Source organism: Cataglyphis hispanica, chromosome 1, assembly GCF_021464435.1.
Source record: "Cataglyphis hispanica isolate Lineage 1 chromosome 1, ULB_Chis1_1.0, whole genome shotgun sequence".
Classification (NCBI taxonomy): Eukaryota; Metazoa; Arthropoda; class Insecta; order Hymenoptera; family Formicidae; genus Cataglyphis; species Cataglyphis hispanica.
The window spans coordinates 7,187,297-7,309,192 of record NC_065954.1 but is presented as its reverse complement, the minus strand read 5'-3'; the positions used below and the strand labels follow the sequence as shown (position 1 = coordinate 7,309,192).

Below are 121,896 nucleotides of genomic sequence, written 5' to 3'. Positions count from 1 at the left end.
AAATGTTCTCTTTATTAATTCTTGATTAATAAACAGGCGGAAAAGATAGCAATTTCGATCATTGAAGCTTTAATAATATGTATATTATATTAAACAGAAAAACAGTGAAAAGCTTGAATATACAAAGACTTGAATACACAAAGAATGCAGATACATATCAGAGAATAATTTTGATTTTATTATTTACTGCTAAATAATAACAACATTGCTTACCGAAATTTCTGATGCATGGCGGATACAAAGACGAGCTTTCGTTTCATTTATTACAAAAACTAACAACTGTGCAGAATGCGGAATATATTATATGCTTATTTATATCGCAACCTTATTAACGCAAATCGCAATCATTATGTTTTAAACAAACCGTATTTTTCATTTATATGTGCAAAATTTGTTTACATTTATAGTAGTAAAAATAATAAGTATTGGAGATATATTAATGCATCATTTAAAAAAGATAAGTCTAAGAAATATAAAGTCTCAAAATTTCAAATATAAAATATAGACTTTACATTTGTCCTTTAAATTATGTAGAATGTGAAAAGCTCAAAATGCAAATATATATAGATACTAATGTATAAAGATGCTCCTGATCTGAATTTTAAATATTTAAAAATGTAAAGAACTAGCAACTTAAATCTCGAATAGAAAGCAGATATGATTATATGCAGATAAGAAATGATTTTTTAATCCATATATTTAAAACTTTTTAAAAATCTAGACATCACAATTAACTTCAAAATTAAGATTAGATATAAATTAAAATATGTAATAGATCTTAAGTTCTTTATTTGGAATTTTAAAATTCGAAAAGCTATAAAGATAATAATGTATAGAACCGATCTAAAATGATTCAATAATCCAAATTATATTGACAAATTTATTATTATCAAGATAGTAACGATGAAGCAATCGCAGTCTATTAAAAATATGTTTTGCAAAGAAATCTCAATGTACATATAATAAGTATTCGAAGGGCTGCAGTTTTCAATATCAGAATGCATTATTACTAGCAGCATTACTAGAATCTTTTGGTTTATTCGTGCTAATATTAATATTATACTAGCAGCAAATCACTATCTATTCTGGCTTAAATATATACAAATTCGCATATTTATATACATACACATATGTTATTTATAATGTTGGTATAAGTAACAAAAAAATTTAAAACTTAGTGAAGAGTCGCATAGACTCGTGAAATTAGCAGATACCGAAAGAAACTACTCGGTTTAACTATTTCGTGCATAAATCGGTGAATCATTATCTTAATCGCTAAATAATTATCTAATTTTTGATTCAATATTAAAGATATATTTGCAACAATATATGCACGATCCAAATAATTTTTCGTACACGTTTATTACTCGTAATTCATCTAAAGATTATGATGTAGTTAACATTTATATGTGGTAATTAATCTATATTTTATTGAAGAATTGATTAATCAATATACAGTACTTAAAAAGAAAAAAAAATAGGGAATACTTTTCATATCTTAAAAATTTGGCTATCTTCGAATCGCTGAAACTCGACAAGAAATCATTGTAGATAAAAAATTAAAAAAGCATTTTGAAGTTTCAATTTTAACACGCTATCAGTGGTTTTTTAAAGTCTTTTTATTTTTCTTGTTCTATTCTTTAAAAAAGAACACATTGTTTTGTTCCTTAAAATTACGTAATTTTAACATTCTGCAGTTCGATAAAAAAATTTCTCTCGAAAAATTCAAGATTCATAACAAAAAGTGTTCCTTATTTTTTTAATAGTGTATCACCAAGCGTCAAAAACTTTCAGATTCGCTGTATAATCGAAGAATAGAAACAAGAATCGGTCGTCTTGAATAAATAAATCATAACATAAGAGTAATTAGCATTCATAATTAAAACAAACACAAGAATATAATTTATAACAGTAATACATTTATATTTATCTATTTTATAATTTTTATTTATTTAAATTTAATAGAAAAACAATATCTAAATCATTAAATTATGTTAATTAATCGATCCATCGATTGCAATGAAGGTTTTACGCGTTGATATGCAATACGTACATCGCTGACTTGAAAGAACTTTATAAGCAGCATTATCATTATATCTGAAAAACATGGACAAGTATATTGATAGTCATCTAATTGTAAATCTTAATCCGTTGATAAAATACTTTGTTCTTACAAACACAAACAGCAGTATATAAATTTATCCACTGGAATATATAAAAATACAAAAAATTAATCTAACATTTTTTCTTTTTTTTTAACTAAAACAATAAAAATATATATAATAATTATATATTTGCTTTTAAATTTAAAATAAAAGATCTTTTAAAAATACGCAAGAACTTCGGAGTACACTGCATGTAATCCAGCATCCCTCCAAAGAATCGCTTCTGTACAAAAGATGAGCGAATCGTTTTTATCGTCCGACACTGCGGATTTATCCGACGCATGGTCTGTCGCCTGGTGATACTTTTACGAAAAGAACTGACTCAACTGGATGTCATTTCGCGCACACGTAAATGTCGGATGCGCGAACGTGACAACGGTAGCGACTGGCTAATCGCACGTAGTTTTCAGTCCGAGCGCACATGTCACATTTCAAATTTTTCTCTTTCTCTCTCTCTCTCCCTCTCTCTCTTTCTCTTACTAAGTCCGTAAAAACAAACGGATGACCAACGAGAATGTTACACGCAGCTTTCTCGAGGATCATCTAAAAGATACGCTACGAGTGTCGCGGGAATGTTCCCTCGCATGGTATAGTCCTTCCCGTCCCTTGCCTATCACACAAACTCATTGTACTTCACAGACGAAGAAAGTCTCGAAGCTGCAGGGGCTGTCGTTCCATTTGAGACCTTTGCCGTCCCTGTTCCAGAGCTCCAGGCAATGTTCCTCTTCGCCATTCTCATATCTAAACGTGAGAGAGAGAGAGAGAGAGAGAGTAAGAGCGTTAGATAAAATTTGCTCAATATTTTTTTATTTATCAAGTCGTAAAAAATAAACCATCTAATGATATATACTGTATTGATATTAGCTAACAATGAAAATTAAAAGAAATGCATTTTCTTAAAAATTATTTAATCTCTTTCAATAAAATTTTCTCTTTGGATGTAAAATCTATAATTTTAATAGTTTTATAAGTTTATATTATATAAATATATTATTATTAAATATGTAAATATTAAAAATATTGCAAAATTAAAATCTCTTTCGAATTCAATAGAATCAATTTTCTTTCTCAACAGAGAATAATATCGTCAATAAAGGGAACGAACGACAAATCTCTATTGCAAATGAGCTGTAATATTCGATTTAAGTCAATTATATTACAACAGAATCGCGATCAATATCAGAAGGAATGTAAATTGTCCGCATCACAAAACACTCTTACCGGAAATTATTTGGTTCGCCGACATTCCAATTCTCGAACGTGATCGGCCTGCCATTAGCCATCCAGAAAAAGGTTCCTTCCTCAGCCTGATCAGTACCAGACGTCCAAAAGTGTTCATGACCGAGACCGAAGTCCTTGATATGCTTCTCAAGCCTATCGTTCTCTTCCTGTGAAGCTATACTTGCCAGATGCATCCCGTGATAACGACAATATTGCGAAGCTCTGTACCAATTTGCCTACGATAAAGAGAGAAAAGATAAAATAATATTTATGACTCTAGGTAGTATATTGAAAATTAATGTATTATTGTAGCAATTTGTTGTAATTACCATTTATCACAAATTACGATTCTGCATTGAATGAAGTTATTAATAATCAATGTGTTATACAAACAATATATAAATAATTTATAATGCTAAATAATAGGTTAAATTATTATGGCAATTATGCAAATGTTATGTCGGATAATCGTGAGAGAGAAGTGTCATAATCTAAACCGTATTAATCATTATAATGATAATTATGATAAAGAAAAAGGGTGGAGTTATTGGTAAATTATGTGTAAGTAAATTATGGATGTTTAGATAAGCTGTCCTTACTAATGCTCACACGTAACGTACGTGTTTGTCGTTTATTGCAACAGATTGATCGGCATTAATAACTAATAGCACGTACATTATGTGAGCGCACATTAATATTCACACTAAGATTACATAATCACCATTCTGATATCGATTACGGGAGATCATATTCGAGAACAACGTTTGGAATATTACGGATATGTATTGTTATCTATTGTCTTACATGTTGATAATCCAGAGTATTACAGCGCATTAAATTATTATACGAAAACGCAAATGTGTGACGAAATTTCTGTATGTAAATCGCAATGTAAATCGAAGCTTATTTCTTCGTAAAATAATTAAATGGAATCGTACAGAATGCGTTTTGATCGTTAAATACAAAAATATATTTTATATACATTGAGTTGCTACTAATTCTGTAAATATAAGAAGAATAAAAATTAGACAAAAATTTTCTCACACAAATAAAAAGCAGTTTCGAACTTTTTTTTTTACATTTTAGATCCAAGTTTTTTTATTGCTTTTTATTACTTTTTCTTTAAAACATAGACTTTTTCCTTAAGGCTAACATCACACAAAAATTATCAATGCAATATTATTTAAATAATTTCAGCTCATTTATAATGGCACAAATATTCTCTAGTAATTTGCGTATTGTAATATTTTATAACGCTTAAGAAAAATCCAATAGTTATGGTATGCGATGGTGTGCGAAGTTATATTTCGGTATTTTAATATCACGTATTATGCGCGCGCCACATATCGATTATCGTAGGTAACTTAGGTCATGTACGTTGTATCATGTGTTTTTTACGACGGCGACACATTGCAGAAATGCGAGTATTGCTGGTTTCGCAAGGAAATAGTCCCTTATGAGCATTAAAAACTTCCTCACAGCACGAAATCGTACAGTAGCATTCTCGCTTGGGATCATTTAAGTGCAAAGTTGCTATCCCGCATCACGTATTTATCGCTCATCAATTCCCGAGTATTTAGAAAATTTTTAATCAAATCATATATACATATATATATATATATATATTTTTTTTTTTTCGAAATAATAACTGTTCATAACACAAAACGCGATAAAAAGTCGCAGAATGTAGTTCAAGTTATGTGGTTATTTGTGCATAATTAGAACGCGTAATGCACGTCTACCGAGAGACTAGATTATCCGCTTGAAATTCCGTGAGAACAACAATGCGGCTTATGAAACGCGTTTATGCAGCAAGTACACCACGCATTCTACTAGACATATAGTTAATCACTTCCCATCTTCTGAATCTTTCGATAACTTTGCCAAATTATCGTACTGTTTTAGATAAAAATTCGCAATAATATTATTATGTCAATTAACTCAAACTCACTGACTATTATAGTTCACATACACTTTGCATTGTTATTACTATTAATCAAATAATTATTTCATTATTTTAGAGAAATTATGAAATAAATTAATATTCAGAATTTTATATATTTTGCACATTTTATGGAAGCTCCTGATAATTAATCTTTAAATATTATGTTAAAAGTTGAATTAACGTCCTTAACAATTAACATTGTCGACAGTTATTAATTTTATATAAATTATTTATGTCTTAATTATTAACTCTCAATCTCCATGTTTAATATAATTCGAATTAAAATTGCTGTTAATTCTATACATATAATTTGATTCAATAAATATAAAATTGATAAAACAAAAATTTTTGTACTTGTAAAAAGTATGTATAATTAATTTGTTTACAAAAATTTTTTAACAACTTTTATACATACTCTTTTTCTATAATATTTATTGCCATCATAATTATAAAATATTTTTACTTCAATTGCTTTGTTATATTTAATCCCAAAATTATCATTGCATATAACAATTTTATTTGCGTTTTTTAATTATTTGTTACAATGACATTCGTTGTATTTATCGTAACATGTACTATGTATATATCTTCCGCTTAGTCGTTCAAACAAAATTTATTCAACAGCATAGTAAATATTGCCTTACGTATTTTATCAACGTCAATGGTGCCGAATTTCGCCGTTGCTCTCTTGATGCTTTTTCGGCGATTTGGCCAAAAGCACTTACACAGGACAGTAGAAGGAATGAGAAGAATGCGAAAAATTGCATGTAACTCGTCGGGAATGCAAATAAAGCGCAATAAAATAGAATATCGTCGCGATTGCACCGGAATAACGTTGCATTCCCTCTCCACAACACATCGGCATGAAATCGTTATTCGTGCATAACAAAGTCGATTTATGTTTTTTAAACGAAATAGTAATAGTATGTAATAATCTAAAGATGTTTTGAAATCTGTAAGCATGCTTCATGGTACAAAATGCATATTGTGATGAAAGAAGATAAGAATCTAATAATAAAAAATAAAGAAACATATCTTGCTTAAATCACAGCACATTTTTTCTGTTAAAAAAAAAAAAAACAAGAAAAATTTAAAATTAATATTGCGATATGTTCCTGTAAAAGAAATATAATTGTCAATTATTGATTAAAATAAGAAATTCTACAAAATTCAATAATAATTATCTGTTTTCTTTTTTTTTAATTACATTTTCTTTTTTTTTGTAATAAATGGAGTTCTAATTCTTTCTTGTTTTTTAATTTTTTCTTATTAAATGTAAAGCGTAGACAAATGGAAGATGCGCTAACTTTCGTACGTAAATTTTGCTTAAATAAATTTTTTAGTAATAATAAGGGAGGCAATATTCTCTATTCGCTAAGAAAATCCAGAAAATTCGCTATCTTTCGTCAATTTACTCGAAAAGTTGGTTACTGCACGAGTATAGTTGTTCTGCAAAATTTCAATTAACAGCCGGGGTGTTGGCCATTACTTATTTGGAAAACAAAGAGGGCTCGTTTTCGATGTGATCCAATTAAAATAGCTGATCAACAGGGAAAGAGAGATGCCACTTGCTCTCTTCTCCCTGCTTTTATTGTGAGAAGCTCGTTTACTGGAGCGTCTTTACACCACCCCACTTTCAGCAAGATCGCAATGAAGCCGGATCCGCAGCGGTGGAATTGCGAAATCCATGTTAATAGCGCGCGTGAGTCAATAAAAGCGCTCTGATTATCCGAGAAGCCATAATAAGGATGAATCTAATCGATACGATTGTGTTCGCGCGTGAAAGGACATGCATTAAACATGTCAGAAGCAGGAATGTCGCTCTGAAAGACTCGCGTGATATCATGCATTATTGTAATCATCGAGACTTCATGCTACCGCAAATTTTATAAAACAACTTGAAAAATAAATTATAATTAAAAGTTAAACATAAATATAATTCATTACTGTCTCTGTAAAATTTTTTAATTAATATCACCTAATATTAAAGATTAAGAAAAACAACTTTGTGGAAAATCAAATTAAAGAAAAAATATTAAACATATTATATATAACTAGAAAATTTCTTCATAACAGTGAGTTTGACGTTTAAAACCTGAAACGCCTTTGCTAGAAACTCCTTCAATTTTTTTTTTTTTACGTGCCACATACGTCGTTTTATTTTACGACGTGTTTCATTCTCTTTCTCTTATCACGCGCAAGCTTCTTTGCGATATCGTAACCAACACAGGGTCACTGTTATCCGGAAGACCTTTACTAGGCTGGTTCCCGGCATTCGATGCACCGTAAAACCGTCCGTGACGGCAAAGCCGGAAAGTTACGAGCTCGGAAATAATTTGATAAAGTCCGAGAAGGAAAGGGAGAGAAAGGGGGTTGGGTCGACGGTTCGGCTAGATAAATCAGCGTAACTGGCAGGAGCGATACCTTGAAGAAGATCCCCAGATAGTACCTCTTCTCGCCCAGTTTCAGCAGGGGCATCGTCCATCTTGAAGCCGCTAAGCTGCCGCTATGCTCGTCCACACAATTTGGACAGTCGTCTGCGAAGAAAATGAAGAAGCTATTAATATTGATACTTGTCTTTAAGCAGAATGGATGATAAAAGAGAAATGAAATACTCTCGCCTATATATGTCACATAACAATATAACAACACGGATAATAAACTTATAAATTTTCGCAGAAACAGTATACATATACATACTTTTTGAAATAAAAATCTAAAATGCAAAAAAGATACATCCTTTCTATCAAATATTGATTTAAAAAAAAAAAAATGTTTGCAAATCCAAAATATTTTCAGATGCAAAAAAAGTTAGTATAAATAATTTAATATCAACGCGCTAATTTATTTTAATAAAATAGCAATTAAAACAATGTTTTTCATAAATATATATGTGTTTTATAAATTTATAAGATTCTAAAATTTACTTAAACAAAAAATATAATTTTATATCTTTGTACAGTAGTAATTAAAAATTGAATGATATTTTGAATTAATAATTTCGTGGGTTTTAATATTATTAATGTTTAACTTCTAATTGTAATTTATTTTCTAATTGTAACTATTAAACTGTTAATATTGTAATGCAAAGACCTTGATTTATCATGCATTTCACAACGTCAGCTTTCTATATGTAATTCTATTTATATCCATAAATATAAACTTGTAATCTGTTGTGATTCATTTTCACTCTTCTCCAAAAAATGCGCCTGCTTCAAAAATCTGTTGAAATATATTGGCTTTTTCTCATAGATTTCTATCCAACACCAAAAACAAATCGACAAAATGTATGTTTTTGCAAGCCAATGAAGAGAAATTATTTATTTGCTTGCGTAAGTCGTAAGTATTACATCACGCTTGTCTTTCTTCTACAAATAATTTAAAAATTACTGCAATTTTTAAACGCAAAGGTTAAGAGATTAATATTTGCCTAATATAATAAATACAATATTTATTTTGCAATAACGGAATTAATTCTCTTCACCAGAATTAGTCTACACCGATCAAACTTATAATTAGAAAAAAATTTACAAAAAGAATCAGATAGCTCCTTCAAAACCACATAATTTTTTTCGGTTTTTCCCGATTGTCGTTAATATTTTTTAAATCGATGATATAATCAGTTTCTCCAACCATGTGTGTATTAGAAAAATGGGGTGATTGCACTCAGGCAATCGAGGACTTCGCCAATCACAATTACGCAATGCGGAAGAGATCATATATGTATACATACGGTTTCCTCGTTTGTTCGTTCATGCAAAATATTGTCGATGTTAAAACGACGATGAAAATACTGAGTATCTATAAACATTTGTAGATGCATAAAAAACAAATTTCAATTGAGAAACAAACCGTATTTTTTTATAATTTAACGAGAGAAAAAAGATTATAACAAACATGTTTGTGGAAAGTATTCGTACTTCTCTGGAAAAATATGAACATTGGTACATACTGTGCACAAGATCAAATGTCACAATAAGGCTGTTGCAATTAGATTGTGTTAAAATAAAGTTGACATTAAATAAACATAAAACTTACATGTTTATACAGGTATATTTTTATATAGATAAATTTTATTACATGTGATAATTTAAAAGCATATATTTCAAGACAAATTAATTTGTCTATAAGTTATAAAAATTATCAAACATTTTGGAGTAAGAAAAACATTAAAGGAAAGAGAGCGCAAATTTATTTTATAATATTTATAAATTTTAATTTGATTTTTCACATAACACAGACTTTATTATATTTCTTAACATATATGAATTAATTTTCTCTAATTCTTATCAACGTATCATATTTATGAGGAAATGAAACATGCTGTATAGTTCAATAAAATTACAATTGAATAAAATATGTCTAACGATAATATCGAATAAAATATAATGATAATAAATCTGACAATAAATCTGCATACATTACGCGAGAGAATTGAATTTCAAGTATTCTGATAATCTTGATCACAAATACAAGTTGCGAGGATACAAACGGTGCGTCTCACCGTGATGGCAGCCACTTTCACCAGCTCACGCATTTCTCGATACAATTCCATTCGAAAGTTGCCGCTCGCAACTTGGCTGTCGCAAGAAAGATGAGTTGAAGTAAAATTTCTAGAATAATATTTGTTTTATGTAACAACGATAGGCGGTGATGAATATAATAATCAAGATCGATCGTGAAACCGCAGCTGCAGGTAGGTTCGTTGGATTGCATCTACACTAATAACGGTGATATTATGTCACAAGAATGCGAATCATGGAAATCTTTGCCACAATGTGTATGATATCGCAGCATAATAATCTCACGCGCGGTTGCTCGCAGCAAAGCCGTAAGACTGAGTTACAATGTTAATACGTGGTTGCGTAAATCGCGAATTTCGTCGCACATTTCGCCCAGCATAGCGTGATGTGAAATTTTGCTAACGATTCTGTATGTTTCTATCTAGACTTATTTGATATAATAACTTTTATTTTTGCTTATTTCTCTTTGATATCTATATATCCTATCTTTAAATTATAAAATTCTTACTTTTATATCCCCACATTAAAAAATTTTTTAAATTATCTACATATATTTTGTATAATTATATTTATTTTATTATTGCTGCAATTTTAATAATGCTTAATCAGCAAAATGTTATTGTCCTTAAACTATCAGCTTCTCAAATATTGAAATTTTTATCAATAAAATTTCTCAATGTTGAAATCCGCGTTAAAAGTAAATCTATTAAAAGCAGCGATAAAAAAGTATTTGCATTAATTCAATTTGTCGGAGTAAACTAAGCGAAGCAAGGTGAAATTGCATCGTAGCAAAGTCCGTTTGTAATCAAAGACTTTGGTAAAATTGGGAAAGATAACAAGTAAAGCCACCAAAATAGAGACGCCTTCTTGGTTTCGTCGCTAGACTAATTAGACTAACGTACTGCATATTTTAATAATCGCCTCGTTAATTTCCGCGCCGCCGAAGCGTCAGAAAAGATTTCGTCACGTTAATATTCAACGGATTTCTTAATGGACACCTTCGACTTTTGCTCGCTGTTCCACTTTTTCGGTTCCACAACATCGCTTCTCATCACATAGATTATAGGGAAAAGAAAAAGAAAAAGTAAATTACTTCTATTAGAGGAGCCATTAACGAATTTCGAGCTACCACAATTTTTATTATTTGAGTTTCGAATATTATTTGAATATTACAATTTAATTTCTTCAATCTCGATGGTAATATATAAAGTTTTTATGACACTTTTTCTATGCAGAATTAATAAGAGTAGCAATTCTTAATTGCATCGTCGTAAAATAATAAATTCTCTTTTTTACTTAAATTTTTAATAAAAAGATTTTTTTATTAAAATAGATTTAATAAGATTTTTTAATAAAAAGATTTTTATATTAAAAATTTTATTTAAAATTTTATTTGCGCGGGAGAAAAAAATTAAAATAATATTAAGATAAAATAGAACAATTATCCAAAGCGCAATAATAGATAATCTACTGTAACAATCATAAGGGTCGCTATTAGTTTTTAGAACGATGCGGGAAGAAATATATATGACGTAATTAAGAGATGTCCTCTCCGGCAATATAAAAAGCTTGCCAGAATTCGAGGGATTTAGGTGACACCGTCCACGCCATTGTTTGTTCCACAATGCACGCATTCACAACGCACTCTGCTAAATCCGTTGCTCGAATGTACAAATCCGCCAGCAGCCATTATTGAGCTTAATACCCGTCGCGATGTATCATGTCGAGCGTGCCGTTATGCTTGTTTCATATTTAGAAAAACAAAGAGTGTTACATTCAAAAATTCTACACAGCATATCCAACTTTTGTACCCATGGATTATTATCGTAAATATAAAACGTAAATGCAAAATGTATGCAAATTTTCTAATTTAATGTATGCATTTACACATACACACACACACATGTTAAATATACACATATTAAATATATGTGCTTTATAAAAATATAGCGGATGAGATGTCGTATATAATTACATTGAGAAATGGTTACCCATGCAATTCTGATATTAAAGATCGTAACGTATCTCTAATCCTGTCACTTTTACTCGAGCAGAGTGGGCGAGCAATTTAATAGTCAGTCAGTCGAATGACCGACTAAACTTCACGAGAGTGACTGACCTTCGTTGAGCGTATCCTTGACACACTTTCGAAAAGTCAGCGCGGCATCATAGATCACGTTTTGCATTTGTATTTTACCAAAGAAGATTTTGCCGAGGATGACGAACATGCGTACACCGCATGGTAGGCAAAATCACGGGGACCATGTTACGTAAATGTCCATTATGGTGCAATGCATACTGATGGAGTGATCAAAGCGAGCGTTCTACCTATCGACACGCGGCTACACTGTCAATCCAGCTGTCTATAATGTCAATACACAAACATACACAATAGCAAAACATACTATAAAGTCTCTAAAAACACGATGTCAATATTAACGTTCTTTCTGCACCTTTTTATAAGCGAAGTAACAAACCAATGATATTATCAATGACATTATTAAATAAAAAATAAATTTTTTTTAAAGCTATTAAGACAATTAAAAAAGAAATTGTATTCTAATATCTTTGTAAAAAATTTATTGCAAAATAGAATGGATTTTTCTAAAAGAAAAAAGACGTCCTTTCAAGTAATGACAATATTTCGCAAGGTATATCGGGGCTTCGATAGTAAGATCTTTGAGACTATCAAAAGGTGGAGCTTTCAGTATATTTACTTGACTCCCAACTCTTATTATGCATGACATTTATCATAGACTATATTCGCGCGCCATCGAAATGGTCATATAAGATCGATCTAATAGGGAGAATCCTTCCGAATTTGGAGACCGCGCTAGACGCGGCGTACGAATATATAGAGGAAAAGGAAAGCAATGGGGTTCTCGAGCAAATCGTTTCCGCCAAATGGAAGAGGCAGGTTTCCACATTCAGAAATGGAAACGGCTGCCACCGGTTGAAATTGACTCGCGGAATCGCGATGCGGAAAAGCGGATGCGACTTTAGCGTGCTTCGTAGACTCGTTGAGCGTGCAATCGGTATGAACAAAAGAACATTTCGTATTTCGATGGAATTTCTTTCTCTCTCTCCGTGTGACAAGTGTAATTTTTTGCGGAAAACGAATGAAGAAGAGGATTGCGTTGCTAACACATGACATTGAATAAATTCTGATTTTATTCATGGTCTACTTTGAAATATATCATAATTTTTAAATATCGTGATTATATCTTTATTTATATCTTTTCACACGATTGTCTGTAGATTTGTGTGTGTGTGTGTGTGTGTGTGCGCGCGCGCGCAAGCAATTTCCTATTTATTATTGATTATAATTTAATAAGATAATTGTTACTATCATACATACATATTATTATGTAATTATAAGTATTACTATAAATATAAACTATAAACATGAATGAGAAATTACAAAAATATAACATTAAATGGAATATTAAAGAAAACAATTATGCAATTTTATAATTGTAATTGTATAAAAGAATTGTCTGTGTGTGTGTATATAATTACAGATTTTTCTATATTCTTGTATATTGTATAGTCTTTATTAAAAAGTGTAGTATATGTGTGTGTATGATTATAAGAAAGTTTGTTATTTAATAATTTAATTAACAAATATTAGCAAAAATTAAATAATATTTATTCATCTATTTATCTTAATTATTGTTTGAATTATATGAATGTGTATGTTCAAAGAGAATTATGAAGTGGAAAATTTAATCTGACAATTCAGCCATAAAGTTTCTACTGAAGAAAAGCAAATAAAACATAAAAACAAAATATTTCCGTGAAGAAATATAATAACCGCTGCGTTGAGACTAGATTTGCGAAAAGAATGTTAGTATTTTCACTTTACAATATAACATTTAATCATTATTTGTAATAATATTTTTAAGTAAATAATAGCTCTTAAATTTCCTATTATTAGATAAAATATTCTTAAAAAATACATGTTTATTCAGAAAAAAATAAACATAATTTTAAATGAGCAGCATTAAAATACTTCCTAAATCCGAAATGTAAAACATTAATTGTTCTTCAGCATAATTTAATAAAAAAAATTTGATTTTTTTATCACAAATATCAATCAAATTCTGAAGCTTGGCTTACGTCAGCTATAAATCTATGGAAGTAGAAAAAGAAGGAGCATAATCGACATGTAACGACTACTTGAAAATGCCATCAAAGTGGTATTCCCTGATGCCTTCACCGAATACTTTACTCAGGTACTGAGCTCGGTTATTACTGTTTCCGCCCATCGCCATATTTCCTTACGAGATTCCTCTCTCCAGAGGACAAGCGTTCCGGCACTTGCGTGCTCGGAAAATGGAGTTTACGTAATTTCATCAACAGTGAGAGATGGAAAAAGAGGTAGGAGAGAAATGCACATTGTGTCGGAAGAAAGTCGGCAGCGATGCAATCATCTGAGAGAAAGAAGAAAGAGAGAGAGAGAGAGAGGGAGAGAGGAGCAACTTCGATTCCTTTTCTAACTTTACTCAACGCGAAGAGCCACCGCACCAACAGAGAAATGAAGCCAATCAGCCTCGTTGAAAACTTTCTCTCCAACGTGTTTGCGTAGAAGCGGCACTTTCGTCCGTCGCACGCGGTTGACCTTTCGTAGACGTTACAGGGCTAATTAAACTCCATCGCAGAAAAAGCTCGAAAGCCCGGCTTCGTCGTCGTCGTTGAGTTTTATCGACGGACTCTTTTTGTCGAGCAGGGTGCGATAATAAATGACGCGAAGAGAGTAACCGCACATCCGTCGTAACCTCGGTGACATGGGTGGCGCAATGAGAAATTACATTGCCAACTTGGCATCACTCAGTTACACCTCCGGTTAACGATCTTGACACCCGTCAAGAGTCGATCCAGAATGAATCTGCGGTGGTGTGAGAAAAGGCGAGAGACCATAGCATTTCATTTCAGATATAGTCAATATATGAGAAAATATTTAGATTTGCTTATCAGTTTTTATAATAATATTTAATTTTTATTTTAAATTTTGCAATTATTTTGTCCTCACGATTTTCTGCATTTTTTGATGTTTTCTTACTCTCTGTTTTTTATTTTTTTTTTATAAAAGTATAATATCATATCAAATACATAAATCCAATCCATCAGAAATTTATTCCTGCAAGACAAGCTTCTTCGATAAGCTTGGTAGCGATGCAACAACCCAGCCATTTCGTTCTCTTTTCCTTTTTTCCTAGCTATGTCACAAATTCGATATCATTTTACGATCGCCGCCAATGTCTCATGGGATTTTAACGTTTCATTTCACTCAGGGTTATCTTTACGTACCGCTATTTAAGCGCTTATCTTTAGAGATAAGCTGAATTGAGATAAAAATTATAACAAGATAAAAATAGCCACAAAAAGTTCAAATTTATTAATAACTAAACTATCACGTCGAAAAGTGTTGAGTTTATAGATTAGAATTTTTTTTTAATTTTATTATTTAAATATCAATTTGGTTATACATTTTTATCTTTTTGTCAATTTTTAGAATTTAATAATGGATTCTGTAAATTCTTACCTACAATAAGAGTTTCATAATTTAAATGTAATTAAAAAAAAATTTAGTTCTTATATTTTTTGCCAAAATTTGTCAGAGAATGTTCCTTCTTCTAACATAAGAATCTGCCGATGACAGTCCTATCTTTGATGCAGTGCATTTCGTCATGCACTTTCTTCCGAAACACACGTTTATATGCATCTACGTTGAAATCGCCCCCGTAAAGATCGCGAGATGGATTCGGAATGATAAGTGAACGTGACGAGAACACGTGGATAGCCACGTGAAATCGATACAGAACGATGAGTTGATCGAAAAGAGGCGCGGCAAAACGTGAGCAGACGTTCTTCACTGCATTCTTTATCCATTTCAATTCCTTTTTCGCATTTATTGCTTACATAGTAACCTTTCTTTCCCATTACTTATGTTAAGCGAAAAGGTCATGCACGGTACTAGTTTCATAGATATTTGTAAACAAGGTATATTCTACAACAGAAAATGTAATATATGTAATATAGTGTAGTATATGTGTAATAAAATAACTTATCATATTTAATTTTAAAAATTTTCAGATAAAGCAATCATATCTTGATTAAATACTTTGCATCTATTTAAAAAAGAGATGGCTACCTGTTAAACTTTTGAACACAATGAAATTTATTATAATATATATGATAAATTTAAATAAATATAATTTTGTATGAATTACGATTAAAGTAATAGTAATATATCTTGCAAGAATATATATAAAATATGTAAAATATGTCTATTCTTTCTAAATATTATCAAGTTGCAAGATTTTTCAAGATCTTTTTTTTTTTTGAAATTAATATATAGCAATATATATATATATGTAAATACAAATAATAGTTATATAATATGTGCATTAAAATAAAAAATCATATATATATAGTTTTTTAAGAAAGATAATTCTCAAAATTTTTCAATGCGTATATTTATACGCATTGTAACATCAACAACGTGCTGCACCATTCCATGCATCTATAAAATAGCACGTGACTAGGATGATGCTCGCAGCAGCAGCGCCATTAAGAGCACATTTCGGCAGTTGTAAGCGGTCGGAAGCAGATTATGTTATCCTATTGTCAAACGTATAATCATATTTCATGGCGGCAAAGCGCGCCGACTGTTGATGGCGTAATTAAACTGTGATAAATTCAACGTACGCCATTAGATAATGAGTGCGTCAGCTGAACGTAACGCAGGAGCGTTTAGGTGCGTTCGTTTCGTAATTAATCCTGTAAATGCAATAACGCAATCCGTACGGTGTATTTTCCCACGTTGGATTCACCGCTGCGAGATTATCTGTCTGACCGGATAATGTTATCACAAAACAATTGCTAGTAATAGATACGCAGTATCGGCTTTGATATACGTGCTGCTTGATTAGCAAAAAACGAAATGGAGGAAAGGGATGATCGCAGAAAAGAATGATAGAATAAGAATAGTTGCACATGCACTGATTCTTGACTAAGAGCATCAAAAAAAGAGTTCTGAGAAATCTTGTCCTAGAAATATATCATAATATTACGAGACAAATTCTTTAGCAAATTTTTCTCAAAAAAGTCGATTTCTTTCAAAAAAAAAAAAATTTAAGTAAACAAAATATTTGAAAACTTTTATTATTTATGCTTTTTAATATATGATGTGTTAAAAATATTTTTGTAATTAAAATTAAAGTTTGAAAGAAAAATCCTGTTAATTTTAGGTAGATAATAGATCGTTAATAGATCATAAAATTGTTATTTTTAATTGCATTTTGAAATTTATTTTATTAATTTATTTTTATTTTTTTGCAATTTGTTTGATATTTAAAGCAACGTAATTAAGGAATAGAAAGAAACAAAAAAAATATGTTATACGAGTTTAAGCAATTTTACATTTAAAAAGCAATATAATTTAAAAATAATAATCAAAATCAGCAGCAATTGTAAGTAAACGCGTAATTTCGCGAAAGTTTTGCAGCATCCGCATTTTCACGAGCTGCAAGAGTTTGCGTTTCACAGGTGTCATAAGGTGCAACGATTTCGCAATAGTGGTCTGTACGGTTGGACGGGTTATCTAATTTTGGTTTTGTTTTGCCGTGGCCAGCCGCAAACCGAGCATGCCAACGGAGTTGCAGCAAAGATCGAGCTTTCCTCTTGAAATCGCAATCAGAAGCACGTACACTTGTAGAAATGCCGCGTAATACTCTTACTATCTCTAGGAATTCCAACGCGATAAAACAAACAAAGAAAACGACGTTTGAACATCCAACGGCACCAGTTTCGTTAACAACAACGTCCGTTAATGCAATTGGCTACGGATAAAGTTTCAGGTTTTCTATCGTAGTTTACGTTTTACAATTATCTAAAAGAATTTTTTGTTTATATATAAAATTAATTTTTCTGTAACAAAAAGAATCTTCTAATGTAATTTATAATTTATTTGCGTACTATTTTTTTGGATTGCATGTAATCTAATCTATTTCATTATTAATTATTTAATTAATTAATTAATGTTATTTTAACAATAATTTTTTTTTTATTTTTCTGTGGATATATAAATGTGTCTATAAAGAAAAATATGGATAATTTTCTTTTTAACATAGACAATCTCTCTTTTGTATATAATTGTTTCAAATTTTTAAAAAACAATCAAAATAAATATTGATAGTATTGATTAGATTTATACTTGTTAGTTATTTATTATTACTTATAAAGCATTAACCAAGTTATATATAAAAAAGTAATACATATACTGTGTATTATATTGTACATAACAAATTAATTTAACTGCAACGTTATCTAAAGATTTCTCGCAATTTTCATGATTTTTGAGTTGAAATAGAATGTCGCTTTCAACTTGTCAACTTTGCTCATTAAAAAATTAAACTTCTTGAGGCGTGACGGCTTAGTAATAAAAAACGCGAACCTTTCGTAAGATAATACTCCAGGATATAAGTCGTTAGCTTGAAGTTCCAGCAAGGAAATATTGCTATCAAGAGACTACGCCGCGAAACAAGAGGGATGAGTAAATCTTTTTTTACGAACCATAACGATAATTAGAAATGTTCATTTCGTGTAAAAAGCAACGTAAAATTTTATATAAATTCTTTGTGATAAAAGTGGGACAGAATTAAGACGTTTATTTTAAATAAGCGTAAATTCTTTCAGAACTTGTCTAAAAGAGAACAAGATAAAATTGAATTCTTTTCACAATAAATTTTGTTAACAAACATTTTAAAATTACATGTTATATATCTTTCTCTCTCTCTCTCTCTCTCTCTCTCTCTCTCTCTCTTTCTCTTCCTCTTTGTAATAGATTATTGTACATGTTTTATTTGCAAATATAATTATTTTTTTGCATATAACTTTAAAATTTACATATATGATCATAATTGTATAATTCTCTAACCGTTGATTTTTGATAGACTTATTAGAAAATCTTTTCAAGCGTGACGGGTGGCTAACAACTCGCAAGACTTTCGTGCAAGATAAGACTCTAAGATATACTTTTATTATTAGTCCAGAATCGACAGAGAAAAAAATATTTAAGAAAAAAAGATATATATATATATATATATATATATATATATATATATATATGTATGTATATTACTGTATGTAAAAGAAAGAGAGAAAGATAGAAAAAGAATGGCATGTGAATTCCATTACAAGTGCAACGCCTCGCGCAGAACGAGTGGAGAGAGTAACTCGTGTCCTAATGCACTTCCGCTCCGCGGAGTAAATCGTGTGCATTGCAATGCAACGGACTACCGCCGGCGGTTGGGCGTAACCACCGGCACGTAAGATTATGAAATTCGATAGAATAGCGTTATTGTGTTTGCTAGTTCCTTAATTGCTAGCTGTATGTATGTACTATATTTTGATGCAGGAACATTTGTACCAAATCAGTATATTTTTACAGCACGAGAACAGCCTCAATGAAACTTGTTGAAATTGATCCACAAAAAAAATTATTTTGAAAACATCATATATATTAAAGCGATAAAGTTTCTACGATTTTCATTTGCATTTTTATTGAAAATATATTAAAAATAAATATATGAAAAATATATAAAAAAGTGTTCTTAAGACACATAGTCCATTGATATATTTGCTCAATGATTGTACTCTCAAGGTCAGTAAACTTACTCTACGATCATGGTCAGCGAAAAGGTCTCTAATAGAATTGGACTGAAATCGAAGCAAAGAGGCCTCTTTCAAGCGGAAATTTAGCGAAGAAAGTCATGTGTGCATGTGTATGGATGTGTAAGGTTGCGATATGTTCCTGAATTCTATTTTATCTTCGACCAAAATCTTTTCATCAATGTTAAATTAAGTACAACAAGCTTTCACTTTATCGCAATGTCGATCTTTTTGCGAAGATAAAAAATTATGTATAAAACTTTGTAAAATCATATAAATACAAATATAAAAAAATTATAAATATTATATAATTATTGCATAACTTTGATGAATGCAATACATTCTCAACATATAATTTAAATTTGTAAGTTTAATATAATAATAAAAATTGATTATTTGAAATTAATCGAAAGCGCAGAAATGACGGAAGAAATGAATTTTAGTGTTGAAAGCGCCGAGAAAAAAAAATGAAAAAAAAGTTAATTGAAAAAGTGAATGTGTAAGCAAGGTTTGATGAAATGTGAAAATAATGATAGTGGAACGGTTTTATAGATTGAACTAAAAGTCCGGTGATACGCATTACTATGTAGTAATTATATGGTAAGGGTTACAGTATCATTATGATAATGGCGACATCATTTTCAACAATTTACGCAATTCAATAACAATGTTATCATTAATGAGTGATTACTTCAAGAAGATACAGGAATATTTAATCTTAAAAAAATTATATCAAATAACTTAAGCAGAGATAATGAAAAAACCATAAAATGTATTGTTTAAAATAATTTTAAAAAGTTTAAAATTTTTCAACTATTTTAAGTAATTAATTTGATATTAATTTAACTAAGTTAATATTTTTAATAAAAATTGCTATTATACAGGATGACTAATAACATTTTTGCGTGTTCACATTTAATCGTTTTAAAAATATGAATTTCATAATAATTATATTATATTTTATATAAAAAATATGAATTTTATTATTTTGTTAAATCGTGGACAGATTATTTTATTCCCAGGATAACAATATAATGGCGCAGAATTACTCGTAAAAATCATTAACAAGCCGTCGAAAGCAGATCACACCGCGTCACATTTACGGCCCACATTCCACTCCGCGAAATTGTAACAACACCGGACTATGTCAATCAAGAAAAAAACAAATCCACATACCACTGAGTCTACCGGGAATAGCGTGCAACGATCCCACGAAAAGAACCGAAAATAGTAGAAAAAATGCGATCTTTGTGGCCATGTTGTCCTGGATGTCACCGCGAGATCGTCCAAATGGTCCAGCCTGATTCGCTGAATCTTCTCGTCTGAGGACAGGAGTTCATGTGATTCTCGGGACGATCGATCGATCGTCCTTGACGAGCGCGCGCGTAGACGCGCGAGATCGAGAAATCGAATAATGCTGGGCTTCCAGCAGCCAGCCAGAGAATGTCGTCGAAGCATGTGTACCACGCGAATTTCTCGAGGATTGCGGGAAAGAGTTACGGCGCACCGGTTATACGGTAGAATGTCACACCCGGATCGGCATCCGACAAACCAAGTTCTCTTTTAAGTATAAGTCCCTGTAAATGGTACGCTCGTGCATCGGTGTGCATGAGTTTGACGAAATCTTGCTAGGGTCACCGTGAATTCAGGTCGAGATCAGATATCGTCGAATGGCCATTGTGTCGCGGTGAAAGGTAAAGAAAGAAATTTTTTTAAACGCAAAATGCTCGATAGTAACTACTTTAGAAAAGGCGATTAAAATGTTAGTTATTTTATTATATCATTATTTATTTAAATTATTAAATTATTCCAGCGCAGCACACATAATTATTATTAACATTATTACATTAAATATTATATAATTAAATATTCTTGCATTTAAATATTCAATATTCAAAATATATCCCAACAAGCTATCTTGATGTCCAATGTTGCTATTAATCGATAATCTGCATTGCTAATATATTTTTTAAAATTAAATTATGAAAAAATTGCAAATGCTAAAGATTTGACAAAAATCAAAATAAAAGAAAATTGAGTTTTAAATGCTAAATAAAATTAAAAATGTATATGCTTTATTATTATCTTTTTAATTATTTATTCAGGCATGGAATCAACTTTTGAACGATCCGAAAGAAATTTATATCAAATTTAATATACTTAGAGAATATATTTAGTTAAACACACACTGTTTTCTTATATTATTTGTCCCGCAAAATTTTAACTCTAAATTTGTACATATTAATGAAAATCTGTGCCAAGCCGGAGAGCGAAAAAGAATATTTGTTTTTCATTTTCGGTCAACAAACAAAATTTTTTTTGAAATTATTAACCTGTTTTGTTGGATGCACTGCGCGAATTTGTTGCAAACCACTCAAGTCGTCGTTATTTATGCAGAGTGTAAAATGTATTTAAATTTAATCTATTTTCACTTTTCACATATCAACGTCGATGCGCCGTTCTTTTTGATATACACACGCATATATTAATGCGCCCATTCTAGAGACGTATAATTACGTTAATCGAGTACATTGGCTAAGGACTTGTAAATAAATGCATTTATGCATAGGTAAAGATCAATGCGCTTCTTATAGAAGAAAGCTGTATATATACGCAAAAGTTCTGTATAAAAAATATTTATGAAAAGCTCTTGATATTTTATCTTATTAATTCTAATATATTTATAATTATTAGTTTTTAATTATATAATCAAAATAAAAACATGTGCATCACACACAGCTATTAATAATAATTATATTTTTATAAATATGTATATCATTGCAATAAAAGAAGAAATTTCTATTTATATTCTTGTCGCTTATAATTGGTATATTTTTTTAATTCTATTTTTTTCTATTTATTTTTTATATTACTGTATTATATATGTCACATATACATACACATTTGCTTACAAATCCTTAGGATGTACTTAAATTCTCAGCCACTAAAAATAGACGATACTACGAGATCAAGCAATCCATTATCGTAAAGCAAATCACACTTCAATAACATTTCTTTTCGAATACCTTGATCAGTGTAAGAGGACACTTCCCTGATCAACCTTCCGAGGCAAACAACGATAAACTGAGCCTGGTTCCCGCATTCACTTTTCAATTGAATTCCACACTGGCCGACCTTCATTGGTTATTCATGTTCGTCTCAGATGCGAGACATCCTCGATCAACATACTTTCAGCCCAAATGTTTGAGAAAGGTACGTGCTGCCAGAATTTCTCCGTTCTGATGAGTTCAAACATTCTCGAAAGAATTTTCTTCGCGTGATTCGCGTATATACATCGATCTCGGAAAATGATTTGATGGTTATAGCGCATTAGTTATAACAAATTTGCAATTGTGAGTCACGATAATTTCTGGACACGTTATTCTGTTCTTCGGCAAAAAATTTATATTCTTATATTACCAGAATAAAAACCAAAGAGATATTCATTATTTTAATGGCATAATAAAAAGCTATTTAATTTTCGTTAAAGAATTTTAAGGATTATTAAAGAATCTCTTTATAAAAAGATGTAATAAAATTTTGTTTTTCATTAAATTTATTTAATATTCATTAAATTTTATCTCAAAAAAAATTTAACAGCAAACCTTATTATTAAACTATTTAATATTGAAAATAAAATAAAGCAAACATATATCTTAAATTTGTTATAAAAGTTGTTGATGAAAGCACATTTGATGGCATTCTGATGTTTTATATAAATGCAATTTATAGAATTTCACGTAACAATTCTTCAGATTATAAAACTCATTTAAATTTTTTGCAACAATTTCCGTTGTATTATACGAATGAATAATTGCAAATAATTGAAAAATGCAATCGTGCGAATTGGTCAGAACTCGAGGAACATTGAGAGTTAATTTTTTCATAGAAAGGTCTTGATTCATCGATTTAATTTCATTTTCTCCATACGAACGGATCGCCTTTCACCGAATTGTAAATTGAATTTATCGATCCGCTCGGCTGGCACACTCGAAAAGATATGCGTGACGTAAACAGACGTTGCTTTCGTAGAATTCTTTGGTCTCCAGGGAGAGACCGAGCTTCTTCTTCGTTTTCCGGATCTTCGAGAAGTACTTCACGGGTGAAATTCTCGAGATATCGCGCACTCGGGGATTCCTCAGAATCCCGATCTAAAGTGGATCCTTAGCCATTTAGGAAAGGATTTTACAATTTGCGTGGAGTTACATGCTATGCATATATATAACAAGTAATCCTACTTTAACATATACATGTAATTAAATACGTGGAAAGCTAATTGCTTCTAAAAATGCTTCGGAATGCTTAAAATGCATTCTTATTTAAATATACATTGATAGAACTTTTTGCTTCTCCTCTCAGCGAACGTGATGGCATTAAATAACATATATCGCAGCACGTATACGTTAGTATATAGATTTAGTACCCCTCCATTCCCCATAAGACACGTGACCTATCCTCTATCTTGTATAAAATCATAGTGTGTAAAAATATACAGATTTAAAAAATTTGAATTTCTAATATAAACCAGATTTCATTTTACATTTCTCGACGCAAAAAAAAACATATTTTTAAGCAAAAATATTATTTTATGAAAAAAGTGTATTTTTTATTTTGCTAGTTTCTAACTCTTCAACAGTCCTTAATGTAAGCAGATGCGTAATTTTTCAGTCACTTATAATTAAGTCTTAATTAAACGTTATATATAAAATTGCTAGAGTGCAGTATCATTTTTCAGCGCGGAGCACCGTAAAACGCAGTGTGCTTTATGAGCCGTCCGGTTGCGCGAGTGTGTCAACGATATTTCTAACACGATTATTGCAGAGACTGCAGCGGCGATATTGTTACTATCCCTGTCGCACCCGCTTCGAGCGGATCGTTGCAAATTTCTTCCGGCTGAAATGACGGAAAGCGGAGGAGTCCTGCCGGACTGAATTCTTGTCACAGCGGGGCCATAATTTCTCTGTCATAAAGAAGACGGCAGGCAGTTTCTTGCTAGGGAAACTCGCGGGAATATGGAAATATTCCTTCGACGTAGAGAGAAACCGCTTTCCCCCTCCTTCCCTTTCTCTCTCTCTCTCTCTCTCTCTCTCTCTCTATATATATATATATATATATATATATATATACATATTGTTCGTCTTACGATATGGAACTTTATATATATATATATATATATATATATATATATAAAGTTCCATATTGTAAGACGAACAATATGTGTGTGTATATATATATATATATATATATATATATATATATATATATATAGATATGGAACTTTTTTCCATGCGAATTAAGGATATGTTAACAGCAGCAAACATTGCCCTGAATAAAAAGAGATATCAAGTTAACATTTGCGATTTTTTTCAGATTCAAAATTTACTGAGAAAAAGAGAATAAAATATTAATTAAAATATTTAAAACCGCGAGATATTTTACATGTTAATATGGCTAAGTTCTTTTTTCCATACATAAAATAAAATTGTTTTAAATCTTGTCGAAAAATTCAATTATCCAAACATGGTAATAATAAATCAATTGTAATAGTCATCAAGCATAAAATTGCATTAAATCGTACTCATGATGGCGAGGATCTAGATTGGCGATCTCGAAGTCGCTATAAATCTATCGCGTAGGATCAAATGCTCCGATCTCTAATCCGTGGAGTGCAATTCACCATCCTTTGGAACCCACATCGTCCTCGTAATCAGGGCGCGCTACCTCGATCGAAGAGCGACGTTTACACGCGCGATCGGCGCCGATCACGTTCCGTATCGCGTGCGAGCGGATATAACATCATCGAAATCTACGAGGATCGACAGGAAATATATGCGGCGATCGACGTCACGGCGAATTATTCATGAGAGGAGATTTGCAGGCGAGATTATTCCACAACACTTGTGCGACATCGTACCATCGAGAATCCCTATTTCTATACTTTCGATCAAAAGGCACCCCAGGAATAAATCATGCCACGAAGAATAATAGTAAATTGTTCGCGCAAGATGCGAGATAATGGAAAAAATCATTAATTGAATGTGTTAACCAGCAAGAAGTTAACGACTGCAGAAATCACGGTAACGAGCGACGTGAATACAAGTTCTTGAGTAAATCACGAATCGTGATTAAACAGAATGTAAAATTGAATGATCAATTAATAATCATTTCACAATCATAAGAATAATTCAACGTGGAATCTGTAAATTGCAGACTAAAACTAATTTTGGTATCAAGTTTGCATTTAAAGCTATCATACACTGCATTATTACACAATATCATGTCAAGAATAAGAACATTTATATTAGATACAAATTAATTATGTGCAGTAAACATATTTTTTAAATATAATTATTATACCTCACTTTTTGTGTCTTTATTTTATGAACTTTGAAATAAATTTTTTCTACAGAGAACAATCGTGTAAAAAAATAATTAATTTTTATTATAATTTTATTCTTATGATTTTTAATTTTAATTAAAATTTTGCTTAATATTGCCAGATAAAAAATATTTAAATTATATAATTTCTAAAAATTTCTCATTTTTTTGTTATCAATGATGAATTAATTCTTGATGAGCAAAATTTAACATTAATCTTTCAGATCCTCTTGTGACATGGTTTCCCACATCACTTTCTCTAACTACAGATTAGACTTAATAACGTCATTATTCTTGAAAAAAAAACCTGAGACCTCGAACAAAGTCTACGAATTCATCAGGTGATTCAATAATCTGTTACTTTCTAAGCTTTCCTTATTTAGTATTTTATTTCAGCTATACAATCGATCATTTGCAGCAAATGAAGGAGCTTGTAATATTCTAATTTCTTTCGCAGCGTGTTTTGTCGAGCAAACACACGTCGCAAGAATGTAGGCCTCGATCAGATTAGCAGGATTGGATCACCGAATTTTAAAATATCTTTGATAAAATTCGAGTATGACATATAAAATTGTAGGGAAATATCGTTTCATCTCGTTTCATCGTTTTTTCCAAATGTTTTATTTTACATTTAAAAAATTATGACTATATAACAGGTTTTTCATCTTAACATAATTAGCGGTTGATTTTTTTCTTGTTAGCATAAATTTAATTCAAGGATTGATTCTCAAATCCGAATCTCTACGTATAAAAATTAAATTAAATTATTTTAATTTATTTAAGTTTACATTATCATAATATTTGAATATTTTAATTTAAGAAAAAATATACTATGTATAATAATTTACAATAATAGTCTATAACATTTAAAAAATTGATAGCGGCTATATTATAAAAAAGTTTTTTAAAATATAGTTAGGATATGAATAAATATTTTTTTTTTTTTATCAAGCAGGTCTCAAGAAGCGAAAAAAGCAGTTTAATTATTAAAACAAAACAACATTAAAATACTTTTCGTCTAAAAGAAAACAAATACAGGAAATTAAAAAGCGACAAAAGTATTCTGTTTTATTAGGAAACTTACACTTGAAGAATTCAGGACTATGTCTGCGGTGCAATGTCGGCCGTAAATTCGAATTTGTCGCGTAAACAAGTTCTTAGTTACGCGCCAGTCGCAGCGATTGCAATGCGGACTTATGCACTTGCCAGGACCGCGTGCACACACGGCATGCGTCACGTGCAGAAGCATGCGACGCGGCATGTCTTTACCCGAGATAAAGAGGTACAGCTGTAGAAAATGAAAGTTGAGATTCCACGACGTATCGTTTCGTAACCAGGGTCACGCTTAGAAAGGCGCGACGCTAGGTATTTAACACCGATCTCTTTGAAACGGACCTACATTGGGAGCATGATTAATTCTTTATTATAGACTTCTATTAATTAAAAGAAATTATTTGTGTGTAGTGTATGCATACATACATAATAATATTATGTTAAAATTATGATTATTAAAATAAATTGACAGTAACTATAGTTTTCTCTAATTTTCTCTATTAGTGCTTTAGTTAACTGAATCACCAATGTTACGAATATTTCCATTTTGATAACCTAAACAAAAAAATTTCAATTTTGTTTTTGATACTATTTCTTTATTAAAAATACCTAATTAGCGCATAATAATATTTGAAATTGATTTGAGGGAGCAGTAATTTGTCCACATGTCATCGCAAGCTGTCCTCTTGCGTTCAAAATACCGGTTTTCTAATGCTCGCACCGAATGATATAAAATCGGGGATTAGTCCTTGTGCCGTTTTCAGTATGGAAACGATGATGTATTCAGCATTATTGGCATTTTTGAGAGAGAAACCACGCTATTGAATCTGTTAATTACCTGTCGTCTATAGTGAGCGCCTTTAAAAGCCTCTATGCAACTTATCTGGCTTATTAAACTGAAAATTGATACATGCCACGTGATTAAATTATGCAGGCCAATGTATGCTTCAATTATTTCAGAAAGCAGCTGATTATTTATTTACAGTAAAATACTATTTTTTCTTATTCCAGATTGCACTGACAATATCAAATAATACACTAATGCGTACAATTATTTATATACATATAAAATATTCTAAAACTGAAATCTAAAAAATTTTAAAAATATATATTTAAAATGTATAATTGCATCTATTTATAATAATATCTTTTATAGGTATTGTATGGCTGTAAAAAATATTTTTATAAATAGATGTAATTATATACATTTTAAATTTTTAATTTATGTACTTTCCCAAAAAATTGAGAGATATCAGTAGTTTCCTCTTTAATAAGACGATATTATGCTACTTTCTCCATCGCTCGAACCGGCCTTGGCAAAGTAAACTGGATTCAATTCACGATACATTTCTCTCAGTTAATTATGATCGATAGTTGGTCAGTTATTATATAAACTGTTAATATTATTCTATTAATATTAGTGCGCGACTTCCGTAGAAAATAAATTTAAAAAATATTTTTCATTAAAAAATATTTGTTATCTAAATCAATTTAGTCTGTAATATCAAGAAGCTTTATTTAAACGTATAAAAATGGAAATCATTTTTGAATAACAATTAATTATTTGTATATATTAATGATCTGTATATATATATATATATATATGGATTGTCAAAAATATGTCTATAAAAACTTAATTTTGCTCAACATTAAAATATTTATGTATCTTTATATTACATATATCACGTGATTACAGAAAAGAAATAAATTTGAGATTTCAGTTGCTTATATACATATAACGCGTAAATTTATAAAAATAAATGAATTTATAATGTTTAATAAATATTATAATATTTAATAAAATAAAAATTATTTAACGATGAAATGCGTATATAAACAACTTACTAACTTTATTTATGAATAAATCCGATTGAATGGCTGATAAAATATTCTTCAAATTAAATCGATTATATGATTCAGCGCATCGCGCTGTTCTACAATTTAATTCCAATCTTTTGTTGTTTCATCGATTATTTATTTCGCCAAAAGAATGCGTTAGAATGTACATTAAAAATATCAAAGAAAGAATAATATATTCCCATATAAATGTCTTACAGTGTATCTCCATTAAAAATTTTTATATAAATTGATTTCTTATACTTATATACCAATTGTCATTTACAAGTAATGAAAATCTTTCAACAATAATGCGATTATGATATGATATTACATATGATATTGTTTTTTGATGAAAATTTATAATTTAAAGTACGTAATTACTTGTGAAATAAACTAATAATATCCCAATATTATAATATTTTGATTTTGTTTATACGATTTCACCGCAATGAATAATGGCAAGAGCAATCTGTAGAATTTATAATATGTTTGGCATTTGGCATTTGCATAATCCTAATCAATCAATGAAATATTTAATTCCGTATTTTACAAATTGTGCTATTTGCTTTGGCACGTTGCTGCACACATTCATATAATTTGCAATATAATTGTAATCAATTCATGCACGTGTCTTTTGAATCAATCCAATCTATTTTTGAAGCAATTTTTAATTTACCATGCGCGTTGGCGCGCGAAATTATTCTCGATAAATTGCATGAACGATTTACACCGAAATTCCTCGTAAATCGGTGGATTGATCGAATTTCAGTGACGGTATTAAATCGATTACACACTCCGCCGCAGCGTCACGGTTGGTTCATAGGGTGTTTGGACGGGCGCGAAGTATCCCCGACAGGCATCTTGCTCGCACACAAAGCGAGGATAATTCCGACCCTTCCAGCGCGGACGAGCTGAATGGGAAAGCGAGCCGACTGGGATCCCTCGGTCTGCGCGGGTCGGGAAGATTTGATCGCACTTAGGCGGGCCTTCGAGTCACACAGCCGGAAACGATCGCGTAATAATGCCCCGTTTTGTCTTCGCGCGCTTATCAGCCTCGGCCAGATCTTCAACTTGGAAGTCGCCTGAAAGCGCTCACGGTGCATTGCCTTGACGAGTATGTAATAATGGCCCGCGACTGCCGTTAACTACGACTTACGAGCGATTTCCCCGGTATTTTGCTCTGCCAAGCGGAAGAGGAAGGCAAAGGAAGCAAACAAGCATATTTTTCGTCATGGTAGATAAAAATGAGAAGCTATCGCGACAAAGAATCAACTAAGTATTGGAAATGACGCGTATAAAAAGTAATATTTCTTAAGATATAATTAAAATACAATCGAGAGAGAAAGAGAAAGAGAGAGGGAGAGAGAGAGAGAGAGATTCCAATATATGTCAATATATGTGTATTCCAATATAATCATTGCCGGCACTTTTGAGATATTTCTTCGCTATTTTCGTAAAAATATGATTGATTGGATAAATTAATTTTAATTACCTGGTGCGTTACCATTAATTATTATCTTGACGTGTACTTTGAGACAATTTACAGGAAGGGTTCCTAGCAAGGACCAGTCGGCCAAAGATCAAAATGCTAATGCGAGTTCCGCGAGTCCCTACGTGTGTCGACATTCATGGTAGATTATCGCCGACGAGCACTCCTCACGATGCTTTCGTCGAGTAGACTATATAACAGTCGCATTATGTTGTGTAGGAGACGGTAAGGGTAAAAGTGTGTGTGTGTGTGTGTATGTGTGTGTGCAACTAAAGATACTTGGCGTATTCGTGCAAGAAGCGTAATTAAGACCAGACTCCGAGTTCTCCTGTCTCCATTTTGCCATACTGTCGACAGCGAAATCGGACTCGTGGCTGAAGGCATGCTAGTTAATGCGACAAGTTGTAAGTTACATCGCTTAATACGCTGTTGGATCTCCTCGTAAATCCTGCCACCGCCTGCTTAATTAAGTTGGATTATCCATATTATTGATGTCCCATAGCGCGGATCTTTTCACGAAATCATTTACATGCATTTTTCATCTAAGATTTATTTCAAGATATTTTATTATCATGAAATATCCAGTATTAAAATAAATAAGAGAAGAAGGAAGAGAGAGAAGATAAGTCATTTTTCATATATAATTAACTGTCATTTTAATGAGTGAAATATTTTACTTATTATATATCACACATTTTTCAAATTTAATAAAAAAATTGCATAAACACACTATTTTACAACCACAATTGTTTCAAAAATTTTAAATATATACCCGAGACGTGGAACAATTTATTTTACCGATTACATTTTGCGACTCGCAAGAAACGAAAGCATTTAAAGAGATTCACACAAACGTATGAATTGCTTTTACTCTGTAGTTACTCGATTACGCAAACGCATATTCTGTTATAAACTGCGAATCACGCAAAATCACGCAGCCGTCTAAACTTAATTAATTAGTGTATATATGAACAAACTTCCATTTCGGCAAATTGTATAAACTAATTAAAAGTTCGAAATAACTACGGTTGCAGGAAACAAACAACCACAACGTCAAAAAAGACAGCGAATCGGATAATCGAATTATCGCCTCTTTTTCATCTAATTTCTCTTTTTAAACAACGCTCATTTTTAAAAATATGATATAATTTTATTTCACTATTAAGCTTTGTTGGTGTTTATGCAGAACATGTATTGTGTCTCTAAAGTTTTGTTTATAATCTTTATTATAAGACATGTGTATATTATTATTTAAGAATATTAAATTATAATATAAACTATAATTATATTCTTGATATTTTTATTTATGTATATTTCTTGTAAACTAATAAATAAATCTTAGTAAATAATCTTATCATTTAATTCAATATTTAATTTTTTCATGTTAATTTTATTGTTAGTCACATCTTACGGAAATGTCAATTCGATTTAATCTTCGCGGAAGAGGAATAAGGTGGAAGTGAAAGTCAAATCAATTTAACTTGATATCATCTTGATTGCAGCTTCGAGTGCTCATCGAAGTGTGAATGTAGTAGTGGAAGATGTTTGCAGAATCGAAATTCTATTTGCAAAGTGAAATGGTTTGATTACAAATCTATTTTACTGCATGCACGCGCATAAAGCAAGAGGAATAAGAGGGAAAGATAAACGCAGCCTTATTTATTGCTCGTGTCTACTAAATTTCCAGAAAAGAATGCGATAAGATTCTTCTTCAACTTTTTTCACACATATCAGTTTATTTGCATAAGCTTAACATTTAATATGCTACTAATATTAATGTAAGAAAAACATTTAACTGTTATTTAATTCTCTACATTTATTTTCTTAAGTCTAATATTATATAAGATAAATTTTATTGCATACATTGCATCAAGAAAGTTAATTTATGGATGTTTTATTACTTAAGGTAGCATTTTTAAATAAATATTTAAATGCAGAAATCCTCAAAATTAAAAAAACTTTTAGATATGGAATGTTTAAATCTATTAACTCAAAAAATTTTTTATATTTAACATCAACAAATGCTAAATACAAAAATAGTTAAGAAAATATACATTCATAAAATAATTTATATCCAACAATGTTATATTTATACATGTATTGAGTCTTTAATCTTTAAAGATACTCGAGAAAATTTATTTACTGAAAATATCTTTTATCCAAAACAATTTTAATGTTCAAAAATAAAAAAAAAAGTTTCCAAGAACAAGAATTACTTAAAAAATAATTTAATTTTTTAAATTATATAATTTTTAATAATTTATTTTAAATTTAATAATTTAATTTTTAAAATTATAATTAATAAAAAATTAGAAATATTCAAATATAATCATTTAATAGATATATCATTATATTTGCCATATCCCTGTTTTTCGATATTTTTATATATTTCTCCCTATCTATATATATATATATATATATATATATATATATATATATATATATATGCTTGCATATGCTTTCACAACGCTTTCACGTGTACTCTCACGTATTTATAATTAACCAGAATAAACCGAACAATAAACCGCATTAGCAAAACAATTTGAAAGTGGTACGCCGTGCTGGATTTTAAATATTTACTCTCTACGAATTTTGATAGGAAATGCGAGAACTTGCTGTCGCAAAATCGAATGCAAATTGCGCCGCCATAAAACGAAATACAGTAATTGCACAAAGTGCTAGTTATTGGTTTGCATAAACTCCTCGACTCATAATCGAGCAATTTCTAATATGATATTAGCCGTATGAACATGTGAAATTTTGCAAGTCAAATCAATCAAAAAATAAGCGATCGATATACAGGCGAAGGCGACTTTGCGGATTGTCAAGTCAAACAGAAGTCTCGAATAGAGAAAGCACTATATAGTAGGATGAAAGTGCACGGCGTTTACCGAATTAAAGTTCGTTTAAACATTGGCGCATGAGCTGCGGATAAGCTCGTGAAACTATGTCATGTTCCTATAAACTATGTTATGGAATTTTACGGAAAATGTGTCGAGCTTAATCATTGTTAGGTCTCTGAGAAAGAAGTGCGGTTTAATTTATCTTTAATGCAGAAAATTTACATGTTAAATATTTTGAAAATATTTTTCTCTTGTTTGTAAATTCTTTAATTTAGAAAATAATTTTAAAAATATTAAATTTGTACGTAATTCTTATTAATTAATAATGAGACATTTTGTAACGCGTAAAAAAAGAGAAGATAAAACATCTATAGATATACTCCTGTCGCACAAAACACATTTACAGTAAATAAAAATTTTATATAACACAAATATAATTTGTGTATTTTAAGAAATTTAAACAAAGCAATAATTAAAATGTTTTAATTATAAAGCAAAAAATATATCTTATTGCAATATTCTATCTAGATTTGTATTATGTAAATGTTAAATATTGAGAGAGAACATCTTGAAAAGCAAATGTTGATGAATGACAAATTGCGTAGTCCATCAATATTTATCTTTTAATTACTATCAACACGCGTAATGTTAGGAAGAAGATATTACAACTATTTTGCGAATACGTGACGAAAATCAAGATTAAAGTTCATAGTCTTTGCACATAAAGTTTAATAGCATAACGTAATGATAAAGTACAGAGAAAATTACATACTACAAATTCAAGTACATCTACTTTACTATTTTCTTGTTATGATATTAATGGAATCACTTTTATGCTAACATTAACATGTCTCGTTATTTTTCACGCACGATTGACATGCTTTTTCTACGATCAAAGGAATCCATAAGAAGTAAAGATATAAGAAATTGGAGCGATACATAATTACATCGTGAAAGTGTTGTGGTTAAAATGGAAGAACGTAAACTTTATTTTCATCGACTATTCTTCTGGCAGATAAACAAGAAAATAAAACATGTATGCAGTAAAAACATATAAAAATTTAAAAGACGAAAATGTGCGCAAAACAATCTCCGTTTGTAAATTATCTCCGAAACATTTGCAAAACATTGGATATACATCTTGTTTTTTCTGATGATATATGAAATAAATATTGAACTCAGACTCGCCCGTGTGTATAGAATATTGTGAATATTGAAACAGCGTATTTTGTGCACACAACAATATAATTTGCGATGCAATTGCAAAAAATGCCGTTTCTGGGGTTGAATTATTTTCGTTCTCTTTTCTCATCCTACATTTAAATTTATTCGATTCTGATTTTTCTCATATATTAAATGTTACACTCGAAAATTCGTAATATTTCTACTGTTTCTATTGTTTTTTATGATTTTATTTATTAAATTATTTAATAATTAATTTTATAATTTTGTGATTATTTTCAATAAAATATCTGCTAACGTAAACTTTACACGAAATAATTGAAAAATTATTTTAATATTTATATTCTTTTTTGTAATATTTAAACATGATGAATTGCCAAGAAAGTTTCAATATACTATTATTATTATAATATTATATATAATATTATACGGTCTTCGATATAATTATGTGCGTATGTATATGTGTGATTTGTTTAAAAGTAATTATTCTCTGTAAAAGAAAGATAAAGTTATTAGATTATGTAAAGTTAAATAATTAATCTTTAAAATCAGATTTCAATTGTAATGTTTATTTTTCCTGCCTAAAGCAATAATATAATTGAAGTATGTAAAATAAAGAAATTGCTTCAAAATACGCATTTCAATTTTGAATATGTGAAAAGTATCAGAATTATATATATGGTTTTGCTTATTTTAATAAACAAGTTTTAAATTTATAAAACCAGAAAGATGAGAAAAAGATTTATTTTTTGTTTTTGAGTTTAGTTTCATATTGTAAATATATATTTCTGATACACACATAATCTCCTTTTTAATTTTTCCATTTTTTATAGAACTAACAAGTAGAAATGAAGGATCAGTTATATACAAATAGCATCGCTATTAGCATACATCTACTTTGAATACATGAAAACATTCTATAAGCTTCAAGGGTTGGATCTGTTATCCTATACTTTGCATAGCTTTAATTTTATACACTGCGATTGCTTTCACGAATATAATAAAAGCGAATACGTACGCGATGACGTTATCGATTGCTATATTGTTATTCAAGAGACTTGATAATTTGTGTCGACGTTGAGTTGACGAACAATAACGCGAGAATAGACAATCGTCAGAAAAACAAATATCAAAACAAGCTCGCGCTCGCATTCTCATTCTCGCTCAATTTGCTTTCGTGATTCCTTGCCGATTGTCGCGTTTGTTCGTTTCACACAAATGTGGTACAATGCTCGTTTTATATGGGCGACGAATTGACCTGTCCGGACTTCCGGAAAAATTCAAACAGCGCGCGCACACGTTGGCAATGCCGCTGACGAGATTGTTCGCACGTACAACAATAGAATGACGTATTGCTCACTTTCGCAATTGAAAGATGGTCTGCCTCTCTTTCTTTCTCTCTCTCATCCTCTGTTTAGTTTAAGATAATTATGTATAATAATTTATTTTTAATGCTGTTTCTTAAATGCGAATGTAAACTGTATAAGAAAATATGAATTGTGTTGAAACAAGAAAAGACACCATCTTATTTCATTAAGTAATTATATATGATTTATAGAAAATACTTTTTTAATAGATTTTTAATATCCAAATTTATCAAATTTCCATTTCTTTTTGTGATATTTTTTTTTCTTTCTGTACTTTTCCTTTTTTTCAAAAATTTATTTCATTTTTAATTTATTACGTTATCATGATAGTTCAGTTGACAACTTTGACAAGTTTATTATTTTGTCAATTAAAAAATTAATTACTCTAGATATTTATTAGCTCTGATGAGAAGTCTATCCAGTTGTAAATGTCTTCTTACGAGTCCAATCCAATTTTTATGTTAATGCATAATGTCAATACATGTATACATCTTACACTGTATGCATATATAATTCTTTAGTTATTCGTAAAATGTATCGAGAGTAAATCATCGTGGATATCTCGTAACAACAACACGCACCTGTATATACGCACAGTCTCAGTAAACCTTATGACAAAGATAAATAGCATTTTTGGAAATGCTTCAGATGGCGTTTACAATTGTGTGTAACCGCTTAAACTGCATCGGATTAGTATAGCATATTTTGATACTTGAAAAACAAGCCTTACTCGACACCGCGCTCAAACTTTGCCTGCTGCATCGCAACCGCTTCATGAAAATTTCATAAAAATTTGCATGAATAGGATGCACCTGCGAACGCCGCGTATTATTTGTCTTTGTCAAGCTGTTCTACGGCGAACGTTCGGAGATATTTGCATGACCCCTACGCAAACGTTCCCTTTTGAGAGACAACCGGTCCATCGCAGTGATATCTTAAGCACCGTCGACAATTCTTTTCATCTCTCTTCCACATCCGTCTCGTACTCTTGTTCTCGTTTCCTTTCCAAAAGCATCATCGGATTGCGAGAAAGAATAAACGAAAACCCCGCGAAATGGGTCTTCGTGTTTCTGACATCCTGTATATCAAGAAACAAACGTGCGATATCCTTGTTGAGTTGCGTGCATATAAAAGCACACATTCCAAGCTCTGTGCTTGAAATATCGACAGCATTGTCTTAAGCCTATTACGCTGATAGCAAATGTTAACGTGACTTTAAAAGCATTCTCAACTTGAAATTCCAATTTATTTTAAAAAAGTTATCAATGTTTAATTTTTTAAATCAAGTTTTAATAAATAATAAAATCTGCATGTAAATATTCAGTTTCTTATAACTTTTAATCTACAAAAATATATTAGATTGAAAAAAATAAAAAATATCTAAATAGTGTGGATTTTTATATTAAAGTTATCGAGCCACTTTCTATCTGGCAATCTCTATTAATCAGTTTTATGAATTAATTTTTTTTAATGAAAAATTAATGTGCAACACGCACAAGTATTATAATATAATTTTTTTAAATAAATTGTGAAATACTTAAAATGCATTTTCTTGCAAAATGACGATCAATCATTGATCACTAATTGCGATGGCCATCAGCTATAAACCATATGTTTTTCTTATCACACAATTCTTCGATGTTATTTTTATTTTTTCTTTTTTTCGTTTCATCAATTTTGCACGCAAGTATAAACATTTTTCACACTCTTTTCCTTTCTACCTCGACTGCAAATCTAAAATCGGCAAACATCGAAAATATTTCCGTATTGATGTCGATTGGAAGAAAAAGGAACGACGCAACAAGAAAGATGCAACAAGAACGACAAGCAATAAATGGAAAAAGATCGAAAATGCAAGTTTAAATTTTAAATGGGTCCGTTTGGCAAACCAAATGGCGCGTAAAGTCGATAATGAATGTTCCTAATAGTCTTTAAGCACAATAAAGATATTTGCCCTTTGAAATCATTAAGTTACAAAAAGTTAACAAAAAAATGTTTTATTTATACAAATAATTTATTTAATAAAACTTTATGTGCGTTCTTTTTGCTATCATGTTTTATAAGAAATTGTTATAAAATATAATTATTTAATATTTGACAAACATAACATAAGATACATAAAACATTCAATGCATGATTTTATTGCGAAATATCGCAAAATTAATTTTAATAAATTAAAATTTTAAATAAAAGTGTGAAATTCGAATAACACATGTCTTGATTAAATTCAAAAACACACACAAAATAACAATACGACAACATGAGAAGAAATCACAATGCAAGAATGGAGAAGCAACGAGTAAAATTATCAAGAGTCTGTCGCTGCGTCGGAGTGTAGTCGATAGCATACGAGGATTTGATTGGATAGGTCATTCAAGTGCATATTGCACTCGACGAGTATCGAAACCCCTTGTGCTCAATTAAATTCACGACATCGGGGCCGATGGAATATCGAATTCGCGAAGTTAAATCGCCATACCGTAAAAAAAGAAATTGCGTTCGTAAAATATCTTTGCAACAAAAAGAAAGAAGAACCGACAAGTGAAAAAAGAGAAAAGATATTGACACAATATGAGAAAAGTGTCGATAATTTCGGGTTTTCTCCACATTGTTCTCATTATGTCACTCATCTCTCGAACTGTTTGCAAATGACAGTTCTTTACAAACAATCAGTAACAAACATCATATTTTGCTTGTCAATTTATCGACATTTTCCGATATAACAAACAAGAAAAACGTCAAATATATTGATTATAATGCAGTACTACATTTATATATTGATTTTATCAATTATTTTAATTTTATCGAGATTGTAATAAAGTTATACACTACTGTAGTAGACATATTTTTCAGAAAAATCTTTGAAAGTTGATTTTATTGAGTTAACTTTTCCATCATCTTGTATATTTCATTGAATTTCAAAGTTTTCGTGACTTTGTAATAAAGTTTTATTATCGAAGAATTCAATACATATTTTTCAACTAAAAAGAAATATTTTATAGTGATAAAGTAAGAAAATTGAATTTCTTTATTATAGATATCGAATCAAATCAAGTTTTCGATTGTTTTCTGTATATTAATAAAACTAGGTGAATTGAATGATGCTTTAATTGTGTCGCAACATAATTCGCGTCATATTAAAAACTAATACATCTCTCTCATAACTTTTTCAAAATTAAAATTATTTTAATTTAAATTTTTTAAGTTTTTACTCTTTTATCATCTTCAATATAACTTTTTAAGCTAAAATCTTTTGCTCCGAAACTAATATTATATTTTTTCGTATTCTTTGAAATATAAATCAAATAAATATATAATTCAATATTGATGTTTTGTCAAAAATAAATTGCTATTTATCGCCGACTTTTGTGAAATTTTGGGAGAGTTGGAAACATTTAACGCAAAATATCAAATTTTTTTTCTAGATAAATCAAGAAATTAAAATTTTATCCAATTCTTTGCGAAACAAATTGTTAGAGATATTACTAGGATTCGAAAAATCCATTCGCATTTCGCGGTTGTGAAAGTTGCGTTAAAGCTTTGAAACAAAAAACCGGACAACGAAATGTTATCCTCTCTATCGATTCTATTCGATTTTACGTTATTGCCAAACTTTCATCACCATTCTGTCTGTATTGCTTATTTCTCGTATTCTATCCGAATTTTCCAGCTCTCTGTATTCCTTCACCTAACAATTCTAAACAGACATTTTCATAGTAAAACACTCTCTTCTTATGTGTCAGACACATTCTTTCGCACTAAATGAGATAAATTAATCAAAATATATTACAAATCACAAAAGTGCTAATAAATTTGATTATTTTCGTGATATGTGTATATATTTTATTTTATTTTGCGTTTATCTGTACTTTTTAATAATCATTTTTATACTATTTTATTTATTATGATATTTTAGTATAATTTAGCTGTCAGCTGAAAATTAAAAAATTAGAATTATGTTAAATCACCAAAACTGATAAATTAATATGATTGTAAAATCATGTCGTGACACTATTCGCGATCTAGAGCGTGCTGTTAATGCAGTTCTATGCTAGATCCTGAACGATTTACTACGGTTCAGCGCGATTCAAGCTCGAAACAGAAGCGGGGCATCGTGACGTCAATGCATGCTTCTATAAACCCATGTCAATGCATTACAGTCGACTGACAATAATTTTGCTCCATTGATGGGATCAAAATCGGATAGTGAAAATTTATACACACATAATCTTTGATGTTTTCTTACATTTCATATAACAGGTTATATTACGAAAATTAATTATGCATATTAAAATCTTTTTATTAAATCGCGAGACAAAATATTGGAAAAACAAATTCAAATTTGCAGTTGCGTATTGTAAATATTGCTTTAAAAAATATTTTAATATCTTCTTTATATGTATTATGTGATTATTTATTCTAATAAAACTATTATTTGTCATATATTATATATATAATCTTTTTCCACATTAATATAGCATATTTTTTATTTTTTTTTATTTTGTTACTGTAGTCAGGATCCAAGAGACAACCTATGACCATATCAGAGTTTCAAAGACATTCCATAGTTTCTCTCTTTTTCTATTTCTTATTCTTTATCCGTATAGCAATGGAATCTCTTCCGCTATGTGACAAAGAAAATAATCAACGAACGAAGCAGAAAAATACCGATCGTTAATTAACGTGTCTCACAGAAACGTGTCAAATGGAATGATAAGCCTCTCTCTACATCGGTCGCTGTTATTGATTTCAAGGTAAGGCGCGATTTACCAGCCAGAAGATTAAATCTGGTTCTGCTCCTCTCGCTGTCCTCGTAGCCCTCAAGGTCATCTTCGTAATCATCGTAATCCTCAGGGACGGGGCTCTGATCCCCGTCCTTGTCGCTGACATTTCGTGACAGAGTATTACCAGTCAGGCTCCTCTGCTGGGTGGCCTGTCGGACGCGGGTCCGATGGTTGTTACTGAAGAGGACTGACGGCGGTGGCGGCGTTGATAGCTGAGAGCCCTGAAGGCGACGCTGAAGATACCGAGCCAAGAGTGCCTGTACCGCGTCTGTCTCCGCCGTGCCTGGAAGACAGAAAGATTCGCTCTCGTGATCAGTCGACAACATCTTCTCAAACTTACATATCCCGTTCGGTCCTTAACATCTTTCTTATACTTCCTCGCATTCTTATATTTCGTCTGTTGCTTTCGTTTCTTCTTATTTTCTCGCCGTCTGTATTTTGTTTCTATTTCATCCTTTTTTCCTTTTCTCTTATCAATTTTTTCTTGTTTTTTTGCGTGTAATGTGACATAGCTCGCATTCTCTTTCGCAAAATCGAGAAATCAAAGGAACTCGAGGGGCTAGACTTTAAATCATTGATGGTTGAGGAGTCCTTCTTCTTGCGTCGTGCGCGAGTTGATGCGTCATGTGTGCATTCTCATACAAGCATAAGGATATGCGCGATACATGTCCCGATGAGACGGATCGACGTTGAATGCGATCTCTCGTGTTTATATCAATATAGTAGAGATTATTTTACTGTTAGATATAGTCGCAGTATTATGAGAAAATGAAGAAAACTCCATTTGTTATATAAAAATCGAAATTGTCAAACTAACAAAAAAAAAACGCATACGATTTTCCAGGGAATTTTAAATTAATGTAAATGCCATTATTGATATTAAATAATAATGCATATAGTGATATCAAAATAAAGGAAAAATACATGAATTATATATATATATATGTATATATAATTTATATAGACAAATATAACATTTTAAATAAATTTCAATATTAGTTTCGATAATAATAATATAAAACTAATAAAAAATGTATATATGTGCAGAATATCAGAATATATTTTAAATGTCTAATAATTTTAAAAGTCCAGTAATTTCAAATTGTCAGGAATAATAATAAAAATGATAAGATCAGTCTTTAAGAGTCAGCAAATAAAGTAGAAATTTATTTCCAAATTAAAATGCATAATAAAATAGGAAAAAAGAATGACGCAGTCTTATAATGTGCATATATGAGAAGAGACGATATCTCTAAAATGATTATAGATACGCAGTCAATCGTTTTTAATTTAATGTCACTCAATGCCTGGTCGTAAAATATAGAAGCAACATTCGGCAGGACACTCGAATCTGTAAAACGCTTCATTAGAGTGTCTCGTCTGCGTTTGATGTTGAAGAGCGTTCACGTATCATCGTTCAGTGTCGATGTAAATACGATCCATGACTATATGTCGACGAGATAAAAAAATTCATAATTGATTCACTCCTTAATGTCGTGAGATTAAGCTTCGATTAATTAACATTGAATTGTCATCGATGTAATACATATGCAGAAATAAAAAATCTTTAATACCGCTAACTTTAATTATGCAAAATGTCGCTATAAAATTTTAAAAATACCAATGCGTTTTTAAAGGATTTAGTTAAAATTCAAATTGATGAAGATTTCTTATATCAAAATTTGTTAATTATATATTTATTCACATTAGCCTCTTTTTTGAGAACTTCTTCAATCTATAGTATACATGTGTGTCTATACTTGCGAATAATACTTTCATTTTTTCATGTATTTCCTTTGTTTTCATTAAAATAAAAATAAAAAATATATGACAAATCTTTTGTTAAACATATTATAAAAAAATTATTACATCTATATTAAAAACAATATATGGCAAATAACTTATTGTAATTTATATAAAAAATATAAATTTAAATACAGAAATATTAAGTATTTCTCATATAATAATTATTATACATATTTTTAAAAATATTATAAAAATAATTTTTTTATATATAATTAATTATTGTATATGTATTGCAATAAATTTTTAATTTTATGTACCTGAAATTTTATAAAAACGGTTTGAAATTATTACATTTTATATGTAAATTTGACTAGCATGTTGTTACTAAATTTTGCAGAAGTTCAAAGGTAACAAGAAATAGGATGATTAAAGGTGGACTAAACGACAAAGTCGTGGAAGCTGTTAAAGGATTTGCAGCGCCAAAGAATCCAATTTTCGGCGTAATCCAGTACCAAGAACGAATGCAATTACATCGAATTCTTCCCGTAAGCTCGTTTGCTAGCGTGGCTGTCTCGTAATTGAATTGGATCGATTGTATTGTGCGAATCCTATCATTTCTTCTCTTTGCCATTTTCACCTCGATCTTCGTTGCCGGACGAAAACGCTCGACAGCGGTTTTGTGTCGAATTAAATCGCGCAAGCAAACGTTGATCCTGTTATATGAAAAAGCAGTTAGCAAAGCGGCGGAAAATGAGCAACATGCGATACAAGCGCTCTGTTTTCTTGTTACATTTCGCACGAGAGTTGGAAAATATACGCTTGAGTTGACCGTAAAGGATCAACCTTCCGGCACGGAGGTGACGCCCCAGCCAAGGATTTTCAGAGTCATCGTCGGAATCTTTTTACCTCGCGCAAAAATCTCGTTAGCCTTGCCTTTACGCGTGAGCTAATTCAACGAGCGTGTTATAAAATAATTAATTAATATTTTTGCCCCTTTATTTTTATTCATCAAATAAATATAATTAATAATATTATTTTTAATTTGATTATTGCAATATGTTCGACTAACTAATTGATAAACTATGCAGATTGAATAATAAGAATTTTTTCTAAACGTATTTTGTATTTCCAATTTGTAAAAATTAAATTTTATACAGAACAAAGACTAATAAAAAATTAATTTAAATTATATTGATAAATTGTACATAAAATCGTTAAAAATACTCGTTCAATACCGGAAATGTTTGGAAAACATGGAATGAAAGCAATATATGCGTTAATAACATATTGTACAAATTTTTTGTTCAAGTTTTGACATGTAAACCAAACGTGGCCAAAACTAATATTTGACGTGCGTTACAGCAATTAGAAAAATTCTCGTTCGCGCTTCCGCAAGACAACACATAAAAGGTTACTCGATATTGGAAAAATAATAAAACGTCACGTTTCAAAATATTTTACCACTATTTCCATCTATTTACAAAGAGAAAAAAAATTCAGGAGTAATTGCGCGAATAGCCTAAAAAATGCTTCGCTAAAAGAATTTTATTCGTAGAAATTCTACGATCTTGCTGTGAACTTTATCGAACGCTGAGCATCCAAAGGCTAAAGCTTAGAAATTATCGCGGAAATTACTGCATCTCAAGAATCGATAGTTTTTAGCATTGAGTCTAACCGAGAAGTTGGAACGAGTGGATCGTGAAATAGAGTTCGAAGGCGTAAAGAGCATCATCGAGAAATTGACTGTACGGGACAGACACTCTCGCAAGAGGAAATTTTCGATCCAAATGTGAGAAAGAAATCATAGAAGGGCAAAGGTCACGCCACGCAACGGATTGAACGGATTTCTTCGCAGATTCAGCATGAGATTCATTCCAAAAGGAATTTAGCGGCGCTGTCGACCGAGAGATGTAGACCCGCGGAAAACCGCTCTCGGTATGCGAATTTCTCTAACTGAGACGTCTTCTTAGATAAGGCGAATTTCATGCCGAAGGAATTGCGAAGGATCGAAACTAAGGAATTCATAATAAAGAAGTCGAATGACTCTTCGGCTTTTCCTTGACGAGAAAATTCAGTCGCTTTGAAAAATAAGCAAAGCATTTTCAAGAGAAGATAAGCATATCTTCGATAATATGAAATTTATTTCGAGGAAGAATAAAATAACGCGCGAGACACGCATTGCAAACTGAGATATTCGAAATATTTTCTTCGGAAGCAAAAAATTATCCCAGTCGAATGCTCCCACTGTTACTAGGAGTGAGACGTTTAAAAAGAAAAATTCGCGATAGCTTTGCGCACGAAAGAAATCACGAAAGCAAAAAGGAAAAATTTTTAATTTTGACAAATATCGCGCAATTTAAGTGATTTCTTTTAAAATCATAAAAATTAATTAATTATTGGACTATTTATTTACTTCCTAATAATTAGTGCAAATTCAAACATTATGTAAAAAACACTTCAAAATAATCATTTTTTTGAGTGGCATTCATTACTATTCATTGCTAATCATGTTAATTATGTCATTGTAATTGTTAATATTTCCATATAAACATTTAGATATCTTTGATTTCACATATATTAACACTTCTTAAAGAACTTATGTATAAGATTTTACGCTAGTTGAATAAATAAAGAAGCAACATATGTTTCTAGACAAGTTATTAAGTCATTAATTAATCTATTAATCTCGTTCCGTATTATTCATGCTAGATTCACATTTTTGCAATCTTTCGTCTATAGAAAGATATCTAGAATTTCTTGTGTTGGTTGCTTCCCCTAGAGAGTATTAATGAAATTCTGCAAAAACCGCGAAAATCGAGCTTCCCAAAATGACCGACGTGCCGAAATTCAAGATCGACCACAAACCAGGAAAGAGAGTCACAAAGTCCGAATGGAAGTTTTTTTGAAATTGCTGAACGGAGAATTTAACAGAAAGGGGGACTCGTCCCAGGAACTCTTTCGGTCTCCCGGAATCTCAATTCAAGCGGAAAACTCAACGAAAAATTTCCCGTTTTCTCTATGTTGAATATTCCGCTCAAGAGCGCAAGATCGATTCGTCGCGCGATCAAGTCGAAAGAAATATCGTTACAACTGACCGACGGAACGTGAGTGTTCCAGAAGTGATTTAATAAATCTTGCTCTTTTGAGATTTCGAGAAAAGGTACGCATTAAAACAGGATGCAGGATGCTCGCTCTTGTGCTGATTTGCAAATTTCGCGTCCGGCCCGTAACACGTGCGCGGAAACCAGCCTTCCCCTCCTCCTCCTCCTGCAATCCATTGTCCCCGCTTCATAATTCAATGACTTTCGGAACTACGTTTCCCGGACTATTTCCTCAATGGGTCTTCTGAATGTTTTATATGATTTTAAGATTACCGCGCGTAGAACGTAGCGGTAACTTGCGATACGCTTTTACCGTAATTGAATCTAAATTCTGAAACACGAACGAATGCAGTCTAATAAAAACTCTGTCGATTGAACGCAAGCTATTATTGCATTGAAGTCAATGTTATCCTATTATAGCGAGTTATGGGAGTAGTATTGGAGAATACCGATCGGAGAAGATACATAATAATTTATGACACGAGGCTATATCTACATTGCAGTGGAATCGTAACGATATAAAAATATATTGCTTATATAAGGCAAAAAAGTGTAGATAAAAATCTATTTTTAAAACATATAATTAAGAAAAAAATAATAAACCATTAAATAAACCGCGATACATTAATTGTTGTTATTGATTTCTTTTTTGAAATTACACGATTCGTCAAAAATAAAGTATTCGATTGGATCGCGAACAAAAAAAGAAATACGAGAGCGATTTGTGTGAAGCAAACATGACTGCTTGACTTGCAAAGAGAGAAATCAAGCCCCGTTCGATTACCTATTCCAACGAAGTGCGTTCGTATGAATTTCGTTTCAATCATGCAAGCTTCGGATCGATCGACCATGGAATTCTGCGGGTTAAAAAGGCGTAAAATTTTACGTGAGAGACACGTGAGAGTCTAGATAGTAAAATTTGTAACATTTTAATTATTTCGTGCTTCTCAATAATTAATGCTTTATTAATTTCTATTAATAAATTACATAAATTTATATTCAAGCAATTAAAGATAAAAATAGAAAATTATAAAAAGAAGCTTTTTATTATTTTTTTAATATAATAATCGATATATTATATTTACGCATGAATTAGTTTAGGAAGATTGCTAAATAAGAGATGATGTTTCTTTTAGTGGATTTTCTCTCTCAAACAAACAAATGTACGAACAAACGAAACGAATGCGATGAATTTGAATGTATTCGCCGAAACTGGCTGAAACGGACCATTTGCTTTCGATACGAGCGGAGAAACCCACAAACGTGGGTGATGGTGTGTTTGAATACGTATTTTTGGGACTATGTTTTCCATCCGAGAAAAGCACAGTGTTTCGAGATTTATACGGCGTAAATAGCGAACGATCCTGTGTAAACGCCGGGCGTTTCGTATATACGCGAGTTCCCGTACGTGACAAGTGCCTTAAGTAATGGTAAACAGAGGCGGTGTATCGTACATGCAGTTTGAGGCACGTTCTTGCTGCCAATAGCGATACAAATGTCTTTGCTCATAAATGTCTTTTTAAATCTTTCGCGTGAAGGATTGAAAAGCTAATCCCCTCGTGATCGATTAAAACCCTCTTAATCTTATGATAATAAAAATTACAGTTACATACGCTTCGCGTCATTAACTGATTTTTCATAATTTACAAACATGTTGTTATCAAATTGATAAATTCTTAAGCTATCGTGACATAATCCTTCATTTCAAATATTTTATTTATATAGAAATAATTTATAGTTAACGGGATAACGCCAATTATATTATTTGTCAAAGAAAATTGCATATCACAAAATTTACATCGCAAAATATTGATGTAAGTATATCTGTTAAACGGCAAATCCGCGCTAATATTTCAGCGCAATGGCGTTTCCAAGTGTCTGTGTGTTATATGTATATACATATATATATATATATGTATATATATATATATATGTATATACATATATGTGTTTATGTGTATACATACAATGCGTATATAACATATATGTGTATACATATCTGCGCCCGCTTTCCTGATATACGTTCCCATTTCGCAGTTTGACGGGAAAGAAGCGGCACAATGGCTCGAATGCGACTGACAATAATTTGTCAAGTCGGCCCACTCACGACTTCTTATGTCGTTCTCTCGGACAAAGGGAATTTCGTTGGAAGAGCAGAGATTTCCCGTCTGAGTTTCTTGCTCGTCGCGTTTCCGCACGTCGTACGAGACTCGAGATTTCATAATTGCACGAGTGCATTAGGGGAGCGTCTCGGTCCTGTGAAATTGCATGCTACTTGAAGAACGTCGAGAAGAATTCGCGTAAAATATATCGAGATTCATAAGCTTTTTTAGCGCAAAACGTATTTCGCACAGGACGATGATCATAATTTCACTTATAAATTTATTAGTCGTTATTATCGCATTATTATTGTTATTATAGAAGATTATTGAAATAATCTACATGTATAAATAACCACGTTAGTTTAAATATCCCAATAATAATTATGATCGCTCATAAAATATGATATATTATATATTATATAATGATTATATATTATAAAATGATAAAAATGGAATGTTATTTATTATATAAATGCATTTAAAAATTTAAAAAGCTATTTTCATCAAATTATTATATTTTTACGCGCAACGAAAATTTAGAGCACACTTTCATGCATTACATATGTTTTATTACACAAAGTATTCATATGCTCTGCATAATTGTACTTGTGTATTTAATAAAATTTGTTATGTAATATATTTATTTGACATAAAATTGTCAAAATATTTATCTCTTTCAATCGTATCACACATTTTTTCAATTATAATAAATAATCATATCATGCATATTTTAATTCCACTAAGATATAAATAACTAAAAAATGTGCAACGTGATGACAGGATTTATTAATGCTAAAAAAAAGACAAAAAAAAGGACAGTTTTAATTTTATATTTAATCGAATAGCTATTTGACCGGCAAATGGAATTCGGGTTTAATTAATGCCGAATTTAAATGAGAATGAGAGAGAGTGGCATGCAAGCCTAAAGGACGTCATTGCAAAATACTAAGGCCGCGTATTTTCGTCCGTTTTATGCATGGTTGACGTAATGTCCTTGAAAGGACAGTCAGTGACCCGAATGTACATCTGGAACCGCAGAGAAGATCAAAGACGAAATCTCAAGGAGAATTTCGTCTTCTCGACAATTTTATAAGCAAATAAATAAAATTTGGTAAATAAAACTTCCCGCAAATAAACGCAAATTTATCGATATTATAACATCATCATCTTGTTTCTTAGTAAAAAAAAAAAACATTGATTTACTATAAACATGATATCGCGATTCTAAAATCCAGCTTTATTTCTTTGTCATATATAAACTGAAGTTAAATAAAGTTTCAATAAATTTTCGACATTAACATTTTATATTTGTCCATCGAATAAGAAATTAATTCTTGTATTAATCATGCATTTTTCAACTGTAAATACAAACCAATATTTTATCCTCATCATGTTTTAATTATCGCATTTTACGTCGCACATACGATGTTTCATTTCAACCATCAAATGGTCATTTTATTCTTGCTTGCGTGCACCGAACCGATTTTTAGAATAAAAGCAAAACAAACGTAGCGTATGTTGTAAAATACGTCGTTGAGATGCAGAGATAACGCATGCACGATGAATAATTTTTCGATAATTGATGCCGTGAATGTCATATTTATGGCACATCACAATATCCATTTATCGCCAATTGTCAAGAAATATTACGCGCCGCACAATGAAGTCATTGTTATTGTCAAAAAAAATCCATAATGTTTTATTTCAATGTTTTATTTTACCAATATTTATATTATTGAAAAGTTCTGTGTCTAAATTGTTTTTTTAGAGCATTTTATAATTTTGACATTTTATTGGGTAAATTAAACAAAAATTGATATACGTATTTTATTTTTACATTAATGTACAATATAAATTTTGTTTCTTATTAATTTATAATATTTTGGGAAAAATTAATGTAAAATACATCTATAACTCTGTATCTAATTTCTATATTTCTATAATTATCAATAATAATATAATTATTATTATAACTATTATTTTATAATTATCAATTTCCGAAGGAGACCACGATTAAATAAAGAACAATCAGCAAAAGAATGAGAAAAAACTTCGAAGAAATCTACTCGAGTCTAGAATACTCTATTAATGATCGGCTTTGCGGAAAAAGGTAGTCGATAAAAAGACAGAATCAAAATGTCAGAAATGAATGGAGAAAATGAGTAAGGCGCAGTAAAGACGGTCATTCAAACGCAAATTACTCCTGGCTTCATTTCCATTTTACGAACAATGCGCAGCGAAATACCTTGCCAGAAATAAGAATGAACTTTTGCCTATTCGCGTGTATGTTGCCGCTTGCTTAATCCAATCGCGGTTATTTCACCGTATTTCGCAAAGTCGACCTTTTCTACCCGGATTTTCCGGTTCTGTAAGCTACAATTTATTTTAGCGTTTTTCGAAAATTTAGTAAATAAAATAAGAAAAAGACTAAATTCATGAAGAGAAAAAATGCTTAAATTGTACTAATAGATATAACTTTATGCAATAATGCAAGGAATTTGGAATTTATTTTGTTATTCAGAAAACAGTAAGATTCAAGAAAATTTTGTAAAAACATAAAATAATAAATCATTTTTTAAAAGTATTTTCAAAGAATTAAATTCTCTTGAAAAGATTTTAAAATTATATTTTTTAAAAGAATTATAATTCTTCTATTTTCTTTATTTTTAAATTAGAAAGAGAAATTATTATTATATTTCTTGGATTATTTTATATTTCTTTATACTTTCAAATGTATGTATTAATTCTTTACGCAATTTTCACTATTCGTAAGTTGCCTAGAGAATAATATCATGGAAATAAAAATCATATTAAAGATGGTTTATAAGCTTTTTACTGAACTGATTCCTGGTTCTTGTCGAGTACTTGCTGTTGTCGCGTAATGCAATTCTCAATAGAATACTCGCAATTCGAATACGTTTCCTAATTGGCAGCTTTTTTCAACAATAATTGGAAGAGATCATACGGAAAGCTTCTTCGCAAAGAGATCTCAAGTTGAAAAAGATAGAACGGAAAATATAAGAAATCGTATAATAACAAAGCATTTTTATGACAAAGATTTTAAAAAAATTGAACCTTATAAAGCGTTATAAGTTATTATCTTACCAATGTGTAGTATTTAATATATTCGTATATTATAAAATTTTGTTATAAATTTTTTTTTAAATATCAATTATTTTAATTTTACCAATTAAAACATGAAAGATTTACGATTTAATATCATGACTGTATTCTATAAATAATTTAAACGCTATTTTCTATGTCAAAAAAAAACTGTATTTTTAATTACTCTATGTAATAATTTTTTACTACGTGTATCTGTGTACAGTCTTATAAATAATTCATATCTTTTTATTTAAATGAACAAAATAAATATCATAATGCAAAAAAAAAATTTTATCGTTTATGATGTAATGAAAGTACCACAAATTTTTTTCATACAAAAGTCAATTTTGTTTCATCGATATGCGTAACGTGGAGGTAAGAATGGTAGAGAAATAAAAATAAAGACGTTTTCGCGGAATTACTGCAGCCAATATTGTTCTTTCCTTTCTTTTTGTAAAACTGCCGCATTGGCGTTTCGCTATTCTTTCCGGTTTTGAAAGAGTGATATACTATGATTTCACTAGTTAAATCAATATTTCTTTTACAATGTAATAAATTCTTCCAATCTTAGGTTATTTGTTTTTTAGAATCAAAAATAAAATTAATTTTCTTATTCTAATGTTACTTTCTTAATAATTATTATAATTGATTAAACATAGAATATTAAATTTATTTAAGAAAAAAATGAAAAAGCAACACATGCATACATATATAATATATTTTCTCTTATAACTTTCCCCTTTTCCTTAACTCTTTCATTTTTTAATTTTATCATTAAGAAATTAATTTTGATGATAAAGTAACATTTTTTAAAGAATCTGATCTCTGATTTTACTGTAAACATTTTTTACAAAAAAATAGCAAAGTAGAAAAAATAGAAACATAAATAAGAAATGCGTTGGTTGGTAGTGATGCTTTCCCGACAAATAAAAATGCACGATGCGCATAATAAACTGACTATATACCGCGTTATATCCGCCAAATGATTATGAATACGAAAGTATCAAACGACATGTCGGCTTTCTCGTGAATGCTATTTTTTTCATAAAACCCGGTGCTAGGAAAAAGAGTTTATCTGGGTTCATATCAGCATCGGCAGGATTATTCCCGCATCTATGTGAACTTTCGTGCGGGTATGTGCATGTGCATGTATATGGTATGGTATGTGTAGCGTAGTACGTACGCGTGCGTGAGCACTGAGCATTGAGCGCTGTTTTCCGTTTAACGACCGGCTGTTTCAGAATTTCGAAATGACGTAGCACAGCCTTCTTTCAGTATTCACGCCAGGTTTTCATTTAAATTTAATGAGCTCGACAAGTCGTGAAAAGTCCATTTGAACATCGTAAAGTGCTCAATATATTTTAAAGGCCGAGTTTCATACGATCCATGAACTGCCTTCGACAAACTCGATTAATTCGATGAGAAATGTTGTTTTCGCAGACAGCTAAGTCGAATATCTTATAACATTTCTAATTATTAAGTTATTATAATAGAAATAACATCTTAAATTGCCTGACAATTTAAAAAAACAATCAATAAAATTTTATTTAATTTTATATAAAATAAATTATTAAATTTTTATTTACAAAAATTGTGAAAAGATTCTTAAGCATTTTTTTAATTATGCAATAAGTTATATAAGTTATAAATCTAATTATAACTCTAATATAAATTATATATTTTTTTCAAGTTAATAAAAATACTAGAAGTAAATAATCTTTTTTATAATTCATTTAATTGTTATATGGGTTAGCAGTTTAAAACACCATATGTTATATTAATTGTTCATATTTTTAATTCAAGAAATATTTTTAATTCGTATCATTAAATAAATTTTTTGATTGAATTATATCACAAATAAATGTACAAGATTATATAAAACAGATATCATTCGATGACATGTTCGGAAATATTCGCGTCCATAAAATCTCTATGAAACATCAATGGCGGTCGGAGATCCGAGGAAGATTTATTCATGCGAGACATTAATGCGTGCATGAGCACATTAAATGTTTAGTCTTCGATAAAATTTCAATTTTCAATCTTCAAGAAGAAGCTAACGCAATACCATATAGGGGAAAATGCTTCAGCCATCGGTCACATATTCTTAGCAAGCGCGTGGCGAATTACATTTGCGTTTGCAGTGTAAATGTTTAAACTAAAATATATACAGTCTGTAGATACTTGTGAAATGTGAGACGCTATTTTAATAGCTCCGAAATTATATAGAAAGTTAGTGCCTCGCACAGAGATCCCCCTTAAAAGCATCACGAGATAAAGCGCGTAATTCGGAAGCTTCTCACAATCATCAGAAACTTCATAAATGTCTGTAATTATTTTACATTTTACAGCATATAAAATAACAAAATAAACTGATAAAAGGTAAGTAATATAATATTTATGTGAATAAAACGCATATTCATAGAAATTGAATAATAATTTACCAGTCCAAAGAAACGTTTTGTATTGAAATTTAATGTAAAAGTGAATATATTTTATCCTTTTTTTCAATGCAATTGTGAATGTCACTGATCGGAAAACAATATTAGTACACGTTAATATATAATAATCAGTAAATTCATAATTCTTTAATGTATTATAATATGACATAAAACAAGACAACTTGATGATTAAACGCACGATAATGATTATTTATATCACATTGTAGCAATTATTTAAAAGTTTTTTTTTTTTTAATAATAATGTGATATCAAAATTCATTAACAGGACGCAATAAAAAACATGACAAAACCAACATCGGACATTTGGAAAAGATTTTGCGCAATTTTGTTTGCTTTTGAAAGCTTTGCGAGCAGATGAGTCTTACAGGTAACTTTGTGACTTCAAACTATCTAAAATACGGAGCGTAACCCGACTATGTAAGTTTCTATAATGCACGTCACTCATGTAACATAGCGTCACATTATGCGTAAAATACATTATCATGCAGGATGCAACTGCTATCATCTCGGAACATTTTAAAGGACTACTTGTCAATACTATACAATTATAATTTAAACGTCATCACGCTGTCAACGTGAAATATCTAAATATATAATTTCTTTATTAATCTTTTAAAAAAAGAATGCTCAATTTATTATTATATTTAATACATTCTGCATATATACAGACATTTCTACGTTATTTAATTCTTTACATTTTATATCGTATAATAGCAAGCAATTTATAAAAGTGTATTATCTTGTTAAGATTAAGAGTAACACATACATACATTCAATATATTTTAGTTTACCAATAATAATAAATATAATTTTCAATATTAATTATTGTGTAAAATATGAAGCTATTATAAACACAGGTAAGTATTTAGCGCAATACAATTCACCTCCATAAAACACAACGCGCGTATATTGAATTTATTAGAAATACGGTATCCTCCAGCCAATAAAAACTACATTGCGTTGCATACAATATTGAATATGAATATATATATAGAATAATCGAGTAGAAAAAGATGTCAAAAATGTGTTTCGATTTTATAACATCTAGTCAATTAAATATGTAACAATTTATTTAAAAATTTCTCTCTTCTAACGAGAGAAAACACTTCCAACAAATGATAAAATTAAGTGTTTATCGATGTTCGATCGTTTAATAGAAATAATATTAGATAAAAAAACCGAAAAAAACATAAAAAGCGGAATATTCGTTAACAAAAATCCTGATCCTTTTTCTGAAAAAAAGATACAAACCCGTTGCGAAAATCATTACGCCTGGCTCTTGTGTGTGTGTGATGCAAATATAAATCGTCAGCGTAACGATCGTAAATCTCTGCTCCTATTTTTATTTATCTGCTTTTCCTTTTTACGTGTCATATCACGTTGCGAGTTAAAACGATGGTCTATTATAGCGAATGTGCGGCAATAATTTTTAGTTAATGCACTGATGTGTCGACAAGGATTATTATGAAAAAATACAGACTATTGTTTATTACGTGCCAGAGCATTGTTATATACTTTTTCTTATTCGAATAATGTGATCGATTATGAATACTGACTCTTGAAAAGCAGAGATTTTTTTATTCTCGTATTGCTAAGTTGCTATGCAAACAGTATTTTAGAAATAAATCAATATAATTGATATAAATCATTGCGCTATTTTTATAGTTATTTTTTAAGTTATCTTAACTTTATATCCTGAGAAAGATTTATGCTTCATAACAATAAAAGATCCTTTTGATATTGGAAGAAAAATCGCGGATATATGGAATATAGAAACTAAAATAGATATCCTATACGCTATATTTACTATGCTTTGTACAAACTATTGTAACATTTGTGTTGCCAACAAAAGCACAACGTAGTATGGACCGCAAAGATTGCGCCGGAGGTTACGAGAGAGAGAAAGAGAGCATGCCCGTCCAATCGTTTGGGGAAAATCAGCGAACTTTCTCTCAATCCTACCGACGCAATTATCCAAAGTTCCGGTTTCCGATCGGTCCGTTCTCCTCCCGGATATTTCGTAGGTTAAACTTTTCCGCGTAGAATGACTCCGGTGACCTCCTTCCGCTTTTATTGCCCGCATCGCGAATTGGACGGTAAAACTTTGAAAAATTTTATTTAAATCGTGTTAAAATAAACCCATTGCGACTGCTCGTCGATGCAATTGCTATTTTCAATTCACCGTCAAAAATTATTTGTTGTCTGCATAACATGTAATTTCAATATTATATAACAAATAATAAGCCCTTTACTCTTCGCTTTTTATTTGTTTATCTGTAAATTATTATTATATTACTAATTTGCAAGACACAAAATATTTTATTATTAATTTCATCTGCAAAAACTTGTCATTAATTATGAACGTTTCTTAATATGTGTAATTATCATTTACTCTGCTGTTGCCTCTTATATATAATATATATATATATATATATATATATATATATATATATATATATATATTATGCATCGTCTGTACCAACCTGTCACCATTCGCGTTTCAAGGAGTTTCTTAGCTTCGTATGTTAATAGGAAAAGTTACAACTGCCAGAAAGTTCTACTAAAAATCGTATATATAATATACAAATGAAAGCATTTTATACAAATAACTTGATAAAGTGTTGGTTCAGTTGATACTTGTGTTGAATTTAGTTTAAAATCACGATTCTGTAGTTGTAATTTTTAATAGCAAAACAAAAATGATTTAAACGTAGACAAGATTTAGACAAATAATATATATATAGAGACAAAGCATAATATATATATATATATATATATATATATTATGCTTTTATATTTTATATATTATGCTTTGTCTCTTATATATATATTATTTGTCTAAATCTTGTCTACGTTTAAATCATTTTTGTTTCGGCTATTAAAAAATTACAACTACAGAATCGTGATTTTAAACTAAATTCAACACAAGTATCAACTGAACCAACACTTTATCAAGTTATTTGTATAAAATGCTTTCATTTGTATATTATATATACGATTTTTAGAGTAGAATTTTCTGGCAGTTGTAACTTTTCCTTATTAACATACGAAGCTAAGAAATCCTTGAAAACGCGAATGGTGGCAGGTTGGTACAGACGATGCGAAACGAATATATCGGGCTTCAGCAACGAAACCGTGGAGTGCAAAATCATCGAGGTATCGCAGCTACGTACAATGCAGCGCAGCATCGGGCGGACAATGGTCCTTTTTTTTTTTTTGTTTGAATGGGAACAAGGTTGAAAGGAGAGAAATAGAGAGAGAGAGAGAGAGAGAGAGAGAGAGAGAGAAGAGCAACGTGGCGTGCTGGCGTTAAAGGGAGATGTGCGTGTACGTGGTCACGTAAATCATACCTCGAAATAGATTCGAACGTTCGATCGTTCGCTGTGGATTGCAATGTCGACGCGCCATAAACGCTCGGACGCAAATCCGATTTGCACTAAAATCTTATCTAAACGCGCAGGACTAAGCTCGTGTCCAGCTTATTTTGCACTATGATTACGCGTGGCTTTCAACGCCAATAGCGACAGCAATAGTAATTTTCACATAAAATTTTTATAATTGCGACAATAATCTGAAATTCTAATATAATAATTCACAATCTAAAAATTTAATTATTTTCGATTACATTGTGTTTCACAAAATTTTTCATCGTATTTAAATACATCTATATAAATCAGAATAAAATTAAATACAGCATGCAATTTTATTTTATTATTATTTTACTATTATTGCGCATATATAAGATGATGAACAACGATGGTAATTTTCCAGATAATCCAATCTTCGTGTTTAAACAAAAGCTTATCAATGAGCGGAATGATTCGATTAAATCGTGTATGAGCAATGATCATTGCGCTCGCGATTCATTTGCTAAGCGAATTTTAAAAGAGAAGAGACACACAAGAGTATTTGTCCGATGTTGTTAACGTTAAATACGTCGATTTAATCGAACGCTACAAACAAGGTTTTGTTGCATCGAATGTCGATTCGTTTACTCAAGCGCGTACATAAATCATGGCGACATCGCAAATCATCGTTACGACTGTAAAATTTTATTGCTCTTTTACATTGTTACGGAGTCTATTAACAAGGAGTCTATAATCAAGGGACGATATCATCGTCGCGCGCCAGAATGAAAATTCCGATTCTCATTAAGTGTCACCGGTTTCCATTAAAATAGGATTTTCAATTTTCGTCGGAATATCAATTAGGTACCAATTTTCCAACGAGGAGAACCTACTCGCTTCGCTCAGGGGAAAACCCTGATTTCAATTCCGCTTTAATTACATCTGTCCAATACTGATTGCCTATTATATGCTTCTAGACGAGCCTAACAAACTCCGAAGTTTTCTTTAGAGAAACCGTTTTGGCTGCAACATTTTCGATCTACAATCACACACATACACAGTGGATATATTTAAAAAAAAAATGTTGTTTATATATTTTTACGATTTATCTCTTACACAATTTATAATAAGTCACAGTGCATACCCAATGCAAATTAAATTATTTAATTGTAACTCAATTTGATATAACTTCTTTATACAAATTACGTTAAAACTAGACATTTTGATAAAAATATTTTTTGCATTTTGTATTAAAATAATATTATCACAATTTAGCAGGATTCGATATAATAACGGCTCGGAATTAAATTTTCACGTTATATATTAAAGATAGATTATTTTTTTTTATCTTTAATGTAGAGAAAAGAGTGTTTAATAAAAATATTGTTTAATAGAAATATTAAATAAATTATACATTCTAAACTCAACAAAGATACGTTTCATTTTTAATTGTTAATACGAGAAGCAAATCGAATATTTTATAAGAGATTTCCATAATTCGAGGGATGAATAAAATAGTGCCCGCGAGCGTTTTTTTTTCTCAAACGTAACAGGGGTACGAGAGAGCGACTAAGAATTTTCTGAGGATTTTTCGCGACGGAGATATTCATTTCAAACTTTTTTACGCGCGATATTCTGACTTAATTCGATCTTCTAACCATCTTTCTCGTCTTATTCGAGGATCAGCGACATCGAATTTCCTTATATATCGCTGATGTATTCCCCCAATCTGCTTCCAATCTCGCGTAGCATCATTCGTCGGCACTCACTCGAATTCAAAAGCCTCTCGATTTCGTTGAGTTCGAGTTTATTGAGCGGATAAAATGTCTGTACGCGCGGTATTCATTTCGCGGTCGCTCGAGCTGCAAAAATTTTATGTCGAAACTACAGAAACTACCTGCGAGACATGGTATTCTAGCCTCCATTATAGTCCGTCTCGGAGGTGAACTTTGCAGTTCCGTGGTGTGGAAGTCGACATATATGAGAATCGACCGCGCCTCATTTCAAACGCAAACGATTTTCTCATCCAATATATTCTTCGACGATTACACTCGGAATATAAATACATATTTTTTTATTCAATTTTCCGTGCACATTAATAATATTGCTAAAGAATGATCCGTACAAATTAAGAGCAAAAAAATTGCAGATGACATATACAAAAGTATACATTGAACAAGATAAAAGAATAAAGAATCAATTGTGAACGTTTCTTACTAAAGCTTGTTTTTTTCTATGAAAAAATTATATATCTTTCTTGATTATTTTTATAATTATATTAAATATAATTTATATTAAATATTAAATATTATATTAAAATAATTATATTAAAATTATAAATATTTTTTTTACTTATCACTTTTTATAAATATTTTTTTAAATGAATATAAAACATTTTAGGTATATTACATAAATTTACCATAATTTATAATTTTTTATAAATAAATGTTTGATGAATAATCGAGTCATATAATGTAATATAATTGATTATCGCGGATCATATTAAAATCTCATTGAAATTTTTGAAATTTAATTTTTACCGTGTCTCATTGTCAGATGCCTGTGCTCACAGATAAAACGCAAAGAGAGAACATAGAGTACAGGAGAATGTGTAATCCTTATCGGTAAAAGGCGACACGTGGGTCTAATTAACTTCGTGTCGGTTCTAAAGGATTTAATCCTGTGGAAAACCGTTCTCGTGTACTAGAGAAAAAGAAAACATTAAGACTTTACATCCTTCGCAATTCCGAGTAACTGTTCCCGGACAAATTAAAGATCTTTGAAGGAAAGACGAAGTAAAGATGTAGATTTAATTTTCTGCCGTCTCCTGTCGTAATGAACTATAAACTTTTCTTGTCAGAAAATACACGGAAATCCGATTAGATACGGTGAAACATGACCGAGATTTTCAGCGAAGAAGCACTTGTATTGATCTCAAATTATCTTGTCGAAGGTGCAAGAAAATAAGGATTATGACAAGAATAAAGATGATCAAACAAATGATTCTACTAAATCCAATAATCCTTTATTCCATAAAGTTTGAAAAAAAAAGAAGTATTTAAAGACTCATAATTAATTACCGAAGAAATCTTTATCAGATATGAATAATCGATAATTACGCGCCACTTACTTTACATAATTAAGACAAAAGTAGTAATTATTCCTAAAATAAATTATTTTTGTAAAATTTTTTAAATTGCAGTTCTGTCGTAGTAGATTAATTTAGATTTACAAGCAAAATTATTCTACGATTAATTAGCCTTTCAACGCGCATGTTATCATTTTAACTTCTGCGTCAACAACGAACTGCGACTAAATCATAAAACGACACTTACTACTCGCTCGTTTGACAAGTCGCTGAATTGAAGTTAAAAGTAATTACAATGGATGCATGAATTTCGTGAATTTAATGCCCAACGATTTGCGCAACACCGGTTTAAAAGCACAACGTGTTATTTTTGAGCGATGTGCATCCACCAAGCCGCATAATTGCTTGTGCGTTCATCGTTTCTCTGCGATTAATCATTTAATTTATCGCGAGGACGAGTGAAACATTTGAGCATGACTATCTCGATAATAGTTACGTAAAACGGATGGACAGTTAGAGACCTGGCAAAGGTAATTTATCGAGCACTTAGTCTCTGCAGTAACGTCATTTCTCGGAGCGCAAAGATCATCTGTCATTCTACGGACAGACAATCGTAGATCTGGATGCTGTCGCGATTAAAACGATTCGTTAAAGTAAGACGAATTGCCAGTCTCTTTATGACGCATGATCAATATATTTAAAGTGTTACAATTCATCTATTAATTGTATCAGTAATTAAACTCGAATCCTGTTTAAAAATAATTGTTTTTATATTATTTTTTTCAATGCTAATTTTAATAGCAATTTTATTTTCGTAATTTAATATTTACATATACATATATATTAGACTTTTTAATATCAAAAATTTGAAAATCTCTTAATGATGGCGTCATTTTCAAACATTTTATAATTAGAATGATTAAACAGCAGAAATTTGAATATAGATACTCACTTATATTCTTATCTCTGTATTGTGGTCGCACATCACCGATAAAACAGATAAGAAGCATCCATACTGCGAACCCACACGTTCCCATTTTCATCTGAAATAAGATGCAACAGTTTAAATAATTTTAATTAAGAAAATTAATTAACAATTTAATAACATAACGCGCTATACTTTTTTTTATGAATACAATGTTATCACAGCTTTGCATGACGTTTCACTCTTAAGCAAGATTATTATGACATACTTTCTCTCTCTCTCTCTCTCTCTCTCTCTACGCGCAGCAATATAATAAATAAATAAATAATTTAACAAAAACAAATTTAATTATGCATAAAATCTAACTGTCTAATTAATTTAAATTAAATTGCATACATGTATATATATATATATATATATATAAATTTCTATAAAATCTTTTTTAAAAAAATCTCTTTTATCAAGGTCTTAGAAATGTCTACTTTAAATTTCAGTTAAAGTAGGATAAAACATTTGGAACAGGATTCATATATATAACGCAGATTTATTCACAATAAATTCTGGTCGCTTTTGCTCGCTTGAAAGGAACGCCGTTGTTTTCTTGCGAAAACTTATTGTTTTCCCGTTGCATCTCTTCCGATCCATTATTGTGCTTATTGGGACGAACACACCGTCTAAAGAAGAACAAGCGCTTTAATTTCTAAAAGTTGTAAATTTATGTCCAAGTGTTTTGCAACTTAAAGTCGCTTCGAAAGATATATAAAACGTCTTTGACGTTATAATATCGTTCCATGATTTTTAATACGACATTATAATTTTTTAACATTATTATATTTAACATTATAATATTCTTTTCACAATTTCATTAAAATATATCGTATAAATTATTACCTTAAAGCTCTTTAATTTTTATTTACAATATTCATTTTACCTTTGAAACAAATATACTTTTTCGCTATGTATGTTCCGGAAAAAACAGTTCAATAACTGCGTTCACATTTCTATAACTGTGTCGGATCATTGACCCATCTTGTAATCGCTGAAAGGATAATGCTCGAGACCATCCTTTGTGGCAATCGCGTGGATAATCGAAAAGCGAGAGAAAGACACGGAGCAGGAATAAGATTCGCAACGATGGAACACACACGACTGAATATATCTGGGTTTTCCGGCACGAACGCGCCGCGCGTGGAGAGAGATGTTATAAAATATTTCTTTGAGAATTTTAGCTGTGGATGGGATATTTCGTTCGACAAGCGTTTCCGCACGGCATATATCTGCATTTTTACGTCAGTTTTCGCGAATATTACTCGCAGGTAGAACCGAGGCGCGAAAAGCTTCCTTCATGCAAGATGACGATGGCCGCTGTATCCGCAAAATTAACGCGATTTTGTTGTCACGTCGCTTTATCGTCAACTACCTATGTATTTTATTGTCATTTTCAAAAGAATATGCGTTAAATATTCTCATTTCGTTTTGCGATGTAACGTTGGTGAGTTAACTCGAAAACGCATCGAACGTTTCCAGGTGGTTGAAATGGCAAATTGTCGGAATAAAAACCATAAAAAATATCAGCTAACGTTAATTATATCAGATTTATTAATTTGCACCTCAATTTTTATTAAAAGATAAAATGTTTTTTATTAGAATCTCAAACTAAATAATTAAACTAAATTTTATCTAATTTAAAAAAAAAAACTGATAACTGAAGATGAGTCTTATCTTCTAATATTAAGCTTAATATTGTATTGAATATTATGAATTGGCAAAGTATACTAAAGTGCTCTCAAAACGCACTAAAGTTCCATAATAATCATTAGACATATTTTCGTAATCATTAGTAATAAATGATTAAAAGGACTAATATTACAACAATGCGGAATTAATGATGTAATATGTATTTTACAGGCATGTTTATTGTTTTATGCACAATTAATAGATAATTATATAATTATTATGTATTGATACATAATTATATAATTATGATTAATACCAAATATATATTTGCGAGAGAACATTTGAATCAGTTATTATTAAAACATAAATATTAAATTTTTTCTACGATAATTCAACGATAATGGTCAAAAAATTTGCGCTTTTAACAAAAATATAAGAAGATTAAGCAGACGCGCATTTTTATCGATATTTTCAGAAACCACTCGGACGTTCTCGTATTTCATCCACTCACATACATTGGGCGTGCGAGCGAGTCTCGAGTGTGTCCGAAGGATAGACGTCACTTTTCCCGATGTGGCGGGTACATATCCTTCCTGAAGGCTTATCTATCGAGGGAGCTGCCCTTTTCGGAGAAATCCCTAGACGAGCGGTGTAAAAGTTTCTATTCTCTTTCGAAAGGAAAACATCGTCTAGTGCTCGGAGTATAGGTCCTTCTCTCTCGACCTCAAGGATCATCTCGACTAAGAGTACACGAACACATGCGACCCCTGCCGCGCGCACGTACACAGGTGCCTGGCGACGAAATGATGCTCGCGTGCGAAGTGGCGAGCCCCAGCTACGAAGATCCCTCGAACCTTCATCGATCACTATATACCTGCTGGGGTCAATTTCTCCGCGTATCTCATTTCATGGTTAGCCGGCTCGAAAATATTCCCTATCCCTTTTCATCACGGAGGAAAAGGGCGACTTTGGTGGGTTCGCGTCGAGACGCGAAATTTAGAACCTACTCTTCGGAGGTAAATAAAACGTATTCGACTCCTCGAGTCCTCGTGAATCCCTGGATTCGTTGATCCCGGGATTACTCTTCTCCTCATCTTTCAATAAGCTACACCGTATGTATGAATGCATTTAGATGTCTTTCAAAAGATGAAATGACGATATTCTAATTCTTCAAGTGCACATATTCATATTTCACATTTAATTTTAAATGTTGTAATGCGCTTCTAAACTTTGCATTTATTCTTTATAAGATTTAAAAACAATAAACATTTCAACAAATTTGATTAATAAAAATAGGAAAATATTTTGTGCATTCATAACATTGAAAATATAATATATAAAATGTTTATTGTTTTAAAAAAGTAAAAGATTCAACAAAATTACAGCGACTTTAATGTTGCTTAAAATAAAACAAAATCTTTAAAAAAGGATATTTTACTATTAGACAATAGTTTATTATAAACAATTAAAGAGTATTTATGGACTAATATTTAGTTTATATTATATAAAAAATGTATCTGTATTATTATCAAAAAGTGAACACTGACATAAAGTATAGTTTCTATCTTCTCAGTATATTTGTGCTCTAAATAAAAATATCGAATAAAAATCATAAATAAGGAACGTTGTAAGAAAGTGAATAAAAAATTAAACATGATCATAATGCGCAAATCTTGGATGAAAACAAGACGCAAAAGAAAAAAAGTAAAAGAAGAGAGTCGATGAAAGCAGAAAGATTTGTGAGACGAATTTTCGCGAATAATCCTACCATATCCGACCGAGTGATAATTAGGGCTCTTTGTCACCATTGTAGTAGGCCAATGCTTTTCTACAAGAAAGCTGCCCGATCGAACAAACTTCTCTCACTAAGTAGCTCTTCAGAGATTAAACTAGGTCCCTAGTTGGAGCAGAAAAATGCAAATAAAAATTAAACAGAAATATTTAAATAAAAATTGTGGAAAAAACATTGACAAAAATATATTTATAAAATATAAAATGCTATTTAAAAAAATGTTTATTAAAAGTAATTTTAATATTTTTAATTTCTCTGAATTTTTCTAATGGTATTAATAATAAAAAAACAAATTTAATTTTAATTTTGTAATATTAGTACTATAGTATCACGTCAATTTTATATAAAGTCATTAGGAAATATTTGATACTAAATTATGCATATAAAGTAACTTGAGAAATTATTCCCTTACATCAATGTCGTAATGAAGACATGAATCTTGAGAAGTTTAGTACTGACTTTCGCTAACTTCGCTAACACTATCGCGATCTTAATGGCTAACTGTATATAAAATAGCTATATGTATAAATAAGCCAAGAAAGATAAGGTGCAAAGCACAACAAAATACATCAATACATATTCATCAATCTACAAATGAATTTATAGAAATAAAATTAACAAATAAATTTAAAATAAAATTAGAAGAATTTTTTTTTTAATTGCTTGAAAAAAAAATTATATATTTTATCTTATCAAAGTATTCATAACAGACGGATTTTAATTATATATCTAATGTAATGTAAATATGTCTTATTTGCTTATTCGTTTTTTTATCACGCCCAAAGTTTCTCAAAATTATGCGAGATAAACGCGATAAAATAAACTTTAAAGTAAACAATTTTCTCGTCAATCTTGAGATTAGAAGATTATTAAGCGGCATGCCGGCAGTAATCACAATAAATAGCGGTGCTGGCTAACCCAGCGATATTGTGGTGGAACAAATATCCGGAAATGACTTTCCTGGGCAGCGAACGATATTAAATGTTATTAATGACGATCTCGGCAACCTTCGTTCTACCTTATCCCCATGGAGAGGCGAGAATTAAGGAAGGTGCAAACGAACGGAAGGATAAAACCGGAAAAAGATGAGAGTTCAGTTTTCTTCTTACGGAAAAAGTTCTTCCGTTCTGTATCGCGTAGATAAAGCACCGAACATCCATGTGCTTGGTTTCTCTTACACGTATACTCTAGTACAGTGTTCTCATTATTATCTTACTATTGCCATAATGTCATTCTTAAGCTTTGTTATCGTCCGTTCAGTCTATTGTTATTGCGCACCAGAAGTAACGTTGAGTACAAAACATAAATATAAACAACTGTCGGCTCTTAAGAGAGAAAGAGAAAAAGGCAAAACAGTGCGTTAGATTGTTACGACGGTAATCGTGAGAACTCGAAAAGATGGCAATAAATGTTTATATAGCGTCGCTATTTTCAAATGGAAAATTATAAAGAAAAAGATAAACAAAAGTAAAAATAAAAAAAGAGTTGCAAAAGATTCTACGCGCAATAAAACATTAAAATTAACATTTTTTTATATTTAGCAAAATATAGAAATGTTATGCTAGTATCTTGATAAATTTACACATATCCCATTAGGCTTTTTATACCTTTGTTCATTATTCTTGATATGTATAATATTATTTGTACAATTGTATAATACAATATTTTAAAAGAAATGTAGTCGCTAATAGTTGCATATAGTCTGTTAAAACATATACACTCTAATCTTAATTTCAATATACATATTTTCATTCACGACTATTTTTATATTTATAACGTCAAATATTAATATTATACACGTCAATATATCGCTCCTAATATTTATTTTAAAAAAATTTTTGAATTTTACTCTCAATCCTATATCTTACGTGCGAATGTCACTTCAATAATATAGTTTTCTTACCACTGATAGAGGATCGTTGCGAAAAATTGGTATGGGTCACTCGATCTTTGGGATTTCGATTAAGGATCAAATCGTAACAATCCTTCCATAGGTCTCGACCTTTCGAAGGCAACCGGCAGAAATGAGTCCAAATAGATGGGAAATGGAAAAGCGAGTAATCCATCGTGACACAAATGACGGCGGAATCGATCCACGAGCGACACAAAGCCATCTTACGCCTGGCTGATATCGAGACGCAAACCGTAGCTGTTCTTTTCGCGATGTTTCTGAGAAAAAAGGCCTGACAACGATACCCAGCACGAATATCTGCGGTCGTTCCTTTTCAACTCGCACGAGGGGAAAAGATTTTCTTCGATAGAAAGGAAGAGAATGCGAAAGGAGGAAATAGAAAATGTGAGGTACCAAGCAGAAGAGTGCCGTAATCCCCGTGTTGACTCTACATCTTACGTAAGGGCGTTCGTCCTTCGGACCACACGTTCTTCCAGACGATATTCCTTATTTGTACCAGATGCCTTACAAAACTCCCTTACCTTCCCGCACACCAACATGTGTACTTAAGGCCGACGAAGTGAGATAATCGAAGGAGGATAAAAGAATAAAGGCTCAGGAAAAAAATACCGGCTAATATAATGCGAAACAAAGTATGAACAAAGCCGAAGAAATATTAGACTTGTCATACAATATACCAACAGCGTTTGCATAACAATAATGATAAAACTCTCAGTCGAATAAACTCTCAGTTTTTTTTCATAAGAGAGCGGAATAAATAGAAATTTGAAAATAAAAGTTGAAACTTTTAAAACGAGAAAATAAAAATAATCTTCTTTATAAAATTAATGATGCACCTGCTTAGTGATTGCAGTTACATAAATAATTTTAATAAAATTAAATTTATGATATCAATATAAAAAATCAGCTCCATCAAACAAACAAGAAACAATTATGATTGTATCATCCTAAGTGTGAGTTATAGAACGCTATATTCTTTTTTATAATATTATTTTACGAATAAAGTTGTGTGTATGTAATATAAATATAAGCATTTTTTTAAATGGAGTATTTCCAGACACATGTTTATACGAACATTTTGTCGTATTTTGACCAGCGTAATCTCCCCTTAAATTTTTCTAACATCTTTTTAAAACACTCGGTATATATGTACATTTTTTTTACATTTCTTATATTTTTTTAGACGATTACGCTACTTGAATTGTTAAATCTTACTTAATTATTTATTATCATCATTTGTAGATCAAAGTACAACATTCGAGAAAGACTTACGAGTGATATTTTTAGTATCAATTTTGAACGTGAATGATATCGAAAGAAGCAATAAAGAAATACGATAAGTATTCTTTATTTTCTTTTGTCAGTCGCGATGGACTATCTCGAGGAGCATTCTATGTAGCATCCGTTTATTTCCGGAGATGGAGAACGTATTATAGCGAGCCCCGCAGTGCGGAGAAGTGCACGAGTGATAAAATGGAGCACCTAGTCAGACACATCGAAGGATTTGCCGTTACTTTACTCCTTTTCTGTTTCTATACCCTATCTTACGATCCGCCTTCTTTCCATTACATCCTTCCTTACCGCCCTCCATTGGTTCTAGATACACGTCGATGTGAGTTTGAGGAGTGATTTCAAAGCCATGTAAAACAAACAAGAAATATCGCTGATACAGAAAGATACGGTAACGATGTAAGCTTGCCAACGCAATCTAAGAAGAGGTCACAAATTTTACAGAATTCACAAGAGTCGTCTTGTTTTAATTAAAAAGATTAAATATGTCTAACAAAACAATTATCAAAATGAACACACAACTTTGTTAATTAAAAATTTTTAACGCTTAACATATTTTTGCAAAAAATATATTTAATAATTTAATTGGCGCTCTCTCTCTCTCCCTCTCTCAGATAAAATAATAAATTTAATTCACGAATACGGAAAAACGGATTGCAACAAGGCGTCGTAATTTTCCGTCCATTGCAGCCGCGTTCTGACGCGTGTCGGACACGCGCGTTTCTCACGCACGAGTTCACCGAGACGCGTGTAATAATCCGGAATAACCGGGAAAGCGGAAAATGCATTTACAGGCGCTGCTCTTTGGCCCCACGGGAGCTGTTTCCAAGAGTTCGCATTTTCCTTTGATGTTCCTCAAAGTGCGCGCCTTTACCTTCTCCCTCTCCCATCTCTCCCCTTCTCTTTTACCCACTGGTTATCTCTCGTGGCGGTTTAAGAGTATTTCATACCAAAAGTAGATCCAGCGTGCAATGCCCCGGGGGTATCGTTTACGCCAGAATGGCGCGAGCAAAAATATAACTTTAATCCAATTAAAATGCATCTTCCTCTTCCAACCGCTGACAGCGCGCTAAACACAGTTTAACTATTTTATTTTCTGTCTTTCTATACCCTACGTAATGGGAAAACTATTTTCCGACATATTAACAGAGTTAGATGGCAATTTACATGCACTTATTGTCGATAATAATAACTAAAGAAGTTTAATCTCTTTACATTTTTTTGAAAAAATATTAAACACGATAACTCGCGAGAAAAAGGAAAATCAATTAAATCAATTAAAAATAAAAAGTCAAGCTTGTAATCAAATAAATTGTGTCAAAATGTGCTCTCAAAATTAAAGTAACATTTAATCTCGTAAGAATAAAATCCAATCCAAGTTGGAAACCAGTACGAGAAGCATTTTGGAAAAATACTGTAATCATGAATAAATGATAATTGCTTGGAACATTTGAGCTTGCAAGGTGTCTGTAACAAGATGAAGGATGCTGTTCCCACACGTACGCATGAAGACAATTAACTTTACGCCAGCATGCAGAAGCCTTTCTCATATAAAGTATACCGGGAAACAATTAACCGACCTTCCACCGTCACGAATAAATTTCTGCTTCATGTGGAGAGCACAAAATTTCCTTACTTTGGATATGGAATTAATTCAAAATGCACATTCTCGCTATTTTATAAAGTATTTATAACGGGACACACATACATACACATTTCAATTACTTCTCCCACGATTCATCTAAATTGTAACGTTATTTTGAAAAAGATTGCTTTATTTGTCATAGATGTGTCTATTCTACTTTATTTTTTTATATTTTTATCAAAAAATTTTATTTTTAGTATAATATTGAAAAATCTTAGAAAAGAAAACTTTTTATAATAACAAGATTATGTAAAACCAATTTTATGATTAAGTTAATAACAGTGATTAATTAAATTTTAATAATTCTATAGATTAAATTATAATATTATGACCGCAGAAAAAAAAAACATAAATATTATATTATCCATCGCAGATTGCAATTATATACTTGTAGTCGAAGAGTAGAAAAATTGCATCGTTTCTAACAATCAGACAATCGTCAGCGAATTTGATAAATGGAATCCCCATAGTGCTGAGTCCACCAATAACTTTGCAACATCTCACGTACAAATCTCGCATTCCAATTATCGTTTACAGTCCCGGAGGTGATCGAATACTCGCCTATTGATGTAAAATTAACTGCTGAGAAACTCATTGCCGGTCCGGGCCAAAGGTAGATCAAATAGAAGGTTCGGGTTTAATTTTCAGGAATTCGCACTATTGGAAAGATTCTACGTTGTCAGTCGCCTTTTCTCCTTTTCCTCTCTCCTCCCCTCCCCCGCCCCTAACGCCAGCTCGTTCACCGGGAATGAAAAGCCACCTGTTGATTTGTGGAATTACCGATTCCGTAACCGTCATTCGGCGACGGATTTTCAGGTTGCTCTGAGAACCGCAAGCAACCGCGCGCGTATTCAGGAGTAGCAGGACTACAGGAACCGAGATCGCGCGGAGGAAAAGCGGCCACGCGCGGGGACGGCATTTAATTAACCACCTGATCGATACACCTGTCCCGGGAGCTCACCTGAGCCTGGATTTCTCCAGGGGCAGCTACGTAATGCCCTCGAGCGACTAACAGAGCGATTGCTCAAGATTACTAGCTTCACTCGCCAAACTTCTTTAATTAATTCGTTACTTCTGCCACAACTTTTTAGAGTTAACTTTTCTGTTATATCAATTTTTTACGTATTTTTTCACTTATTATTTTAAAAGAAAAGAATGGTATTTAATTTTAGGTGCAATACAATATTTGATAGAGTTATGCTTTTATTAACGCAAAATAAAAAATTTAATCATCAAGAGTTTGCGTATTATTATTATAAATTCAATGCATCATATATGTATCGGAAAATCTTTAAACTTAAAATATTATTTTATCAGTGGTTTTATTCATTAAAAAGTTTTTGTAATGTGTGTTGTATTGCAAAACAACAGAAGAAATCGGATCTAAATAAAAAATATCATTTTTCAATAAAATGGAATTTCTCTTTCTCTCTCTTTTTTTGAAAATCTAAACTATATTTTAAATAACATGCGATATATTTAGAAATATGTATATCCATTTATTTTCACATACATAAAGCTTTTTGTAAAAATGATCCTTTTAAAAGCGTAAATTTTATTTATAAATTAGCTTATAAAAATTTGACATTTAAAAAAAGAATTTTGTTTATTGTACTATTAAATGATTGCAACATTTTGAATATTAATTATTAAATTTTAAAGATCAATGAATGATTCTTGAAACCTGAATTTTGTAAAACAAATTGACAAAAGCTACTAATATAATGATAAATCACACAATTGATTGCAATAATCATATTTTCTTTCACATCTCCGCATTTTTCGAGTTCATAAAGTTCTATTCAAGCATTCTTAGAGCTTATGCGTTTGGCGACTAAAGTTTTAAAATTACTCAACACGGTCTGATTTCGCTGCATTGCCGAGTTTCGAAGCATTGTTTTGGTTCCAATGAGACATGCAAAAAAATATGTGCTTGTCAAAACTTTGAAACGTGATGCACAAGTAGCTACAGAGTTTGAAAATTATCTTTCTATATCACTTTTGTAAACCACGCCTCTTTGTTGCAGTATTGATTAAGAAATTATTCAAATTTTGTTTTTTTCAAAATTATATTTATTTAAATAAAACAAGCGCATGTTTCTGCATATAAAATAAAAAATGGACATTTATAAAACAGTCTTAAAAAATTTATATTTTTAGGAGTCTTAAATATATGCAACAGATACTTGCGTTGCTTAAACGCAAACGTTGTGCAAGTCTTCCATTTATCATGGTTATTTAATAACCGTTAATTACGATCATTTAATGCTTTTTTATTGTAATATAAAAGATGCAAAAACATAAATCGCAAAAAAGTCTGTTTGACTTGTCTCCAAATAAATTGTGAATACGTTGCTTTATTAAATATTCGAAAAAGAAATGTCACTTGTGCCATAATATTCTTTTTATTATTATTATTTTTAGTCTTAAAAGTCTTGATGAAGAATATATTATGCACCTAATCGTTAATTATATAAAATGAAAACAGCACTATTTGCTAATTTCACTAAAAATATCAGATTTTTGATTACGCAATATGTTAATTTATATATAAATAATAAAAACCGATAAGGCATCTCTTTTCTTAATGAACAATTTTATAAATTATAAAAATTTTATGATAATTAACAAAAGATTTTATATTTGCTAATATTTGATGGCGATTTATTATTCGTCCATTCGAAAATGCAACTTTTATTTAATAAAGATATATTTTTAGCGCAATTGCATTTTGTTTTTCAGTTTACTATTTATTTATTATGCAATGCATTTGATACAATTGTATACGTCCCTTTTCAATATCAAAGAGATAGAATTTGGCTTCTTATAATTTCATATTATCGTCGATTAATCTTATTCCGCTGTTACAATAATTATTCATTAATCATGAATGGATCTGTCAATCTTCTTTTCACTCGGCAACTTTCTCGCATTCGTACAGTCGTCTTCGCAAAGACTCGAAAGCATGACGCGTTCAGTGACCGAGAGACACGCAAGTCTACCTGCGAGCATTTCCTAGCCTCCTGGTACATCGATACCAATAACCAGCGACTCTGCGCACGTCGATTGTGGATAACGTTCTGTGTCTTGCACCTGCATGCGCGTGACCGACGCAATGCGAGAACGAAACGCTCTTTCGAGGCTGACACGCAAGCGTCGCGCGCGCGCAACGAGAGCTTCGAAGAGATGAACATATTCAAATTATAAAAATAGTGATTATATCTAAAGTAGGCCCAAAAAATCTTCTTTTTATGATTTCGCAAAAAATGTATATACATTTCTGTTTAAAAAAAAAAGAATTTTAATTAATAAAAATTTTGCAGAAACTTTTAAATAAAATAATTATCATTGTGTGAAAAAAAAATTTCTATCTAATAATTAAATGCGACTGCTACATTACAAAATATTTTAATTTCAAGCAATGAGTTGCAGAAACTGTTCTCCACAATTTTATTATATCTGCAGTTATACCGAAACGAAGCCATTAAATAATTATTTCAATATTGACAACATGATGATTTTGTCTCTCTTCATCAACAAACATTACTTTTTGCTCTGTAATGTCCAAGAACTATCAAGAAATTTAAATAAAGAGATTTAAATAAAATTTATTTCTTTTTAAACAGCCTGTATTTTTACGTAAATGTTCACGAAACAAAGATAAATTGAATATCGAAGAACGCGCGACGGTAACTGAGGACACAGCAGCAGTTTTGCACAGCTCTCTCGACCAGTGCAAAAGATATAACGTAATACAATGCCTAATTACTCGGGACAGCGACTAATGAGAGACACCGGAAACGCCTGTCTCGCGTTCTCTAATGGTGATCGAAGCATCGCATCGGCATGACGTTCAACCTGTGCCTGCCTTGGGACCGATTCCTCGATCGTCTGCTTGCCTGGGACTCAGAGGTGCAACATTTTACCTGGCTTAACGCCCACACCTCCCACCTTTCAAGAAACCTCTGGTTTATCTTTCTCCCTCCGTCATACAATTATTAATCCAAGATGAAATTAATTGTTTTTCTCTCGCTCTCTCTTGCTGTCTTTCTCCCTTTCTCTCTCTCTCTCTCTGCCTTATATATATATATATATATATATATATATATATATATGAGAGGAGAGAGAGAAGGGAGAAAGAGAGCAAGAGAGACGAGAGAAAACAATTATATATAAATAGAAAACAATATATATATATAAGGGGAGAGAAGAGAGTAATACATTCCTAAAAAGCTTGAATATATATATATATATATATATATATATATATATATATATGTGTGTGTGTGTGTGTGTGTGTGTGTGTGTGTGTGTGTACGGTCTGTATTAAGTTTTTGACACAGAGAACAAGTTTTAATTAAGATTCGCAAACAATAGATGCAAATAGATATTCGGCGTTTATATAAGTTTCGTAATAAGTATTAATGGTTTTATTAATGTACGAAGTTAACGGTCGCCTTGAGAAATATTTACCAAGAGAATGTTGTTTATCTTCGAGTGAAATATCACGGAAATAATATTTAAACACGGAAAAAAACATCGGATTGCAATGAGAGTTATTCTGGAATTCTGATAATTCGACATTACGAAATTAAAGCTTCAATAACGTGCTATTGATAAAGGATATATGTACACGCGCGCGCAGTGCCAGTATAAAAATCTTGTAATCTACTATTAATTTTATCTAAATATTAATAGCTTAATAGATTCTTCATTTAATTTTTATGATGATATTAAAGATGTAATATACCATATGTTATAATTTTTTCATAAAATTATTTATAAATCAATTAGATAAAACAAATTTAAAAAAAGCTGGATATCAAATTTATTCAATTTTCTTTTTATTATAATTAATACGTAATATATTTTGTTTCAATTTAACTATATAATTGCCATGTAAAAAAAACGTATCGTAATATTCTTCAATTATGTATGTATAAAATATGCTAATAATAACAATTTTATTTATTGCATACCACGTTTAATGCCGTTTAACTGCGAGCATGCAACAGAAACGGAAGCCGAAAATTATCTGTGTACCTGTACTCCACCACGTCGTGCGAAATTGTCTGAATGATTTCAACGTCTAGCGAGTATCAGGAGAGCATGCAAGCGGCCGTAACTGCTGAAGGAAGACCGCGCGATCGCGCTGACATCGTCGTCGACGTGAGCGATGAGACGCGAGACGATGATAACGGCTTGTCTTTCGCGCGTATCGCAAACAGGTAAACCGCGCGGCGGCTCGTCACCGAGAGAGATTTCCTTTTCAGGTGAATTTCGCGAGTGTGGGCGAGCAGGGTAACAGAGATGGCAGGATGTTGCACCTGCAACAGAAGGTGTAAGGTAGTAGTATATACGGTCTATCCCCACTGATCCTCACTTTCTACCTGATCCTCTCTTCCTCGCCATTACCTTTCTCGTTTCTCTTTGTCCGATCCAGATTCGGATCTCGTAGTTATAACGATGTATGCCTATAGGAGGGTTAAGCCCTATCGTGAAGGTAACAGGTTAACAAACGTGTGACGATTGTCTCTGGATTCACTATTTTGCGTCTTCTTTTCGGCAAATAGAGTGGACTACAGAGATTATTTCACGCATAAGACGTGAAAGATTGATTGATTATTGGCGCACAAAATAATACATAGATATCAGAAATAACATATCACGAATACAGAAAACTGTCAAGAGAATTTAAGCCAGATTTTTGTCTCTAATTATATGTGTCATATGTTTATGTGTTATGTGATAAATATGTTTTCTATATTATTTAATATTATAAATTTAATATTAAAATTATAAATAAAATTCTAATTCGAATTCTGTAGCAAATTATAAATTGTTCAAAATCTTTTAGATTAAGAAGAATCTAGGAAGGAGCAATATCGATATCTTGCATAAATTATTTTGCAAATTGTTGAACTAATCGAAACCATTATCAAACATTTGATAATATTATAACAAGTTGAAAGAAACAGGTTGAAAGTATCGGCGGTACCTACTTATTATCGCTAATACATTTTTATTTCATTTGTTATTATGTTTGTGAATATGTTAATTCGCTCGATCGACCTCGAAAAAATAAGTTTATTTAAGTAACCATAAATGTCATGTTTCACTTTGCATTTAAATGTCACAATCGTTGTTTTATAAACACGTTTGTCAAGTATTGACCTCAGGAATCCGCAATCAAATGGGACTAATTATTCTAATTAATTATCCTGCAAAATGTACCTATCAGAATTTAGTCTTCAAATAATATTTAGCATAACATAAAATTAAAATATTTATTTAACGATTTATAAAATCGGGTCTTAAAGCAATCAAAGTTGCACTTCTGCATATTCATCACGCATCTGTTTTCGAAATCTTTCTTTTTTAAAATTGAAAATGTAAAATTACGCCATCGGAATTAATTAATTCCAATAAATGTTGTATGTATAGTTTAAAGTTATAATGCGGTCTCTTTTTAATATAGCACGGTGCAAAATCTAAATATTATCCATTCAACAAATTTAGATAGATTTTTAGATAAATCATTCAAAGATGCGCCTCTTGACACGGCATCACTGGCACATATATGTTGCCCTACTACATATCTCACTATCATCACACTATCCACGTTATCAGTTACATGAAGACGCAATACAGCGACATATCGCTCGGTGCATTCACCTTAGAAATGCGTTGACCTATCGCACTTACGCTCATGCTGTTCTCCTGACCTAGGGAAATGTTCGATTTGCTCGAACTCCGTCTATTGTTCATCAATCGTTTCAAGATATTGTACTCGTAACTCAGTGCAATTGAAAGTCTAGATATTGATAATATCAATACAAATATTATTAAATATTGAAAGAAAAAGAAAAAAAAATACGCAAACAAAGTAAATGCTAAAAATCAATATTATGATATACGAATATATATATATATACATACATATATATTCTTAATTTGACATTTATTAATTTGTACCAGTTAATATATTACAAATAGTAGTTATCTAAGAAAGCAGCTTGTATAAGCAGCTAATGATGTTTGTGTGTATATTTTCGTGAATAGATAAATATCGAACGGCGAACTTGACATTAAATTAATACATTCCTAAAAAGCTTGAATTCTGACCTAGGTGAACGAATAATTTATTTAAAAGTCGGATTGGCTGGAAAAAATGTAAAACTTTTAATTGCATTACAAATTAATGAGTCTTTCAACAGACCACTTCTTAAAGTTCTTTTTGAGAGAGCCCATGGTATTTCGCGTCGAATTAATTTAACCGTCTTTCACAAAGAAGTTACAAAATCTTTAAGAATTCTCATAAAACTTATCTGTGAACAATTCCCGACCGAGGAAAGGTCGTCGAGTAAGTTCTACAGTAGAATCTCAAACTTATAAAAAATTTATGTTTTGCTTTGGTTACTTAACTGATAAATATGAAAGTCGTGTAACACAATGTGATGAAAATGTCAACAAAAGGTTATAGATAATAATGTATATTAATACATAAGAGGCTTAACATTAGTTCATTTATCATTTATCGATTATTGAGGTGAAAGCTGTGAAGCTATATCTAACACAAATATATATTTCAATCTCAGATAAAATAAAATATTATATGCGCGACTGTATGTGTGTATATGTGTAAATATATAGGAAGTTTATATAAACAACGACATATATGTATACATATATATTTAAATTATAAGTGAAATCACGTAAATTTCTTTCTAAATTATACTTATTATCAAAATCTATGTGCGCACGCGCATCATGTAACGACAATTAATTATAAATAATTATTATCACAAAAAAAAGCTCAAAAAATTATATATGTATATATATATATATATATATATATATATATATATCTTTTTCACAAATATACATAATACATTTTATCATGTGTATAATAAATTTTCTAAAAATATTTTTAAATCTCACATTGCAACTAATATCTGTTTTTTAATATTTTATTAAAAAAAATTATATCCAGATATAATAGTTAAATAATTTAATAAAAATAAGATAAAAAAATTGAAGCCAAAAGAGCAATCTATTTATTACACATGATAAACTGCTGATGTGTTTAAAGAGAAAAGCCAAAAAGAGGATAAGAAACATTAAAACAAAATGAATCTCGTTTTATTAGAGTGTTAAAAACCGTAAAAAGGCTTCTAATCTTTTATGCGCAGATAAATGTACGATCCAGGTAGTTCAAGTGCGCGGCTAGATGCTTACTATCAGGATACCAAACGATAAAGAGGATCAAGGTCTTAACATTTTTCCATTAATAATTCGATTATTGAATAATAAATATTGTATTAATTTATCAGAATATAAACTGCTAATATTAATTATCTTAAATTGGAAAATCGATTAATATTTATATCGGATAATGCATGCCATATATGTTGACAATTGAATATTGTTGTATAATATTGTGTAAATAATTTATTTTTAATTGTAGTCTAATCTGATTTAATCAAGATGATGACCGATCAGCTTATATATATTCAAGATTAGATGTAAATATATATTTTCCTTCAATCTATCCTGTAATGAGTTAGCACATAAGACAATTATCCATGCGATCGTGCGGCTACTGTTCATCTGAGTCTTCTGAGAAACAAAACCGGTTGGTAAGTAACGCTAGCTGACCGATCTCTCGCGCAACCTGATCGCCTGGTCGTATGCACCTGTTTGCTCACCTGAAGCCAGGACTTCAGGATCATTCTAGAATATTGCGATACCATATCGCTTGAAGAACCCGATCGCGACGCCAATTTGAGAGAAAGGTCGAAAGGACTTTCGAAATCGTCTACCTTTTCGCTGCACTCATCTGTTTCATTTTCTGACATTATTGTAAACTATATTAATTGAGCAAATTGCCAGAACAATCGATCGCTCAAAATGAATCAAACAAAAGCGTTAATTGGTACATTCGTTACATCAAGTAAAATTAATGCATTATATTTGTGCATAAACCATGAAATATTGTTTACAATTTTATAAAATTTTGCCTTTATATCAATTTGGTGATATAAAGTGTCTCGCTATAAAATGTACATAACACAATGATGCTTCTTTAAATGGTTTTAGGCCAAATCTGTTAGTTGAAAAGTTCTCGTAAACAAGATTTATTTATTAATTTCTGATCGCGTCAACAACTGAGTAGTTTGGCGAAATAATATTGCTTGTCTCAGACAACAGCATGAGTTGGATAGATTGAGGATTAAGATGATTAATTATTATGCATAAAATTTGGACGGCCTACAGAAATTTAATTCCTCGAATAATTCCCTCGTTGCACGTTGCTCAAGCGCATTTTCTGTCATTTCGTTCACCGACGACAAGATATAAATTTGTTACGCCAATGTTTTCACTTCGAACTGCAAATTAGCTGCATTAATTTTGATCTCCAGCATGCGCGCAATCGAATTGTCCGTTGCGATTCTACCGGCGCGATAAATCGTGCTACCAACCGAATGCAAAGCAGATGCAAACAAAACAATTAACGAGCGCCCTCGGTTCTGCGTAAAAACCGCGGATTTCGTTAGAAAAACTGCCGCAGAATTTATTGCATCAGTCATGTGGATCTATCCGTTTTTCTGCACAAATCCATCGAAATTATCCCGACCCTTTTAGCGTTCATCGTTATGCAAAATCGTAAAATTAAAAATTCACTGTGTCTTTTTTATACGCTACGATAACTCGCACGTGGCGAACAGCAATTTTAAGAAAAGGAGCCAAGTATGGAAATTGCATAGATTTCTGTTTGCTCAATGTTTTCTTTTAAGCAGCAAATTTTAAAGTCAGATTCGCAATCAGCGCTGATAAAAATTGACGAAGCGGAAATATGTTCATCGGAAAACAGGGTCCTTTCTCGACAGCACCGTAGTTTAAGCAAAATTTGTGAAACTACTTTCATAGAAATTTAGCGAAAGTAGATAAAGTTTTATTATTACTGTTTCTCTTCAAAAGATGGTAGAAAGATTTGATGAGATTACGAGAAGTTATATTAAAATATTTTTAATTTATTTAAATTATGATTCACACAGTCAATTTAAAATTCTTTATTAAATGAAATTCTCTAATTGTGATAGTTTAATTGTTATTAATATCCACTTAATCTTGTACGTACTAAATTTATACAAAATCTGCGCAGAAGCAGAAATTACACAAAGATATATTTTCTTAGAAATTCGGTAAGAACAAGTTAGCCAATTTGCAAACTTACTGCAATAATTTCTTTGCATATTAAAGTCGGCTAGAAATTTTGCATAAAAGGTCCTTTACACATTTAGTAAACGTAAATTTTATTATATTGCTCAAAAGACAATAAAAAAAAAAAAAATTGTTTCCGCAAAACTGCAGGGAGATTTAATTAGTCAAGCCATGGTAATTATAACCTGAATATTACCATAAAAGAGATCATATTGCGTAACCCATCATTATCTCTAACATTATATAAATTAAAATAAAATTTTTTGCCATTTTTCGGACGGCATTTTATCAAATATAAAAGAAAGAGAGAAGTGTGACAATTAATTTACATTTGCAATCTATCATTAAATTTGCGCAATTAATTGTATTTAATTTCACGATTCTATCGCATTAAATAATTTAATAATACAATATTTCTTTTGTCATTGTATATGTAATGTCAGAAAATATTTTTATCACTGCATAATACGGCGGAAATAAATGTTCAATATTTCAAATACTTCTTTAATTGCGTCATTCGTTTATCGATATTTAAGTACATCAGATCTGTTGCACTCAATATTGATATTTAGATGTAAATAACTCGTGTTGGTGTATCCGTTTTTTTTTTAGCTACCCGCACGGAAGCGACATCGATCTAAGCTATTCTCGTGTACAACGGTGTGCATATAGGGCGCAAGAAAAAACGCCTTTTCCTCGTTCCAATAATTCCTCGATACAATTAACCTGCCGCCTGGTTGCACTCATTACCACACATTGGCCTTACGTAATTGTTTCGTAATAGCATGTAACGAAGCTGCACACACACACACACAATCGCGCATAGTATCAAGAGAGCATCGATGCGCTGCTTGGGATAATATCGGAACGAGATATTCTACGTATTTGTGCGGTTATCGGTGGTTTGCGGCGCGATCGCCAAATTTTTGCATCGCATTCGAGCATCGCAGATAAAGTCAGGAAAAAGATTCGCCGATTTTATCAAATACTACGTAGTTGACGTTTTCCGATATTCGCATATGCAAGTAAAATCATTTGTTTTAAAATCTGATGAATAAAATGTTGAAAATTCAAGAATTAAAACAAAGCAACAATCTTAATAAAAATATCGTATTCTTCAACGCTTAATTTGTAACATTAAATTAACAACAATTGTTAAATATTTACAGTTTTAAAGTGACAAATCTATTAGATTCTTAAAGACATACCCATTTGAACTCTCGAAAAATGAGTACAGATTCTAGATTTTTTTGCAGCGCAACGACTAAAAAAATATAAAAATAAAACTATATTAAATTTAATATATTAATATATTAATTAAATATATTTATATATTAATTAACTATATTAAATTATTTCAAATTTATTTATATTTTTTATTATTTTAAATCCATTTATATTTTTATGCATTTAGATTATTTTTTAATATAGTTAATTTTTTTCTAGTATAATTTTTTTGCAATAATTATAAAGAGAGTCTGGAAATTTATTAGAGAACTTTACTAGAGACTTATCTTTTCTATTAACACGCATACAAACATCATGCAGCTTACACTATAGTCGCAAAAGGAGTAAATAGAATAAAATTTTAGGAAGACTATCATAAAACAAATAATGCTAATAATAATATAGCCTTCAACATAGGATGATATTCGAAGTTTATCTTTCCAACGCGATCTGCATTAATTCAAACCCTGCCTTGTTTTATGAAACGTCCGCAGATACTTGCGAGATTGTTGCGGATAGCTTACCGTCGAGAGTGTGGCAATTTCAGTTGCGGACCTTACAAAAGAGCAGTGCATTCGCGTGTCTCGCATCGTCGCAGTAGCATTAGAAAGCGTCGGTGGATACGTGCTCTTGACGCAGACGCAATTAAGCTTCGTCCGCGAGGCGCAATACATGTGCAGATATCGCGCCGGTTATACCGCCCAACGATCGCGAAGCAATTACAACCATGGTACTCGTTACACGCTCGACAAACGGGCATGGGGCTTCCTCTGCGTGCTAGCCAGTTATTCCTTGTTCTCCTCTTCTCTACTCTCTACTAACGCAATTCTCTCGCGCGAACGCGAAACTCGCAGCGCGTGTCGAAACTTCCGACGATAAGACATCGTGCTACAAACGAGAATTACTTGCATTTCGGCGTACCGCCAAATATATATATATATATATATATATATATATATATATATATATATGTGTGTGTGTGTGTGTGTGTATAAATGAAAGTGACCTTTCTTCGGCACAAGAAATTTCATTGTGATAAACCAGAGATTGAAAAATTAACTGTCTTTCTTCCTAAAGAAAAAAGATTAGAATTAAAATAAAGGTTAAAAGATTAGAATTAAAATTTATATCATAAATTCAATATAATTAAATGTAATTATATGTCAAATTTTATTTTAGATCGTTTTTATTACACAGAGTTAGCCTTCATAATATTTCGTTCAATATTTCGTACAAAAAAGTAAAACCGAACACAATCTTATCATTTATTACATTGTTATTTAATATGCATGAAAATTTTCTGAGTTTATGCGTATCTACAAAAAAGTAGTTGCATAGACAAAAAAAGTAATTGCATTATTTTATGATAAACGTAAAGTCGCTTTGTATAAAAATTTGATTAGTTGCTTATAATCAATTGTCTATTGCTTTGTAGTTAGATGCTTTACCGAAGGCAATAATCGTCGTCGCGGATCAATCACCCGCAAGAACAAAAGAGAGAAATTAAGGAGAAGCAAAAGAGAATAGTATCGAGGAAATGGCATGAGCAAAGCTAGCCGCAAATAACGCAGAAGCCAAAGTAATGACGGGTTACTGACAACGATACCGCAGCGACAATTATACCAGCGGGGACTGCCGGTCCAATATCCGCCAGTGGCATGCCTACAAAACCATTCTGACACGGCTGTCTATCGATATTAATTGATAAAACGAATTTCGAATTACTCTCCCGGCATGCGATGATATTTTACAACTCGCGCAAAAATCTAGTTCGACGAAGTATGACAGCTCGAACGCTACCGTCCATCCTGCATAGAATAAAATGCTTTTATCACTCAGTTTCGTTAAAATCGATACAGAGAGAGAGAGAGAGAGAGAGAGAAAACTCTCTTTGATCAATTTGGAGGTATAATTACGATTTGACAATCAACTGCATTAGTGTATTGGGTTTATTCAGCTAATTCGTGTCAAAAAATATCTAAATAAGCTAAATTATTGTAAATGAATTAATATGAATAACTTATAATAGTCCTGAATTATTTGTGTAAACATAGATTATTATTTAGTTAATATTATAATAATAATTAAAATTATAATAGATTAATTTAGATTTAGATTACGTTTTCCCGCAAAATAACAACAAAATTATGAGATTAAAGATTTTTATTTAAGCAACGTTATTATCGCCTACTTTTGTTGACCTATATTCTTTGCACGCACAAGAGAAATATTTCATATTATCTTAAAAATAAATATTTTATATCTGCCCAAACTAGACAAAAAGTTCTTATAAATATTCAATAACAATATGTATATAAGAGAGAAAAGAATATGCGCTTGTTAGAAGATAATCAATAACGAATAGTAGAAACTGGCCCCATTAAAATCTAATATACATATTTCCAGATACATCATTATTTTTAATAGTATACTTTCACTACACTTTTATTGACGATGCGTAACATGTCAACTCGGAATTCAAGAGAAAGAGTCATAGTTAATTTCAACTCTCGTAAAGACCGAGCTTGCCGAAGAAGAACGATCGTTCATAATAAGACGATAAAATTGCAAAATCTGTTTCCGGGCATTTTATTTCTTCCCTCCACCCTTTTTCTCTCTTCCATTCTATCCTATAGATAGAATATATAGAATATATCTAATCGCGAGACATTCACACGTTACTGTGTGCCCGATAATACTAACTAGATTGCCGCCAATTCACGTAGGCTGTACCTAAACAAATTGGCAGACAAACATTCGGCGAGACTCGTGAAACCCATCGACAAATCGATTGATTCAATTGCGACACACGTAGAAAGGAAAACGAAGTTCTAGAAAATCGATAATTGAACGTCTCCGCGGCTAAACGATTCCTACAAAATTCACTCGGCACGATTCAACTGATCGAGCAGAATATTTTAACTTTTTAAATTTTTATTATTATATTTTATTATTCATAGAGAGAAAGAAGGGAGTAAAATTTACGTAATTTTTTTCTCAAGTATAATATAATCAGAATATAAGGAAGCTTGTATACATATTATTTTTTTCACAATTATTTCCGTGCACTTCAAAAAGATGTTAAAAAACTTAAGTATCTTAAATATTTAAGAATGTTATATATTTAAAAATACAGAAATACAGAGATAAAAGAGTCTGGTTTTGAGAGAAAATTTACAATTAATTTTCAAGAATTTAAAGATCTAAGAATTCTAAAATAAAAGCAGTAAATTGTTTGGAAATTGAATTACAAATAATACTGTCTTGTAGTTGCAGTATTAGTCGGTCGAATGGGATTTAATTAAGGAAAGGTCATGTTTGAGAGTTGTGAACGTTTACTCTGAAAATGATTGATCTAGTCAGCTCCGATTGCAAACTAAGGATTGTAACTGAGACCGCAGACCGCGTTACAACTAAGGTCACACAGAATGGAATTTACGTGTCAAAGGGCTACGTACTGTTGTATGAAGGGACAGGGAATGACAATCATATTTCGCGTAACCTCAGATCACTAAGACTGCGCGTGTGTGTCATTATATCGCCACAAAATAGATTGCATTGCAAAATTCAATTTTATTACAAACGAAAAAAATCAGTGGAATTTAATTAAACATAGAATCCTAAATATTCAAATCATATAAAAAAGCAAAATATCTAACGGACATAAAAGTCAACGTCATAAAATTCTTACAAATTAAATAAATATTCGGGACTAAAAAATTGACGAAATATGTATGTATCTCAAAAATAATTCCAAAGAATAAAACAATTTTTAATATTTAAAAATATTATTCTTATTGTACTTACTTGTCTCTTCATCAATTTTATACTATTAATTTTATGTAAAAAAAGTTTAATTATGTTAAATCAACAAGAGTAAAAATATTAAGATTCAAGAACTGTCTATTCAATGATAGATATATCAATCCTAGTTTATTTTATTTTAATTTGTTTATTCTGCTTTCTTGCGAAAACATATACTTTCCTACCGAAAGCCGACGTAATACAGTACTATTAGCCACACAGGTGAGTATCCGCGCATTCCTGCGGTATCAGCGACGTAACCGGATTATGTGGCATGCATAGGTGAATTAGCAGGCAAATGTTCGGTAAATTCGTTTGTTAGCCGATCGATATGTCGTGGTATCGGTATCCAGCAAATTCGATTGCTTGAATAGTGATCGAGATATTCGATCGAGTGAGATAGCAATACCACAAATAGCGATACAATATCGCAACTTTAACTGAGAAATGCAATTAAATCAAGCGTATTCAAAACTTCTAATAACTATACATTTCTTTTCCTATACCTATGATAATTAATTGTTATAATTTTATAAGTTGTGCTGCGTACAAATATTGCTTATATTTCCTAGTAAATTATTATTAAAATTACAATATTAAAAAAAAATTAACTTTCAATATTGTTTAAATTAAGAAAACTTGAGATTTTTATTTATCACACTATTATTATTATTTAACTTATATTTTTCTAACAAACAAGATTGTGTAACTTAATTTATTTTACTTAAATAGCATTTAACTGGAGATAAAATAAAGCAACATCAAACGAATTCGCACGATTCCCTCCCAGGCATATCAGATGGACGTAAGAAATGATGAAACGCAAAACGTTTTAACGCTAGCACTGTTCAAAGTTACGATGAAGCTCACGTACTACTTGAATGCGTTCTCCTGCTCGTCCGTACATCAAAAGTTCGACCCCGACGGTCTATTAAACTTTATCTCGCTACTTGACTTACCGTTTCGCAAAGTTGGCTGAAGAAATTCCACCGAGGGTCCTTCACTTCCTTTTTTCCGCCTTCTTCGTCCTTGCCTCAGTGCACAGTGTATCACATGAGACCGCTTCGCACCTGCTTCACACGTCCACACTACCGTACACTATAAACCCTACATGCGCGACAGAGAAAACAAACTCGTAAAAACAACCAGGTTGTTGAAAATTTCGCGGCCGCGACTTTAATTGGTTCCAGTTTTATATTATAATTTCAATTTTCGTCGAGAGCGCCGAGTGATACACGACAGATCGCGTATCACAATACCGGTTTCGTGAAAGTGGATTACGGATGTGGAAGTGAAATTAATACTGCCTTGAAAAGCGGTATGTTTGTTTGACATTTAATGCAAGTTATAGGAAATAGGCTTTATAAACATGAATTTGAAAAAATTATTTGCAACAGGAACTTATCTTTTTAATATAAATATTAATTATATATATATATATTTAATAATTATTCTTTACATTATTTTTTATAAGTCACTGTTCGTAAATAAAATAAATTAAAAAACTGAATTTTTTAGAAAAATATTTCTACATCAAACATAGAGAACATGATTTTCATCAATAAGATTACGCATTGTATTATATCGTCGCACGTATTAAATTTGTCGTTAGTTATACCGAGTGACTGTAATATGTTAATCAAAATGTTCGACTCATGTTTTATGCAGAGACATGAAAGAATAAACCTCTCGATCGTCGAATTTCCAAATCTCGTATATACAGCATTATACTCAATAGCAGATTGCGATCAATAACTGTCTCAGCCAAAAAGATAGAAACAAAATAGATGGAGAAGAGAATATTATAAAATTTCATAAATAAATTTAAACTACAATAAAAGATAATAGTTACAGAGTATACCATAATTATATGGCAAATTTATAATCTAATTTAACTTTTTGAGATATAAAATGTTTTTTGATTTTTATTTTCGTGGATCGAATGTCGTCGGATTCGTCATTAAAAAGTTTTCTTTCATTACGTCAGCGCTTTAGCGATAATACACGTAAGGTAATCGTTAATTTCCGTGCACACACGCATAGCAACACGATTCAATATAGAGCGATCGATCATCTACAGCCAATCTCTATGTATAACCCGAGTGCAATCAAACAAATTATTTCCTCCCGATTAGAGCTCGATGACCATTGGCGATAGCATAACACGCAACAAGCCTAATGCAGTCCATCATCGGATTAAATTGCATGCTCACACGATGTTTTGTAGTTTTTGTATTTATATTTGCATTTACTTTTCGCATAAACACAATATTTATTGCAAAAAAAAAGTGGATTTCTCAGAGTAATCATCTTTTTTTTGATATCATAATAGATATTCTATGTATATATATATAATATATATCTCCTGGAATATTATATGTATATTAGATTTTATAATTACTTGCATTACTATAGAAATGTGACAAGGAAATAATAAATATAAGTATAATTAATGATTACAATTAGAATAGATATACATATTAATTATGTAATTAATTCTAAACATATTAAAAAATTATTCAAATACAAATACAATTTAGATGCTATAAACTTAGAAATTTTATTCAAGTCTTTCAGCTACTTTTCCAGTCTTGTCATTTATATATTTTTCTCCCACTTTATAGATACAAATATAATTTAAACAGCCATAGATACAGATTAAATGCAGTCATATTAACTTAAACATTGTATTATTAGTAGGAATAATTTGAGGCAGCTGTCATAAATTTTTATCCACGTGGTAAATTGATCAGACATACTATATCGAAGCCCGCGACTCGAATAAAGCCTCTCGAGAAATGAGTTTTAGCGCTGCACTAAAACTCATAAAAATGCAAAAAACTTTTGTCCGCCATCTCCTGCTTAAATTGATCGCGACAAGCGCCAAACTCGATTTCAAACGTGCGCCACAATACAACCTCTACGAACTCGATACTATTTACAATTCCAACTCACACGCTCCCGTTCTCACGAGTATCGATCGCGTTACATCCGCTTTGGGTAACGAAAAGCAACGAAAGAAAAAAAAAAGAAAAGAAAAAAGAAAATACACAGGCAAGGAGAACCTGGCACACGGCGATCTGCCAGGCGGCACGCGAACGATCCCCGAAGAGGCTCTCAGCCCGCTGTACCAGATGGAGGTCTACCGAGACACTGGCGACTTCTCTCGCTACCAGGACATTCGCCAAGTTGAGACCAGAGAGAGAAAAAGAGGAAAAGAGAAGAGAATGATCTCTCTTCTTCTCTCGCTTGCTCGAGTGAATGGTGAATGTGTTCGCTCTCATTCGCACACTCGTGCTTTTCATGATTTTCTCCTATTCCCCCGCCGCGGAGACTCGTACTCTGGCAGACACGTGGGGAGAGTGAGAGGTCCCTGTGAATGATTTCGCGAGGGCTTGGCCCGAATGGCGCGTATATGTCACGGTAGCGATCGAATAAGTTGTCTCTTACCGTGAGAAAAGTCTTGCGTTGCTGACGATGGCTGGGTGGATGAAAATTGATGGTCAGTTCCGGAGCGAACCAAGTGAGTAATTGGTTCACGTTTTTTTTTTTCAAACAAGATATGTCCAGGAAAGTAAATATTTCAAGTATTCTTAAAAAATTCTGCTTCTGAAACACGCAGACGCTTTGATGTCAATTTAAAGTTGTCATATTATATATTAAGGTAATATCATATTCCGAAAAATAACCGTCAAAGTGTTAACAAATTTTAATTAAAAATAATTGCATATATGGGAATATATATATATATATATATATATATATATATATATATATATATTTTAATGTATATATTATAAAATAAATTTAATATGTAAATTTGAAATAAAAATGTAATATCTTTGTATGACAATTTTGCAGATCAATGTGATTATAATTTTTCCTTTATTCATATTTTTTTCTAGAATTGCTGTAGGCCGACTAATAATTATAAACCATGCATCTTGCTCTACACGTGAAAATCACATTCGCCAAACTACAAATTAGAGATCTACCATCAAATTATCGACAAGCAAAGAAAAATGTGCACACACATGCCCAATCACTTTCTACCTAATTAAATATCTTCCTGCTTCTTACATTAAACAAGATGTTATGGATGTTGTACGTATGTTACAGAACTCGTTACGAGATAACGAGATACTCCTTTGTTCTTGTCGAATATTGGTTTCTTTTCTTCCCTGTATTAAAATCAATATAATAGAAAATTGATATTGTAATCGCCATGAAATCTTACAGTTTACTCTAAAATATCGAAATCTCGGGTATTATATCGATCTGAATTAATTCGAGCAATCGGAATGTCGACGAAGTATCTTGCTAATAGGCCCTACAGAGTGAAACTACTCTAACCGTTAACGCCTCGTTGGGTTAATTGTTGCGGTAGCTTTGTAATTTGTAGTTCCGGTTGCGGTCAGCGATACGTCATGCAGTAACTGGCATGTGACAAATTGCAGCGTTATTGCTTTGGATACATCGAGATAGATGTCAAGATGATACTCTTTGACAAGGATATTTGATTGCTTAACAATTATTGATATTAATTTCTGTAGCACACATATATAAAATTGTTTTCAGGTTTCTTTTTTTATTAAAGTTTGTATTTAAATTTGGAATATATGTGTCAACAAATGCTTGAATTTATAATTTGAATGAATTTTAGATCTTTATACATAGAGATATATTCTAATTTATAGTTTTTTAGATTTTTATTGTAATTATATTTTAAAAAGTTTCTTTATTTTTAAGAATCTACATATAGGGATACTTTGTTAAGCATATGTTATTTTTTAAGCATGTGTTATTTCTTTATTGAATTAATTTAGTTTACTTTTATAAAAATAATTATGATATTAAAAAAAAAGAATTCTTTTATGTACATATACATATATTAACAAAAAAAATTATTTAATAAAATAATAACAATACAAATCTATGAAAATTATTCATCATTAAATTAGAAATTAAAAAAGAAAAATCTACTAGACTCATTTTATAATCCACCAAGTTTCATTAGATGACGCGTGAACGCAAATTGTGTTAAAATTTTAATTTTATGAAAGAAATCAAATACGGAAAGAGGATTTCGTATTAACATCTACTTTGCGACTTTAGCATCAGTGCATCCGAATAATAAGAATGCCCTCCTACAGCTTTGGAAATCAATGAGAAGCACCAACGGCGCCGGGAAAACTTTCCGATTGTCTCGAGAGAAGCTGCGCCAAATAAATTAAACAAATTGAAAAACCGACTTCGACAAGAACGCTTCGCAATTTGAAAATTGCAGACGACGTGAATAACAAAGGCAATAATTTCGCGACCGCAATATAATCGTTTGCTTTTAGCGACAAGAGAGTCTCCGATAATTGACAGAGATGACTATCGTGTGCGTTTTGTAAAGAAAGGAAATTGCAGAAAATGGTTATTATAATGCTTATAAAATATTCATAGTTAGCGATTAATTATTGGAATTATAGTTACAAACCTTCTTGCGTGTTGGGTAAATATAGATTATCTTACTTTAAACATCGTATTTTTATCTAAAGAATAATTTAAATTTATTATTATTCTTAGTAAAAATATTCAAGTATATATTTATATAATACACATTATTACAATTAAAATAAATTTGATATGTTAATTAAATATGAAAAAAGAAATAAGAGCCAAAACATTATTGGTGCACGAACTTAGCGACACAAATAAATTCGTCAAACACAATTAGTGTTTCGAGATAATATGACTGCCTATATAACAATTATAACAAATATAATAATTATATAGACTAATTTTATGGTATAAAACTATTTAACAATTTCAGAATAAACGTCACCAATTTATGTGACACATGTCAATACAAATGAATTTTGTGCAAATTAAATAATAGCATGTGCGGGACGTATTGCAAATTAGGATCAAAATTTCTAGCATACGCTAGATGATTCATAACATTTATATATAATCAAATAATAGAGAGATTAAATTTATTATGGGCAGTAATTTCAATAATTTACTAAAAATTTCTCTTAACTGTCCGCGCATCCTATTACATGTCAAATTTGAATTATATTAAATAGAAAATTATGATTCAAATTTTATCTTGCTTAGTTTATAAATAATTTTTTTTTTTTAAATGCGTTTGATACAAATTGTTACACTTATTAAATCAATATTTTTAGTACAAGAATTTTATTGTATTTTTAAATGTATATTTAAAATAATATATATACATATATATATATAATTTTTTTTGGCGTTTTCTTCTTTTTCTCAGGAAATCCACATATGTACGCTTTATAAGGTGTAGATTTGTTATTCAAAATCCGTATCTTATCTTACAATATAGTTTTCATTCGATCTCGCAAAACCGGAGACATGGATCGAGTTCTGCACAAATTTTCGCAATGCAAGTGCAATAGCGCGCAAAAGCAACGCATTGATGCGCCTCTCACCTGCGCGTTGGAATATCGCTCGGCTCTCTCTCTCATCCTGTAATGGAATAAATAAGTAAGCGGAACTCAGTGTCTTTTATTTTATCTTTCTGTTTCGCTCTCTCTCTCTCTCTTATGGCAATCTGGCATTTTAATTTCCTAGCAAGATATTTCATTTCACCGTTTATCTTTCTCGAATCTTCACCCTTCTTGTCGCACAATCTCTTTTCTCGCGAATGCTCATTCTATGTCTCTTATATTGCGCTCCGATTTCTTAAGAATTATTATTGTAGATGCAACTAAAAAAAATAAATAAATTTTTCCTACATAATTCCCGTACTTTAAACAAAAATAATTTGTATAAAAATCAGAAAACATTTGCGTAAAACAATTCAAAATTTTTTTAAATCAATTAATTTACCTTTTTCTTTCTATGATGATTTCATTTTTATATCATTATATTAAAATTTTATACAATAGAACCCTTCAGAACACCGTTAAAAATTTCGTATTTTTGGCACAAATAATAAAAAATACGTAAAGAAAAAACAAAATTATATTAATATATTTATGTAAATTAACATAGATGATTAGAGTTTTACGCAGATTATTACAAAACGTTGTGTAATTATTACATGGAATTAGACCAAATAATTTTATAAATTTCATTGATAATAAAATTATAACATAGGTACATTTAGCATTTAACGTTTTTCTTTGCCATTTTTCATTAAAATGATACCTTTCAAGGATTACATTGAAATTTCTTGTAATGCTTTTCTTGCGATCTCATTTCCAAATGAACCCATTCCTTATTGACGTAGAACTACTCCGCAAGAATAATTCGTGAAACCGGCTATAAGACGCTAAAATGCGAATAAAAGGACTGTAAAGAGAAAAGGCAATTTATTCAAATTTTTTTACGGTTAGTGATGACTCGATAATATCAACGAATAAGTTTCTGCGTAGCAGTAATTATATGATGTGTAACTACAAGGGAAAGAGTGTTTTTATCCATATATTTTTACCATAATATTATCTTACGTTATCTTCTATAGAAATCAGAAATAACAGGCGACGAGATGGGAAGAAATTATTTCGAACATGTTTCGCATAGTGAATATTGGAAAAGTGTTTTTGCAAATCACTAAAGCAGACATTGAATTCTATTTTTCGACATTGTACTCGCTCTCTTCCCATTTCAGCTCTACAAACGCTCTTATCCTTCCTCGAGATGTCATCCATTTCTCCCTTTTATGCGCAACATTCTCGTTTTCGAGAATGGCTGCAACGTTTCTATGTATAGCGCCCCAACTGTTTTTGTGTTTTTGCGAGACAGTAAACGGCTATCGCAGTAAGTGCAGAGAATGAATCTTTTCTATTAGCTTCAAGATAATATTGCCACAGGAAAACACTTTTTAGAGGCTATTTTTTTTTAATGGAACAACAGCGAAATAGGTCAATATTCCGTCCTCTTGACATATATGTACTTAAAAAATCTAAACTCTTGCTAATACTATCTTTATCAGTATATTAAATCGTATAATAAAAATTTAATTACGTGACATAATTTCTTTCTTAACATTAGGTTTGTTGTATCTTGTAAGAGTTTAAATGTATATTGTTTAAATATACATATAAATATGCTTTATCTGGAGTTACAATTTTTAATAATCTATGTCTGAAAAATTTATATATTTAATTATTTGATATACTTGTTAAAAAGATGATTGTTTCATTTTCTTATAAAGAATATTACTATACATGATAATAATTAATATTGATATATATTAATTTTTGTACTCAAAAGAGGATTTAATTTTAATGAAAATATTTTAATTTATCAAATGTATTTATAAAAGCTTTATATAGAAAAAAATAATTCAATCTTTACTTTACTTAAAAAAACGCAATCAAATAATCTGTTATTCTTCTCTTATATGAATGTAGTACAGGAGGGGATGAAGTGCAGACAATCAGCTAATAAAGATCCGATTTGTGCGACGGGGATCGCAAATACGAATTTCACGTTTCTGCGCTGTCCTATCCTTTCCATACAATACACTTCCATTAGCGATAATCGCCGTTCTCGCTAATTACGTGCTCCGCACGTTAATACCGACTAACATTCGCCGGCTTGTCGCGCTGATCTAACACGCATCTCCATCAGCCTTACTCCGTTTGGTTGCAAGCGTTGTCGCATAGCGTCATAGTCCTTAGCAGAGACAAGCTCGGGCATTGTCATGTGCACAGGAGCCAAGCAGCTTGTCTAACCGATTGACCTCTATTGCTGAACGTCTCTTGATGACCGCAAGAGTGGACGGAAACCGCTATCATTGCGTCCGGGTCTCTCCATTCATTCGTGCAAATTGCCTTGTCGTGGTCACCGATGCGGCCTCTTCGGGTTCTTCACCGGCCATTCACAAACCGCGCAAACCGAATTCCGAATTCTCACTGATATTGGACAGCGCAAAACTCTCAAACTCGTCTTTGTAAGTCGATGGAATTTGCTTCGATCTTAGTTTCGTCTAACTTACCGGTCAATTTGCGAAGCATTCTGTCGTAGTCTGTGTTTACGAGACTCCGATCCGGCTAATTGTTCTGTTCAGACTGAATTAGCGATTAGACGGATTTCTTTATCGTTTGTGGCTTGGAGCAATATATAATGACACGATTAGGAGTTTTAAGCCAATCTCCATGAGCGGTTATTTAATCGAACAAAAACACCTAGTTGAACAAAATGAGATTTAGAAAAATGAAAATTATACTATACAATTCTGTTTAATTAAATTTGCAATTTTACAAACACGAGAAAAATTATATATAAATATATATATATATATATATATATATATATATATATATATTATATATAAATATTATTATATATAAATATTATTTTAAATATGTAAAAGAATACCAAAGTTTCCAAGTTTCTAATGTAAAAACTATTGCCGATATATATATACAGATTCTGTAAATTTTTTAATTTTTTGGGAATATAAAAAAATACATAATGCATATAAATTTATAATTATTGCATGGACTATACTATAACAGTTTTAAGCTAAGCAACTTTTTTCCGTAGATTCGCTTCAAACAATATTTCAGAAGAGGCAGTAATTAAGTAATAATAATAGTGCAAATCATTCTAATCCTGCATCTTTCTATATTACATTTGTCTATACAGCAATTTGTCAGGATGGAAAAATAGTGTAAGAAAGAAGACGATGAATCTTCAACAATTCTCAATCTTTTTCTTGATCGTCAATTTCTATTTCTTATTTTATATGAAGCATATTCCTACAAATATTCCCATCCATCAACTATCACAATATCTAATATACACGAACGCACATGTTTACGCGTATATACACATACGCTCTTCGTAATGGACCGAAAGGTGATGTTACAGCTTTTCGATCCGGTTTCATGCTCTAACGTTACCGACTGAATGATTCTTGTACAAACATCTGCGCGTGATTTTCTAAATCTTCTACTTCTCGAAAAAAGGAAATGTACACTGTGATAATAACGGATGCACAATAAAATGCGCTCCATTTGCTAGTAATAATGCTTTCTTGAACTATTTCTTCAGCTTCTCTTTCCTTCTCCGAATCTTACTAGAATTTATACTCTACTCCCATTGATAAAAATGCATATTTTAAATGTTGTTCCTTATAGAAAAAAATTATAACTTTTTATGAATTATAATATTATACATATTTAACTTTTAAAATCAATAGTATTTTAATTTATACTATTTTAGAAAAATAGAATTACATATATTTTATAAAACATAATATTTATTAATTAACAGTAAAAGTAGTAAGATAATTTAATTTATGTTACAGACAATATAGATGCAATGGACAAATCTACAGAGTTTATTACACATCGATATACATATATCATCAATATTACAAAAATAAAATCATATCGAATTAATCATTAGCTTGTTTAATTAAAAAATTTTTAATCTAATATTGTGTATATGTATGTGTTTTTTTTTTAATTTAGTGGAATTTTATTATTTTAGTTATCTTTTTTTTTGTATTTCTTTAAAAATTTCGAAACAGTCAACGATTAATATTGACAAAAAGCAGATGTGAAGTTTATTGTACAAAACGTGTTCTTTGAGTTAAAATCTTTTTAAAAATTAAATTAAAGTAAAATCGTTGACTGAACAAATTTATATGTATACGAAATAGGATTTATTCTGTAGAGCTTTTCCACGTCTGGAAACATTTTGCGAAGTTGTATTGATAAATTTTTATCTAAATCCGATGCCTGATAAAACGCATATCGCTACAGTTTTGGGGTTTTTGATGGGAATTAGATAAATTAAATAGTGATGCGTATGCGCGCGCGAACAAATCTGTCAAAGGATTACACAAATACAGGATAACACAAATACAAATATAAACATGTGCTCTTGTAGCTACGAGTTAAAGCGCATTTCTATCTTCAAAAAATATTTTGCCTATACCTGATATTTACTAATTTTTGCAACGTTGATTCACGAGCACCTCCCATACGCGAATAAAAAATAAACAGAAATGGAGAAAGAGTGAAGCACATGACGCGTGAATGTGCAACGAAAATGGAAAAGTATTGCCAGAAATAAAATAATTCCAACCGAGAGAATAGTGATTTCTGCAAATAGAAATAGCAAATATTTTTTCGGCAAAATCAACTACCGTGCAATTTTTCTCTCTTTCTCTTTATTTCTGTATAAACTTCCGTAACGATACAAAATTTTATTTGTCCAGATAAAATGTCTCCTAGGATCCAACAATCAATGATGCTCTTCGAACTTTCTGTCTCCCCCTACTTTCAAAATTGTTTTCTCCAGTCAATTGCTTAAATTTCCGTTTGCTTTCTCATTCCGATATTTACGCGAAATTATGGTTCTCCCTTCGAAACAAAACACAATCCTTGGCAGCCGTACAAGTTGGCAGGCGAATAGTTTCTTTAATCTTCAAACTGCACGGACAAAAATTAATTATAAAACACGCCCGAAAGCCTTAAAATTTTCTTTTCCAACACAAAAGAATATGCACTTACGCCAAGTGCTGCTTAAATATTCTTAATATATGAGCAAGAAATGACATCATTGCTTACATCATTGCGCAAGTTATTTTACAGATGAATAATGACAATTTCTAGTTAATAGAATCTAATAAATAGCGGTTACATATAATTACATATCTTTCCGACTGTTATTTTTACAAGTATAAATTGCATATTTGCAACAAATAAAAAAATTCACTTATTACATTATTTATTTCTTATATAATTATTGTATAAAATAATGTATAAAATAATTGTATAAAATATTTCTATTTTCTCAATACAGTTAAAACAGTTTTGAAAAGCTGGAAAGCTCGAATATTTGAAAATAAATATAATTCGCATATGCACGGATAAAAGCAGTGGAATAATTTTATAAACAGACTATTTTTTTACATAGATACTTTTATAGGATTTATAATACTTCTTTTTTAATTCTCTCTTGTTTGAATCATTTAAATAAATGAACCAAATTAATGCGCGAAACTAATATACAAGTAATAAATACTTTAGTTGTTCCGTTGGCATCCCCAATATCTCTCTTAGATCTCTTTTTCTGAGATCAGAATCATCAGGAATGAGATCGCGCATTTCTACACGCGATACTTTGCATTACTTGGCACTCCCGAATTCCGCGATAGCGAAGCAATATCCTGTTTATCACAAGAATTGTACTTTGAATCAACGAGATAACTTCAAGCAAAGATTAAATTTGAAGCGGAAAATGCAAACAGTCTACAGCACACTGAAAATATAGAGTTGATTTGAGTGCGTTTGAGTACTTAACTTCCCCTTCAGGATAAACTTTCCAGATACTGAGATCTCCCACCAACGTCAAAATGTACCGGAACATCGAAAGAGTTAATTAATAATTGATTCATAATTTTATTTATCATCGCTTCTATTTCTTGACAATATTTGTAAATAAATAAATCGCAAAAAATACACACTTCGATAAAATGCCATCTTTGTGATACAGTCATTTATCAAAAGATAATTAATGAAATGTCAATCGTTATAATTATAGCGAATTATTTCCTGATTCTTGTCGCGATCGAAAAAGAAATTTGACAATATATGAAGCGTCTCGTACTATTATCTTGCTGCTCGAGTGTCGTCGCATGAAAGTCAACACGCTGAGTGCCTATAACAATAATATATTTTACACCGTAAAAGCTCTAAACATGTATTAAGTTATTTTGCTATTGCCCCAATACATATATTCATAAATTATGTTCTATATGTAATACGAATACGCTGAATATTTCATATTTTGTATTTCAAATTAACGTTAATAAATAAATAATTGTTGCAAATAAAATCTAACATTTATTCAAAGAATAAAATTTACTTAATTTTATTCAAAAAAACTCTGTATGTGCAAATTATCACTTTATACCTTATTAAATTTTGAATTTTCGAAAGACATAATTTTATTTGACGTTAAAAAATCAAAAATGTTTCTTTATAATAATAAATTTATAATAATAAATTGTGTTTTTTCACAAATTGTGTATATATGTCGGTAAATAAAAAAATAATAATTCATATAAAAAGAAAAAAAGATTTATATATTAATGACAAAATATTATATTTAATTTGTGATAAAAGAAAAAAATCTTATAGTATTGATATAAGCTGCTAACGAATCTGTTAATGACATTGTTATCTGCATTGGATAATGTCTCCGACATTATTTTGGGCAAACCGCAACTAGCTCGAGTTACCTGATTAATTAATGACTTCTCTATTCACGAGAATGACGTTTCGTTATGCGAGCGCGCTTTGTTGTGTCGGTGCCGTTATTGCCGCACTAATTCATTTGATCGGCCGTTTATTAGCATTACACTCCTAGAATGTAATTCCATGTACGCGCCGTCCATTAGTAGACGCATAAACCTATTCAGCCATCGAGACAACATTACACATTTGAACAACGGCCTCGCGCGATTATTACAAACTACGTTATGCAAAGAATTTAACTGTGATTTCTTATTTCTTTGATATAGAAATATAAGAATTAATATCCTTTGAAAGATCGATCGTTTTATTTATCTAAACTAAACAAGAGCAGAAAAAATAAAGAAATTTTTATTTTATATTTTTAATTTTTAATTTGTTTAAATATTTGTATCAGCAGAGAAAAAATTTTTCAAAAATTATATAAAAGAAAACAAATATAAAATATACACAATATGTTATTTAGAAGATACACAAAACTACAGAAAGTTAAATTGACAAGCAATATCTTACTTCGTAAAGTATCGCGGCAGTGAATAAATTGACAACAAATTCTAAAATTGTCTTTGCCCACACTGAATTTATGTTCGACCAATCGCTATGTACTTCATACTGTCAGTTCATCAATAAAAAAACTCCATGTAGAAATAAGCTCGACGAGATCCAACACTCTCCTTTTCCTACTGTTCGCCTATCCAAGAAGAAAACGAGCGTCATTAATCGCGTCTGTGGAAAAAAGCCAGAAAGAACTTCCGCGACTGGCTTTTACTTCTCGCCAAAGACAAAAAAGTAGAAGACGGAAGGCAAACGGAAAACGGAGGACGAAGAAGAGATCCTGAAAAATGTCGAAAAAGAGGGCGGTAGCTAGGAAAATGCTGCGGCGTGTTGTCAGAACGGCTGGGGTCACCGCAGACAAATAGGCCGTGTCAGTTTTAAAGCGTTCTTCCGGCCCCACAGGCGTGCGCCAGCATTCACGGAACGTGCCCTCTCTACAAGAGAAAAGGGGAAGAAAATTTTTTTCTTCAGGGCTCTTTATTCGTAACTGACAGATGATGCGCTCGTGACATCTCGATATCCAGGAATCTTCAATCTATATTTAAGATAGTTCAGAGAAACATTAAGATACAATAGAATCATAAGAAATTATGCATCAATCAAAAAGTAGCGAGAAATCATGAAAAATAAAAGTATATCAAATCTTGTCATGTATATACAATTTGCGAATATATAAAGATTATTGCGTATTAAAATCAATTTCTCAGTAAGTGAATATTTATAAAGTTCGAATGTCATGCATTTTATATATCAATGTGAATATTGAAAGATTAAATGGCAGTTGATAAAATAAGATTTTATGTTCATTATTCATTGCATAGATACATTATCATATTCAAGTTACAGTCATAACTCTATAAAAATAAAGTCAATTAAAATGCTGACATATATGAATTCTATCAAAAAGATTGTGGCAAAAATTTTGCTATAAGATAAGCAAAGGCACGGTTAGTAGTTTTATCGAAAGAAAAAAATTCCTCTTTCCTTCCTTTTCCAAGTATTTTAGTATTTTCCACTTCGCACGTCACATAGATGTTCCGCTGAGAGTTTTGAATTTATCGAGTGTTCTATATATCTTTGCTCTCTCTTTTTCTTTCCTTTCTATCTCTCTCGCAGGATCTTACGCTTGACCCGCCGGGATCTAAAACATGCTAATGGAGTTTCGTGCCTCCCTATAGTGGATGATCGAGCCGGAAAGATCGAGCTTCTTCGTAGGATGAGATTGCAGAAACTTGGAGCATTCGCTACGAACAAAGTTCCTCATGTACACGTTAAAGACATACATAACGAAGAGTAATAAAAAATAAGGACTCCTTGGGAGAATTCACAGCGCGAGAAACATCCCCCAGGATTCTAATTCGGTAGTTTTACCAATGCTACGTGACCTAAATCTCAATTTTATTCGCAGTATTTCCTATTTTTTCTCTCTCTCCCTCTAAAAATTTCTCTAAATCCATACAGCTTCTGCCATACAATTTTTTTTAGACACATAAAAAAAAGCGCTATGTTTCTTTTATTTTATCTCGCGAGATTACAGATAAATTAAAACTTGATAAAATACTTTCATCAGCGCAAAGATGAATCAGTTTAAATCAACATTCATTATGATTTTTGGATGTTTCCACACAGGATGTCTCCGAACGCAATAATCACTCGACAATGCTACTTTAACAACAAACTATTTCACTGTTCTGCCAAACGTTCTATGAAATTTTATGTGAGATAACATCGTTCTTGACACAGCATTCGTTGATTATCGCAGCGAAAGAAAGCTGCGAATTTATTGCCACGCGACACGTGACCGTTTTACGAATTCCACATTCTCGGACTCTTTCCAGGCTCATATATCCTAAAAAGTCAAATAAATAGCCGCGAAACGGATGTTCGGAAATCTTTCTGATTATATCTATCGTAAAACCAACGTTCTGACAATAAATCGTGTGATCGACCTGCAATAATACAGGGTGTAGCAAAGAGAATAGGCTTGCGAAACGCATTACGTATTGCGAACAATGGGACTGTACATAACAGCAAGTTGCCATGAAGGGACGACGTCCATTTAACGTCTCGGAATTTTAATAACGGGATAAAGCTTGTCCTACGTCAAGCGAGGGCCTGTTGCTGCGCTGACGTTGTTGCATCAAATTTACATTTTCGAACAATCACAAAATGTGTGCTATTTATTTTTATTTAAAATAAACTTGCAACACAATTTCCCTTTTGATTATCATTTTGTTATGATCGATTTATTTCAAACAATAATTCCAGCAAAATTTTGTCATTTATTTATGTATTGCGTAATACAAAAACGATTTATTGACGAACAATATGTATTATTATAAAGCTTTGATTAATGTATGAAAAAACCGCACGTGTTTAAAAGTATAGCATGTACATGTAAACGTTAAATTGAATTTTTGTAATTATGAGATATTATATATTTAAAATAACGAAGAGAGATGCAAGAAGAAAAAGTTTGCTGAAATAACTATTTGAATAAAAATTTAGTTGTATGTCATGCCCCCAAAGATCTGCATGTAGCTATGCGTATACGCACAATACGAGAACTACATCCTTTCCCGCGAGTTCTTTTTTTGTGGTCTCATCTGCATTCGAATGTCGTAATTTGAATATTTAAGTCGCATTGTCGTCGGGGTGGGTTATTTTTCCGCGTTTCTAATAGTTTCGCTTCGTCATTTTGTTTCGTCATTTATGTTTTACGTTAAACGAATTCATAAACTAATACGCAAAGCTGATATTACGCGTTTGTCGTTCGTTCTCTCGAGCGTGGAATTCTGGCAATTGTGAGAATTGAACAAAACGCAAGGGAAGAACGAGATTTTATCTTACGAACTCTTGTGACTAAATCCCTTGTCAATCTGAAAAACTATACGATCAAAGACATCGTTAAGAGTTGTGTCACGAATGTTGGAATCTATCCAACAAGGTAGATTAATAGACATTGAAAGGCTGAAAGTCCCGGAACATCGATGAGCTATCCCTTGGTTTCTTGAAGTTTGCTCGGATGATTAATCGCAGCACTCTAATTAGTCCAAAAATCCAGGCACCGATTAATGTAATTGATGCGATCCTAATATCCAGAATTTTAGATACTAATTATGCTAAAAAATGTTGCAATCTGACAATGGATAACAAATCATTCCATAATTATTAATATACTTATTACTTTAATATACAAACTGATATTTAATCATTAAACACCATCATTTTCACACGTTATTAAAAATCACACACTCTACATATTTAAGAGACCTATATAATGCATTTAGCGTCAATAAATTGACATTTTCATTATTAATAAAAGTTTATTAAAATATTAGAACGCTTGATCTCGTAATGTGAAACGTAAAATAATGCTATAAAGACACACTAAAGACTACAATAAGTAATATAATTTAAATAGATTAAACTTTTTAATTAATTTTGAGGACACATTTTTACGCTTAAACTAAAGTTTGTCAAAGATAGGAATATGTAAATACGACTTCTTAAAAATTCTATAAGTCATCAATTAAAAATTCTATAAGTGTATTATCTTTACAAGAATAGAAAATGATTTACATAAAAAAAAAAACGTTATATCCGATTTAGCCGCGACAGTAGCAATAATCGCAACAGGCGTCGTTTTAGTTGCTAACTGACGTGTGATGCTGATTCGCGTGTAGAAAGAGAGAGAGAGAGAGAGACACGAATCCGCGTGTAACGACACTTGCCTCAGGTCGCGTAAACTGGCGGGATAATATATGTTCGAGGTACACATAGGAGAGGCAAACGCGGCAAAGGGTTATCACTAGAACGGCAAACGCAACGCAAGCAAAATTACAACGCGCATTCGGCAATCCGACGATCTCTCATAATAAAATCCGCGCGAAAGAAACTGCTTCGCATTTGCGCTTTAATTAAAAGTATATCGCATTTTTGTCGAATTGCATGCGCACGCGTGAGCAAAATAAACGTTACACGAAGACTGTACCGTTCGATTGATCGTTATTTTGCATTATCCTGTTTGATGATGAAACAATCGCGCGCGGTCTTTTATTTGCTTATTGAAATATCTGTAGTATTATTTTGTGTGTGCTTCGTATCTTATCAAAAATTTTTAAAATACGTGTATCTTAACATTTGCGCTAATTAAAAATAAATATCTTGCATTACGCATTAAGAGAACGGGTCTAATTTATAAACAATTAATATACTTTTTGATAAATAAAGTATAATTAATACTCATATTTGATATTAAATATTATATATAAAAAAAGAATTAAAAAGTATTAAAGTTTAAACAAACTTTCTCTCTGAAAGCAAAAAATTGTTTTCAAATTCAAGATTTTCATAAGAACATAACTTTTTATTTTGAAACTAAAAGAAGCTTTAATTTAACAAATTCTCTTTTAAAGAAACATTTTTCGCATTGTTAGCTATGAAGCATTATAACGTTAAAATTAAGGAAATATTTACTTAGCAGATAATATATAAACATATCTCTCAACTTTCGTTCTGTATAAATAAAATCTATATTAAACAATGTACTTCATCACTGTATCTTTTATTTATAATAAGATATGTAATATATCTAAACTTTCTTGCATATCAAATAAATCGTTGCTTTAATAATCACTGTTTCAACGATCACACACAATTCGCGAAATAATTTCTCGATCAAAACAGAAAGCTTCCAAAAATATACAGACAAAGCGTTCTCGTGGATGACTGCCTCGTGTTGGTGTGCTCCTAAAATTCGTTTTTGCGCGTGGAATTAATTAAAACGCACAAAGTAAAAGTAATGTCCGAGTCCCTTCCTCACCCATATGAACCAGCTTGCACAGCTTCACGCTGTCAAAGCACTTTGTGGCCGCCCGCAGTGCCACAATTGTGCTCCAGGTTGGCCACAAGTGCGAGCTTCTCGCAAACTGTGCTCCAACGAAATGGCATTTTCGTCGGTCCGTCAAGAATAATTAATGAAAATTTGTCGACATCTTCCGCTCCTTCTTTTTCACACTCGCCTTTTTTCACGAATTAAGGACACATCTTCCTCGCCAACGCGATCGACGATAAAACTTTTTATGCTTGTCGTAAACCTTGCGCCACAAATGTCACTGCGATACATGTCAGTGCACATCGTAAAAGATCTTAATAACGTATAAATAAAAGTATAGATCTACTAAGCTGTAGCCATTGATTCTTTTATTTTTTTTTTTGAGTAATTGATTGATTTTCATTTTGTATATTTAAAAGCAGGTTCTCTCTCTTAACTGAAATATTATGCTACAGTTTTTCAATAGTTTTACATTACAAGATATTGAAAAAGTGAAGTGTAAATTAATCTTTTAAAATATAATCAAATAACAACAATTGTATTATTATCATTATTGGCTTAAATAAAATAAATTATGTGCGTATGTATCTTTTTTGTTTAGTATTCGCCATTTTAATTTCACTTTTCTTTTAAAGTGAGCTCATTTGTATGTATAAAATTATTACTGAAGTTTATGCAAGAAAATATTTGATCAAAATAATTTATTTTCATTTTATGTAAAATTAAAAGAAATGGTGCATAAAATCGGCTAATATACGCTCATAGCCGGAAATGGCGGAGTAATTCATTATCGATCAATCATTGGAACACCGACGAATATAGCATTATATCCTCGCTGCCATTAATATCGATATCAGCTTTCACGATTAACGCCGATTCGCGATGGATTAAACTCGGTTCATTCGTGCGGAATCGGCACTTAATGGGAAAGTAATTCACTCCGTAAGCATAACGCAGAAAAAATTCGTTGCTCTTTCTTATTTTTTTTCTTAATGAGAAAAAAAATAATGTACCGATAAAAGTCAAAACTTCAAATTCCTCGACATAACATAATTAATTAAATCTGCTGTAATTCTAATAAATTTAACCTGACCTGTCACACAAATAAACAAAACTAAATACATTTTACATTAACTGTGATAAATAAAAACTATTTTTATACGTTTATTATGTAAATTAAAATTTCCATCAAAATAACATCACATTTTAAGAAATTTCTACTTTTTTCACGCATTAATCTCATAAAGAAAAAAAAAAGAAAAAAATCGAAATTGAATACATCTTGCGCAAGCTTTAAGGCGCCGCAAGCTGCCAAATATCTGGCAGAGTTTTCCTCAGTGACGCGACTCGCCAGAAGAAACCCTCTCGCGGAGGGTGGGCGATAGATGCGCGGCGTTGTGCTCGCTTGGGTGTTTCGAGGCCGCGTAGTAGGGAGCTTGCGCCTAGCCAGACCGACTGGCTCGAGCTTGCGAGCTTTCTAGCAGCAGCCAGTCGCCGGCTGCCGGGCCACGACCTTGCATCAACCCGGCTGTTCGTTCATTCGATTGGATGTTGCGCGAGAGAGAGTTTCCGCGGACCACGTTTTTGCAGATCTTCGAGTTTGCGATTCGATAGACCATATTCTCTACCGCTATCTTCTTTGCGGTACATCATGAAGAGAGGCTAAAAGTTTTGTTAGAACTGTATAAAAATTCTTAACGATCCGCAAGTTTTTCCATGATTATTTTACATTACATCCTCCGTGAATTTGTTTGATTAACTCATTACTTGACTTGTCTGTCAACATAATTCTAGCAATTATTACGTACAATTTACAAGATATCAAGTAAAAATTGAGTGGACAATCACAGAGACTAGATGCAAACTCTATACGTGAAATTTGGACATATAACAAGAATCTATATATCTATGTAAGCATTGCGGTATTGAAGATTGAAGGTCGGGGTCGGATGTGAAAATTATCTCGTGCAAAAAACAAGTGACGCCCATCGGTTGTTTTTCCGAGTAACAGCGGAGTATGGCGGATGGGTGACAGACACAAACCCACTGCAGGCTGAAGGTGTTTTTCAGCATTGGTGGGACCATGTGAGGCTTCAACCATGAGGGTAAGTGTAAATTATAAAATTTCTTTTATAGCTGATGATCATTTTGTTCTTTAGGGTTTTCGAGAAGTTTTTCTTTCATCTTGTAATGTTTTTGCGCGGATCTCGAAATTCTATAGAACAACTACAGATGAAGGAGTATGCAAAAACGTGTGAATGAAATGTTAAAATTTGTAAATTAATCAGAATTGCGTAAATATATATTATATACAGTATGCGATTAAAAAAATTTAAATTTATCTGGGATATTAATTTTCATTAAGCGAGCACACGGCATAATATAATATTTTTAAACAGTTTTAATTTTTTTATACTAACTAATATCAACAATTTATTAACTAAAAGCAATTTATTAACTAAAAGCAATTTAGTAACAAATTATTTCAATTGAAAATTTACATGAGCGTATGCATCGGGGTGCGCTTTGATGTACGCCTACTACCTATGTACATTATATATTTTCGATATACATGTTGTAAACCAAAAAGAAAAATAGATATATTATAGGGATATGCTTAATATAATAAAATATATATATATATATATATATATATATATATATATATACAAATTAACTTATTTATTTTTTTATTAACAAAACTCAGGTATTTCTAAAAGATTTTCGTAACAATCAACACTTGGAAAATATACTCGAGAAGTTTAATTAAGAGTAATGTCAGTCTTTAACCTCTGTGGAACAAAAGTTAAATGTTCGAATGCGACAAAATTTCTAATAAGGAATGATTTAAGTGACAACGGATTAAAATCATCTGGGGAATTACAGTAGGTTAGCTCTTTGGTATCTGTCGACCCTGTGACACCAACGCCATAATACCCCCAGGCGAATTTTCATCCATGGTAGTTGAAGCGCGGCGTGGCATAACTTCCACTAACTTAACCACCGACTCCAATTGGGAAGTGTACTGCCTGACTGCGGTACTCGGGAATGACTTAATCGATGATGCGTAAATTTTGTATTATCATAATAATCTAAATATAAGCTATAACATAATTTCCGAGCATACTTTATAATTTGATTTGCACGTGTAATATAATTTTTGTTACTTTTTTATTTCTTTAGATTTTATATGAAGCATTTCAGTAATCTTTTCACATTTTATTCCTTGTATTACAAATAAATGTAAAATATAATTACGATTAAATATAGAATTATATTAAGTTCTGTTTAATTCATATGCCATATAAAAATTTAAAGCCTTATGCTTTCCGAGTCTGTAATTAAACTAATTGAAAGAGGTTTTTAAATACATAAATCTTCCTCCGTAATGTTAAAGCGTAATGTTAAATTACTACTTGAGCCTATTAAAAGATGCACACTATGATAAACTTGGAAACTCAACGCGCACTAGGTAAATTCGACCGCAAACTTGGGTGGTAAATTTTATTTGCACGGCTAACACGTCGGTACTTGCCGAAGATTTTCCGCTTGATAGTTTCAGGCATAGGTTTAAAAGAAAAAAAGATAAATGTTTGAGAGACACTCACGGCATACTTCACTTTAAACTTCAGTTGGCGCGAGAAATTTTGGAAAGTTCCGGACAGGTGTCGACGAGAAAAAAACGAAGCATCCACCAAGATGAATTGCATATCTCGTGTCTGACAAGAAATTCTGTTTTAAAACTTTAAGCGATAAATTAAGCTTCAAGTATCTCTAATTCTACGTTGTAAACATCGTCTATAAAAAGCAACTTTTCTCGTAATCGTAATTCTATTTTAATTATTGAGAGTTTGCAAATGCTTAAAATTAAAATGAGGATAGTCTCGCAGTTCCAGCGATACGTGAATGTGTGAAACAACGCGAAAATGGGAAACACGCAGGTAAGAAACCGCCAATTAAGAACGTAATCAGCAACTGCTCTCAGACTTTGGTGAATGCTAGAATCTGCGGGGTTATCTTGTGCTTCAAGCTTGATATTTATATTAGCAATGCAAATTGGAGTTGTATGCGGATAGCGTTGCTACAACCAACAGAGCACGACCACATAACATTCTGCAAGCGTTTACATAGAAGCGAAATTAGCAGATACGCATAAATGTTGTTTACATATGTAATTCTCTTTTATTTTAAATTTAATAAAATTAAATTTTAATTAAAATAATTTTTGTAAAAAAAAAACAAAAAGAATTGAACTCGGGCTCTTTAGACATGCGTTCAGTAAAAATTATTTTTCCTTTGACACCTCAAATAAAATACAATTTTAATTATTTGTTAACGTAAAATGTATTTTTAAAGAAAATATTTCAAACAGAATTATTTTAATCTTGTATGTATGTGAGAGAGAGAAACGCACAATACAATACGCGTTTTTAGTGTACATATCATATCGAAATCAATGCCATATTATTTGGTTATACACAATGGTTATATTGCAACGTAACAATAGATAAAACAGCGTTTGACTTTCTAAAATGATTAAAAAAATTCACGACGATGTCATGCTATTCGTATCTTGCATCTGCACTCGTTCTGGAAACAATTTAAGGTTGACAAATCATTTCAGACAAATTTTTTTTGCATTATTTTTCAGGAATATAAACAAGTTATAAATTTTTAAATATATTATAATATAAAACATAAATAATTTATTTTATTTATCATAAAATTAAGATTATATCAACATTTTTATTTTATCTAACAAATTTATGATAATAAATAGCAAAACTAAGATTATAGTTCTCGGTAAATTTTAAATTATTTTATTTTATTAATATAAAAAAATAATTATGAATATAATACTAATATACCGCAGTGTGTTTGTACAACACATACACATATATTAATAACAATTCCAGCAGAAAAATATAAATAATATTTTTTGATAATATTAAATATGGACGGATTTGTAAATTAAATTAAAACATTTTTTAGATAGTAGCTCAATTAATTATACTGCAGAATTTGTAATCAATTAATTAAACAAAAAAATATAATACGAGGCATGATATCAAACGCAATCTGTAAGTGCGTACACGTACTTCCATATATCGTATGCGAATAAACAGTAATGTGGTGAATGCGGTAATTGGATGAAGGGTAGATAGAAAAGCTCTATACACACATGAGTTAGTTTATTATATTACTTGCATTTGCCTGTAGCGCTTCTGTTAACGGCAGCAATATTTATACCTGACATAAAAGAACATTTCATTAAAATTAAAAATTTTATAGTATAGCATATCGGAACAATTCCAACAACTTGAAAAATGTTTTTGCTCAGTATTTGACTTTCATAAAATGCTCTACTATTACGTATGTATATTCAAAAGCCAAGTTGAATAATATACTCATGCAACAAATCAGCGAATGATTGATCAATCATTTCACTATATCAGCGAATCACGTTTTTAACAATTTTATTGATTTAAATTCTTTATTTAATTGTTAATAAAAATTTCAATTATTATCAATAAATATAAATTTTATACACACATATTATGCAATAAAAAATAAATAAAATAAATAAATAAAATAAATAAAAAATTTGTAATTAATACAATCAATAATTTATATATGTATAATCAAAGATATCGATATTTATATTTTTTTATATAAATATACATTTTTTCCGCTCCTTTTTATGATATAAAAAAATCTGGTCTCTTTCTACAATATCTATGTAACATATTTGAGAATTTTCAATCAGCAAAATAAAAATTTCAACAACAGATTCATGTATGTAATTCCATTATTATGTACTAATAAAAAACTTCAGATAAAAAATAACATCAATAAAATAAATAAATTCAAACAGAGAAGCATTTGACAGCTTAATCGACGAGAGGATCTCATCGATAACTCAATACGCCGCTCGATTCGTACAATGTCTATCGTCTAATTATGTATTCCCTCTTTGATCAAAATCCCTATTTTCCATCCGAGCGACCATACTTGCCATCCGTCTGTGGGAGCCGCCGGTTCAAGCGGAACATCTTGTATCGCTTGTCAATAAATTGCGCGACGATATCGTTAGCATATGTATTGCGTTTTGCCTGTACAGGTATGCCACCGCGGATTGAACTTAGGCAGTTTTATATGAAACATGTTATAGAAAGAGATATTTCACGCGCCAAATACATTCTCATAAAGAGGAACGGCACGCAGAGTGTACATCTGAAAAATCGATACGTAAGAATCCGTGTATCGTTTTAATCCGTTCAGATCGATACAATTGCAACATACTATAACAAGAAACGCGTTTGAGATAAAAAGAGAATAAAAAAATATTATATCCATTTTCTAATATTTGTTATTGGATTATTAAAAGACAAATACACATGCTTAAAAAATTGACTCAATTAAAAAGAGAGAAATAAGTAAAAAAATCAAACCGCATTTATCCACAAATAATGAAGGTTTCTCTCGCTGTTTGACTAACAATAAGTCTTTGATCTCCCGCATAAGCGAAGAGAACCAAGAAATGCTGGCTAATTATACATAGTATATTTAAAGGGACTCTAACATATCTAGAGCGGTTATAGGGGCAAGCCGTAAATTGGGAAACTTGGAAATTCCTAGTCTCACCAGATATGTTGCCTAGCACACAGAGTGCTGGCGTCAAAGTGTTCTTTCAAGCGATTGGAAACGTCACGGAGTAGTAACCCGTTCTACAGAACTATATTGCAAAGTACTTTGCAAACTACATTTCGATGAACAGTTTAGAAATAATATTCGAAATAGCCAATGCAATAAAATTAAGAAATTTTTAATTTTATTATTTTAAATAAAAATTTCTCTAATCGAATTTATTCAAAATTATTATTTTAATTGTATATAATAATTTCAATTTTTGCATTTAAATATGTTTTACGTATTTATACCTTCTCTCTAATATTTTCATAGAAGAAATAAATGTTTGAATAATATTTTATTAAAAAATTATTTAATAATTATTCTCAATAATTTGATACGCTTTTGATGCGAATCTGCTGCTGAAAACTCCATTATAAAAGTATAACAAAATATATCACACACGCTTAATATCTGCAAACTTATATAATTTACATTTCTGATTGCATTGCTAGTGTCTAAGCGAAATGATATCTTCAAGCTACTGGCGAATCCATGACGCGGATTTGTAATACTGTAATAACTCACAAATCCTACTTACGACACAATCCAACCCAGCATTCGATCGTTCGGCGCGACACGGCACGGCGTTCCAACTGGGACCGCAAGTAATTTATTTGGGTTCGCCAGCACGAGCGCAAATAATCATTCAGACTCTCGCGAGCACGACGCGTTTTCATAATCCTCTTACATTTTCGGCGAATTGGGTCGCTCGAAATTATACTCTGTTATATTCGCGGTCGGCTATTCTCTGTCGTTACATCTCCGTTTTGAATATGCAACACGAATGAAACCAATATACGAGACTTTTATTCAAAATTTTGCTCGCGAATGTGACAATTATGTTAACGTTAATCATATCATTTAAGGCAAAGGAAAAAGAAGGGGAAAAGAAATTTACAAAAATATGTCGCAGAAAAATATACACTTAAAGATACACTTAAGGAAACAATTGCAAAGAAAAGATAGTATCTTTTTGATTATGTCTCTGATCTCGTTTCCAGTTTTCAACGGACGCTTTTTATTATTCTTTCAACAAATAATTAAATTTCTTTTTAATTATTTTAAAATAACAAAGTATTTATGTTAGAATTAAATGTTTCTTTAGATTTGAATATTTCATATATTTACTATTCTTCTTTCTTTTTTATACGTGTATATAATATCTACAATTATTATCAATTTTATTATCGCGATATATATAAAAATACTTTGAACCAAGGCGCTCACCCTGGCATCTTTTCTTCTTCCTTCTTTTCCGATTATTTGACATCTATAAAAAATCTTAAGGACAAATCCGAGATGAAGATATAGGAAATTGGTTGTCAATCTGAGAAGCTGTCGTCAAAATCTCGATCTCAAATTGGCGGATTTGCATGTATAATGTAATCACGCTAATCGACTAAAAAGATTCGTACGAACGCGGCGCGTGAAGAGTATCAGGTGGGAAAGGATTAAGAGATTGCCGCTACTTCTTGCAAAGTATTCATAAGCATTCTGTAACGAACTCAGGCGCAGCAAAAGTTTTTGGAGCGTCTTATAAGCTTGAACCTCATTACCATTCATGACAATCAGAGAGCTGATCGAAGACTTATTGTAAAGCATTCTGCTGTATATTCAAAACATTTGGAAAATGAAAAATGAGAAAACTTTGGATGTGAAATGTGTTTCATGATCACTTTCAGCTCTTGTAAAACGATCAAACATATTTTGATTTAATAATAAATTATATTTCAATATTTACAATATTTAATCATAAAATAAATGATATACAAATAGTTTCTCTATCGCAAACTGTCAAAAAATAAGCGTTTATAAAATTTTAATAAAACTAAAAGTAGATATAAAATATGTATCATATATTATATATAATTTGCAAGTTAAGGTCAGCCAAATTTTTCAGCATTTTAAGTTGCAATAATAATGAAAGTATGAAACATATATATAGAAGAAAAACTTCAACTACTGCTTGTACTATCTTTAAATTTAGATAGAAAATAGCGTTATAACTTCCAATTTTCTCCACTTTATATATCCTATTATGTTAAATTTATACTTTAGTATGTTCTCAACTAAAGTTGATGATTCATGTTTCATTATATTTTATACTTCTGATAATATTGAAGAATAAAGAAGCTGTGCTAAGATTCAGTAAGATAATTGCAAATATAAAAGTTAATTCTTTACAAAACATATTAGTGCAGACATGTTATATATTATGTGTTTTTTCTACAATATTCAAACTTTTTTCTCTTTAAAGTATATTCTTATTTCATTTACAGTACATAAAACGAGGAAAAGTATAGTCATAAAAACTATATTTTTTATATCATAATTAAAAAAATTCTATAAATGTCTAGAATTTTGTCAAATAGAATTGTTTACTGAATTAAATTTTTTTTTACAAAAAGAAATAAATTATCATGAAATTCTGTATTGTAATTTCTTATCTTCTAACATATATCTTACGATAGCTTGAGAAAAGTCTATTTAGTAACAAGAAATAAGAATGATGCATCATCTTCTTTTCTCTCAAAAATTAAGTATTTATGTCATTTATTATTTAATTATTAATATTATTAATTAATATATTATTTTATAATACATTATTTATTAATGTATTATTTATTAATAAATTATTTTAGTATTGGTTAGGATAAGTAAAGAATTGGCTCGATTAAGTAGATAATCATTATTTATTTTCATTATCTGTTTTCAAAAAAGATGATTCAATTACAAGGTGCTTCTGTTTTATGGTTGCAAAAATAGTATGAGAGAAGAGCGATTTTCGTTCCCCAAGGAAATATAAATTTCAGATCGATTGAGTGAATTATGGACGTACTGAAAAAAAGCGGCTGACCGGTACTTTTTTCCATTAAAATGTTTAAATGATTTAGAGGGCATGCGCAGCGGCCGAAAAATGTTTCTTTGCAACAAAAAAAAAAAAAAGGAAAATGCAAAAGAGAGAAACAAAAATAATAATAAAAGTGACACTAAATGGAAAAATATTATGTCCGCGCGGCAAATATCTCTTTTTTTAATTTTACGCTGCAAAAGCTCGATTGAAAAATATAAAAGCCGATGAGCAACTTAGATAAAAAATAACGCATTAATTACAAAAAATGAGATAATAAATACGCGGAGACCGTTCCAAAGTAAATTGCATTTGAAGTAGCGACCGAGGTTGAGAAATATCGGGAAAGGTTACGGTTGAGTTTGCTAACAAATGCGGATAAAGATTTAAATATAACTCTAGTTCTCGTTTTACTCGCGGAAATTGATTTCCCCGGAAAAGAATGAGCACAACTCAAGTAATGCGACTTTATTAAAGTAACGAGATTCCGTGCTGGACGAGCGATTTTAGAGATTTTTAAAGACGAAAAAAAATATTGACTCAAGTTATACTGATTAATTGCATAAATATTGTCAGTGTGATTATTAAGAATAATTTGTATCAAGAAATAATTTAATACATACTGCAAATTTATCATATTACACTTTAACTATGATAGAAAAAAAATTTTCTTTACAAAAAATATATATATATTAAGCGATTATCTTTACAATATATTTTATAAAGAAAATGTAAAAATTTAAGCAATTAATTAGCATTATAACAAAAGGACGCAGAATTGAAAAGCACTAAATGTTATAAAAAAATGGGAAATGAAATAGCGGATATAAACAGATAAGTAAATAAAAATAAAAGAGCATCGGGTCAAAGAGAACGATGTTTGCATAATATATGAAAATTTTGAAGCCATCCTCTCGGGGAATCATGAACGAGAGAAACCAGCCAAGAAGCAAAGGATAGAGAACGAGGGAAAGTCAGGCGGAAAGGTCAGAGAGTGGGTGCACAAGGGTGGCAAAAGGAGGTCGGAAAATAAGAAAGATCTGCGGGTCACACAGGAAGCAAGACGGTAACTGGAGTCGTTGGATTTTCAGGATTCTTCTATCCTCCCTACGTCGAGTCCTCCTCATCACCGTGCGTCTCTTTCAGTCAGCTTGTTTTAAAAGTTGTTTCTTATTTATTCATGAATTACGCGACCCGACCTGCAGTATCAGAGGCAAACACGATGCACAAAACATACTGGCGGCGGCGAAACTTTCTATCCGCTATCGCGGGAATCCCATGTTATCCCGGACTACAAACTGGCAGGATTAATAGATCGATCGATCCTCGATCGTACAGCGCATTGTATTGCCCGAGATATTCGATCAATGAGAAACTTTTAAACGCAATTGTAATTGAGCGAAACGATGATTGCACCTGCCGTAGATATAATCGATTTAAGTGTTAAATATTTTTTGTGCTAACAATAAATTAAAGTCTGTATATATCTCTGTATCTTTTGCTCGATTAATACCGTTCTCAGGCTGACAAAAAGTATTGAAATATCAACATGCAAAAAATGTGAAGGGTGTGCATTAATATGCATTTCTTTTTTTATAGCAAAGCAAGTTTAATTCTTCTTAGCAAAATCGATGAAGCACATACTCACAACGACTTATCGATGTCTCATTCAAGAGACAGAAAATAAACATACATATGTAAAACACACATATATTATATTATATGTATATTGTATATGTTATATATATTCTCTTTTGCTATTTTATCTTAATATCAGTTTTTTTTACCAGTTTTTTCTATCTTTTTTAATTTAATGTTACAAAGTAGATTTACACCTAGCTGGGATTGATATCGCAGCTTTTTTCAAAATAATCGAAAAATAGAAATCAAATTTCCGTGTTAAAACCTTCCTCCGACCTACTGTTCCCCGCGATCGAGTAGCACGATGCGATTGCAGGCGACCTCGAGATTCACGGCACGTTGAAGGACTTAATTCGCGAAACGTCCAGAAAGATGGCAAGCATGAATAATCGTTATGCCACGTCTCTCAAGCGACTTTTGCAGGCTCGGCCGTTTCAAAACGGGGGAAACCATCTATTACGGATCATTATCGAGTCTCGATTTATAATCCCTGCGAGCGTGCAAGCTCCTGAACTGACTTCTGGTGCTTTATTGAGCGATCCATCGGTTTTTGAAATCATATCATCCTTAAATCGAGTCGCTTAAACGCTGATATAAAAAAATTTCTAGAAAATAATTATAAGATTCTTAAATATAAAAATCTTCTATAAAATAATTTTTGTATAATTATAACGTATATAATAAATATTATTTTTATATTTATGTTATTTTTTTATTTGGTCTTTTATATAAAAAATCATTAATATTTAAATATTAATCTAAAAATGTTAATCTAACGGTTTGTAAAAATTTAAGAATAAAAATAATAATAAATCTCTCTCTCTCTCTCTCTCTCTTTCGCCTTGCTTTATTTTATTAAATAAAGATTCAAATTGAGCTCGAGTAAAGGATTTAAAGAATTACATGCTCCATTACTATAACGAATTCCCCGAGGTCTCAAACTGACACATAGGATGAACAAAATCCAGTTATTTACGACTATCGATTGCTGTAGGTGGAAATGTTTCCGTGCTGTCAGAGTTTCAGCTAACCTAATTAAACTATAAGGTTCTCATCGAAATCCTTCGTACAGTGTTATCGTCTAGCCGCAATAACGAGCTCGTTGGTTTCTCCAATAGTATTTGCCAGAGAGAGAAAATGCAAAATTTAATATCACTCTCGTCGATATCAAGTCGCGACGTCCGCGGTCTATTCCTATCGTTTATCAAGCCGCAAATTTACGTACTTCTCCAAATGCGCAGATATATGATGTTTCTAATGTTATAAAATCATCTATTATGATCCATTACCTAAACTTATGATCGATAATGACCAGATGCATCAATAAAATCCAATATTTATTACAATCTAATCTAATATTGAGACAATTTAAATTTATAATTATTTATGTATCAAATACGTCTATTAGCAAAAAGCAATTTAGAAGAAAATTTAAGAAAAGAGAAATAAAAAGTATAACTATCTATTATATAAGTGAATACTGATCAAAGCGATAATTTTTATATTACAGTCTGCAGATAATTTTCTGTTTGAAGAAACACTTTTTCTCTCTCTCTCTCTCTCTTTCTCTTTTCTTTTGTCTTCTCTCTTATACTGCACAAAATCCAGAAAAACAGATCGATACTTCTATTTTTCAAAGAATAATTCATGAATTCGCGAACGCGGCCATTAATCGATAACTATATCATTTTTGGCAATTTGTGTCAGAAAACTCACATGGTTCAACATTGTCTGATTTACGATCTGTCGAAAGCTGGTACGAGTTACTGCAATATAACACACATTTCGTCAACGTCGTCTAAACAGAGTGTCATAAATTGATCTCGAATGCGTATTGCGCCCGATTTAGATGCGCGATGCAATGAGATTCTATGCTCGAAAATATTTATTGAACAGTCGCGATAGCGGTACTCTATTACAATGTGGAAGTAATAAATTTGCAATGAGATAGGACAATTCATGTTGTCTCTAGCGAGAAGGAGTCATCTCACACACACACACACACACACACACACACATACACATGGAGATTTATTTCTTCACTTAAAAAATTTCTGATGCACTCAATCATTTCGAAGCTCTTTTATAATTCATACAAACATTTCTACGAATCTTTCCATTCCCTAAATGCATCTCGAAAAATGCGCAAGTTTGCTTAATCTGTTGTTTCAACAAGCGAGCAAAGTGTATCTGATCTCTTGCCTCAAAGAAGTACGAGAATCATGAATCATCAATGCTAGTGATTGATAATAAGTAGCTCATGGATTTATCATAATATTTAATATAATATTTTTAATTTTATATAAATAGAGATTACTTAATGTGCAAAATAAGAAGCTCTTGAAAATAATGTACATATATGTAATTATACTTTCTCTCAAATAAAAAAATTTTTATAATAATTATCAAATTACAAATGTGATAATTATTATAAAAATAATTATAAATGTAATTATAAAAATTACAGTAATATTTTTATTAATTAATATGATCCATTTCTTTCTTATATTTTATTTTACATTATATTGTAGAATTTATCTTCAGAAACTGATAAAATATGTATAATTTAAAAAAAAATATAAGAATACTTTCTATATAAATATTTCTCCTAACTCTTTATTTCAAATATTGATTTTATAATTTCTTTTTCCTTCTTTTTTGCGTTAAATTTTATTTTTTAACGATTCATTATTCTAGTTTTTATATATATAACGACTTTTATATATTCATTTTATTTTTTTTAATTTAATTTTTTATGTTCCGACATTTTTATTTCCCCTTTTTATTTTACTTTATTACCTGTGCTTATCTGAATGTTTAATATGCCATAACTAATTATAATAAAAATATTAAATATTCACATCTCTTGTTTTAAATGAAAATTAGTGCAATACCGTATTGAAAATTTTGCGAGACATATTTTATAATAAATTTAGATATCATGAATATCACACAATTACGCGTCATTAATATAGGTTTGCAATTCTCCGACATGCATCTTAACTGAGCCAGCTGTCCGGTTTGCAGATATCTTCAGGAAACGCCTTAGGCATGCCATTGTATATCTAAGTGTTCCAAGCGTTTACAGAATGTCCCCGAGATGTGCCATTGTCTGTCCAAATATCCAGAATGTCCGCGCGATGTTTCTCGGACACTATTATGCTAGTTAGGTCAGAGTACATTGTGTGTCTGTTTATTACGTAATCACCATATATAGCTCATTTAAATACGCATTAATGTGCAGCTGTACGCATCGCGTGCATGCATATAAAATACAAATCGCACAATATATAATTATATATTTTCAGATTATTGTTAGATTATTGTATATTTTCAGATTGGACTCTACATATATACATAATGTAGGATTATAATGGATTGTACTGCAGAGAATTAATTTAGAAAGTATTTAAAACAATAGAATATAAAAATTAAATAATAAATATAAAATATTTCTTCATTCTCTGCTAAAATAATAATAGAATTTCAATGAACAAGATATCGACAGGCAATTAATGTTGTTGCTAATGTAACTTAACAATCAAATATTTGATTTAAATTAATATATAATTAAAGTAAAATTTCCAGCTAAAATTAAAAAAATATTTTTGTAATATAAATTAACAATGTAAAACAAGTGAAAATTTAGCAGAAAATTTTACAGCAAACAAATTCACAGAAAGTTTTGAAAGAAATTAAGTAATTGGAAAAGATGTACAGAGCATACAATAAATCCGACACGTACTTCGTCAGCTGATACGGCATTCCTACTCCTTTGCTCACTGATTTAACTCCTGTATTTTCGTTTCACGAAATATTCGCACGGGTATAAAAAATTTCTCGTTTTTCTTCTTCATCTATCGTGAATATTCGTCTGAACTCACAACCGGATTTCAAAGAGCATAAAGCCGGCAAGCATATTCGTTTCGAGCATATGATTTTCCTCTCTTTTTGTTCTCCTGTACTCATCTTCTCCTTTCTTGTCTTCCTTTTTGTTTCTTCTCTCTCTTTCTCTTTCTCTCTCTCATTAATTCAATCAGCATTGCGCATTTTTTTCATTACATATTTTATTTCTCGTTTTTCTTTCTTCCTCTTCATCCCAATCTTCTTCATTTTTCATTGTATTATCTATTCCTGACGATTCTATTCTAATGTTCTTCCATCTGTTGCATTATTTTCTTCTCATTCTGATCGTTGATTTCTATTATCATGATTCATCTCTGATTTCTATCTTCATTCATTTCCATCATGCCTTAATTCTTTTTCTTCCCGCGCTCCATTTTCCGCTTTTCTCCTCCTGTTTCTGTTCTCACTTTTTCACTTTCATGCGTTTTACATTCTTTTCTTTCGCTATTTCCTTCCGTCTTTTTGTATTCTATGCTAACTTTTCTCTGTCCGCTATCACAATTTCACCTTGAGTATTCGAGTTTACACCACCTTTTGTTCAAGCTTTGAAATGCTCTGCAATTACGAGGCTCGCGGGAAGTATCACCTGTCGTGCGACGCAATTTCTTCGTAGCTCATTGTTATCGCTCTTTCTCTTACTACACGCGAAACAGTTAACGAGCTGACCCCGTATCGATTTTATGCCAGATTTTGTCACGTACTTCAACAATTCATCGGACATGCAATATACACAACAACCGAAGGTCCGGCGAACTGCCTGAAAACCCGGCAAGTCAATTTTTTCAAATGTTGACACAAGAACTTTAAAAACAGTTCAACCGGAAGCGGTGAATTTTGCAAAAATACCGAATAATTAATGCACCGCACTCTTGTACCTAAATGCGAAATACATTTCCATTATTGTTAAAATCATGATTAAATCTATATTAATTGGTTTTTTAAATTAAATATAGATCTATTTTACTTTACATACCATACAGTATTGAAAGTGTTTGTATGTATATGTATATGTATGTATATGTATATGATTTATATTGTCTATATTTTATTAAATTGTTTCTTCTCTATGTTTCTAAAAAATAAAGAAACTATATATACATATATATAATCATCGTTAGGTTCAAATCATTATTTCAATTATGGCAATATGTATGACATAATTATAAAACATTGTTGAAAATTTTATTATACTAACAATATTCAACAATCAGTTTTGCGAACAATTATTGAAATATTAATATGCAAACAAGCATTAAATACGCTTTTGTCAATTAATAGATTCTCGTCTATTCGGTTTAAAGCCGATTTTCGATTTTGTGTCATTACAGAACATATAGCGGCATATATTTATAGAGTAGGTACGCCGAAAACGATTACATGGTTGGTGGGACTTGTAATATGTTGGAGTTACACGAGGTATTTCGGACGATAATATCGACGCAATTTATCTTTAATACACACAAATTTCACTGATAACGTTACGGTTATTATTTTGCAACTTTATTACTGCGCTGCACGTGGCTGCTTCTCGTTTCGCGGCCGATAATGCTGTGCCCACGCAACGAATAACGATTCTGACATTTTATCATCAATGTTTTACGCTCGCCGAGTATATTACATTTACAAAGATCTCTAATCCCTTCCGTATTCATCGACTTTTATTGTGCATTATATTTTTAATACGTTGAATACACATTACATTTTTACGATTTAATTAGATATATCTATGAATAATTAGCGCGACGTTAAATTTCTTTCTTTCTCTATGTGACATACGTTATATTATTACACTATACATATATTAAAATATATAATATTGTATTTCTTAATTAAATTTCTTAAAAAATAAAACATAAATAATGTCAGATTTTATGTTAAATTAAAATATTCTTTTGCTAGAACTAATGATCATTTACTGGCAATTTTTACTGAAAGTAAAAAAGAAGGAAATAAAGAAAATAATATTTCAAAAATGGAGAAAAAAAATACTTCTAATAAAGCTTTTTTCTGAATCATAAAAATAAATGCTCTGTGGTCAAAGAGAGCAGCGCGTTCAGAAAAGACATAAATTTCCGATCGAGATCTTTGAGATGCAGAAAAATGTCATTGAGTTAATTTACAATTGCGAACTGGAAAATCACGAATTTAGACAAATTTGCTTAAAGCGGCGCTCGATGAGTAGGTACTCTAAATTCAAAGCGGTAACCAATGAAAGAAATCAGCGCCGTAGGATTCCAACAAGAGATTCCCAGATGGCAAGAACGACCCATATTACATCAGCTCCCACGCACTCGAATACCGAAGAAGTCGTTCGTTGCACCATTGGTAATGCTCTCCTGGCCGTATGTTTCGCGTAATTGCGGGGAATTTCAATGATGTACGAGGTGAACGTTCTTCCATGTAAGTCAGCTCGATCTCACCGATCGTCGTGAATGCATTTTTTTGGCATCTCGATCGCTCTTCTTTTCAACAAAAGCGCCGAATAGTGGAACTTTACTTTGTAATTTCAGAAAATTCTACGGTCATTTTTTTTTTTTTATTGAAAAAAAATATACGCGCGCAAAAATATAAATTTAATTAATAGCTCGTTTAAATGCTTTCCATTAACGAAAAAAAAAAAAAAGATTCAAAGAGAGCGCACGCGTGTATTCTTTGTTATTAACTAAATTTAATAGTACGAGAAATAAAGGAATTTGAGTCTACAATTTTTAGTGATTTATCAAGAGAAATCAACAATCTTACTAATTCTTTTAATCAATAATATGTAACGGTGGAAAATTTATTAAATTTATATAGTTTCAATTCCAAAAAATGCTTGGAAATTTTATTATATTGCACAAATTGAATTTCTCTAACATTCTTATACATGCTTTCAATTAATTAATTGCAATATTCTATATATATATAGAAAAAAAGTTTTCTCTGTAGACATACAATCGGCAACAACAAATGCAAAATTTCTCAAAATGTTGCAAATTAAGCAAAATAAAAATGGAATTTATACGCATACTGCGCATATTAAAAACATTTAATAAAAATTTAATAAAACTTTAATAAAAACTTGACGATTTTAAGAAGTAGCAACTCTATTATTGCTACACAATATCTTTTATGCGATACAATAAGCCGAAGAAGTATAACAGTATCACTCACAAGCAGCTGGCTACATTTTACTTAATCGGAGAGAGTATCTCAATGACATGAAAACAGATTCGCGTTATCCGACCGTTGTAAATTCAATTTCTCTTCTCAGTATTTAATCGCACTCGCGCTAATTATCTCGTCGCTTAGTTAAAAAAAATGGACAGCGAATTAATTAGATCGCCGGATAAACGTTACGTTCTTATAGAATAAGTTTCTCAAGAAATGCAAACCTCGTGCTTTTAAATTTTTGCAGCGTGAAATTTTACAAGAAAAAGAAACATGTTTCTTCTCTCCAATGTCGCCTCATATTTTCCGTTCCAAAGTGTTATACCGTTGTATAACACTTTGACCTCCTCCAGTTTCTTTGTCGTGCGAAATCCGATATTGTGCTATTTCAATTTTGCTTTTGTGCGAAACGAGAGAGATACGCGTTTCATTTATCAATATTCTTAACTCTTTGTTGCCCGTGAAGTGTTTGGCAACGTTCAGAAAAGTTTCCCGTATTAGCGTTCTTACAGTCGACGATAATTGAAATTCTTAAGCCCGTAAAAACTTATCGAAAGAATAAAAACTATATCGATCCTGACAGTATTGTCAAATAAACACATAATCCTGTGCGCAAAATTTCTTCTCATCTTTTTATTTATCTAATCTGTATTGCAAAACATTGTGAAACAAAAACTTATTATTGTTTAATTTTTATCTTATCTTAGCTTGTTTTTTTTATTATTTAATTTACTTTTGCTTATCTAAGTGATGAATTTCATGCGAAAATCTGATATTTTATTGTATACAAAGCAAATTTTCTCCTGTAGAATTTGTACTTATTGTGTGTATTACATTCTTTTAACATTACATTAAATCAAACTTAAAAGATTAAGTAATAGGTTAAAGCAAGTCAGAGCGTTAAAATGTGCAGAAGTCCTATAAACGTTTCCTAAAAAGCTCGAAGTTGCGACTTATGTAAATTGCTTGTTGTAACAATAGAAAGAAATTTCACAAGACGCCGAAATTAAATCGGCTCAAATGTGCTCGTACACCGAAGAAGTTTGCGCGGGCGGCAATAATCCCATGTAATTGCAGGGAATTTCAATGACGTACAAATACGACAATC

The 121,896-nt window shown here is 31.0% G+C and overlaps 2 protein-coding genes across 8 annotated transcripts in view; one reads left to right on the top strand and one right to left on the bottom strand.

Annotated features, from left to right (window-relative positions):
* Positions 1 to 926: 926 nt before the first annotated feature.
* On the bottom strand, positions 927 to 87,019 carry LOC126851006 (low affinity immunoglobulin epsilon Fc receptor-like). 7 transcript variants are annotated; one of them, XM_050594556.1, is made up of 7 exons: positions 86,977 to 87,019; positions 84,871 to 85,018; positions 60,368 to 60,458; positions 40,451 to 40,747; positions 7,756 to 7,868; positions 3,387 to 3,622; positions 927 to 2,906 (listed from the first exon to the last, which is right to left on the bottom strand). In XM_050594556.1, exons 3-7 carry the CDS (start codon positions 60,456 to 60,458, stop codon positions 2,789 to 2,791), a joined length of 855 nt encoding a protein of 284 aa, XP_050450513.1. In that variant the 5' UTR covers positions 84,871 to 85,018; positions 86,977 to 87,019; the 3' UTR covers positions 927 to 2,788. The 7 variants fall into 7 exon arrangements, with proteins under 7 accessions (XP_050450513.1, XP_050450523.1, XP_050450486.1 ...); XM_050594566.1 differs by having other exon boundaries at positions 86,962 to 87,018; XM_050594529.1 differs by having other exon boundaries at positions 86,830 to 87,013.
* Positions 87,020 to 104,055: 17,036 nt separating this feature from the next.
* The window catches only part of LOC126850652 (dipeptidase 1-like), a 97,645-nt gene continuing 79,804 nt past the window's right edge, over positions 104,056 to 121,896 (top strand). The window contains exon 1 of the mRNA XM_050593882.1: positions 104,056 to 104,652. Within this exon, the coding sequence (XP_050449839.1) occupies positions 104,647 to 104,652 (6 nt within the window). The 5' untranslated portion in view covers positions 104,056 to 104,646. The remainder of the gene's footprint in view (positions 104,653 to 121,896) is intronic.

Excerpts from the sequence above, each read along its gene's own strand:
- LOC126851006 (XM_050594556.1), bottom strand. The coding sequence starts at position 60,458 with ATGAAAATGGGAACGTGTGGGTTCGCAGTATGGATGCTTCTTATCTGT. Across the intron at positions 40,748-60,367 it reads ATACAGAGATAAGAATATAA|GCACGGCGGAGACAGACGCG; the intron begins GTGAGTATCTAT and ends TCTGTCTTCCAG. Across the intron at positions 3,623-7,755 it reads ATCTGGGGATCTTCTTCAAG|GCAAATTGGTACAGAGCTTC; the intron begins GTATCGCTCCTG and ends TCTTTATCGTAG.